The 144,179-nt window shown below is 44.2% G+C and overlaps 1 protein-coding gene across 4 annotated transcripts; it reads right to left on the bottom strand.

Moving 5' to 3' along the window:
- Positions 1-45,707: 45,707 nt before the first annotated feature.
- JPH1 (junctophilin 1) lies at positions 45,708-133,182 on the bottom strand. Of its 4 annotated transcripts, none has more exons than XM_047783726.1 (6): positions 132,550-133,182; positions 125,186-125,945; positions 68,258-68,376; positions 55,345-55,976; positions 48,203-48,298; positions 45,708-48,023 (listed from the first exon to the last, which is right to left on the bottom strand). In XM_047783726.1, the coding sequence occupies exons 1-5, from the start codon at positions 132,926-132,928 to the stop codon at positions 48,218-48,220; spliced, it is 1,971 nt and encodes a 656-aa protein (XP_047639682.1). In that variant the 5' UTR covers positions 132,929-133,182; the 3' UTR covers positions 45,708-48,023; positions 48,203-48,217. The 4 variants fall into 4 exon arrangements, with proteins under 4 accessions (XP_047639682.1, XP_047639683.1, XP_047639681.1 ...); XM_047783727.1 differs by having other exon boundaries at positions 45,708-47,736; XM_047783725.1 differs by having other exon boundaries at positions 45,708-47,611; positions 132,550-133,130.
- Positions 133,183-144,179: the final 10,997 nt, after the last annotated feature.

Below are 144,179 nucleotides of genomic sequence, written 5' to 3'. Positions count from 1 at the left end.
TCTTCACAGCCACAGCCATGCCAGATAGGAGCTGTATCATTGACCCACACTCAGCTCACGGCAACACCGGATCCTTAAGCCCTTGAGCGGGGCCAGCAATGGAACCCGAGTCTTCATGATTACGAGTTGGGTTCGCTACTGCTGAGCCACAACAAGAAGTCCTTCCCCGCTGCTTTGTTGAGCTCCCTGCATTAGGAGCGGATGGTGCAGGGTGGGCCAGAACTCACCCCAATGAACCCTATGGTCAGAGGATCTGCCGTTCATTCTCTGGAGGTGCGTTGGGACAAGCATATCTCTCAGGTCAGTCAAGGTGGTAGCTCTTTGAGTTTATCTTACGCCGCATCTGCAGCATTTGAACGTTCCCAGGCTGGGGGTCGAATCTGAGCTGCAGCTGCTGGCCTACACCATAGCCACAGCCACACGAGCCCCTTAACCCGCTGAGCAAGGCCAGCAATTGAACTCACATCCTTGTGGATACTAGTTGGGTTCTTAACCTGCTGAGCCACAGTGGGAACTCCCAAGGTGGTGGCTGTTTTAAATAGTTCCATTTCTGTTTTGGTTCCTGTTGTCGAAGTCCATCTGCTTAGGAGGGAGCTCTGGGCGACAGGCGTGGGCTGAGGTACAGACTTCCATCAGGAATACTTGGGGTACCAGGGTTATTCTACATGTGCTGCTTTTGATGAATGCTATACTCTACCAATGCCAGCGGCCTTGACAATTGGGGCTGGGGCCTTCCTGCTCTGGCCTTGCCCCTGGTCCCGCAGCTGTTCTGCTCATCACCACGAAGCTACCACTCCAGGGCTGTTTCTGCCCACGGCAGCCAGGAAGGAGATGAGGATGGGAGGACCATTTTCCAGGGAACCCTACCCAGTAACCTCTCCCTTTGGGATGGATGATAAAGGACAGCCTCTCTGGCCTCCAAGGGGTCCCGTCTCAGAACCAAGTGCTACCACCTCCAGGGTCCTGTGTACCCCTGCGGACCTTCCCTCCATCGCTTCATCCCTGGCCGCAGAACTGGCTTCCGCATCCATCCCAGATCCTGGATGGAGAAGGGAGGGATCCCGCCTCCAGGCACTTGTGTTTGCTGCTCTTCCTGCCTAGGGTGGTTGGCAAGCCTCTAAGGGCTTCATTCAAGTGTCTCCTCCAGGGTCTCATCAGAGGCTGCCCCACTTGACTTACCGCCTTGCTTCCTGCTCTCGACCCCCTCCTTGCCTTTCCTTTCCTTGTGCTTCCTACCGTCTGATGTGTGGCGCATGTGATACAAGATGCTAAGTGACCCTCGCCCATCACTCAAGTGCCAGCTCCTGGAAAACAGTTACCAGAGCGCCTAGAACAGTGTGTGGTACGTTAGAGGGACAGTGGGCAATACTTGGAATGGATGAGGGTGGTTTTCTCAAAAGGGTACTGTCCCTTCCCTGTCTGTCCCCACAGACTCACCTCACCTCCTCTTCATGGCACCTTCCCACCATGAGGCCACACATGTGGCTGGATGATGACTTCTTACATTCATTCAGCCCTATGCAGCCCCGATTGACTTTCCGAGGCAGTTTTCACTGTGAAAAGAGTACTGTGGACTTTGGAGCCAGATAGGTTTGGCTCTAACCCCATGGCGCCACGGAGTAGCCGTGTGATCCTGGGCAAGTTCTCTCCCTTCTCTGGGCCACACTTTCCATTTTAGTTAAATTAGGATACTGCTCCCTCACTCATGGGGTTTTTCCAGGAGGATTAAGTGAGAGAACATGTGTGCGTACCTCCTGATCCAGGGCTGGGGACAGGGTCAGAGCTCAGTAAATTTTTTTTTGTCTTTTTGTCTTTTCTAGGGCTGCCTTTGCAGCATATGGAGGTTCCCAGGCTTGGGGTCTAATCGGAGCTATAGCCGCCACAGCAATGCAGGATCCAAGCCGCATCTGCAACCTACACCACAGCTCATGGCAACGCCAGATCCTTAACCCACTGAGCAAGGCCAGGGAGCGAACCCGCAACCTCATGGTTCCTAGTCGGATATGTTAACCACTAAGCCACGACGGGAACACCTAAATTTTTTTTTAATGAATTTTATTACATTTAGAGGTGTACAACAATCATCACAAACAAATTTTAAGGCATTTCCATCCCAAACCTTCAGGACATCCCCCCACCCCACAACCTGATTCATTTGGAAACCATAGTAAATGTTGCCTGCCTTGCTTTCTTGCTGTCTCCTTCGCACACTTCTGGGACGCCAATCCCTTCCTGATTCTCACCTCTCGCCATGTCTCTGTGTCCCTTGCACATTTGCTGTCACTCTTCTCTCCATGCCTGGAATCCCCATTGCTCCCCAAGGCTGTCCTCAGCCTCCTCCTCTTTGTTTAGCCATTGTCTGCCCCCTGGAGTATCTCATCTCTTCCTGTGACCCCCGCTGCCACCTGTTTCTTATGATTGTAAAATCCTCAGTCCCCTCCCAGGCCCCCATCCTGGGCTCCGAACTCAGTTTCCCACTGTCTACTGACCTGTCCACCCAGATGGCCCACTGCCATCCCCAGCTCAATGTATTTCAACTCAGCCAATGAACTTCTCTCTGCCCCTGCCCCATCTTAGAGAATGGTCCCTTCTCAGCTTTTCAGTGGAAATTTGTGAGTCAGTTTTCTCTTTTCTCTCCCATGTCCTCGATCACTAAAGCCGAGAGCTTCTAATTTCTTTTCTGTTGTTGTTGTTGTTGTTTTTGTCTTTTGTCCTATCAGGGCCATACCCGCGGCATATGGAGGTTCCCAGACTAGGAGTCGAATCAGAGCTGCAGCTGCCAGCATACACCAGAGCCACAGCAATGCCAGATTCGAGCCGCATCCGTGACTCACACCACAGCTCACAGCAAAGCCGGATCCTAAACCCACCGAGCAAGGCCAGGGATAGAACCTGCAACCTTATAATCCCTAATCAGATTTGCTTCTGCTGCGCCATGCTGGGAACTCTGCTTCTAATTTCTAAATATCCTTTAAAGGTTTCTACCCTCCCTGCTGCTCCCTCAACTCCAACCCCAATCATTTCTCAGCTGCTTTTGGCTGCCTATGTTTTCAGCTGGTCTCCTGCTTTGGAGTATCCTCTTATCTACAAAAGCCTTCAGTGTGAACTTGCTAAAATGGGAATGCGATCACATAATGACCAGGTAAAAATACAGTCTTGGGAGGGTTACCTGTTATCTTCAGGTTCAAGTTCAAACTCTTGGGCATGATAGATGACGTTTCGTGAATTCTGAGCTACACTGGCAGTTGCCCCAACACACCGTGTTACAAGCCCCCTGCCTTGGTCCAAGCTCTTCCCTCTGCCTGGAACCCTCTTCTTGTATCCTGGGCATTTGGCAAACTCTGCTCTTAACCTTGCAGTGCCCAGTGTGCACAACACCTCCTCCTTGGAGCTTAGTTGACCTTTCCAAGCTGGGGAGACAACCAGCTTCTGGAGTCCCTTCCCCTGCACTGTTCACATAAGACTTAGCACTTTCCGCCGTCACCCACTGATTCTTCTGTTTCTCAGCAGACTGGAATGTTGCTGAGGCACTCACATCTGATCCCCCAGCTTTCAGCACAGCGCCTGGCTCTCCCTCAATAGATAATGGTTTGGTTCTATATGGAAGAGATGGTCAATGAGGACCTGCTGTGCAGCACAGGGATCTCTACTCAATGTTCTGTGATAACCTATATGGGAAAAAAATCTGAAAATGGGATGGATATGTGTATAACTGAATCCCTTTGCTCTGGAGCAGAAATGAGCACAACATTGTCAATCAACTAGACGTCAATGAAATTTCTTAAAAAACATGAAAAAGAATAACGGTCAGGTTAGTACAAGGCACTGGCAGTGGCCTAGCTCATCCTTTATTTTAAACTGGGAGCCCCCAAATATAGTTGATGTACAATATCATGTGAGTTTCAGGTGTGCTACAGAGTGATCTGACATTTGCATGGGCTAGCTTCTCCTTTACGGCATCGAAGCTGTTGATAGATGCAGCTTTGCCTTGTTCCATCTTTGTCTCCCTTTTACCTGTTGCAGATGAACTGGTTCTAGATTTGCTTGAGGCTTCAGTTTTTGTTTTTGTCTATTTAGAGCTAGCTTGATTTTTCTCCTGAATCACATCGGAGGGAGTACCTTGGACCAGGTCATCTGTAAGTCCCTCTCAGACCCTGATGTCACACGCGTTTCTAGCGGGAGCTCCAGAGCCCTGTCCCGGCATTGCTACTAAGCAGATTGTACACATCACTTAGCCTTGAGCTTCCAACTTCTCTTCTGTAAAGTAGAAGAATATTCTTCTACTGTTGGTGAAGATTACTGTCAAGTACCGAAAGCCTCAAAAGCAAGGTGATTTTTTTAGGGTGTTGTGCCACCCGTTTCCACATTTTATACCATCTTGAAATAAAGAGGGATGCATGTCACGTGGCTGGTGGTCTTGCTATTTTGAATCAGGAGAGGCTGTATCAAAAATTGTGGGTGAAGTTGCAAGGAAATAATGCAGAGTCCCTAAATAACCCAGAGCATTCAGAACATTCCAGGGGATTCTCTCAGAGAAGTGGTCTAAGAATCCCTCTTTTGAAACCTGGACAAGCTGGGCTAAAATTTCTTGGGGTGGAGCTGCAAAGGCCCAGGATGTGTCCATCTTGCCGGGTCTCTGTGAGTGCCGTGCTGGACAAGCTCAGGGCATTGCCCTGGAACATTCTGCCAATGGCCTCTTCTGAGACCACTGACAATCATAGAGAAAGATGTCTCTGCTGTGATTTAGAAATACTGGGAGCCCCCAAAGAATGTTCCAAATAGGAGTTCCTGTTGTGGCTCAGCGCTAACGAACCCGGCTGGTATCCGTGAGGATGTGGGTTCAATCCCTGACCTCGCTCAGTGGCTTAAGGACCCGGTGTTGCTGTGAGCTGTGGTGTAGGTCACAGATGCAGCTCAGATCCTGTGTGGCTGTGGCTGTGGCCAGCAGCTGCAGCTCTGATTTGACCCCTCGCCTGGGAACTTCCATATGCCACGGGTGTGTTCCTAAAAAGACAAAAAAAGAAAAAGGAATGTTCCAAACCTAGAGCCCTGGAAGCTGGCTGGGGTCATAGATACAGAAATGAACAGGAGGCCAGGAGCCTGGAGCCAGGATGGAGCCTCCCTGTGGGTAAACCAGTCTGTTTGAAGAGACACTGAATAATTGGTAGGTGTCAGGCCCTCTGTCAAATTCTAGGAATATGAAGATGAAAGAGGAATGGCTTGTGCCTGTAGTGGAAGAGGTGGGAGGAGGGGGTTTGGCTTCAGCAGGGTCTGTAGAGAAGGAATGGCCCAAGGAAATGTGGTCCTTTCCTTAGTGGCTTAACATGGCTGGGCCCTGCAGAGATGAGGGACCAAGGATGCCTGGGTCTGGGTGTGTGAGGCAGCCTGGTCCCCACTCCCTGCAGCCCCTTCCCCATAACTGCATGAGTGACAGGGCATCAGTGCAGCATCTCTACTCTGTGGTGGCCTGGCTGCCTCCCACAGGCTCTGAGGCAGAACCCCTGGGTGGTTTGAGCTTCCAGCAGCCCAAGAGAATGATTGCTCACATGTGTTTTTATTGGCTAGACACAAAAGGCCCTCCCACTTGTGAATTACATCCCCAGAAGCCCCTGTCCCTGGACCTTTCTGTATTACAGGTTCATTCCTTCAGACAATCACTGGAGGATCATTGGATAAGTGAATAATTCTGCAAGTACTAATAATAGCTGAAATCTACTGATATTTCCTCTATGAGACTCTGGTTTAAGTCTTTTCAACTATAAGCTCATGCAATTCTCACAATGACCTAAGGTTGGTATTTTTCTTTTCCCCATTGTACATATGGGGAAATGGAAGCACAGAGCTATTAAGTGACTTGTCCAAAGCAGAGGTAAGCTTTTTGCTTTTTTTTTTTTTTTTTTTTTTTTTTTTTTGCTTTTTAGGGCTGCATGTGAACATTCCCAGGCTAGGGGTCAAATCAGAGCTGCAACTGACAGCCACAGCTACAGCCATGTAGGAACTGAGCCACATCAGCAACCTACACCACAGCTCAAGGCAATGCCAAATCGCTGACCCACTGAGCGAGGCCAGGGATCAAACCCACATCCTCATGGATACTAGTTGGATTTATTACCTCTGGGCCACAACAGGAGCTCCAGTAGAGGTGAGCTTTGAATCCAGGCAGCCTGGCTCCAAATTCATGCTATTAAATATTACGTTATTTTGGGAGTTCCTACTGTGGCGCAGTGAGTTAAGAAGCTGACTGTGGTGGCTTGGGTTGCTGTGGAGGTGCGGATTGGATCCCTGGCCTGGTGCAGTGGGTTAAAGGATCTGGCACTGTTGCAGCTGTGGCTCAGATTCTATTTCTGGCCCAGGAGCTTCCATATCCCACAGGTGTGGCCATAAAATTAAAAAAAATATATTACTGTGCTATTTTAGAAAGAGCAGCATTGAGCCTTATCAGTAATTGAGTATTTAAATGACAATAACCTATATTAATAAATATTTACGGTGTTCCAGGTACCACACTAAATGATTTTTGTTTATTATTTTATTTATCATTAACAAAATCTGATAGAGTGGATTTACTATTTACAGGTGAGGAAAATAAAGATGTAACTTGAGGTCACATTAGCAGGAACTCAAGCAGAACTTTAAAGCAGGCAGCTGAACTCTAAAAGCCATGCATCCAACTGTGCACTAGACTATGACGTATAACTGGATGGCAGCCAATACCCATGAAGTGGAGCACCCAGTAGGGAAGTTTTCTCCAGGAGAGAGTGGGCTCTATGGGGAAGGCCAGTCTGAGGGCCCTGCAGCATCCTGGGGAGACAGGGATGTGGGGCGGGGTGGACACAATCTCTCTCCTCTGTTGTACCCGGGCTGAGTCTGCCCTTTGTCCAGCTAAGAATTGGTGGGAATAGTCTTAGCTACTAAAACCTTACTTAAGGAGTTCCTGTTGTGGTGCAGCAGAAACGAATCTGACTGGTATCTATGAGGATTCAGGTTTGATCCCTGGCCTCGCTCAGTGGGTTAAGGATCTGGCATTGCTGTGAGCTGCGGTGTGGCTTGAAGATGCACCTCAGATCCCAGAGTTGCTGTGGCTATGCCATAGGCTGGCAACTGCAGCTCCATTTCAACCCCTAGCCTCGGAACTTCTATATGCCATGGGTGCAGCCCTAGAAACAAACAAAAACCTTACTTAATAGGCCAAACATATTCTATCATTACACTTTCAAGTCAGAAAGGTTAAGGGTCTTCTCTCCCAAAGTCTCACACAATGCCATGCCTAAGTCCCCTTTCTCTACTCAGACATTCTCATTCACAGGAACTCACTGCTCTTCAAAACAACCGTTCCTTTGTAAATGTCAGGAGGAAATAATGCAGGCTCCTTAAATAGCATTCAGAACATTCCAGAAGACCCTCTCAGAGAAGTGGTCTAAGAATCCCTCTTTTGAAACCTATTTATTTATTTATATTTTTGGCTGTATCCATGGGATGTGGAAGTTCCCAGCCAGGAATCAAACCTACACCACAGCAATGACAATGCGGGATTCTTAACCCTCTAGGCGACCAGGGAATTCACCTAGTGTTGCCACGTTAGCTGAGATCTGAAGCTCTGTAACCTCTATTTCTACCTCCTTGGCACTCGGCAAATTGGGCTCCTCAGTTCCTGAGCCCATCTCGTGTCTCACCTTGCATCAGGCTCCCCTTGCTCAGTGAGCTCTTAACACACCAACTTTCTTTCGGGCTCTCAACAAGGTCTTGTTCTCCACTGCCACAGGTCCTTTGCTCATGCTCTTTGCTTGGCTATGAAGGTGTTGACCTCTCTTCCAGTTCATTTTGTGAATTTCCACCCTTCCTTTCATTTCCACTCAATCATTTTCTCAGGAAAGCCTTCCCTAGCACCTCTGACTTGGTTAAATCTCCCAATTATAGACTTTAAGAATGTCGTTGTCTTAGAGGAGGTTCTTTAAAAAGCAGAGCCTGAGGCAGGGATGTGTGTACTCATGATCTATTGAGGGCAGGAAGGAAGGAAGCAAGATAGGGATGGAGAAGTGGCTGCACAGGGATGTGGTGTTAGGTTCATGCTTTAGCCTGACCTGAAGGGGACCTCTGGAGGGTAAGTGAAATTGCAGAGTCTGTGGTGCCTTTAGGAGGATGTGGGGGGCTCCTGTGCTCCCCATTCCTGTACTGACTGTCAGTGACTGGCCTTGGGTGGCAGGGATGGATTAATTTCCAAGCACTTCCCATAGGAGATGTCTCTGGACAATCCTTTTGAGGTTTTTTTTTTTAATTTTTTTTATTTTTTTTGTCTTTTTGCTATTTCTTGGGCCGCTTCTGCGGCATATGGAGGTTCCCAGGCTAGGGGTCTAATTGGAGCTGTAGCCGCCGGCCTACGCCAGAGCCACAGCAACGCGGGATCCGAGCCGCATCTGCAACCTACTCCACAGCTCATGGCAACACCGGATCCTTAACCTACTGAGCAAGGGCAGGGATCGAACCCACAACCTCATGGTTCCTAGTTGGAGTCGTTAACCACTGCGCCACTACGGGAACTCCCCTTTTGAGGTTTTAGGTGAGGACACTGGGGAGAGCTCATCCATCAAACAGGTCCACGGCACCCCAGGGTCTGGGTGGGGCACCAACCATGGGGGCTTCGATTAGACCCTCCTCCTCGTAGAATTTGCCCAAGTGAAACTTCTGTATTTACATATATGATTAGTTGATTGAAATCTGTTTCTTCCATTGGTGTGAAATCCTAAAGGACATCCATCTTTGCTCATGAGATTTCCATGTGCCAAGCACAGGGCTTGTAGATAGTATTCAGTAGGTACTAGTGAATAGATAAATTGATTCACAAAGGAATGAATGACGCTGACTTCCTCTTTTGGATGATAACCCTCTCTTTTGCTTTCTTCTCTATTTATCAGCTTTTTGGATGCTTTTTGATCCCATTCTGTCCAATGGAATCTCTTTCCTTCTGGCTTCCTCAAATGACATTTTCCATTGTACGACTCCTACATCCTGGTGCTTAACAAGCCAGGAGTTTATAGAGACATTCTTCAAGAGCTTGTTCTTGAGACTAGGGACCAGCCTGCTTCTGTAACAACATATGACTCTCAAGAGCCTCAAGGAAAGAGAAGAACACAGGAGGTATTTAGATCACGGCTCCCTTATGTCCTCTGAATGTTGCTTTCTGGGTATCAGGAGGAAACACTGGTGACATAGTCATTTTTTATTCCCTTGAAAAATTCCATGGCCAATTTCCCATTGTCCTTGTGCAATATCTCATGACTTTGTCTTATGCTATTTAGGTTAATGAAGACTTTTTAGTAATCTTGCAAATTTTTCCATTGGGTCATTTAATTAGCCACTCCTACCTGTTGCCACATAGATTGTTGAGGAACCAGGGCCCAAAAGCAATGTGATGAAAAAAGGCTAAACTTGAGTGGTAGAGAAACTGTTTGGAACCTAAGAAATTTTAGAACATTGAAGGCAGAGGGTCTCTGTAAGATGTTAGGAAGTTTGGATTCCTGCTTAAATCTAGAACTAACTCTACCTAATGGGCTAGGCAGTAGAATTCTAGTGAGTGCTCTGCTTTCCAGAAGTTTGTGGGTGTGGAGGTGTGTGTATGCATTAGGAGTTCCTGTTGTGGTGCAACAGAAATGAATCTGGCTAGTATCCATGAGGATGAGGGTTCGATCCCTGGTCTCACTCAGTGGGTCAGGGATCCAGTGTTGCTGTGAGCTGTGGTATCGTTCGCAGGCGCTGCTCAGATCTGCTACTCAGATTGCTGTGGCTGTGGTGTAGGCCGGCAGCTGTAGCTCCGATTTGACCCTCTAGTCTGGGAACTTCCATATGCCATGGGTGTAGCCGTAAAAAAGCAAAAAAAAAAAAAAGGCTGGGATCTACTGTCTTCGAAGTAGTGTTCAAGGCCCTGGGATTATAGCAATGAATGAGATGACAAAATCCCTGCTCCCAAGGAGAATTCCAAGGTGTGAGTGTGTGTGCCTTTGGCCCACACACATCTCCAACCCTGAGACTTGCAGCTCTCTAAATCTGCTCCTGAAACACTCATATTCACCTGGATTTCCGCAGCCTCTCCTTCTACACATCAGGGCAGCATGCTGTCTGGGACAGGATGAGGCCAGGCATGAAAAGAGCTGGCATCTATTCTAGGCTCTGCACAGCTCAGCTGGGTCACCTTGAGAACCATGCTTACTTCCTGAGCCCCTGGTTCTTCATTTATGAAACAAAAGGGTTGGAACAAATGGCCTTCAGCTGTTGAGTTCTCTGGATACCTTTGCTATCCATCTGCTGTGTCCCAGGCACCTTGTGGTATCTCATTAGAGTTCATTTTCTCATTGAATTCCCTGGGGAGCTGGTGTCACCCTTGATTTGTAGATGAGGAGACGGAAGCCAGAGAAGTTGAGTGACTGGCTGAAAGCGACTTGGCAAATGAGTGTCAGAGCTGGGGTAAGACCCCCTAGACCGACTCCCCCGTTCAGTGCTCCTTGTAGTCAGTACAACAGACCCTGCACTGTTTTTCAGCCCTTGACCCACCATTCCTCTGCTCTTCACCTTGCTCCTGTGCCTGCCATTGGGGACCACGAGGTGGGTGGCTTTGGTGAAGAGCCAGGAGTGGAGGGAAATCCCATCAGCATTGGCTCTGAGACTCCTCCTGCCATCGTGTTCCAATGCCTGTCTCTCTGCCTCATCCCACGCTGGTCACAGTGGGTTGGCAGTATCGATGGGGAAGGGAGAGCCCCAGGTAGGAACAGGATTTGGTGTTGTAAGCGAATCTGACACACACCCAATGACGTGCACCTTAGCTCTGCTCTGTAGTAATGAAGAATAATAGTAAGTTATTACATAATTATGATTAGTGTTAGATTTTAATGGTTAAGCTAAGTACTGGTAACTTTAGAAAAAGAGCACCTGGCACACTAGGCAATTCTAATTGTACCCCAAAAACTCAAATACCTGGGACTACACCTGACCAAGGAGGTAAAAGACTTATATGCCGAGAACGATAAAACATTAATCAAGGAAATTAAAGAAGATGTAAAGAAACGGAAACATATTCCATGTTCCTGGGTTGGAAAAATTAATATTGTAAAGATGGCCATACTGCCCAAAGCAATCTACAGATTCAATGCAATCCCTATCAAATTACCCACAACATTTTTCACAGAACTAGAACAAACAATCCAAAAATATATATGGAACCACAAAAGACCCAGAATTGCCAAAGCTATTCTGAGGAACAAAAACCAAGCAGGACGCATAACTCTCCCAGACTTCAGGCAATATTACAAAGCCACAGTCATTAAGACAGTGTGGTACTGGTACCAAAACAGACATATAGACCAATGGAACAGAATAGAGAACTCAGAAATAAACCCAGACACCTACAGTCAATTAATCTTTGACAAAGGAGGCAAGAACATAAAGTGGGAAAAAGACAGTCTTTTCAGCAGGCATTGCTGGGAAACCTGGACAGCTGCATGCAAATCAGTGAAACAAGAACACACCCTCATACCATGCACCAAAATAAACTCAAAATGGCTGAAAGACTTAAATGTAAGACAAGACACCATCAAACTCCTGGAAGAGAACATAGACAAAACATTCTCTGACATCAGCCTTACAAATGTTTTCTCAGGTCAGTCTCCCAAAGCAACAGAAATAAAAGCAAAAATAAACCAATGGGAACTAATCAAATTGACAAGCTTTTGCACAGCAAGGGAAACCAAAAAGCAAACAAAAAGACAACAGAATGGGAGAAAGTAGTTTCACATGATGCAACTGACAAGGGCTTAATCTCTAAAGTATACAAGCAACTTATACAATTCAACAGCAAAAAAGCCAACAACCCAATTGAAAAATGGGCAAAAGACATGAATAGGCATTTCTCCAAGGAAGATATACAGATGGCTGACAAAAATGCTCAAAAAATGCTCAACATCCCAGATTATTAGAGAAATGTAAATCAAAACTACCACGAGATACCACCTCACACCAGTCAGAATGGCCATCATTCATAAGTCCACAAATAACAAGTGCTGGAGGGGGTATGGAGAAAAGGGAACCCTCCTGCACTGTTGGTGGGAATGTAAGCTGGTACAACCACTGTGGAGAACTGTATGGAGGTACTTTAGAAATCTATACATAGAACTACCATATGACCCAGCAATCCCACCCTTGGGCATATATCCGGACAAAACTTTCCTTTAAAAAGACACATGTACCCATATGTTCACAGCAGCACTATTTTTTTTTTTTTCTTTTTAAGGTGCACTTTCAGCATATGGATGTTCACAGGCTAGGGGTCAAATCAGAGCTGCAGCTGCCGACCTACACCACAGCCACAACAACACAGAATCTAAGCTGCATCTGTGACCTATGCCACAGCTTGTGGCAACACTGGATCCTTAACCCACTGAGCAAGGCCAAGGATAGAACCCACATCCTCATGGATACTAGTCGGGCTTTTAACCCACTGAGCCACACCAGCAACTCCTAGGAAATTCTTTACATTCCTCTTTCTCCTCAAGTTTTTTTCTTATTAGGTCACACCTTTCCTGATTGTGTGTTCTTCGGTGGTAGTTCATTCTGTTCCCTGACTGGCTGTTTCATGACCTGTAAAATGGGCACCACAATGCGATTTCCTGGGGTTTTGGTAAAAATTAGATCGCATCTGTGGAAACACTTTGTAGACAGAGAACTACCGAATGCATGTTAGTTATGGCAGGAGACATTGTGCTGTGCTGTGCTGGAACATGAGAATGACGAGGACCTGGGCCTGGCCTGGAAAATGCTCTTGTCTCGAAGCCCCCGTCGTTGTGGCCAGGCTATCTTTGACTTGAGTGTTTTAGTTGCCTCAGGTCACATAGTTTCCTATTTCTCTCACCTCCCTTGGTTAAGTTTACACGAAGAGCAGATGGAGCTGATTTAAGGGAATATCTTCTTTCCTCCTGTGCAAAACTCCAATCTTCTAGGGTAGATTTTCCTAAGAGCAACGACTGAGGGCACAGCGCAGAAGCACAAGCAGAGGGGATGTGGATGTGAGCGGCAGAGGGGGAGGAGGAGCCCCTGGCCTGGCCTGGCCTGGCCTGGCCCAGGGGACATATGAGCAACCAGGGACCTTGACTCACTTTGCCCAGATGTAAGGGGTGAGACGGCCCACTGTCCACTCATAACCACCTCCCTTCTTTTATTATTCAGAAAGCGTTCGATCTGAGCTGAGCTCTGTTACACCCCAGTGTGGCTTTTCAGCCGAGTTCTGGGATGTGATCAGCAGGGATGGGGCAACTTCTGGATTGTACCCTTAAAGGGATGAGGTCTTGACTCAGTCTCTTCCCCTTTCCATGGGCTGGAAGGTTGGCATCCTGGTTGGATCTGTAATGGTGAACTTGGACGATAAAATGGAAGCTGCCTGCTGAGAATGGCCGAACAGGATCAAACGGGCCCGTGTTTCCAACACCACAGGGACATCGTTATTAGCAAGGGACCGCTTACACATGGCCCATCACACAGGGGAGAAATATATCCCATTTTGTTTAAGCCTCTGTTATTTTGGCGTTGGTTGCAGCAGCTGTCTCTTAATCAGTCCAGTGAGAAAGGGAACGTGTGCCCCGCTGAAGAGAGGCACGTCCAGACACCATGAGAACCAGTCGATGAGGTCGTTGTAACTTTGGTGGAAGAAGCTCAGATGCTGATATTGAAAGACTGTTCTGTCACTGCCACAAAATAATTGTTGGGGAAGTTAGTAACCTCTCTATGCCTGTTTCCTTATCTGTAAAAGACCAATAATAACAGACAGAATGATACTAGCTTCTAACATTTTATTGAGCACCCAGCTTGGTTTGAGTTTGATCAAGTGGAATAAGAGAGTTTAATACATAATACAGAGGTGAGTTACTTTCAACTTTGTTAGACATACAGAAGCATTATCATTTGATTTTTCCCATACGGATTTCTTGTTTGCTTCAACTACTTAGGGGCATTGACCTTTTCTGAGGTTTTGAAACTCCTGTAAGACCTAGTTCAAAACTGAGCACATAATGGATACTTAATGAATACGTGTTGAAGGCCTAGCTTCTTTTTAAGTGGGTTACTTCTAGTCACAGAATGACGTTTAATCTTGATTTAAACAATTTTAATTGTTATATACATCACATTAAATTTACCATTTTAATTTTTTTTTTTTTTTAAGGGCCGTACCTGTGGCATATGGAAGTTTCCAGGGTAGGAGTTGAATTGGAGCTGTTGCTGCCAACCTATGCCACAGCCACAACCACACCAGATCCAAACTGCACCTACACGACAGCTCGTGGCAATGCTGGATCCTTAACCCACTGAGCAATGCCAGGGATTGATTCCGAGTCCTCATGTATAGTAGCTGGGTTTGTTTCTGCTACTGAGTGAGGCCAGGGATTGATTCTGAGTCCTCATGTACAATAGTTGGGTTTGTTACTGCTGAGCCACAATGGGAACTCCCCATTTTAATCATTTTTAAGTGTACAATTCAATGGCATTACATCCATTCACATTATATAACCATCACCACTCTTCATTTCCAGAATTTTCCTATCTTTCTAGATAGACACTCCATATGCCCACTGAATGTAACTCCTTCCTTCTCCCTCTTCCAAGTCTCCAGTGAATTAACCCTTTCTGTGTCTATGATATTGCCTACTCTAGGTACCCCATATTATTAGTGGGATTGTACAGCTTTTGTCCTTTTGCGTCTGGCTTATTTCACTCAGCATAATTATCTCAGGGTTCATCCGTATTATGGTACATGGCAGAATTTCTTTTTTAAGGCTGAATAATATTTTTTTTCATGTAGATGCCACATTTCGTTTATCCATTCATACATTGACGGACACTTGGGTCCCTTCCACCGTTGGGCTGTTGTGAATGGTACTGCTGCGAACACAAGTGTGCGAGTCTTAATTTGATGTTAAGGCAGAACCGGGACCTCACATCGGGAGTGGACCCTGGTGTTTCTCTGGAAGTGCTGCTGCACTGGCACCTGGCCCCGGTGTTCCTGTTGGAGGCATGCTTGGAATATTGGAAATGACTTGTGGATGCCTAGGCACAACATCTAGTCCCTGGCACAGCTGTGAGAGTGTTCAGTGTGCTGCTGTCTCCCTACTTTGCACGGAGGGACTCAAAGGGATGGAGGGAGGAACACAGGGAGGGTGACATTGGCAGGTGAGGGCTCAATGTGTGTTTATGCAAGCGGTTTTCTCTCTGTCCATTCCTGGCTTTGACGTCTCTAATCCCATCTTGGTGCCTCAGTTGGCTCAAGAGTGAGAGGTTGGTGACTTGGAACCAGAGGTCAGGCTTCCATCCCCTGGTACTGGAAGTGCTGGATGTGTTTGGCTGATAATCCTTGGGCCGCTGGCTCCCTGCTGTAGAAGCAGATGCTGATGACTGAAGCTGTGTTACGGCAGAAGAATGCCTGGGGAATGTGGCCATTACTCTGACTTCTGAGAAATGCAATCAGGAGGATTCTCACTTGGGTTGTTGAGCTCCAAAGACACAGCTCCCCAGGCCTGTGGGTTGTACACTGGCTGCCAGTGAATTTTAGAATCCGTGTCAACAGCGAAAGCACTGCTCGGCCCTGGAGTCTCTCAGTTGATCCTGCTGTCTGTGAGATCAGATTCCAGGATGATGGGATTTTGAACATCTCTAAGTCTCACACAAAGTCAGATGAGGACAGTACAAGCAGGTGTTCTCATATGTCCTTGGTTTGGGGATCTGTCCCTTTGAATTTCAATCATCTAGTAAAAATTCAGATCCTTTTATGCATTGCAGTTGTAAACTTTCTGTGTTGTTGGCTTGCTTGAATGTGGAAAAGGCCTAATAGGATACCCTAAGAAGAATAAGGATGGTGGGCTATTAGGGAAAAAAAGGATTTAAATTTCATTTTTTGGTTAACTGTAGAAATATGACATCTTATGGAATAGTATAGCAACAAACCCAGTACCTGGGCTCCAGTGCCCTCATTTGTTTTGCTTGCTGGGTTTCTAAAAAATTAGCTGGCTAGCTCTTTCCTTCCCTCTCTTTTAATGTTTTAATACTTTTTTATTTTTTTTAAATTTTTTTAAATAATTTTTTTTTTATTTTTCCACTGTACAGCAAGGGGGTCAGGTTATTCTTACATGTATACATTACAATTACATTTTTTCCCCCACCCTTTCTTCTGTTGCAACATGAGTATCTAGACAAAATTCTCAATGCTATTCAGCAGGATCTCCTTGTAAATCTATTCTAAGTTGTGTCTGATAAGCCCAAACTCCCGATCCCTCCCACTCCCTCCCCCTCCCATCAGGCAGCCACAAGTCTCTTCTCCAATACACCTGACCAAGGAGGTAAAGGACCTATATGCCGAGAACTATAAAACTTTAATCAAAGAAATCAAAGAGGATGTAAAGAAATGGAAAGATATTCCATGTTCCTGGATTGGGAAAATCAATATTGTAAAAATGGCCATACTACCCAAAGCAATCTACAGATTCAATGCAATCCCTATCAGATTACCCATGACATTTAATACTTTTTTAAATTGAATTTTACTTGAGTAGAGTTCATGTACAATGTTGTATTAGTTTCAAGTGTACAGCAAAGTGAATCATCATACATATAAATTATCTGTTCTTTTTTCTCAAAGAAGTTATTACAAACTATTGAGATTTTCCTGTGCTATAAAGTCGATTCTCATTAATTATCTGTTTTATACAGTAGTGTGTATGTGTTATTCCCACCATCCCAATTCTTCCCTCTCCCCCCCCCCTTTTTTTGTCTTTTTTTTCTGTCTTTTTAGGGCCACACCTGTGGCATATGGAGGTTCCCAGGCTAGGGGTCCAATTGGAGCTATTGCCTTCGGCCTACACTATAGCCACAGCAATGCAGATCTCCAACCTGCACCACAGCTCACAGCAACGCTGGATCCTTAACCCACTGAGCAAGGCCAGGGATCGAACCTGCAACCTCATGGTTCCTAGTGGGATTCGTTAACCACTGAGCCATGACGGGAACTCCAGTTTGTACCTCTTAATCCCCTACTCCTCTACTGCCCATGGCCACTTCCTTCTCTCATATTTCTCTTTCTCTTTTTTAATTGACAAAGATATGCATGTTGCCTTAGCCTAGGAAACAGTGTTTGAAGAAAAGCTTAAGTGCTCCTGGTTCATTGGGCGGAAGGATGACAAGGTGGCCAGAGTGAGGGAATTGGAAGTGTGGAGGTTGGGAGGAATGGGAAGCAAATGTAGGTGTTGTGATTTCCCATGGACACAGAAGGTGGCTGCTGCATCAGGACTGGACCTAGCCAATTTCTTAGCCCCACGTGTTAGCTCTGGACAAGATGGGCAGAAACACCACACCCTGGAGCCGTCCCTTGGGGCATGAATGAGGAATACATTGATTTGTTGGCTCTCTTCCATCTCCTGTCTTCCCACATGGTGAAGTTCACCTGTATGACATGATTTTTGCTGGACTTCCAATGGGCATCCCCTGACCCCTTAGTAGTTGCAGAGAAGGCGGCCCTGGGGTGTGGTACTTGGTCTGGAGCTAGAGATGCTGGCCATTTACTTCCTCTGGTGGAAGCAGCATGTCACAAGGGCAGCAGGTGAAGGGGGCAAGCATCAGAGTCTGGGAGAGAGCTGGAGCTGGAGAATCCAAGGCAGCCTCTAAGTTGTGTCAATTTAGCCTCCATAAACTTTGACGCGATACCAAAGAGTATGCAATAAATAAGTTTCCCTTCCATGGCAGACCTTCAAGTCACGTCTGTAGTTGGCCACGACATGGTACATGTACCCAACTTTCATCTACGTTGGTAAGATTGTATCCATTAGGATAAGATTTTGCTGCTTATGGTAAACCCCTCAAAGGTCTGGCTTAAATAAGGTAGAGAATTATTGTTCTCTGTCTTATCAAAGTCAGAGAAAGGTGGGAAGGCAGGAGGAAGAGAGACATAGAGCAGGTTTCTGGTTATCATTCTGTTCCATCATACTTAGCATATCTTCTAACCTCAAAGTTGCTGGATGTTTTCAAAATAATTACTGGAACTCCAGCCAGTACCGGACCCAAAAGAAAAAAGAAAGAATGAAAGGCTGTGATCTCCTAGCTGTGTTAACCTCACAGAAGCTTTTTCTCAGAAGCCCTGCACATCCCTACGCAGCTGTAGCAATGCCAGATCCATTAACCCCCTGTGCTGGGCTGGGGATCAAACCTGCATCTCCACTGTGACCTGAGCCACTGCAGTCAGGTTCTTAACCCACTGTGCCATAGTGGGAACTCCATTCTTCCACTTTCTTGATAGTTTCCATGAAGCACAAAAGGTTTTAATTTTGATGATGTCCAAGTTACTTAGTTTTTCTTTTTGTTGCTTTTGCTTTTGGTGTCAGATTTAAGAAACCATTGTTTAATCCAAGATCATGAAAATCTATTCCCATGTTTTATTCTAAAATTTCATAGTTTTAGCTTTTGTATTTAGGTTTCTAAATCATGTTGAGTTAATTTTTATATATGATGTAAGGTTGTGGTGAAACATTTTAAAAGTCATTTTTTTAGAAAACAAGACTTTTTTCATTACATTTAAGTGGTATACATCTTCCTTCAGGAGAGATTTCTTCATTCATTCATTCGTTCACTCACGTATTTAGCAAGTATTTATTGAACAGCTGCTTTGTGACAGGCTCCAGTCTAGAGGAACGCAAAGAGGAATCAGGAATAGCCTCTATTTCCAATGAGCTAACAGTGAAGAAGGAATGCAAACAAGGCCACCAACAATTAGTAGCTGCTATGGCAAAGGAGGGACACTTAATTCATCCTGAGGAGCTCTGGGGAATGTTTCTCTGGAGAAAGAATGGTTGACTTGAGCACTGACAAATGAGGTCAAGTTTGTCAGATGGAAAAGTTCCTTGGGAGAGAGATGACGTTCTAGGTAGGGTGAAAACACCTGTAAAGAAGGTCTTGGAGGAGTTCCCATTGTGGCTCAGTGGTTAACGAATCTGACTAGGAACCATGAGGTTGCAGGTTCGATCCCTGGCCTTGCTCAGTGGGTTAAGGATCCAGTGTTGCTGTGAACTGTGGTGTAGGTCACAGACTGGGCTCGGATTCTGCGTGGCTGTGGCTGTGGCATAGGCCTGCGGCTACAGCTTCAATTGGACCCCTAGCTTAGTAGACAAGAACTTGAGGTTGTCATTATGTGAAGTAGCATGTTGGGGGGACTCTTACAATTCTGGCAGCAAAAGCCAAAGGTGAGTAGACCCTGTTCCTGGAGGCCTTTGCTGTTATGCAGATGAGACGTTATGAGAGGTTCAGCTAATTCAGAAGCAATGCTCTTTGCCTTCAAATGAATGAAAACTGGCATTCACGACAATAACTGTTACGATACAAATACCTGTGTTTGCTTTAAAGTCTTCATTATCCGGAATAAAAAAGACAGAAATCCTCTGGGATACAACAGAGTTCTTTATGTGGAAACATTATTGCACCACAAGGGAACTTCTAGGCTTCTATCTTTAACTAGTTTTGCTCCCAAAAGGTCATTTAGGTTCCTGACATCCCAGAAAACCCACAAGCTGACCTGTGTCCAAAATGTCTGAGTGGGAGTGGAAAACATGATTAAGAACGTAGAGTCAGGAGTTCCTGCTGTGGCTCAGCAGGTTAAGGACCTGACGTTATCTCCGTGAGGATTCGGGTTTGATCCCTGGCCATGCTCAGTGGGTTAAGGATCTGGCATTTCCACAAGCTCCAACATAGTTCATGTACGTGGCTCAGATCCAGCATTGCTGAGGCTGTGGCATAGGCCAGCAGCTGTAGCTCCAATTCGACCCCTAACCTGGGACCTTCCATACGATGCAGGTGTGGCTATAAAAATAATAATTTTAAAAAAAGACTATAGAAACAAAACCCCAAACGCTTCCAAAATGTACAGAGGGACAAGGAAAAGTTAATACTTAAGCATTTGCTACAACCCCCCCGCCCCCCCAGTAAAAAACCAAAAAAACCAAAATCATGAAATCCCTGGGATATGTATAAGGCTGTAAAAGGCTTAACAGCTCAAGCAAAAGCAGCCCCACTGGGTGAAATTGGAGCAGGGGCGTGGGAGAACTCACAAGATGCCCCTCGTGTTTTATACCACGAAGCTCCATCTCAGCTAGTGATTCTCTCCATTCCCAAGGAACACTTTCTTCCTTTTCAATCTTCAAAGTATTTATTTATTTTTGTCTTTTCAGGGCCATACCAGTGGCATATGGAGGTTCCTAGGCTAGGGGTGTAATTGGAGCTGTAGCTGCTGGCCTACGCCCCAGCCACAGCAACACCAGATCCTAGCCACACCTGCAACCTACACCACAGCTCACAGCAACGCCGGATTGTTAACCCACTGAGCAAGGGCAGGGATCCAACCCGCAACCTCATGGTTCTTAGTCGGATTCATTTCCACTGCACCATGATGGGAACTCCTTAAAAGTATTTTAAAGAGAGAGAGACTCAAGGAATATTTCAGAATGTTGAATTGATGAGCATTGATGATGGATTAGACTTGACCGGTGAAAAGAAAGAGAGGCCTAGGGTTATGGCTTCAGGGAACTGAGAAGACAGGGGTGCAGTTTGCTGAGATGAATTCCATTAGGGACATAAATGAGGTTTGTAAACATCCATCACATCTTAGGTAAACTTGGGCCAAAGCTTCCAAAAGCTTCAGAGAAGTTCAAGTGTACGACTCTCCCTACAAAGTCCAATTCAGCTTCTATTTGAGCTCTTCAATAAGCAGTTTCTTCTCCTATTGCTAACATGTTATGAGTTCAGGCTCCTGTTCCTTTCCCTTCCTTCCTCCATCCATCCCTCCCTCCCCCAGCCCTTCCCCTATTCCTTACATTTTCCAATACTCTTGCAAATCTGTGTTGAACCAGCCTATTGCGAGCCAAGCCAGAGAAGGAACCCAGGACTTCCCAACACTGAGTTTTTCCTCCGTGTGTGGTGGTTCCTCTATGTGTTGCAGAGTTTACCAGGAGATATAACTGAATTTGCTTTCCTGCTGGTTCCCTTGCTAAGAGCACTGCATGGAACAAGCAGATGCCTCACAAGGAGGAAAAGCTGTTGTCAGAATAGGAAATGGGGATAATTGGCAGGCTTCCTCCATCTGCCAATGCTGCCCTGAAAACAAGTCTCCATAGAGCGCAGCTTTTCCTGCAGTGCAGCTGTGGCACCCAGCACGCAGAGTCTGTTTTCTGGGAATTAGAAACACATTGATCTGAGCCCAATGCTGATGGCTAAAAACAGTCCAATTGCATTTGTCCTCTGATGGTTCAGTTGGTGGTGCAGTTGGGGTGGGGTGTGAGCCAGCCTTTTGCTGTTGCTTTTGCTTAGCTGTGACCCCACTTTTCAACAGCAAGATAATGGGCACGTGCGTTTTATCCTCGGGGGATGGGAGAGTTGGTGCATGTCTACCTCCTTGGCCAAATGCAAGCTGTTTGAGGCCAAGGAGTGGAATTCACTTTTTTTTTTTTCTTTTTTGGTCTTTTTAGGGCCGCACCTGCAGCACATCGAAATTCCCAGGCTAGGGGTTGAATTGGAGCTGCAGCTGCTGGCCTACACCACAGCCACAGCAATGCCAGATCTGAGCGGTGTCTGTGACCTACACCACAGCTTATGGCAACGCTGGACCTTTAACCCACAGAGCAAGGCCAGGGATCGAACCCGAGTCCTCATGGATACTAGTCAGGTTTGTTACCACTGAGCCACCACGGGAACTCCAGGAATTAACTTTTGTGTTTCCCATAGCACCTGAGAAAGAGTAGTTCAAGTTATTCACCTAAGTGCCTCTGGGAAGGCAGAATCTGGGCTGCATCCTGGACCCTCTTTCCCAGGTCGCTCTCAGATGAGCTCATGGGGTTTGGGGGCGGGCCTCTGGGCCACCACTTTCCCAGGATCCCTTGAGAGAGCAGACACAGAACTGCCTCCTCCTTGGTATCTGGGGGGTAGGGCTGAGGGCGGCTACACCAGGGAGAGCCTGCCTCTCCTGGGGGCCTGGGACAAATGCTGACATTTTGTAGTTGCCCAGAGGCTGGAGTTGGAGAACGCCTGCCTATGGGTATCGGACTCCCACCTGGCGATCCCAATGATGCCAGAGGGAACACCCCCCCTGCAAGTGGTCCTGATTTGCTGGCTTGCTCACTGAAGGCCCACCTTCAACCCTTTAGTGGTTTGCTCATGTGCCAGAGCCCACAGAAACCTGACTTGTCTGCTAGCAGGGCTTGGGTGGAAATGCGGGGCTTAAATTCATGAACAGCAAAGAAAGAACCCCAGCTCTGGATACAAAAGCCAAGATGATTGGCCCAGGTGACTCTCTCCTAAGCAAAGCTTTATCTTTGAGACAAGAAAGAACTTTAACCAAAAAGGGGCGGGGGGAAGTTCCTGACGTGGTGCAGCGGAAATGAATCCAACTAGGAACCATGAGGTTTCGGGTTCAATCCCTGGCCTCACTCAGTGGGTTACGGATCTGGTGTTGCTGTGAGCTGTGGTGTAAGTCACAGACGTGGCTTGGATCCTGTGTTGCTGTGGCTGTGGCATAGGCTGGCAGCTGTAGCTCCGATTAGACCACTAGCCTGGGAACCTCCATGTGCTGCAGGTATGGCCCTAAAAGTTTGAATAAAAAAATTAAGAAAATTCTTGAGATGAAATTAGAGCTTTAAGAAGGTTTTCTGGATCTAAAGAGCTGTGGCTTAAGAAGAAATTTAGAGAGTTCCCAAGGTAGCTCAGGAGTTAACGAATCCGACTAGGAACCATGAGGTTGCAGGTTCGAGGCCTGGCCTTGCTCGGTGGCTTAAGGATCTGGTGTTGCCGTGAGCTGTGGTGTAGGTCACAGATGTGGCTCGGATCCCATGTTGCTGTGGCTCTAGCGTAGGCCAGCAGCTACAGCTCCAATTAGACCCCTAGCCTGGGCATCTCCATATGCTGCAGTGCAGCCATAGAAAAGACAAAAAAAAAAAAAGAAATTTAGTAGATGCATTTAGAGCACCTATTACTGTTTAAAAGAACTTGGGCTGGGAGTTCCCATTGTGGCTCAGCAGGTTAAGAACTCGGTATAGTGTCCATGAGAATTTCAGTTAGATCCCTGGCCTGTCTCAGGAGATTAAGGATCCGGCATTGCCACAAGCTGCAGCGTAGGTCACAGATGTGTCTTGGATCTGGTGTTGCTGTGGCTGTGGTGTAGGCTGGCAGCTGCAGCTCTGATTCCACCCCTAGCCTGGGAGCTTCCACATGCCACAGGTGTGGCCATAAAAAGGGGGGAAAAAGATTGTTTAAAAAAATTAAAATCTTATGCTGAGTGTGACAAGGGATGCAATGATAACTGAGACTGTCCTTTGTTCAAGGAGTTAACAATCTATTAAAAGAGACTTCTACATAACTAGACACAGTGCCGATGAGGATGATAGAGGAGCTTATATGAAGCAGAAATAAAGCGTTTTCACCCTTTAGAAGGAGCCATTAGTTCTAAAGGGCAGATGGGCAAAGCTTTGAGGAAGGAGTGCTCTCAGCTGGGTGGTGTCGTGTGGGAGGTCTCAGCTGGGGAGGCTCAGGGGATGGGCCAGCAGGACAGTGGGGACTGAGCTCTGGCAGCAGAGCCGTGAGGCTGGAGGGGTGCCATGGCGATGAGGTTGGGAAGCAGTGACGAGTCAAATCAAGGGTCTTGGATGTGACAGCTGTGGTGGTAGATGAGCAAAGCAAAACGTTGGCCACCCCTGAGCTGTTCCAGAGAGCGAGAAGCAGCAGCAGGACCTGAGTTTGGCTCAGGCATATTCAGGGTTAAAGGCTTGTAGTCTCTCTCACTGCTGTGAGACCCGGGAGGCATCACTGCTGGTGGCCCTTCCGTACTGGCTTGGCCAGAAGACAAATGTCCTCAAGACTAGGAATCATATACAGAAAGGGTGTTTGGTACATCATGGTCTCTCAGTGCAGGTCTGCTGCCTGAAGAAATGACCCAGAGGAAGGCTTGGGTATGACAGAGTCAGGGTGGAGTGGAGATGGTTGAGGCTGAAAGTAGCTCATCTAAGCTTCCTGAGTCAGTAAGAATTCCAGTCCGGATTTGAGCCTAGAGCCCTTTTTGTTTGTTTGTTTGTTTCTTTTTAGGGCTGCACCTGTGGCATATGGAAGATTTCAGCCTAGGGGTTGTAGGTCTGAGCTGCAGGTCTATACCACAGCCACAGCAACTGGGGATCCAAGCCGAGTCTGAAACCTTCACCACAGCTCATGGCAACCATCCTTAACTCACTGAGCGAGGCCAGGGATTGAACCTGCATCCTTATGGATACTAATCAGGTTCTCAACCTACTGAGCCACAACAGAAACTCCCAGAGCCCACATTCTTTCTTTGAAATGCCCTGCTCCGTGGAGAGCAAGGCCACCACAGAGGGCTTGTAAAACCGGCCTGTGTCACTGCCTTCAAGGAGTTTACCATCTGGCCTCTTAAAACTGGAAGTTGGCATTCAAAGCAAAAGCTGCCACAGGGCTGTGATGCTCGTGGGTTCAGAATAAGAGCAATCCCTGAGACAGAGGCTGTGGTGATGGGGGGGCTTCCTGGAGGAAGCTGACCTCCCCGTGGACTTGGCTGGAGAGGGAGTTTCAGGGTGGTGGATGCCATGAGGTTCACCCAGAACCCCCTTTAGGAGCAAGGGCCTTACTCCTCCAGCTGCTGGACGAGCTGTAGGAAGATGGCTCTTGGCAGTTGCCTCTCAGTCCTCTTCCCCAGCCTGGACATCTCGGAAAGTTATCTCTAGCCCTCAAGCTCCCTATGGGGTCCGCTGAGGACCTCCTGGGGCTGCATCACAGCTCAGCTTCCCCCTCTCCTGCTCCCCCTCCTTCCACAGAGTACTTCCTAAGAGACATCTGCATGCTTATCCTTGTCTCCGTTGGCTTCTTGAAGAGCCCCACCGGTGACATTTGGGTTCAGATGATGCCTTGTAGTTTGGGGCTGCAGCTGAGTCTACATGATTTAGCCCATGCCCTGGGTACCATGTGAAATTGAGACTCCCCATTGGAAGTGCTATCTTAGAGGCTGTGTTGATGGGAACCTGGAATATAAGGTTGGCTGGGGCTTTGGTTGCCCCTTTAGTGCTATGCAAACACACACAAGGGTGAGGTTTGGTTTTGGTTTTGGTTTTTGTGGCTGTGTCTGAGGCATATGGAAGTTCCCAGGCTAGGGGTTGAATCAGTACTACAGCTTCCAGCCTATGCCACAGCCACTGCCACACCAGATCTGAGCCACATCTGTGACTTACACCACAGCTCACAGCATTGCTGGATCCTTAACCCACTGAGCAAGGCCAGGGATTGAACCCACATCCTCATGGATCCTAGTTGGGTTCATTACTGTTGAGCCACAGTAGGAACTCCCCAGTGAGTTTTCTGAGGGGCTCTCTGCCCCTTCCCTGGCTAAGTGTTGGCCAGCTGGAAGGCCACGATCTAGCAGAGGACAGGCTCCTACAGGAGAGGACACTCTGACCGTCTTTCTGTAGACACTGAGAATTTTGTGCTGGAAAGGATCTGGCCTGGTCTCATGGAGGCAGGGGGCTTGTTTCCCTATTTCTTCTGATTTTTAGGGCAGTGAAGGAACTGGTGTGCACCCTTTAATAAGGAAGTCACAGGTTCAGAGCTAAGTTTTAGAAGATGTGGCTGTGTGTCTCTGGCGCGTCCTAGCAGCAATGTTAGAAAGGGCAGACTGGGGGCTGGGAGACCCATTTGGATGCTCTTGTGATCTATCCAACCAACCAGTGGTGGTGAGGAGCCAAGCTGGAAGGGAGGCAGCAGGACTGGGAAAGCAGGGATCATTTGAGACACACGGGAGGCAGCGCCTGTGGGAGGTAACAGTGGCTGCAGGAGAGGGAAGTCCAGTTTCAGCCCCAAGGGAATGGTGGCTGATAATACCATGATAAGAAGCTAGGAAGTCGGTTCTCACAAACCCTGTGAGACAGGTTTCAAAAATAGATCTGGTTTCAAATTCTAGCTCTGTTACAACTAGCCATGGGGGAGCCACTGCATAGGCAAGCCACCTCATGGGGTCTTCTTTGTTGTTTTTCCAAAATCTAGGATGACAACAACTACGTCATAGTTTTTTCATTGCAGAGTATAAATTCAATGAGAAAATATCAGGAAGGGTTTATAATAGGCGAGCACATATCACTCTCCAATGGTGGTGACTGGGTAGAGACTGATTAGCACCATTTACAAGGTTGTAGCTCGGAGATGGTCCTGTGGACGCATCACCTGGAGTCCAGTTCTAGTTGAGCTGCTCCATAGGGAAGACCTATGGACACCTCACCTTTTCACATGTCACTCTTCAGTCTTTTGATGTTTTAGAAATCGGTGTATCCCCAGCACAGAAATGAACCAACTTAGAAAACAGTCTCTCGTTTTTCAGAGTTGATACAAAGGACAAACCTGAATACTATTGTATGCTCTTTCATAGTTAAATAAGAAAGAGAAAAAAATCTTACATACTCACATGCATACATACATATTTACATAAGAGAAAAAAATTCTTTCATACTTACATAAGGTTGAAACTATTTTATTACCATTCTAATAAAAGCTGAGATTTTAGTTATTTATTGAAGTATCATTGACATAGAACATTAGCTTCAGGTTTACAGTGGAATGATTTGATAGCTGTATGTATTGTGAAATCATCACCACAATTTTTCTAGTTCGCATTCATCACCATGAATAGTTATACGTGGTTTTTTTCTTCTAAGAACTTTTAAGATTTACTTTTCCCAACCTTCACATATGTAAGACAGTATTCTTTTTTCTTTCTTTCTTTTCTTTTCTTTTTTTTTTTGTCTTTTTGTGTTTTCTTGGGCTGCTTCTGGGGTATATGGAGGTTCCCAGGTTAGGGGTCTAATCAGAGCTGTAGCCGCCGGCCTACGCTAGAGACACAGCAACACCAGATCCAAGCTGCGTCTGCATCCTACACCACAGCCCACAGCAATGCCAGATCCCCAACCCACTGAGCAAGGCCAGGGATCGAACCACAACCTCATGGTTCCCAGTCCGATTCGTTAACCACTGCGCCACGACGGGAACTCCAAGACAGTATTCTTAGTCACCATGTTGTACATAACATTCCCCCTGACTTAGTTACTTTTTAACAGGAAAATTGTGCTTTTGACCCCTTTCACTCATGTTACCCACCCCTATCTCTGGCAACCATCCATCTGTTCTGTCTCTATGAGGTTCTTGTTTTTGTCTTTTTAAGATTCCACATATGCGAAATCATATGGTATTTGTTTTTCTCTGTCTGCCTTATTTCACTGAGCATAATGTCTTAAGGTCCATCCATATTGCTGCAAATGGTGATATTGCACTCTTTTTTACAGCTGAAAAATATTCCACGGTGTGTGTAAGCATAGGAATAAATATACCACATCTTCTTTATTCATTCCTAGGACTCTTAGCTTATTTCCATGTCTTAGCTACTGTAAATAATGCTGCATTGAACATAGGATGCATGTATCTTTTTGAGTTAGTGTTTTTGTTTTCTTTGAATAAATACCCAGAAGTGGAATTGCTATATCATATAGTAACTCTATTTTTAATTTTTTGAGAAGCCTCTGTATTGTTTTCCACAGTGGCTGCACCCATTTACATTCCCCACAAACTGCGTGAGGGTTCCCTTTTCTCTACATCATCGTTGACTTGCTATTTCTTGTCTTTTTGGTAATAGCCATTCTAACAGGTGTGAGGTGATAATCTCCTTGTGGTTTTGATTTGCATTTCCCTGATGATTAGTGCTATTGAGCATCTTCTCATGTACCTGTTGACTACCTATATGTCATCTTAGGAAAAATGTTCAGATCCTCTGCCCATGTTTTAAATCAGATTGTGGGTTTTTGGGTTTTTTTTGGTTTCTTTGGCTACTATGTTGTATTGATATCTTTACATTTTTTGGATATTAGCCCCTTAGTTATATGATTTGCAAATGTTTTTTCTTATTCAGTAGGTTGCCTTTTCACTTTGTTGATGATTTCTTTTGCTGTGCAGAAACTTCTTGGTTTGATATAATCCCACTTGTTTAGTTTTGCTTTTGGTGCCAGATTCAAAAGATCATTGGCAAGACTGATGTCAAGGAGCTTACCCCCTATATTTTCTCCTAGGAGTTTTATGGTTTCAGGTCTTACATTCAAGTCTTCAATGCATTTTGAGTTAATTTTTGTGTATGGTGAAGATGGTGGTCCAGTTTCATTCTTTTGCATGTGGCTGTCCAGTTTTCCCAACACTATTTATTGAAAAAAACTATTCTTTCCTTAGCGTATATTCTTGGCTTCTCTGTCTAAAACTAATTGATCGTATAATCAGTTTATGTCTTGATCTAAATATCTATTTTTAAGCCATAAAATGCTATTTTGTTTACAACAGTTTTGTAATACAATTTGAAATTGGGGCACATGATGCCTCCAGCTTTGTTTTTCTTAAGATTGCTTTGGCCATCCAGGGTAGATTGTATAGTTCCATACAAATTTTAGGATTGCTCGTTTTATTTCTGTGAAAAATGTCATTGAAATTTTGATAGAGAATCTATTGAATTTGTAGATTTGGGTAGTGTGGACATTTTAATATTTATTCTTCCAATCCATAAACAAGTAAAATCTTTCCATTTATTTGCATCTTTTTCAGTTTCCTTCATCAATGTCTTAGAGTTTTCAGTGTATTGCTCTTTTACCTCCTTGGTTAAATTTATTCCCAAGTATTTTATTCTTGTTCTTTCTTTCTTTCTTTTTTGCTTTTTTCCTCTTTTTTTTTTTAGGACCACACCCTAGGCATAGGGAGGTTCCCAGGCTAGGGGTCCAATCAGAGCTACAGCTGCCAGCCTATGCCACAGCCACAGCAATGCCAGATCTGGGCTGCCAACCTACACCGCAACTCATGGCAACTCTGGATCCTTAACCCACTGAATGAGGCCAGGGATCAAATCCAAGTCCTCATGGATGCTAGTTGGGTTTGCTAATCACTGAGCCATGGCAGGAACTCCTATTCTTTTTTAAGTACTTGTAAATGAGATTGTTTTCTTAATTTCTCATTCTGAGAGTTCATTATTAGTGTATAGAAATGCAGTTTTCATTTTTGTATATTGATTTTTGTGTTCTGCAACTTTACTGAATTAATTTGTTCTAACAGTTTTTTTTGGTGGAGCCTTTAGGGTTTTCTATGTATGTCATTTGTAGACAGTGACAGCTTTACTTACTCTTTTCCAATTTCGATGCCTTTTCTTTTTCTTGTCTAATTGCTATGTTGATTAAAAAGTGGCAAGAAGTGGGCATTCTTGTCTTGTTCCTGATCTTAGAGAAACATCTTTCAGCCTTTCAATATTGAGCATGATATTAACTATGGGCTTGTCACATATAAAGCCTTGTAGTATGGTGGGGTACGTTCCCTCTAAACCCACTTTGTTGAGAGTTTTATCAAAATGGATGTTGAAATTTGTCATAAGCTTTTTCTGCATCTATTGTGGTGATTATATGATTTTTATACTTTATTTTGTTAATGTGGTGTATCACTGATTTGCAGATGTTGAATCATCCTTGCATCTCTGGGGTAAATCCCACTTGATCAATGTGTATGATCCTTTTAATGTATCATTGAATTCTGTTGGCTAGTGCTTTGTTGAGGATTTTTGTGTCTATGTTCATAAGAGATAAGGACCTATAATTTTCTTTTCTTCCGGTGTCCTTGTCTGGTTTTGGTATCAGAGTACTGCTGGCCTCCTAAAAATGAGTTTGGAAGTGTTCCCTCCACTTCTCCTTCTCATGGTCTTTTTTTTTTTGGAAGAGTTTGCGAAGGATTGATATTATTTCTTCTTTGAATGTTTGATCGAATTCCTCTGTGAAGCTACCTGATCCTGGACTTTGGCTTGTTGGGAAGTTTTTCATTACTGATTCAATCTTGTTACTAGTAGTCTATTCAAATTAATTTTCTAATTCTACATGATTCATTCTTGGTAAGTTGTATGTTTCTAGGAATTTATCCATTTTCTTCTAGGCTGTCAAATCTGTTGACATAATTTTCATAGCTGGCATATAACATATCTTTCATGATCATTTGTATTTCTGTGGTGTCAGCTGGTCTTCTCTTTTCTGATTTTGAGTCCTCTTTCTTGGTGAGTCTAGCTAAAGGTTTGTCAACTTTACATTTTCATATGTAAGGTTGAAATTATTTTTGCTATTTTAATAGCAGCTGAGATTTTTAAAAGGGGGTTAAATGATGATGACATTTAACATGATTAATGACATTCATTGTTTACCTAACAAAAAAAGTTCAACAATGTTATTAAGGATCAAAGCTCTTTCCAACTTTCTGCTGTCCTATTCTTGTTGGGTTTTTGTTCTTAGGCTTGTTGCCTCATGGTTGCAGTAGGGTTGCCATAGCATAAAGCATCACATCTACACCCAAGGTAATAAAATGGCATGTTGCAGCACCATTGAATTCTCAGCTAGATATCTTTTTTATCAGGAAAGCAGAAAGTTTTCTAGAAGTTTTAGCAGAGTTTTATTGGCCAAAATTAGATCACACAGTGACCTTTAGGGATTAAAAAAGGCCAAGAAAGCAAAAATTTAGCAATGAGGAACAAGATTGCCTGATAACCAGTGGGAGATTTTAAGCAGTTGAGATTTTGAAATAACATTTTTGGCAACTTAGAATCCTGGTTTAATCTGGTGATTTATCATTTAACTATAGATCAGTAGACATTTTCATGGATAAGCAGACAGTCTCTCTCTGTTTTCTAGCGGATAAGAGAACTGAAAGACTGTTTTAGAAGAAGACATGTTTTTGCCTTTTTGTTTTCTGAGGACCTACAGAAGCTTTCATTACCTTGCTTTTCATTCCTTTTTCCCTCTGTTTTTTTTAATTTATTATTATTTTTTGTCTATTGTTTTGTTTTTTTTAGGGCTGCACCCACGCATATAGTGGTTCCCAGGCTAGAGGTGTAATTGGAGCTGTGGCTGCGGGCCTATGCCAGAACCTCAGCAATGCCAGATCTGAGCCTCGTCCACGACCTACACCACAGCTCACAGCAATGCCAGTTCCTTAACTCACTAAGTGAGGCCAGGGATAGAACCTGCAACCTCTTGGTTCCTAGTCACATTTGTTTCTGCTCTGCCATGATGGGAACTCCTTTTTCCTCTCTTTTTAAATTTCCATTAATAAATAGTAGATCTCTCCAACTACATAATGACTAAAAATGACTGGTGGACTTGAAGATTAGACTTTGTTGTTGCTTTTTAAATTTATCTGTGAGTGCAGCAGTGGGCTCAGTTGCACAGGAAACTGAAACAACAGGAAGGAGGACAAAGAAGCCAATTCCACTTTGTGCAGGAAGGGCCTTATACAATCATGATTAGCAGCTGCCCCTTCACTGCCCTTGGGCCTGATGGCACAGCCTAGGATCCTTCTTGTGAAGAAAAACTTTCTCGACCTTCATGGAAGATAAATATTCACAGATATTTACAGTAGTTTAATCATCAAATTCCTTGTTATAGCATGAATTTAAAAATTGTACATTTGATTCAAGATTAGACTGGGCGAAAAAAAAAGCTCAGAGTAACTTCAAACACCTCTGTATTAAAAAAAAAACAAACTAGTGAAATTAATGACAAAAGTTTTTTTTTTTTTTTTTGAGAGTCACATTTTAAATATCTCAATTCAAATAATCTACTGAAGATGGATAGTGGTGATGGGTGTACAATGATGTGAATGTGCTTAACGCCACCTGATTGTACACTTAAAACATGGGTGAAATGGTAAATTTATGTTATGTATATTTTTCCATAATAAAAAAAATCGGAGTTCCTGTCATGGCTCAGCAGAAGTGAATCTGACTAGTATCCATGAGGACGCAGGTTCGATCCCTGGCCTCGCTCAGTGGGTTAAGGATCTGGCATTGCCATGAGCTATAGTGAAGGTCACAGATACGGCTTGGATCTGGCATTGCTGTGGCTGTGGTATAGGCCAGCGGCTACAGCTCTGATTTGACCCCTAGCCTGGGAACCTCCATATGCTGCAGGTATGGCCCAAAAACAATAGAGGAAAAAAAAATCTGTAGTCTTGTTGATGGACCCACTCCAATGAATGAAAGATTTGTAAAAAGAAGAGCAAATAATTGTGCGTCAGTGGATGTTTTCTCTTTCCACTCAGTACAGAGCTTGACCACAAAGTGTTCTCCTCCTGCCCTGTGGAGCTGGGTACCCAATGGCATTCTCTCCATTTGGCCCATCTCCCCAGCACCTTGGGTCTCGAACAGAATTCAGTGCCTTCAGTTCACCTGTGCACACCTGTTCTTCCTCCCACCTTCCCTGTCTTAGAAGCCCTAACAAGCACCTGAAACCTGGGTGTCATTCTTGAATCTGACTTTTCCTTTACCCTCCACTCCAGAGCAAACACCACTTCAGGTTAATTTTGTCTCCTCAGTGTTGCTTGGTCTAATCTGTGCATTTCTCTTTACCTCTGCTGTTGCCACTTGAAGGTGAAAAAGAATCAGGAATTCATCTCCAAATGACCTCCTAGCATCCATTCTGCCTTCCAATTATCCTAAATGCCTGGAAAAAAAATCAAGGTGTCAAATAATTTTTTTTTAAATGCGTTTTATTCTGGTAAGACTACTTAGAAGATCTGTCCTCTTAATAGATTTTAAGTGTAAAATAGTACCATTACCTACACATACAATGTGGTAAGCAGATCTCTCAAATTTGTTTCTCTTGCTTTACTGAGATCTATTGATTAAAATAGGTTTATAGGTAATAGCTTATACCTGGTGATTAGAAATCATTTTCTTAACCAAGATAGATGATTGGTTGGCTTTTCTTTTCTTTTTTTCTTTTTACAGCCATTCCTGAGGCATACGGAAGTTCCCGAGGCTAGGGGTCGAATCAGAGCTGCAGCTCCCACCTACCCCACCTTTATAACCTTGGCAACACCGGATTCATGCCACATGTGCAACCTACACCTCAGCTTGCAGCAACTCAGGATCATTAACCCATTGAGGGAGGCCAGGGATTGAACCCGCTTCCTCATGGACACCACATCAGGTTCCTAACCTGCCGAGTCACAACAGGAGCTCCCATGTTGGTTTTCTCTGTTACACTATCAAATTGCTTAGCAAATTTTACAAAAGTGCTCAGCCATATTTTTTGCCAGGTAGAAATGAGTGATATTTAAATTTCTAACCCTTCTTAGTCTTCCACAAAATATTCACACGCACTCCTATTTAGTACAATAATATTAACACCATAAGACAGAAGAATGGGGGAGGGGAGGTCATGTCTTCAGAGCAAGTTTTGGAAGATGGCTTTCTTACACTAGTGTGTGAGTTGCCCAAATTAGCAAGGTTGTTTCAGTTTTGTGAATTCACTCATTAATCTTACTGGACATATGTGTTTACTGGGCACTGTTGGGATAGAGACGGGACAAATTCCCCACCTTTGAGACGTGCACACCTCGTAGCGGAGACAGATTGGAAAGCCAGATGACTTAGACAGTGAAGTGCTAAGAATCAAGCAAGGTGGTCTGGAGTCATTAGGGAGGGACATTCCATGGAGCCTGGGAAAGCTTCCCAGAGCTGAAAAGTAAGGACGATCTGGATTTGAGATCCAGTGCTGACTCCAAATCATACCCTTTTTCCATTTCAGCTAAAAGTATAGGAGATGTGGCCAGCACTGGGTTTTTTGAATCCATTATTTTATTTAAAATTTTTTTTTTTTGGCCATTTCTGCGGCATATGGAAGTTCGTGGGCCAGGGATCAAACCCGCACCACAGCCACCACGTAGGCTGCTGCAGTGATAATGCCGGATCCTTAAACTGCTGTGCTACAAGAGGACTTCTGAAATCTCATTATTTTAATTTTCATTTCCCTGGCTGTCAGGTTGAGCATCTTTTTATTGACCTCGTGAACTTTCTCTTCTGTGTCTCGTCTATTTTTTGCCATTGGGGAAAAATTCTTAATATTGAAAATAAACTCTGAGGCAGGCAGGGCGCTTGTCTGATGCTGATTGTAAGATTGATTTCCTAAGTCCTACACACATCTCCTGACAAAAATAAGCGTCAGGATGTTTTTTCCTAAACACCCCATGCTTCCTGCCAATATCTGTCTTCCCTCTGATAGCTGGGCTTCCTCTTCTAGTCTGGTGGTTGCTGAGGAAGGTCAGCTGGACGTGATGGAATCCGTATGTGTGGACACTGTTGTCAGCTTCAACTGCGTAGATGTTCCTCCTGTTAAAACTAGGGAAGAAAGCCTCCACAGATGGACAGAGGGAGTTATGCGTAGGCTTGCAAATGTGAGCACTGTGTGATGAGAAGGGGAAGTTTTTGAGTGTGCAAATCTTAAAGAATGAGGTCCAATTTCATGTGTGGTTTGAGAGAAATACCTAAGATAAACTACTATGTGGATTTGAGGATGACTCTCATTTATGTAATAGAAAATGAGTGAATAAGCAATGAGATCCTGCTGTAGAGCACAGGGAACTATATCCAGTCACTTGTGATGGAACATGATGGAGGATAATGTGAGAAAAAGAATATATATATAGATATATATATGTATGACTGGGTCACTTTGCTGTACAGTAGAAATTGACAGAACACTGTAAGTCAACTATAATGGGAAAAATAAAAATCATAAAAAAACAAACAAAAAATGTATTACCTGCGACCTCAGGTGTCATTGTTTCATCCCGGATAAACTTGAGGTCTCAGCCTTTACGCTGTCTTGCCTGATGGCAATCGGAAGGGCTCTCCAACTGTGCCCTGTGTCCTGACCTCTTGGAGGCCAGAGGACAGAGCCCCTGAGATGCAGGGCAAGGGGATCTGGGACTTGGAGCCAGAGGCACCTGGGTGGGAATGTTGTTTGGGTCTCCTCTTCTTTTTAAATTTGATTTGATTTGACTTGGCTTATGGTAGCTCCTGGGCCAGGGATGGAAACTGAACCAAAGCTTCGGCAACGCCAGATCCTTAACCCACTATGCCGGCCAGGGATCAAACCCAAGCCCCAGCAGTGACCCGGGCTGCCACAGAGACAACAACGGATCCTCAACCCACAGCTCCACAGTGGAATTTCCCTTTTTTTTTTGCCTTTTTAATATTCAGTTGTTTCTTTCTTTAAAATTTTAATGATTTTTATTTTTTCTATTATAGTTGGTTTACAGTGTTCTGTGAATTTCTATTGTACAGCAAAGTGACCCAGTCATACATACATATATATATATATATATGTATTCTTTTTCTCACATTATCCTCCATCATGTTCCATCGTAAATGACTAGATATAGTTCCCAGTGCTATACAGCAGGATCTCATTGCTTATCCATTCCAAATGCAATAGTTTGCATCTATGAACCCAGACTCCCCATCCATCCCACTCCCTCCCCCTTGGCAACCATAAGTCTCTTCTCAAGTCCATGAGTTTCTTTTCTGTGGAAAGGTTTATATGTGCCATATATTGGATTCTAGATATAAGTGATATCATGTGGTATTTGACTTTCTGACTTCACTTAGTATGAGAGTCTCTAGTTCCATCCATCTTGCTGCAGATGGCATTATTTTGTTCTTTTTTATGGCTGAGTGTATTCCATTATGTATATATACCACATCTTCTTAATCCATTCATCTGTCGATGGACATTTAGGTTGTTTCCATGTCTTGGCTATTGTGAATAGTGCTGCAATGAACATATGGATGCATGTATCTTTTTCAAGGAAAGTTTTGTCCAGATATATGCCCAAGAGTGGGATTGCTGGGTCATATGGTAGTTCTGTATTTAGTTTTCTGAGATGCCTCCATACTGTTTTCTATAGTGCTTATATCTCCCTTTTTAATTTTACTGAAGTATGGTTGATTTTCAATGTCATGTTTAGTTTCTGATGTATAACAAAGTGATTCAATTATACATAAACATACATATCTTTTCCATTATGGTTTATTACAGGATATTGAATATAGTTCCCTGTGCTATACAATAGGACCAAGTTTAACCATTCTATATTTAATAGCTTGCATCTGCTAATCTCAAACTCCCACTCCATCCCTCTCCCACCCTCTCCCCCTTGTCAACAACAAGTCTGTCCACACATCTGTATGTTTCTATTTCACAGATAAGTTCATTTGTGTCATATTTTAGATTCCACATATAAGTGATATCATGGTGTCTTTCTGATTTACCTCACTTAGTATGATAATCTCTCGGCTTTCTTCTCCATCCATGTTGCTATGAATAGTATTATTTCATTCTTTTTTATGGCTGAGTAGTATTCCATTGTGTATATATACTGCATCATCTTTATTCATTCATCTGTTGATGGACATTTATGTTGCTTCCATGCCTTGGCTATTGTGACTACTGCTGCAATGAACACTGGGGTGCATGTATCTTTTCAAATTGGAACTTTGTGTAGATATATGCCCAGGAGTGGGATTGTAGATCATATGGTAACTCTGTTTTTATTTTTTTAAGTAACCTCCAAACTTTTCCAGTGGCTGCACCAATTTACATTCTAATAGTGTAGTAGGGTTCCCTTTTCTCCACACCCTCTCCAGCATTTTTTAAAATAGACTTTTTAAAAATGATTTTAATTTTTTTTTCCATTATAGCTGGTTACAGTGATGGCCATTCTGACCAGTGTGAAGTGATACTTTTAGCAGTTTTGATTTGCATTTCTTTAATCATTAGGGATGTTGAGTATCTTTTCTTGCCTGGCTCTGCTCTTTATCTGCCTGTTTTGTTAAACAATTCTCTCCATCTCTCTGGGCCTAAGTTTTGTCACATGCCAAATGGGGAGAGTGCTTCCCTAGTCCACTGAGCTATTTTAAAGACCAAATAATGTAATTGCTATACACATGTTAGGTGTGCATGTATTCCTTTTCACTTTTTTCTTTTCTTCACACACTGCACACACAGTCAAGCGAAGAGCCTTGACTGTAGTTGGTGCTTAATACTTGTGTTCTGCTTGATTACATACAGCAGTGGTTCTCAAAGTATGGTCCCCTGGCCAGCAGCATTAGCATCATGTGGAAACACATTAGAAATGCAAAACCCCAGATCTACTCAATCAGAAACTTGTGGGCAGTGCTCGACCTCCAGGTGATTTTAATGCTTGTAAAAGTTTAAGAACCTCCTTCCTGTTGCGGGCAATATAGAATGAGATTCGGTGAGATTAAAAAAAAAAAGTGTGTTTTTGTTTTAATGACAAAAAAGCTATTTAAAGCAGGTGACTTTCATCTACCATCAGGTTTTCCTTAAAATAGTGAATGAACTATGTTTCAAGCATAAGAATTGTTTCCTGTTACCCTTTGAAGAAAAGCTCCCACGTTTAGCTTAATAATATGGGGTTTGAGATAAGCTATCTGGACCTGGATAGCCACTGCACTGGAGCTGATACATTCTTACACTCTTTTCTTTTTCTATAAATATTAATGACAGAACTTATAAACTAATGGATGCTACACAGACTACTTAACTCTGGGAGATTGGGACCTGATGATATTTTGCCATGCTACTATTTCTGATTAAGTGTATTTTAATTTAAAGCCAGAGCCCTTTGCCTTTTTTCATAACCACACTGATGAAACATAATAACGTGGCCCATTCACATACTTCTGCATATCAGTGAAAATCTTGGTGCTCTACATGCATTGAAAAGCTTGCTCCTCTGACCAAGAGTTTAATCATTGTGGCAAGTCTTTGTCAAGCTCATTTCTCATACACCCTAAGTGTATCTTTTAATTATACAGTTTTTGTAAGAGACATTAATGAACAGTTGTACCTAATGGATATATTGAGTATTCTGTATTATTAAATATTCCTATGCTTATGAGAAATGCATAAAAACTCACCAGTACCTTCTGATAATCATTATGAGCTTTTATTTTTAGTTGTCTACCTTTTGCTTTTGAGAAGGAACTTGTTTAATCAGTTCAAGTACAACTGATTCTATATGCAAAATACATTAGGATAGGACCTGATACTGACCAAAGAATTTCATTTCAGTGAATTTAAACAAACATGAACTAAGTAATCATTAAAAAAATAATTAAAACAATTTAGGTGATACAAATAAACTTTATTTAAAATTTTTTTGATTTTTTAAAGTTTTATTTAAAGTATGGTTGATTTACAGTGTGATAATTTCTGCTCTACAAAGTGATTCAGTTATACATGTACACACATCCATTCTTTTTCAGATTCTTTTTTCATATAGATTATCACAGAATATTGCTCTATAGCAGGTCCCCATCGGCCAGTCATTCCATATACTACAGTGTGCCTATGCCAAACCCAAACCCCAGTCCATCCCTCCCTTCCTCCACCTGTCTTCTTTGGTAACCCTAAATTTGTTTTCAAAGTCTGTAAATTTGTTTTCTTTCTGCAATTAAGTTCATTTGTATCCTTTTTTAGATTCCACATATAAGAGGTACTCATGTTTGTCTTTCACTGATTAACTTCACTCAGTATGATAATCTCTAGGTCCATCCATGTTGCTACAAATGGCATTATTTCATTCTTTTTATGGCTGAGTAATCTTCCATTTATATATGCACTACATCTTTATTCCTCGGTCTGTGAACATTTAGGCTGTTTTCCATGTCTTGGTTACTGTGAATAATGTTGCAATGAACATTGGGGTGCAAGCATCTTTTCGAATTAGTTTTCTTCCAGTGGATGCCCAGGAGTGGGATTGCTGGATCATAGGGTAGTTCTAGTCACAGGGCTAGTTTTTTAAGGAACTTATATACTGTTTTTCACAGCAGTTGCACCAATTTACATTCCCACCAACGGTGTAAGAGGGCTTGCTTTTCTCCACTTCCTCTCCAGCATTTGTTTGTAGATTTTTTGATGAAGGCCACTCTGGCTGGTGTAAGGTGGTACCTCACAGTAGTTGTTGTTGTTGTTTGCTTTTTAGGGCTACACCTGCAGCATATGGAAGTTCCCAGCCTAGGGGTTGAATTGGAATTACAGCTGCCAAACTACACCACAGTCACAGCTGCTTGGGTTCTGAGTTGTGTCTGCTACCTACACCAAAGGCCTCATCATCACCGGATCCTTAACCCACTGAGCAAGGCTAGGGATCAAACCTGCATCCTCATGGCTACTAATTGGATTTATTTCCACTGTGCCGCAAAGGGAACTCTTTTTTTTTTCTTTTTCTTTCTTTTTTTTTTTTTTACCATCTATCTGTCCTTCTTTGGAGAAATGCATATTTAGGTCTTCTGCCCATTTTTGATTGTGTTGATTTTTTTGATATTGAGCTGCTTGAGCTGTTTATATATTTTGGAGATTAACCCCTTGTCAGTTGCTTCATTTGCAAACATTTTCTCCTTTTTGTTGGTTGTCTTTTCATTTTATTTAGGGTTTTCTTTGCTGTGCAAAACCTTTTAAGTTTAATTAGGTCCCATTTGTTTATTTTTGTTTTTATTTTCATTACTCTAGGAGATAGATCTGAGATATTGCTGCAGTTTATGTCAGAGAGTATTCTGCCTATGTTTTCCTCCAAGAATTTTATAGTATCTGGTCTTATATTTAGGTCTTTAATCCATTTCGAGTTTATTTTTGCATATGGTGTTACAGAGTGTTCTAACTTCATTCTTTTACATGTAGCTGTCCAGTTTTCCCAGCACCACTTATTGATTGAAGAGACTTTCTTTCCTCCATTATATATTCATGCCTCCTTTGTTGTAGAGTAGTTTAAACCCACAGGTACATAGGTTTATTTCTGGGCTTTGTCTCCTGTTCCATAGATCTATGTTTTGGTGCTAGTACCATACTGTTTTGATGATGTAGCTTTGTAGTAGAGTATAGTCTAAAGTTGGGAAGCCTGATTCTTCCAGCTCTCTTTTTCTTTCTCAGAATTGCTTTGACTATTTGGAGTCTTTTGGGGTCCCATACAAATTTTAAAATAGTTTTTTTCTAGTTCTGTGAAAAATGCCATTGGTGATTTGATAGAGATTGCATTGAATCTATAGATTGCCTTGTGTAGTACAGTAATTTTGACAATATTGATTCTTCCAATCCAAGAGTATGGTATATCTTTCCAACTGTTTGTGTTACCTTTGATTTCATCAGTGTCTTAATAGTTTTCAGAGTATAAGTCTTTTCTCTTTAGGTAGGTTTATTCCTAGGTATTTCATTGTTTTTGATGGGATGGTAAATGTGATGTTTCCCTAATTTCTCTTTCTGATCTCTCATTATTAGTATATAGAAATGCAATCAATTTTTGTGTATTAATTTTGTATCCTGCAACTTTACCAAATTCATTGATGAGCTCTAACATCTGGTAGTGTCTTTAGGATTTCCTATGTGTAGTATCATGTTATCTGCAAACAGTGTTAGTTTTACTTTTTCCTTTCCAATTTGGATTATTTTTACTTCTTTTTCTTCTCTGATTGTTGTGGCTAGGTCTTCCAAAACTATGTTGAATAAAGGTGATGAGAGTGGAGATCCTTGCTTGTTCTTGATCTTGGCAAGAATTCTTTCAGCTTTTCCCCATTGAAAATGATGCTATTTAGCTGTGGGTTTGTCATATGGCTTTTATTATGTTGAAGTGGTTTCCCTCACTCACTTTCTGGAGGTATTTTTTTCTCCCATACATGAATGTTGGTTTTGTCAAAAGCTTTTTCTGCATCTATTGAGACATCATATGGTTTTTATTCATCCATTTGTTAATGTGTTGTATCACACTAATTGATTTGTGGATATTGAGAAATCCCTGCATCTCTGGGATAATCCCACTTGATCATGGTGTATTGTATTGTTGGATTCAATTTGCTGGTATTTTGTTGGGGATTTTTGCATCTATGTTCATCTGTGATATTGGCCTGTAATTTTCTTTTTTTGTGTGGTATCTTTTCTGGTTTTGGTATCAGGGTGAAGGTGGCCTCAAAGAATGAGTTTACAAACTTTATTTTACACTTCATGCAGCAGTTTCCTTTTTGAAGAAATGCAAAATGGGGCAGAAGATAATATGCTTTTAGAGGATAAAAATACAGAACAAGGATGAGAGAAATAGAAAATATCTAACTGGCTGGGGCTACATAGTCAACCTTGTTTGGGGTGAGAAGGCTCAAAGTTGGCCTGCTGTTTGGGAATTGATTGGCTGCGTCCATATTGCATTCCCAGTCAAGTGGAACATTTGCAGGAACCAGAAAGTTATCTATCTTTTGGTTTGCTGAACTGGCACACCTGGCAGGAGGGGCTCCATCTTGGGCCTAGAAGTTTATTGTTGAAGGGATAAGTTAAAATTGCTAACAAACGTGAGACTGTTAAGTGTAACAGTACCTACTAGATGTTGAGTCTATAGGATGCCATGGAGTTGACTGAAGTTACTGACTTTGATTCTTATAAAAACACTAACGGGGCAGATATTATTGTTCCCAAATGGCCACGTGATGTTTGGCACTGGCGTATCCAATAAATATGAGGATGACTTGAAAGGAAATGTGTAGCAGTTTTCATAAAACGCCATCTGAGAAAATGGAGTACCAGAATTGAGTGTTTTATATGCTTCTCTCTTTCAATTAATATCCTCAGTTAAGCTGACCTGTTTGTCAAACCACATGGGTGTGCTCTGTGTGTCTAAGCTTGCTCCTGGTCTAGGGACTGACGAGGTGCCATGCTACAATGAGGTGAGATGGAGAACTCGTTTCCCAGGGCCCTGGGCATTCAGAATTGAACCAAACACAGAGGCAGCATCAAAATTCCTGAAAGGCAGGGCAGCAAATAGGTTTCAGGTTCTTCCTTCATAATTTACTCAGGTAGTCTTTGGAGGTCAACACAAATAAGATAAATTAATAGTTTGAGTGAACCCATGAAAACTTAAAAATAACTGTCTGCTAGGATCTTTTCTGGTTGATAATACTTTTTTTTGTGAAAGAAAAAATGGACATGGTTATTAGAAAGAATGGGAAGATATTTCTACTCACAAACATTCTAATAGAAGAAAGCCAAATTGTACAGTAAGAAAATGTTGGGAAATATTCTTAGTGGGTGCTGCAAAATCAAAAAAATATGAATTGTTCACATTACTTGTATTCTGACAAACCAGTTAGATGTAGAACCACCTGGACATAGCTAACACCAAACCTTTTATCTTAAGCACAAATATATTTCATTCTTTGGCGCTTTCTTGTGCTGAGATTATTTCCTAAATTCTTGCTTGATTTCATTGGACAGATGAGTAATAACAGACTTAAGTAATACTTATTTATCCTTTTGAATATTATAAAGATTTGTAGGTTTCTAACTTCTCCTTACTTTTATTTGGTCCAATCATCTGATACAAAACTGCTTTTCAAAGGCCATGTCTGGTTCTTAGGTGATGTGATCTACCACCTGTTAGGCCCACAACGATGCTACATTTGAGCATCTTTGGGCCTTTATCAGCTTCAGAAGCAGCTCCCTGATCTCTAAGTATTTATTCTAGTGGTCAGAAGAAATTGTTAAAACATGCCAAGAACATGAGAAAATGAGATGACTTTTGGCTTCTCATCTTTGATTCTGCTCCTGCCACACTAGGGATATGATATTTAACTGCCAGATTCCTTTCTTCCAATTATGTGCCATTGGTGGCAGAAATGTGATATCACAGTCCTGAAATGAAAGCCTTCTGTTACCTTCCCTTAAGCAAGTATCATCATGAATTCCAATGAATGTTCAATTCTGTCCTTGGTATTTCACAGATGAGTTTGCCTAGGGCAAAGATGAGGACAAGGAAAGGCTTATACCTCAACGCTGTAATCATCTTTCACTGAATTTCTCTGCTTCTCTATCTTTCCAAAATTCTTTTCAAAGGTCAATAATACTCTTTACCACAGTAAAAGTGAACAGCCTTATCAATCACTAACTGACTGCATCTCAGGCCCTCACTTTTTGTGTTCATTCTACTCAGTTTATCTAAATCAGACTTGAGATTCAAGAGAATACCAAGGAAATTTTATGGAACACTGAGATAAAGTATCAAAAGAACATCATGATATATGTCTAAAATCCTTTAAGATAACAGTGTGGGTTGAATGACACTATGACATAGCTTGTAGACACTATGTGCAGTTTCTGGGTTAATCCACATGAAACTCATTTATGACATGTCTCCTACTCCAAAATACCAAGCAAGAAAAATTTAAAAGCTCAACTTTTGTTAATAATTGGTAGTATTTTTAAAGGTTCAAAAATAAATAAATGTCAGAGAGGTCCCACTGTGGCACAGAAACGAATGTGACTGGTATCCATGAGGATGCGGATTCGATCCCTGGCCTTGCTCAGTGGTGTTGCCGCAAGCTATGGTGTAGGTCACAGATGTGGCTCAGATCCCCTGTTGCTATGACTGTGGTATAGGCTGACAGCTGTAGCTCTGATTCGACCCCTAACCTGGAGAACTTCCATATGCCGTGGGTGAGGCCCTAAAAAGCAAATAAATAAATAAATGTCATACCCCACTACAAGTCACAAGAAAAGTTTACTCTGAACTGCTGTAGTTATATCAACTGAGTAGCATTCAAGAACTTACAGAAATGGGCTCATTCAACCCACACTGTTACTTTGAGTTTCATATTTTCTGCCTTTTCATGGCTGATGGGGATGACAGTGTGGCATAAGGCTAGTCCATATATGGAATGAAAAAGGACAACATCTAGAGTCAGATCGGGGACTCTGATGCAATCTTCATAACTTTCTGCCTGTATGACCTTGGGCAAGTCATTTAACTGCAAGAAATCTTTCATAGGGATCTTGTAAGACTCTAATGAGAAGAGAAAGTTCTTTGTAAAGCAAATGTCTCACATTCTACTATACAAAAAAATCACATTTTAGTATACAGAAGGAGCTCTGTAAGTGTGGCCTTTGATTGTCACCGTGAGCAAAAATCGCTGATTACCACTGAGGAAAGCACGTCGTATGACCTATGGCATAATTAACCTTTACAAAGAGGCTTATAATGGGACCTTACTATATTTTTAGGTGTATTTGAGACACAGGAATTACGTTTTTCTCCCTAGTTCCTCCAATTAGTCAAGGCTAACAGGTACAAAGCAGTTCCTATATGCCAGGTAGTGTACTAAGCACTTAACATAAAAAACCTCATTTCCTCCTCTGTACAGCCCTTGGGGCTCAGTGCTAAGGTTATGCCACTTTTACAGATGAGGAAACCAGAGGGCACAGATGAGAGAAGAATTCATAATCACGATCATGGCCGGAATTCCATCCATGGTCACTGTATTCATTAGTAGTCATCGAATCCCATATATTTTGATGTTTTTCTCCTGGTCCCATAAATCAGACCCCTAGAGAGGCTATGATGGGATACTAAAGAGCTTTCCAGGACTTTGGGGGTAAGGAGGAAATGCTATGACACTGATTATCCCAGGTTCACAAATTCCCTAACACAGCCTGATGATCGTTAGACTGTACTGGCAGAATATGCCACGTCCACCGCTGCCTATTAAGTTGGAGAAAGGAGGCTACAGGACTTTCCAAAGCCTGGGGTGGAGGGAGGACTGCAAGTGCCCAGAGTGTGTGCCTGGGGAGCCGCCCACCACGACTCTTGAAATAGTTATTGCACGAAAACGGCATGTAGAATGTTTTCCAGATTTCCCAACCGCAGTCTTCACCCTCGTTTTGGCTTCAGCCATCAAAACGTGTGGTTTGGACACGAACCTGGAGTCAGTCATCTTTCTAGCACCCTATGCTTCTCCCTGCCTGCTCCAACATAGTCGGTTCTGTGTTCTGTTCCTTTATAGAATTTCCTAGGAGAGTCATCGCGTGAGTTGCTAAATCTGGTAATACCCAGAGGCGGTACTTTGCACATTATTTCTACGGGGTCTCTGATACCCTAGCCCTCAACAGGAGTGACTCATTTGGGAAATTAAAAGCAAAGTGGCAGCTGCCCAGGAAGCTGTCCTGGAGAAGGTCCTTTTATTATACCTCATGGGCTGCTTGTTGGTACATCAACCCAGTCGAGGCCAGAGCCGAGGATGGCTTCAAAGGCTGAGATTAAGTGGCAGCAAGTTTATGCAACTACACCGTGTGTCTAAGCAGTAGGGGCCAGAGCCATGTATTAGTTTATTTGGGCCACGATAGTCAAAAAACTGTAACTGAAAAGTACCCCACATAGGAGAGAGATTTACTCCAACATTAAGTTTTCCTTAAAAACAGAAACACCCTTAAAACCCTGCTTAAGGCACTGATAAAGTTAATGAAGGCAACGAGACAGAGTGATGAATCTTATTTTGCCAAGTGATCTGAAAGGCCCAAGGTGAAAGAGATGTAGAAGAAAATAATGGCACAGTGTAATGATTTTCTGCCACCTGGATTCTTTAAGATCCCCCCTCCCCTCCCCACCCCCCATTTCTATTGTTAATTTTTCAGCTGATCTCTATTTTCTTTTCTTTTTGCTTTTTAGGGGCTGCGGGTGCAGCATATGGAAGTTCCCAGGCTAAGGATCGAATTGGAGCTGCTGCCTACATGCCTATGCCACAGCAACACCAGAAACCTGACCCACTGAGCAAGGCCAGGGATCCAACCTGCATCCTCATGGATGCTAGTCAGGTTCTTTCCCACTGCACCACAATGGGAACTCACGGCAGATCTTTCTTTTAACACCATTATCGCCCCCAAATTCCACATAACTCAAGACAGTAATTTACTCTCAAAGGAAACACACCTGCCACTTTATTAATAACCAACTTTTTTTTTTATTAGAGCAGATACAGTTGTGAAAACTGTACATTATACATTTTGGTTTCAAGGATTATAAATAAAGGAACTCACAGGTAGGGAGTTCTTTTTCACAGCAAGAAACTTTAAATAAACAAAGTCATGTTTTATTAAGTACATTGGCAGACTTCATGTGCTGTCCAAAATGTAGAGTACAGTATAACAACCCATTAGAAAGAGCCTTTCATGTAAAATACAGCTGTGCACATTTTAGAAAAATACCCACAATTTGAGCTTTGTTTTAAAAAAGCTTATAAATCATACATATATTTATAAATGGAACCAACATGCTCACTTTATAAACATATCCTTTATAATCTGTTACCCATTATTTCCAAAGCATTACACATTTGAAATAAACACTTAAGATTAAATATTTTGTTTTATTTTTTTAAAAAAATCAGCTTTCCCAGCAGTAAAGAGCTATGGGGTAAGGAAGGAGCGGTGAGTATTGGGACTGACACAGGAACTTGAATGTTTCTTGGGTAAAAACGTACTTCCTAAATTTAAAAGTCAAAGCAAAATGTAAAAAATAAATATACAAGTTGTAATTTTCATTTGCTCTCTTTCTGCTTTCTTCTTTGTTCCACATTGGTCACACCCAGGAGTCTCAATGTATTATACTTCTGCAAAAAACACCACTGGGGACTCGGCATTCAGTCCACACCTGTGCTAACATGGGAACTGTCTCTTCTGCATTGAAAAAGTAGCAGACAAGGTCAAAAGAACCTGATGAAACCATGCAGATCATGAAGATACTTAGGATTATAGCTCCCTCTCCTCTGTGTAATGTTTTCCAGAGATTGAACAGATACCTTTCCTCCCCTGATTTTCTTTTTAAAGAACTATTTTTATAAAGACCATGTAGTTTCCCTAAATAAGCATGCTTCTGAGTAATAAAGAATAAATTATAAAACAGCCAAAAAAAAATCATCAGATTATGTCAGAATAACAAAGGACTGCAAAAGACAGACACTTCAACAACAAGGTCTAAGCCTTTAAAATGTCAAATAAAATTACAAAAAGGACTTGTTGAAAGACACAGAAGGCATAAAATCGAGAAGCGTTGATGTAACAAAGCTTTATGCTCTACCTGAATGTATTCAACAAAAATTTAAGTTGGGAGAAAAAAAAAGAGAAGAGCAGTTATTAATAGCATCTTGCTTAACTTTCATGGGAATTAACATAGCCACTGACAAGATTTTATTTGGTTGGAAAAGTACGTCAGCAATGAAACTGAATCCTTTGAACACCGATTACTGCAATGCATGCAACATTTTGACTATACTTCTTAGAATTCTGTTGTCTCTCAGTTTGTAAAATTGAGCACCTCCTAAGTGCATACATATATTGTCTCAGTAGTGTTAAAAATGTTTAAAATTAAATTTCTTAGGAAGGTAGAGTACCTTCAAATTTGCTAACACTTTAAAGATAAATAGCCTTTTACAGGTCTAGGAAGACTCAACGACATGAAGAAGGATGTATTGCTCTGAAAAATCAACACATTTCTCTAGAATTCTCCCGTTTCTCTTCCTCGAGACATGTGCTTCCTCCAGCCAGGTCCGCACGCATGCTGAAGGTGACTAGACATCGGATTTAAATCAACCGCAGAAATGAACATAGTCGTGCACAAGCCAACGAAACGTTTTCTCCCGGGGACGTGCCAGGAGATGGGAAGCAGCAGGTCATGGCATAAGACTGGTGAGTGATGCTGCTACCTATTTCTTCTAATGAGAGAGGAGTGAATGCTGGAAGCCCGGCCGCAGCAACACAATCCTCCGACTGCATTCCTCCAGCAGCCGTTTGTTTCCCCAGCTCCCTACTAAAGACGTCAGATGGTAAAATAGTCAGGCAGCTGTTGACTTCCATCAAAAAAAAAAAAAAAAAGAAAGAAAGAAAGAAAGATGCAGCTCCATACATTTCCAGTTTAGTCACACTCCGCTAGGACAGATGGAGTAGCCAATGCCAAGAACTTCGCCCGATGGGGCTGCTTCAGCAGATTTTAAAAAAGAATGATTATTAAGTTTTGCTCTCCGACACTGGGCTGCTTGCTTTAGCTCCCAGAGGACCCCAAAGCCACAAAGCATTCCCGGTGTGGGGGGGTACCGAACAGGTCCTCTGGCTGCATTTTCCAAGTTTCATCTCTCTCGCGATCCCATCCTAATTCCAAGCCTCCTTCCCCGTGTCTGAGTCTGCCCGGGGTGTGCCATTTAAAGGCCTGATGACACCACTGCGGAGAACTGTGGGCTAACACCATTAGTTGTCATGACTTCACTGAAGGGTCAAAACAGTTACATCATTAAGTAACTATGTTGAATCGCATTCGGGCGCAGCCAAAATTAAAGTGAAGGACAATACGTGGTGGGTTTTTTTTTTTTTTTAAAGGTCAATTTGAATATGGGAAGAGATGTTCTATATTGTGATTTTTATGGATAAATTAAGGCTATTCTTACCTTTCCTAATTCCAATCAGGTTAGAAAGTGAACAAAAAGAATGGCCAACCCGATATTCAACAGCATGACGAGGACGATCATAACTGAATTAGGGCCCTGGAAGCAAAGCAGAACAAGTGTCACTTTTCCGTGTCAATGGCGATAGATAAAATTCGTTCACAAAAGCAATGGCCACAAACATGAAAAACAAAACAACCCGACACAGTTGTGGTAAATACGGCATGAATTATGACAGCGGATCCAAAAGGTATAAACTAAAAATAGCTATGCTGTATTTAGATGGAATCATCTCTGAACTTTCACTTAAAAAGGAGACTAGTCTGGATTAAACCTACATGACTTAAAAAACAATCTAGCTCATTCGCCTGAAAACACGGGGCAACAATCTGGGTGAGACAGAGCTCGCCGTAATGGCTTTAGAAACAGACGGGAATTAGATATGCATTTTTGGTTAAGGTGTAATTGGGGCGAGGAAGAATCGTTTCCTCATAAGGGCAGTCAGAACAGGAGAGTGAAATCTGTAGGATTTCCTGAGGCCACTCAGGAAGGGTTTAGGAAAAAACTCAAAATTCGGTTCTCTGACTCTTGCTTCTCCTGGTCTTCTTTTTGGATATGACCCCTTCCTTAAAGCAAAAATGGCAAGTGGGAAATTGGACCCTGTCAGAAATTATGGTGCAGGTTGCATTTTTAATTTCTCTGCTCACAGCCACAGCATCTGCGAAATCAAGTTATAGTTTAACAAATCACAGAATCCTATTCTGGTGAATACTGCGATAATAAATACTACACAGCCCAGGGCACCCAAACTTGACTTGTTTCAGACAAACCAACCAACGAACCTTTTAGGACCCATCTTTTCTCATCTGCCACTGGGCTCAGCCATCTTTATTTTAAAGATGCAACTCTGGTATTTCCTATTATAACAGTGCCTCATGCCTTTTTTTTTTTTTTTTTTAAAGGGCTGCACTCATGGCATATGGAGGTTGCCAGGATCGGGGTCCAAGGAGAGCTGTAGCTGCCAGCCTACACCGCAGCCACAGCACGCCAAATCCGAGCCACATCTGCGACCTACATCACAGCTCACGGCAACTCTGGATCCTTAACCCACTGAGCAAGGCCAGGGATCGAACCCACGTCCTCCAGGATGCTGAGCCATGACAGGAACTCCACCCGTCGCTCCTTCTTAAGTAGCATCAAGTGTTCTAAAACTTGCCTTACAAGGGATCCGGGGTAGGTAGTTTTATTCTCATTTCGCAGATGGGGAAACAGTTGTACTATAATATGAATGTCCACTGAGACAACGGAGACTGTGTCACCGACTCCTCAAGTATTGTTTTAGAGTAATTTGTGGGTGGGATTGGGGGGTGGGGGAGGTGAGCAAGGGACCTTGGACCTGTCATTGCTCCAGTGCTCATATCGCAGGGTCCAGCGTCTGGATCCCACCTTCAAGGAGGCCTCCTTTCCAGAGGAGGGCACAACCTCCCCAACAGAGGTCAGAGGGCCTGTTCTTCCTCGATCCTAACAAACACTTCCCACTTGATTGGCATTTCTAATTAACTGCCATCTCCCCGCCTCGACTGAGTTCCCCAAGGGCCCTGGCCTTGTTCACCACTGTGTGTTCTCACATAAGGGCTGTCCAAGTCATTCATATAGGCAACCAATACTCAATGAAAACCTGTCTTTTCCAGGTGCCATGGTGTGGTGGTGGAACAGATACCGTCACTGTGTTAAGTGAAGAACCAGGTGACTGATGATAAAATCAGGGTTTGAGGAGGAATCAAAGTGGGTGCCCTTCCTACAGGGACTGTTAGGAAGAAGGAAAAGCCTGGTTCCTAAACCCCAGGCAAATGGGAGGAAAATGCACATTTAATTCTTCAGTGATGATTAGTCCCATTTTACTGAAAACTGAGAGGGCAAGTGTCTTGCCCAAGGTTACTCAGCCAGTTGGAACAAGTTAGAACCAGGAGTAAACTTTAGTTTGTTTACTTCAGAGTTCCATGTTGTGTAGCTATTAAAGCCACAGGCCTTAGTTTAAAAAATAATTTCCCATTAACTATTTTTAAATGATTTTTATTTTTCCATTATAGTTGATTTACAGTGTTCTATCAACTTCTGCTGTACAGCAAAGTGACCCAGTCATACACACATTTTCTTTTTCTCACATCATCCTCCATCATGTCCCATCACAAGTGACTGGGTATAGTTCCCTGTGCTGTACAGCAGGATCTCAAAACTGCATCTTCATCTATATCATATGGGTCCAGAGTATCAGAAAAACATCAAATTTTGATACTGACCAATGGTTTGTTTAGAATATCTGTGTTCCAAGTTTACAGAAGAGTAAAGAACCTATGTAACTGCTCCATAACGGCTAACTCAGAACATAGGAATAATGTAGGAAACTCCTGCAACTCGGGCAGTAATTTAAATTTTTTTTTTTTGGTCTTTTTAGGGCCACACCCGCGGCACATGGAGGTTCCCAGGCTAGGGGTCTGATGGGAGCTACAGCTGCTGGCCTACGCTAGAGGCGCATCAACTCGGGATCCGAGCCATGTCTGCGACCTACATCACAGCTCAGGGCAACGCCGGATCCTTAACCCATTGAGCAAAGCCAGGGATCGAACCCGCAACCTCATGGTTCCTAGTCAGATTTGTTTCCGCTGCACCATGACAGGAACTCCAAGACGATTTTTTTTTTTAAGATGATCTTTTAACATTAAAACTCCACATGGAGATTAAGGAAATGCTATTGCTATACAAACTTTAATTAGATTTTGCTCATGCATATGTTAAGAATTTGGGGATCATTTCAACTGTTTTGAGCCAGTGGATTTCACGTGTAATTCCCCAAGACAGGCACATGAAGAAGAGAAAAAGTAATAAGGTCAGAACAATATGATGCAGACTTTGGTGCCTTACAGTGGATCCTGGGAAAGCAGAATAATAAAAGTACCTTCAGTATAGCTACCTTCAAAAACCGAGGGTGTGTCTGACCCTTTAACTCCCATTTCATAAATCCTTATAAAGTTCTCTGGGTTTATCTAGCTTTTTTGAATTGTTTAGTATTTTAGGTGTGTGTGTGTGTGTGTGTGTGTGTGTGTGTATTGACACACACTCACTTTCTACTGAACACGCATTCCTCCCGTATATATTCTAATACACACATATATTTATCTTACCAGTACCAGCTCCATTTATGAAGCTATTTTTAAAGATGACTCACAATGGAGATGAGGGGAAACCACCAATAAAAGGCGCAAACAGCAACCAGGTAAAAAATAAATTCTGGCACGCTACGTTTCATAGGCGTGTATCAAGACATGACCTCTGTGTTCTTCAGCTACCTAGGCTGGTACAGGATGGCAAGCTTTAAGGTGCCGTCTCGTAAATATGACTGTGGTGGCCAGTTGTAGCTTAAAATAGCAAAATGGAAAAAAAAAATCAGTCTTGCTTTTCAAGACTGACTGGGACAGGTGTAACAAAAGAAGCTGTGGCGTCTTGACTGGAAGAAACTTTCAGGCAGTTAGAAAATAAAGTGCAGGCAGTCAAAATGTGGAAAGAACTTCTCCCTCAAGAAACTTTTTCATTTTTTTTTTCTTGAACAGACTATCACTCATTTAAAATTATGAATTTTCTGAAGTTAGTACAGTTTGTGTTAAACCTAAACTTTTCCAAAAACATGCAAAGAGCAAAGTTTAATTAGTATGTATTCATTGTATGTGTGTGTGGTTCAAACCTGATTTAACAAGGACACCTCAGGTTTTCTAACAATTACAAAAAAAAAAAAAAAAAAAGGCGGGTACAGCCCAAACTTGGAAGCTGATCAGAGTAGTTACTAAGAAAAAAGTGCAGTTTTCGGGAGGCGTTGAGATTCCCAAAGAGAAAGATCCTTCACTAGTCTATTTGATGATAAGGTTCGAAAGCTACTGCTCTCTTGCCTCCTACCTGAGACACCTTATTGCAGAATCCTACAAACATGCTGGTATCACATAGCATTTACCCTCCTGGGACATGAGTCCACATGTACCCCCTGCCCACAGGAGTCACAGACTGGAGGGTGGTTTTAAAGTAATCCTTTCTTTCTCCTAAGTGTTAGCCTGTGTCCCAGAAGACTCTCCGTGTTTCTAGAGTCAAGATCCAGAAGATGGGTCAAAATCCACTGGAATATTTATGAACTATTTCTGCCTCCACTAATGACAACCAGAGCTGTTTTGAACACTCTCTCCGCGCCAGGGGCTGTGCTAAGAACTTTCTAAGAATCAACTCAATTGTCACAAGACTCCTGTGATCCAGGTACCAATGAGAAACCAAGTCACAAGCAGTCAGGAAACCTGACTATGGGTACACAGCTGCTAAGTAACACAGCTGGTATTTGAACCCATGCAGTCTGGCATCAGAGGTCATACCCTTCCCCACTAGCCTATACTGTCTCAATAAGCTGGGTGACTGAAACTGCAGACTGTTTGGTCAGCCACGCTATGAATGGTGATTCTGACTCAACGTCTCTTGCAGTTGCCCACAAAGAGCCTGGAGGGATTTCAGTCTGGAGTTCCCTCAAATGTCTGCTTTATTTTATTTTTCTTTCTAGGGCTGCACCTGCAGCATATGGAAGTTCCCAGGCTAGGGGTCCAACTGGAGCTGTAGCCCCCGGCCTACGCCACAGCCATAGCAACGCCAGATCCGAGATGCGTCTTTGACCTACATCACAGCTCGTGGCAACGCTGGTTCCTCAACCCACTGAGTGAGGCCGGGGATCAAACCCATATCCTCACTAGTCAGGTCCTTAACCCGCTGACAGGAACTCCCTCAAATGTCTGCTTCAGAGTGAATGCTTCTATGGATTTCCAAGTTTTTATTTGCAAACCTCTAACTTACACATGTCTTTTTAATCTTAAAATGGTATGCAGTGCCCTTGTATTCTACAGGTCATTCAGTGAATACCTTTAGGCTGATTTTATCACATCCTAACTCTCTATGAAGAAAACCGTTATCAGGGGTGTGAAAGGCAGCTTTCTGTTGTTCTTAGGAAGAGAAGGTTAATTGTTAGACTCGTCACAGGAAGGGGCCACCTTGGTCCTGATGGAGGCACAGATCCACCGCCTCCTTCCTCCCTGGAGGCATGTAAGGGAACCTGTGAGCTGTGCCTGCTAACTCCAAACCAACTGTTTTGCACGTAAATAAAACAAATGCTGTTTCTAAGCACGGAGGCTGTGAATTTACCAGACACACCTATTAGCAACGTTTTGCAGAAAGACTATTACAGACCAGAGCTGGATAACTCACCTAATGGAAGGGACCCTGAGACATAGGCTTCCCCTTGGGGAGTTCTGGCTATCACCTGAACCCCACTACTGAGTGGCCAAAGGTACAAACGATCTGGCTTTGCATTGTTTGAACTCCCCCCTTGTAAGTCAGGCAAAATAATACTAATAGATATGTGAGGCCTATTTACCTATGGCTATAAATGCTAAAAGCCACATGAAAGGTGACTTATTACATTTAACAAATTCAGTAGTGATGAAATTATCATACATATTATATAGTTCGGGATACAGACATATCAATGCTAAAATTAAAAAGTGAATGCTTGCTGAAATGAGTCTCAAAAGTTATTGTTTTTAAAACCATTTATCTATAATATGGAGGCTGACTCTCAAAAAGCTAATCATGTTAATCTGATTTATATTTAGATAATTTTAAAAGCTGAGAATTTTTAAAAGGTAGGAACCAGTGTTAATAGATACTAGCAAAATAAACCTAACAAATCTCAAACAATTAAAAAATGAATTTCAACGTGTAACACTCTATGAGTAAACTGAACAGACAAAAGAAACTGACGATCGTATTATATTCTTGTTGGCCAAAATAATGATCCATACCTTTATGCAAATGTCTCTGAAATTACTAGCAAATACTGGGTCTGCTATGGCTGTTTCACCAACTTACAGTCTGTTCTAAAAGCGTATGACTAGGTCAAAGAATCAGTCATTTGTTTTCAATCAAAAATCACTCAGCTTCAGATTTTATAAATTCTACGGAATATGATAAAATACAAATTCCATATATCATTAACGAATCTCACTGAATGAGGACATAGACATTTATCAATAACTGAAAGCTTTCTGGTTGAATAGCAATAACCTTAAATGCTCAAGACTGATAATAAAAGTAGCATGTACTGGAACACCAACATTTTAGGAGCATTCCCACTCTGAGGAGTTAGAAGACCAAAGTAATTTTCTCCAACAGTCGAAAAATTTCCGTTCTCATATGGGAAAGAAAAATGTTCTGGCTGTAAAGCCTGGCTCTTAAGTAATAAGTCTAAACTAAGTATTGATGAGACTAGTTCACAAAATCTAAAAAAGCTGCTCTTTTGTCTAAAGATGCTGACTGCTGTGGGGGCGGAGTCAAAGGCAGAGAAGCCCTCCTGGCTAGATAGAGCTCAGAGAATGGCTGGTCCCTGAACTGAGGGCACTCCTTTCTAGCCATCAGAGTTAGCTACTGTTATTGACCTCATGTTTGTGTCCCCAATCTCCGGACTCATACACTGAAGCCCTACCCCCCCAGTGTGATGTTATCTGGAGGTGGGCTTCTGGGAGGTAATGAGGTCATGAGGGTGGAGCCCTGTTGATGGGATTAGTGCCCTTCCGAGGAGAGATGCACAGAGTTTGTCTTCCTCTCTCAGCCGTGAGGACACAGGGACAGCCTGTGTTCTACAAACCGGGATGTGGGTCCTCACCAGACGCTGAATCTGCTGGTGGCTTGATGTCGGGACTCCTCAGCCTCCAGAACTGGGATAAATGAACACCTCCTGAAGCCACCCTGTCTACGGTAGCTGAGTTACAGCAGCCAGAGCTAGTAGGATAGCACCATGAAGCTTACCACCAAGTGCTGCAAAGGCTTGCTGAATGTGATGCGATAACAAGCTGGTCATGTCCATCTACCTGCGAGAAGTCTGAGGGTGGCCCGGGGGGTGCGGAGGAATTTCTGCCCTGAGAGCCCTTCATTGGCTCAAGCGACAGGTGCTAAAATGAGCCCTACTCTGCACAACCCCATGCTCCTCAGGACTTTTGCTAACCTGGTCGCCACCTGAAAAGAACCAGCCAGAGGAAAGGGAGAGGGGATGCTCAGGCATGACTTACTGAATTGGCTTCTTTTTCCAAAGAAGGGCACGAATCATTGCTTGCTGGATTCTTTGGTATAGCAAGTTCAGACTTCTTAGCTTTTGGCTCAGCTTTGCTTTCTTTGGCAACTGGTTTTGTCACAGATTTAGGGGGACTCCACTTGTTGGGCGATGGCTTGTGCACCAGCGCCGAGGAAGCCGGGCTCGACGCTGCTTCCTCCTCCAGGTCTTCCGGGGGGTGCTGGGGGGCGTTCAGTTTCACGTAGTAGCCGTGGTACTGGGAGTGCAGCTCCCCGTTACTGGGGTTGGGAACATGGTGGCGGCCAGAGTACTTGGAGTGGGGCACGACTGCCCCCGTCTCCTTCGAGGGGGCCTTGGACGTCAAGGGCTTGTTGACCATGGCTGTCACCTGCTCCTCGACTGCGCTCCTTTTGTCTCTTGCCCCTAAGCTGGGGTTCTGCTTCTTGGCAGGCTTGGGGGACGGAGAGCGACCTTTTTTGGGACTTGGCTCCGGAGTCGCTGGGGGGGTCGTGCCTTTGCGGTAAAAGTGAGGAGATTCCTTTGGTGTAGGTGGCTTTTCCGGGACCTTTTCTTCTGGGTTTTCTTTAGCATCTACACCTTCCTGAAATCTCTGCTTGATATAATCTGGGCCTGGGGAGAAAATGGACAATAGAAGGGAACGTGATAACATGAAAAGAGGGCAGGAAGGCTTGTTTTCCATGGCTACTTGTATATATTTGTGCTAAAGGAGCTTAGCTGTTCTTCTTTTTAATTTTTTTTGGGGGGTGGGGTGGGCCATGCTGGTGGCATGTGAAGCTCCTGGGCCAGGGATCAAACCTGTGCCACAGCTGTAACCAGAGCCACAGTAGTGACCATGCCAGATCCTGAACCTGCTGAGCCATGAGGAAACGCCTCTTCTTTTAAATACACTTACGAGGTTTTTGAGCACAAGGATATTTCATTTGCCAGGAGCAAAGATTCTTTATTGCCGAGGAAGTTTTCAAGTTAATATATACCGATATTTATATTTTTATGTTTTGATAGCCATCAAAAAGTCAAAAACAGTTCTGACTTCCTGAGTAATCGCACTGTTCCTTCTTGTTGGCAGAATATGGAGGCAGAGTTTATGTGGATGGAGCACTGGTGACACCACCATAATTAACCTGCATGTTCAAATTACATGGTATCACCAAACACAAAGTATACACTCGGTGGCAAAAAGGAACTGACTCGTATGTCTAATACTTACTGTGAGACCATTTCAATGTATACAATTAAGGCTTAATAAAATATTCACCCTGTAGGAGGAGAATGTGCCGATAACAGTTTTAATGACCCTTCATCAAAGGATCATTTAAACTTCCTAGTTAGGAACAACGCGGGAGGTTTGGGTTACACTGTACAAAACAACTTACTCGGCGTCCGTTCCCAGCCTGGATGTGCAGCAGCAGTATTTCTGTAGGCATCAAAGTCAAGGTAAGGTAGTAGACTCAGGATTTTTTTTTTCTTTTTCTGAACACGTCAGAATTGTTTTAACGATCATACGTTACTTTTAGAAATAGAAAAAAAAAATTTCTTTTAAAAGAAAAAGACCTGGAACATTATTATTTTATGGGCAGATGTCAAGGTGAATAAGGAGAGGAAACGCAGCACAAGATGATAGCCACAGTGAGAGTGTGGGGAGGCCGATGGTCCAGAAAAGGACCTCTGGGGCTCTCAGACACGCTCCAAGGCTATGCCCTTCTTTCTAGGCACATCACCCTTCAGCCCCTTCCCAGTAACAGGTCCTGTACATCCTTCGGCCACCACTCCACCCGCCAGCCACTTTTCATCTCAGGAGAGGAGGCAAGGTCACACGGTCCAGCTGCCCCTCTTCTCATAAATGAGCAAGTGGTAACAGCATTCAAGGGAGAAATCATCCACCAGCTTGCTTACAGCGGCCGACCAGCTCTTGTCGATTCCAGCTGCTTGCAATTCCCTTCCTGCCCTCCTCTCTCATGCCTCACCCCAGAGAGGGTGAAGAACAATTATCCTGAATTGTTAAAAATACAAACTACCTCCAACAACAGATGAGTGGATAGAGAAGAGGTGGTGTGTATGTACGTGTATGGTATTTGTCCTCCTCTAACTTCACTTAGGAGGGTGATTACACACACACACACACACACACACACACACACAATGGAATATCACTCAGCCATAAAAAAGAATGAAATCTTGCTATCTACGGCAACATGGATAGACTTGGCATTACACTAAATTAAGTCACAGGCAAATACTCTATGATGTCACTTCTATGTGACATCTAGAGAATACAACAAACTAGTGGATACAACAAAAAAGCAGACTCACATATAGAGAACAAGTTAGTGGTTAATGGGGGGGAGAGAGGTGCAATAAAGGAGTGGGACAGACTATCGGGTGTAAGAGGCTCAAGGATGCATTGTACAACATGGCTGGAATATAGCCTATATTTTGTAATAACTAAATGGTTTAATGTAAACCTTTAAAAGTTGTATAAAATAAAAAATTTCAGGAGTTCCCATCGTGGCTCAGTGGTTAACGAATCCGACTAGGAACTATGAGGTTGCGGGTTCAATCCCTGGCCTTGCTCAGTGAGTTAAGGATCCGGCGTTGCCGTGAGCTGTGGTGTAGGCCGCAGACGTGGCTCGGATCCTGCATTGCTGTGGCTCTGGCACAGGCCGGCGGTTACAGCTCTGATTCAACCCCTAGCCTGGGAATCTCCATATGCTGCAGCAGTGGCCCAAGAAATGGCAAGAAGACAAAAAAAAAAAAAAAAAAAACCCTAAAAAACAAATAAAAATTTATATACTGCTTATAATTGCTCTTCCTATGGTGGCCTAAATAGTAACTTACTATTGTGAGACTGCCATTTATCATACAAGGTATTTATTTTCCAAAATATAAGCCTTGCCAAAGTCTTAGGAAGCAGCCATTACCGTGATTTACTGAGGTGGACACAGCTGTGGCAGCTGAAAAGCCAAAAGTCACACAGCTCCTATGTATCCATAAGGTAAAATATAATGCAGGAGTTCCTGTTGGGGCTCAGCAGAAATGAACTGGACTAGCATCCATAAGGACGCAGGTTTGATCGGTGGCCTCGTTCAGTGGGTTAAGGATCCGGAGTTGTCATAAGCTGTGGTGTAGGTTGCAGATGCGGCTCGGATCTTGCATTGCTGTGGCTCTGGCACAGCCGGTGGCCACAGCTCCGATTCAACCTCTAGCCTGGGAACATGTGTTACATAAAATGTAACATGTTAAATCCAGCAGTGAGAATTCCTGAGGACTCACATTTATAGGTCATATTCAGGCCCCAAAGCATAACAGCATTAACTGACATTGCATTCTCCTGAAGACAGAGCCATCCTGCCCCAGGGTTCAAATGTCCCCAAGAGGTCAAGATCACATGCTGACAACTGAGATTTCTAACCTGATTCAGTATCCCCCTTTAAAAAATTGGCCATTTTCTTTTAAATCCTTTGTCAAAAATGGCAATACGTCATCCATAAAAAAGAATGAAATAATGCCATTTGCAGCAACATGGATGGACCTAGTGATTATTCTACCAAGTGAAGTTGGAGGACAAATACCATATGATGTCACTCACGTGGAATCTAAAATATGACACCAATGAACTTATCTTTGAAACAGAAACAGAGGCACCGACATGGAGAACAGACTTGTGGTGGGGGAGGGGTGGACTGGGATTAGCACGTGCAAACTATTCTATACAGAATGGATAAACAAGTAAATGTATGTAGATACACTGTATATGCATGTATAATGGAGTCACCTCACTGTAAGTCAGCATTGTAAGTCAACTATACTTCAGTAAATGATTAAAAAATGGCAGCATGAATCCTTAACACAGAGAAAGGTATCTCACTTGAGAAAAAGAGGCAACTGCAATAATTCAAAGGGACTGTCTTTCTGAATTCTTCCTTTGTGCTGTGACTGGAAAACACCACCAAGAGAAAGCAGCGTCAGCACCAGAAAGTGATGCTCTTCATTGACGGGCTTGCCCCCACTTTCAAAACCACCCTGAGAACATTTACAGGGGTCTGTCCTGCAAAAGCCCCAGACCTGCTGCACATTTTTATACAACTCTCCTCTGCAGTGTGTTGTTGACATGTTTTCCTCTTACTGTTCTACCCAAGATTTCATCAGACTTGGTTTTGTTTGTGCTTCACTATTATTCAATCTAACTGCATCGCTGAAACACCCAGCTATGGGGGGTAGTCAATGCTCCGTGCAAGGGTAATTAATCGTCAAGACTCTTAGAGCCAATGGGTTTTTCATTTAAGCCACCTAACTCTGAAGTGCAAAATACAAAGTACTTTGAACGTCTTCAATCTAAGGAGTAAGTGCAAAAGTTACTTTTGCAGATCTTTCTGTCTTAAGATTAAGGCACATTAAAAGCTACTGTTTAACTTAAATGCACACACACAGAAAAGAATGGGAAAAAATAGACTCTGGCAAACATGACTAGTTACATACATTTTTCAAGTTGGGATGAGAAGATAGCCACTGAATCATGAGAAATAAAGCTGTCATAAGGCCTACGTGCCTCATTTTGAAAATACGAGGCCAAAACAGTGAAGCTTATAAATTTAGGATTTATCTGGGTGACCACTTGTCTTACCTATGTTTACTGCAGAAAGCAGATGAGAAGCTGAAATGGGAGCTGCTCTGACAGATCCCAGCAAAAGTGACAGCTGCCAGCAAAGGATGAGACTGCTGAAATACTAACAGCTATAAGAGATCATCTGGGAGGAAACTCAAAACAACTCAGTAACAGTGGGGTCCAAAAAAAATTTTTTTTATAAAAAATGATCCTCTTTAGTTATCTGGAGAAAGAACAAGGAAGTATGATACCTGAATACAAAGCACAATTTTCAAATGCTTTTTATAAAGAGTAAATAGAACTCTCCCTGCCTCTTAATTTATACTATCACTAATAGCAAGCTGAGAATGGTTTGGCCACTGAAGAATTTTGTATTAATGGACTTATGAAGCTATAATTGAGTGCATTTATTATGTTCATTAACTCTCAAATACCAGTCTGGTTTAATCGCTCCTTTAGATCTTTAGAAATCTCATGCATTGCTCCTTTGGACAGCTTTCCTGCCTTAAATGTCTTAGGAGGAGTTCCTGTCATGGCTCAGTGGTTAACGAATCCGACTAGGAACCATGAGGTTTCGGGTTCGATCCCTGGCCTTGCTCAGTGGGTTAAGGATCCAGCATTGCCCTGAGCTGTGGTGTAGGTCCCAGACTCAGCTCAGATCTGGCGTTGCTGTGGCTCTGGTGTAGGCCGTCAGCTGTAGCTCCAATTTAGCCCCTAGCCTGGGAACCTCCATACACTGTGGGTGCGGCCCTAAAGCTAAAAAAAAAAAAAGAAAAAAAAGTCTTAGGAAAGGCATTTCTCACTTGTGCCCATCTCCTAAGACACAGGTTTCAGGCATATTCATTCACATTTATCTACAGGGCTTCTGATGATATCCAAAATCTGCAGAAGTCAAAGAATTTACTAGAATGGTGGAAATATTCCAGTACCACCTTCCAGATAAAAAACCCCCTAGCTTTATTATGCATTAAAACTGGGCTGGATAAGGGAATAAATATATTCCAAAGCAGTGGCTCCATATTTGCTGCCTATCAGAGGTATCTGGGGTGTGATTCCCAGAGACTCTTAGTTAAGTATGAATTGAAGCCTAGAAATCTTGATGTTTAAACAAACACTCCAAGTACAGGCATTTAAAAGCGTGCTCTTCTACATACTACTATATATAAAATAGATAATCAACAAGGACCTACTGTATAACACAGGGAACTCTACTCATTACTCCATAATAACCTACAAGGGAAAAGCATATGAAAAAGAATGTGTAGGCGCACACACAAACACAAAACTGAGTCACTTTGCTGTTCACCTGAAACTAACATGACAGTGTAAATCAATTACACTCCAATGTAAAATAAAAAAATAAAAACAGAGCATGCCAAAAAGTATGTTGACTAGAGGCAGACCTCACTCCAGCCTTCCTCAGCTACATCCAGTTGGAAATGGTTCCAACATGGCATAGCCAACTGGGGAATGGCCAGCTCAACGAGGGGATACGGTTCGATTTTCCAGAGTAAGACTGAGTGCTTTTAAAACAAGACATTTAATATAATGCAGAGGGCAGACGTTTTTCCTGGACAATTTTCTTGAAAGGCACACGTTGTGCCTGCTATTGTTCTGTGTAGCAGTATGTGTCGGTGCTGCAATGCCAGCAGCGTAAAGCTGATGAGATGCAGTAATTCATTAAAAAAGACTAGCCTGAATATTCCCAAGGGGGTAAATTATAACAAGTGTTGAGGGTTGTTGCGGTTAGCATTTTTTGTTTGTTTTCACAAGACAGTATTTATGAATCCTAAGGGATTCCCCCCCGAGGATTCATATTGGGAAGAATTCAGACACAGGTCACCTGCTCACTGACATGCCACACAATACAAAACAACATTCAGCACACGTCATCCACCCACATGGAAAAGTTATGTGTTATAGTTGGCGTGAGGGCTCTGGACAGAGAGGGCTGATGGAAACAGCAGGGTAACAGCTCGTTCTTCCCAGGTGGGCCTCGGTGAAATGGCTGTGGGCACGGGGAGCATCAGAAAGACCCCTCAAAAAAACATGTCTACGAGGGCCGTGCTGACAGCAAATGCCGTGTGGCAACAGCAGAAGTCCTGAAATAGAAATTAGATATTTCCTATTTCCTAAGCAATGCGGTCCTGCTGTATAGCACAGGGAACTATATCTGGTCACTGGTGATAGGACATGACAGAAGATAATATGAGAAAAAGAATGTGTAAATATATGTATATGTATGAGTGTAATATATATATTATAATAAATATAAATATAACACACATGTATATGACTGGGTCACTTTGCTGTACGGCAGAACCTGTCAAAACACTGTAATCAACTATAAAAATTTTTTTAAAAGGCTAAAAAAAAAAAGAAATTAGATATTTTTCTACAGAGACTGTCAATCAGTAAAAGATGACCAGATTGGAAGATTTAAAAACAATGACATAACTGATAGCAGGATCACTTTTATATTCTCTATGTAGAATGCTCCTTTCCCCCACAGGACTTTAGAGGCCCACCAGCAACAATACGGCAACTTCTGTTTACAGGGCCCTGGTGCACTTGTCTGGAAGCCGTGGGACATCAGCCCAGGGTCCTGCTTGTGGCAGGCACTCCCTCCACATGTGTGTGGAACCGAATACACTGGAATGAACAAGTGGTAAGAATAACCAGCAGGGAGTTCCTGTTGTGGTGCAGTGGTTAACAAATCCGACTAGCAAGCAAGAGGTTGCGGGTTCGATCCCTGACCTTGCTCAGTGGGTTAAGGATCTGGCGTTGCTGTGAGCTGTGGTGTAGGTCGAAGACTCGGCTTGGATCCTGCATTGCTGTGGCTCTGGCATAAGCCAGTGGCTACAGCTCTGATTAGACCTCTAGCCTGGGAACCTCCATATGCCACGAGAGTGGCCCAAGAAGTGACAGAAAGGAAAAAAAAAAAAAAAGAATAACCAGCAAACTAAACCCATGAATTATTAATTTCACCTTGACCAGTGGATTATTCCGTTTCCCTTTTTCTATGAAAAAAAAATTCATATTTGGAATTTGGGGTTTGGAAAGAGAGTTTAAAAGTCATCTATTCCAAGAGACTTCCTTTTTCTTAACCCCAAATGTTACCTATTAATGATAGGCACAGACAATTCTTAAGACTTCTAGTTCTTACCAGAAGACTTCACTTTAAGTCATCAACATACTGTGTGCATGCGCGTACACACACGCTATTATATACTGAGTACTTTGTCACCCCCTCCCCCCAAATCCACATGTTGAAACCCCAACCCCCAATGTGATATTTGGAGGTGGGGCCATTGGGAGGTAATTCAGGTTAAGTTCATGAGGGCGAGACTTGTGATGAGCTTAATGCTCTTATAAAAAGAGCAAGAGGAGTTCCCACTGTGGCACAGTGGAAACGAATCTGACTAGGAACCATGACACGAGGTTGCGGGTTCGATCCCTGGCCTCGCTCAGTGGGTTAAGGATCCGGCATTGCCGTGAACTGTGGTGTAGGTTGCAGATGCAGCTCAGATCTGGCATTGCTGTGGCTGTGGTGTAGGCTGGCAGCTGTAGCTCCGAGTAGATCCCCTAGCCTGGGAATCTCCGTATGCTGCGGGTGTGGCCCTAAAAAGCAAAAAAAGAAAAAAAAAAGAGGAAGAGACACCCGAGTTCTCTTTCTCCAGGTACATGCATGTATGAGGACACAGAAGGCGGCCAGGTGTGGGCCAGGAAGGTGGCCATCACAGAACCCAACCATGTTGACACCCTGATCTTGGACTCCCAGCCTCCAAAACTAGGAAAAAAATAAATGTCCATTGTATAAACCATCTAGTCTATGGTAGCTTGTTACAGCAGCCCATGGTGACTAATACACATGTTTACACACAGGAAGACAAAGCCTGTTGAGGGCGTTGCCGAGGCTACTACCCCCCAAGAGGGCTCTCAGTAATACATTTAACAGAGTCTCTTTTTAATCTCATGACCAGCCGCCTCCCACAACTGATAAACATCACTTAAAACACGAATCGCAATGGAAAGGAAATCACAACCGTGCGGCAAAGAGTCAGACATAGAGTTTTCCAATCATCCTTCCCCTGTGTCCGAGTCCCCACTACTTCCTTAGTGACCCATCCAAAGTCTCGTCTCAGCTTTCCTGGCTTAGAAACCCGGTTTCATCAGCACTTTGAAGTACAGCCATCCCTTGGGGCCGACTCACATGACCAAGGCTCACAAGACTGATGTATAACTCCAGAAGGCCAGTTCATCAGTTTACAACGAGCAACGCACACTTCACAAAGGCCAGGAGCTTGCACGGATACCACCTGGGCAGGCTCGCCCTGCTGGCGGACCTCTAAGGGAAGCTCCACCAAAATTAGAAGGTTACTGGTGAATGTGGAATCAGGGCGGGAGCATGAGATGAAGCAAGTATCTGATGGCATCGGGCTGAGCTAGGCTGATGTGCCCATTTCCTCATTCGGATCATCTTGCCAATAAAGCCATACATGGCTGGCTAGAGCTCCCTGCATCCTTCCCCATAATAGAAACGTCCTTGCCAATGCAACTGCAATGCTCCAAGGTTTTGGCCACAGCTTTGCTCTCCTCTGGAAGGTGTGTGGATGGGCACTGCCAATGTCTGCCTCTGTGACTCTTTTTCTATACCGCTGTGGGTGACCCAATCTTCCGAGGTTTGAATACACAGTCAGGTTGCAAGGAAATCTTGCTGTGCTACAGTGATGCTATCACTTAATGGTCACTTGGGATATTTCCATGCAGTCTCCTGGGCTCATGTTAGAGGTGAACTCTCAGAGGACGACCTTATTTCTGAGTTCTAGGGGGACAGCTCACTGTGTCACTCATACTCGTGGCAACTTAGGTTTCTGTGTACGGAGGCAATCATCCACAAGCACATTCACATACATCTACTTGTATGCTTTTCATGATTTGTGAGAACTTAGCCCTTTGGTGATGGAGCCATTCCCACACGGCTATGTTTTTTCCTTAGTTTTTAATTGACTAGTATTATGGACTAATACTTTTTTCTTTTCTTTTTTTTTGTCTTTTTGCCTTTTCTAGGGCCACTCCAGTTGAATCGGAGCTGCAGCCACTGGCCTACGTCAGAGCCACAGCAATGCTGGATCCTTAACCCACTGAGCAAGGGCAGGGATCGAACCTGCAACCTCATGGTTCCTAGTTGGATTTGTTAATCACTGCGCCACGACAGGAACTCTGGTTTTTTTTTTTTGTTTTTTTTTTTTGGTATGCATTGTGAAATGATCATAGTCATCAAGCTAATTAACATGTCCATCACCTCACAATTATCTTTTTTTCTGGTCTGCAGAGAACACTTAAGATCTACACTGATGGTCCATTTCAAGTATATGGCTCGGTATTAGCAGCAGTCATGATGCCCTATCTGCCATCTGCAGAACGCGTTCATTCTGCATAATGGAAGCTTTGTGCTTTGTGACCAGCATCTTCCCATTTCCCCCCCACTCTTCAGTCCTGGTTTTATTCTCTGCTTTTCTTTGCTTTTCCTTCCTTCTTTCTTCTTCCTTTCTCTCTCCCTTTCTTTCTCTCTGCTTTTCTTTTCTTTCCCTCTCTCTTTCTCTCTCCCTGCCCCCGTTCTTTAGGAATAATACAGTTTTAGAGTAAAAGCATAAGCGTGGACTAAGATGGGAAATATCACAAAATACTGCCAGCTCCTGAATAGAGGAAACTTGCCGTGAAAGCGTTCAAAATGGAAGCCATGGCAGACACCCTTTTTCCCAGGGTTAACAACTTCTATGCATGACACATCCACTCCCAACAAAGGAAACATTTATATCTGAGATATGTAAATGAAACAAGCAGCCTGACTCAGAAAAAGTACTTGAAAGCCCCTTTAGAAATGTCATCTGATTTGATCACCCTGTAAATGCAGAGTGGAAAGCCTGAGTTCTGCTCTCATGAGAAGACCAGTAATAGTACAGAAAAGGCTTTCTATACAGTTGCCGAAGGAAGGGTTGGCTGGGGGTCAAAGGGGATTGCAGCCGCCCCGCTCGGCTCCTGTCGCCAATAGTCCCCCTGTCATTTCGTGCTACTGTGATTTATTCATTACTGACAGACGGCGTGCCTGTAAGAAGCTGTTTTTGCTAAGAAAGGGTGGAATTACATTTTCCCACAATATTTCCTCCCCCCTCAAATGCCTTCACACCATAAAAGGCTTTTACACCCATTTAGTCTGGAAAATTGAGATGACCTCCCATATCAATTACCTCTTGTTAACACCTAGTAGAAATCTACAGGGACCCTACTCCCCAACAGAATTAGCCACAGAATCAAGAAATTACCATCTGCAGACAATGGTAAGTTTGTTTGCTTCCCAAGCCGCTCCAGCCTAGGGCTGCTTCTGGAAGCTGCACAGCCTCCTGAGTGCTAAGCTGCTCCCACTGGCATCACTAAGGGGAGGAACAAGACATCCTGCCTGGGTGGCTGAACCTGCTCCCCAGCCCTCGTACCCTGGCACAGGTAGTTGGCCCGGACTTAGGTCCAGGGAAGCATGAGTTTCCAGGCAAGTGTTTATTCCTACTGCAAAAAAAAAGGAAAATTTCCCTTTCCTAAGCATACACACACATATGTATGACATGGTTTAAATCCCACCTAGAGGTTTAGCAAAGATGCACATGAAAGAAAAAAGCCCATCATCACTGGTTGCCCCCCTTGGAGTTGAACTGGTGGTACAGAAGTCACTCTGGTAACTCAATCACTCAGTAACCAGACGGGCCCATCACCAAGTTCTCACTCAAAAACACTGAGTCCTGTTAACATGGCCTTTTACTGTCTTCAATCTTGGCAGCAAAAAAAAAAAAAAAAAAATATCGTGTCATTTCCTTCCTATTCGCCCATTTATTTTAGCCAAGTTTCTAGCTCTTCTATGGACTCATGCTCTTCTGTTCACTCTGACTTACCTTGTTCATGCAGTCACACTAAGGCCCTGAGAGCTCCAATATTGTCTCACCTCATTAGAACCAAACAAATACTGAACACATCCAGTTGTGCAGGGTGCTAGTTATCCAGCTTAATTTAACAGAAACCAATAGGGGAAAAAATTGTGCACCAAGAAAACATAAATTTCAATATTTAGAAATTCAGAACATTTATTTTGGTCTCTTCGCCTAGAAATCTGTTTCTAGTTTTAGAAACATTTTAAAAAGATGTTAAAGGCAACTGCCATGTTATTAACACCGGTCTATTAAAGAAAAGGATGGAGGAGTTCCCATTGTGGTGGCTCAGCGTAACAGACCCACCTGGTATCCATGAAGACACAGGTTCGATCCCTGGGCCTTGCTCAGTGGGTTAAGGATCCAGCGTTGCTGTGAGCTGTGGTGTAGGTTGCAGACACGGCTCAGATCTGGTGTTGCTGTGGCTGTGGTGTAGGCTGGCAGCTGCAGCTCCAATTTGATCCCTAGCCTGGGAACTTCCATATACTTAGGGTGCAGCTCTAAAAAGACCGGAAAAAAAAAAAAAAAGGATGCAAGCAGTCTACTAGGAAACCACTAAGAAGTTAGTGAAATATTTAAACCTATTGTAAATATTTTATTGTTATTTTATAATATTTGAGAGGGAGATGATCTGGATTGATTTTTGTGTGCGTGTTGTCACTTTCATTTCTTCTACCATGACATGCATTCTCTTCTTAATCTGTGCAGATCCATCTGTCTTTAAGTGGTATACTTATTTATGTCCTAGCCACAATTCTTAAAGGTATATTTAAAAAAAAATTCACAGTACTTACTGGCTCTTCTCTTACTGTGATTGTCATTGATGCCTCTGACTTTTTTTTTTTTTTTTTTTTTTTGCCATGCCCTCAGCATGTGGAAGTTCCTGGGCCACAGATTGAACCTGTGCCACAGCAGTGACCCGAGCCACTGCAGTGACAATTCTGGATCCTTAACCTACTGTACCACCATGGAACTCCAAGGTGCCTCTGATGTTTGAAATAGTTGTTTTAGCATCTGCACTGGTCCCAAACACACTAGCCTGATTTCTTAGCTACTTCTTTTAGAGCCTTGTCCTGTTGGCTGCGCTCAGCTCAAAGATGGTTGCTGGGGTGGGAAGGCAGGAAGGGAGGGAGAGGCACTGGGGAAGCAGCCAAATCTTCAGCACTAATACTCAGATGGCAAACATGGGTTACTGCATGTTCCCACTGGTTTTGCAGTACTGCTGAAATGCATTAAGCAAAGACCTTTGGGTGAAAAGGAAAAGACACTAAATGGAAACCAGAGGCCACACCTCTGGTGAACAGTCCTACCTGGCTGGTAGAAGTCAGGCGACAGCTCCTTGGCCACAGCTCTTGCGATGTCGCACTCCTGGCGGGCGGCCAGTGCGGCCTGGTCAGCGGCGTCAGCTTTGGCTCTGGCGTGCGCGGTCCTACAGGAGCACAGAGGGCGGGTCAGCAAGGGCGGCGCCTTGTTAATTACACAAGCAGGGCAAACAGTCTATCCGGAAGGTGGGGCCGGGAAAAGTGCTAGTTGTGATCCCGGCCCTACACTGGGAACGGGAAGTTTTACATTCTGCTGTGAGCCCTCAACGAGGATAATGCGGATGAAACCACCTGTGAATTGCCTCAATCCCTTTTTCAAGGTTAATGAAAGTATAAGCGGATGATGTGCAGCTTAATGCAAAGCCTGGTGCTGAAAACTTAAGAGAATCAAATTCCCTGTTGACTGTGGCTGTTAGCATATCCCACTCCCTATCCCCGTACCCCCAACCATGGAGAGTAGAATAAGAGCCTGGGAATTAACATAGTGTTCACGGACTTAATTTCTACGGTAGAATCAATACAAGAATTGGACTAAGAAAAGTCCGCCCAGGGGTGTGCTGGTAAAGGAGTTCTCTAGCGGAAAAGTAGTAAAACTCTGATTTGCAGCACTGATGGTTGGTTTCCGTAGTAGACAGACTCCCACCATGGCCAGTGAAAGCGACTAGAGGGACGCTGCCGAATATGCAGCTGGGAACATGTGCGCTCGGGGTGGGGGTGGGGGGCTCCCCGCCCCCACTTGGTGGAAGCAGACCGGGTGCTCTGCTTGAAGAATGTGCTGGGGGGGGGGGGATCCAAGGAGTCCATTTAGTTGCTGCTCTTTAAGCACCTCTCTTGTGTGAAACCAAAGGAGGCTGAGCTAGAGGGGAGGAAAGGGGCCTCTGTCTTCCTCCCACCTTCTCCCTGGCCCCTTGTCACTCACAGAAACCTCAGATCTTTCTAGAAGACCAGGGCTAGCGAGGAAGCAGCAGCGATGGGACTGAACTTCCTCCGGCTAAATGGGAACTGATGGCTGCCTGCCCAGGAAGAGAGGACCTGGAGGGCGAGACCTCGGGCTACCCCACTTCCAAAGAAGACCCTGTCCAGTTAGTGCTTAGATGATGATCAGGGGCACCTAGTTCTTATAATTTTATGAATTTTCTATTTTCTTTTATGACCACTAGGCAGGGCCCTGGATAGCTAGTAGTAAAAGTATAAGAAGGGTCTAAAAGAGGGGCTTGAACTCATTTCAGAGGCAGCAGGAGAGGAAAAGTTGGGGAGCCACATGGCACCCTTGTCTGGTTTGTGGGGGGGGGGAGGTCCCTGGGACTGGACTGCAGGGAGAAAAGGCAGGGCGGATGGGGTCTGACCTGAGACCATGGGCTACCTGTTAAAAGGCCTCAGAGTGAACCCCTCTGACCCTATGTGCTCAGGGGTCCATTTCACTCCTTGGTGAGACCTTGCTCAGCCTGGAGGCTGGAGGCACTAGAATATAAGTGTCATGGAGATTTTTTTTAAATTGGGGGGGGGATTTCTTTCATTTTTCATTTTTGGTCCTCTAGTATAATCCCAAGGCACAGAACACTGCCTGGCACATAATATTTATTGAGGGCCCCGCTTTATAAATAAAGGAATGAATGAAGCTTCCTTAGGAACAGCTGGGTTGTCCCTTGAAAATGAACAGATTGACAAAACGAGAGATGGCAAAAAGACCAATGGTTTTACCAAGGGTTCAGGGTCAAAGTGGGTGAGGGATGAACAGGTGGATCACGGGGGATATTAGGAGAGTGAAACTACTCTGTATAATTCTCCAGTGGGGGAGGGGGGAATACATGACATCACGCATTTGTCAAAACCCAGAGTGTGAACCTTCATGTAAAGTACGGATCTCACTTAATACTGATATTCTATTTATTTATTTATTTAGTCTTTTTGCCTTTTCTAAGGCTGCTTCCTCGGCCTAAGGAAGTTCCCAGGCTAGGGGTCAAATTGGAGCTGTAGCCACTGGCCTACACCAGAGCCACAGCAATGCAGGATCCGAACCATGTCTGCAGCCTACACCACAGCTCACGGCAATGCCAGATCCTTAACCCACTGAGCAAGGCAGGGATTGAACCCACAACCTCATGGTTCCTAGTTGGATTCGTTAACCACTGAGCCATGACAGGAACTCCCAATACTGATATTCCATAATGGCTCATCAATCATACCCAAATGTACCCACTAATGCAAGATGTTAATAATGAGGGTGACCGGGTCTGGGCAGAGGAGGTACAGGGGAAACTCTGTACTTTCTGTGGAACTTTTCTATAAACTTAAAACTCCTCTAAAAAATAAAGGTCGACCAAATAAAAATGAATGAATCAAATTCAAATCATCAAAACTGTTGTTTATGAGTCATGGAGGGTGTTTCAGATGACCCCTGTCTATAGGGTGTGGAGATAAAATCAAGAGGGTAGGAACATATTCCTAAAAACCCAGGTTCAGGGATCCAGCAAGGGTGCTTCCGTCCCATGTGTTGTGCCTGAGACTCAATGGATGCTTCTGTTGTGTTCTTGCAGCTTCTCAGAATCTCAATCTTTTTTTTTTCCTCTAGAATTATTTTCCATTTTATCTGCTATTCTTAGCTGGAGCCTAATTATGTCTGGGTACCATAATTAATGAAGCCACAAGAGTACAGTTATCCTGCCCTCTAATAAAATCTGCTAGCCCTTCAATGATAAATTTACAAAACTCAATCACAACTTATCACCATGGAGTCACATAAAATGGCAGTAGTACTTCCACCACTTTTTACAACAGGCTCTACTGGAGAACAGACAAATGCAGCTTAACCTCTCCACAAATATATTTTGGTAGGACAGCATCAATCAAGCTCCAACCCTTTACTTTTTCTTCCCCTTGTTCTTTCTTGTAAGACCAAACAAGGTGGGGGGTGCGTAACTTTCCATCTGGAGCCCCTCCCTGTGTGAGTGCTCCTACATGGCCCGCAAGATGAGTTGAAACTACATTCAAACCTCAGACCAGATGTCTGCTCAGGACCTTCTGGAAGTCCTGGACCTGATAACAAGAAATAGAAAAGGGCAGGAACCCATCTGAGTTTGCTGTCATCAAAAGCACTATGCGGCTGGGCCACTGCTACATCTGAATTGGGCACAGGGAAAAACTTGGGCTTATCCCGACTCATGTTATTTCTGTGTTCAAGTCCCAGGCTCGAGAGTAACGAACGACCCCCTTAATCAGCCATCTGGGAAGATGTGCCATTGTTCATGGGTTGAAGGGAGCAGGGTTCAGGCTAGTCATTCTGGGGAGGCACAAACAGCTCAGTGGATGCCATGCTGCTACAATGTAGTTGGTCCCATGGAAAACATACACACATACAAGGAACAGGCATGCCTGAGGGGCTTGTCATTTATTCCAGGGACTGCTGACATCCTAATGGCCCTCATGAGTCTCCCAATACCCTAATTAGCACACAGACTTTCTCCCATCAAATGCAACAAAACCAAAGTGAAAAGCAACATCTTTCAGCTAGGCTTCAGCTACTGACTTTCTTTTAGCATTCTAGTTCTACAAATAAACCAAAGTTTTAACTTGGAGTTACTATTTTTGGTTGAAGAAGTACAGAGAGGCCTCAGTAGCTGGCCAGGCTCACACAGCAGCTAGGTGACCCCCACCTGGACTTGAGCCCTGCAAGGTCACTCATGCACAGCCGAAACAGTCAATGCGGAATTTCTAAAAGTCAGGCACCGCCTGTACTTACAAACTGCATTACAACTTGTTTTCCCACCAGTGATTTGATGAGAATCTGAGACTACCTTTTTTCTTGAGTGATTAAAACAGTGTTTTGTGAGCGCTCAACTTACTTTGCACAAAAGTCTGGCTTTCTTACTTTTTCTTAAACATAATTATGTTTAAGAGTATATGCTGGACTTTTTTTGGTAAAAGCATATAACCAACACATTGACCAAGTCCAGCATATACTCCTACTACTAATAAGGTATGTGCAGGTCCCTTCGCTGTCTGTCCCAACTTTGAACTTTCAATCTCTTATACACCTCTTCACTGACAGAGCTGATAAAGGTTTTAATCTAGACTGGACAAGGATTTTTGCGAAAGGTAAAACTGTATACACTATTTGTAATTTTCTATTTGTACTTTTTTGTGCATTGTCTTCCCCACAATAAACTGCCTCAGAAGACATGCTGATTTTGATGCCTGTTAAAATTTGTCACATAGTTGGTCAAAGTTAATTTTCTGCTCTGTCTCTGAAATTTTCAATGGCAGAGGCTATCATCTGACTGGTTCAGGGGCTGCACGTGTGATTTGCTTTGAGGTCCACATATTTAAAGAAAATCACTCGCCAAATTTAAAGATAAGAGCAACTGCACATCAGAATCCAAAGCTCAGTTAATGGCAACCCCATACTAACAGGTGCTCAAGCTGAACCCCTGTGAGTCAACCTTGACGTGTCCCTTTCTCTCACACGCCATGGCCATGGTCAGCCAAGGTGCTTGGCACTAGCTTCAAAACACACCCCAACCCCATCTCATTCCCGTCATTGCTCCTGCCCTGGTCACATCACCGTCATCTGCCACCAGGTTACTGCAGAGGCAGAACTGACCTCCCTGCTTCTGTCCTTGCAGCCAATCATCCTAGTTCCCTTCCAGTGCTCTTGACATTGATAATAACCAAAATTCTCTCCTGGGTTATGGCATTGCATGCAAGAAAATAAAAAAAAAAAAAGATCTGTTAGCCTTCCTTTTGGACTGTGACATTTATTCACTTATCAGAGACCCAGATTTGCAAAAACCAATTATCCTGTGGATACGGTTGTAGCCCTTTCTAAAAAATCATTCTGTTAAGCAAGGAATCCTCGTGATGGGAATGAGAACTCAGTGGTTCCACAGATTGCGGCCAAAAAGCAAAAGCATGATTTCTAAGTTCCTGTACCTGAAAGAAAGCTGGTCTTTGAATACTGATTTACTTTTTTGCTAAGATTAACCTGACAAGGCTCAGCATATCCTCTTCCTGCTAAGGCACGTGTGGGGCCCTTAGCCGTCTCTCAAAACTTCTTTCAGTCTTTATACACCCGTTTGTTGGCAGAGCTGGCACAGATTTTAATCTGCAATGGGCAGTGATTTGGCTAGAACTCTTCAGCGAATTTGGTTTGGGGAGACTACTTCTTATGGGTCCAACCTTATTGGTCCAGTTCTTATGGGTCCAACCTTATTGGTCCAATTCTTATGGGTCCAACCTTATTGGTCCAATTCTTATGGGTCCAACCTTATTGGTCCAGTTCTTATGGGTCCAACCTTATTGGTCCAGTTCTTATGGGTCCAAAACAGTTTTTTTGTTTTGTTTTGAGACAGGACCTAGACTAGTAACTTCAAGACTGTGTTCTTAGGTCTGGGTAAAAATATGTTACATCATCAGCAAATAGTTGTGTTCCTTCCCTTCGTTGCTTCCTTTCCTAAAGACATTATCAAATTATTTAGATATAAAATGTAAATGAAGGGGCATGGTGTCCCCATTGAAATCTGGTATTTGACCCTACAAGGTCCCCAACTCTCACAGAGATATGATGACACGGGCTTTGAAAGTATGGGTAGCTATGGGAGGTCCCATCGTGGCTCAGCAGGTTACAAACCCAGCTAGTATCATGAGGATATGGGTTCGATCCCAGGCCTCCATCAGTGAGTCAAGGATTCTGCACTGCTGTGAGCTGTGGTGTAGGCTGGCACCTGCAGCTCCGATTCAACCCCTAGCCTGGGAACTTCCATGTGCTGCAGGTGTGGCCCTTAAAAAAAAAAAGGCAAGAAAGTAAGGGTAGCCAGGGAGCATGCTGAGGCCAGTCTAATCACAGATCACTTGTCTGTGAGAGCAGACGTTAAACCACATCACCTTAGCGATCTGAGATGCCTCCACAGCATCATAATTCATATCCTGCCCTTGGCCTTTTATCAAGGGATGGTAGAAGGATGAACCAAGATATCCAAGATAGGATGTGAACCATGATTCATGTGAAGGTTTACTTAGCTTTCGTGAGATGCTGTTCATTACGTGTAACCTTGTCATGTTCATAAAGATCTAAGTGATACATTCCGCTTAAAGTTTAGTGCCAGGAAAAATCTGGTCTCTGATGATACGCTGGTGTGCTTCCTTGCATCATACAGAGAGAACTACAAAATCTATTGTTTCTCTTTTTGTTACAGTTACCAGGAAACCTGGAGTAAAATTATCCTCAATCTGTGTGCATGGCTATCTTCTCTAGCGACATGGCTTTTAACATGCCTTGGTATCTGGAATGCCATTATGTATGTGACTTATAATGCCCTGCCAATCCTTTTTAGAAACTGGCAGGAGATTGAAAACAATTACTGGCTCAATAAACTCTTATTATTGTAAGTCTTCTGAACGTCAGCCTTTCGCAGTGCATGGATGCTTAGGGATATACGTGATAACTTGGGGGCAGCAGAGCCTACTGTCCAGCTTTCTTTATAGAATTTTTTTCTACATCCAGAACACTTTCAAACTTGGAAAATAAGTCATCATTCTCAAGTACTTTACAGGCTCTATTCCCTAACATTTGATCAAACTTAGTAAGCGTAAAGGCTATATTCTCTACAAAGGCCAAATAACTGGCCATCTTCTACTTTATCCTAAATTTTATAAAATTGACCTTTTGATGTAATTTAGGCATTGAGAAAAATCTGATGTAAAAACTAAGGGATGTTTAATTCTTAAAATCATCTTTGGAGAAGTCCTTTTTTTTGAAAAGTTTTTTTTTTGTTTTTGTTTGTTTGTTTGTTTTGCCTTTTCACCTTTTCCAGGGCCGCTCCCGCGGCATATGGAGGTTCCCAGGCTAGGGGTTTAATTGAAGCTGTAGCCACTGGCCTACGCCAGAGCCACAGAAATTCAGGATCCAAGCCTCGTCTGCGACCTACACCACAGCTCACAGCAAGGCCGGATCCTTAACCCACTGAGCAAGGCCAGGGATCAAATCTGCAACCTCATGGTTCCTAGTCGGATTTGTTAATCACTGAGCCATGACGGGAACTCCAAAAAGTCTCTTTTAATGTGGGTTATTCTACAGTTCAAAAATATTACTACTAAATAAGATTAAAACTTCACTTTGAAACATAACCACCCACAACTCACTGAATGGGAGAAAACCTTTGCTGAGCAAGTATCTGATAATGGGTTAGTATCCAGAATATATAAAGAACTCCTATAACTTAAGAACGACAACAACAAAAACAATTAAAAATGGGCAAATGCCTTGAATAGAAATTTCTGCAAAGCACATATACAAATGGCCAATAAGCATATGAAAAGGTGTTCAACATGACTAATCATAAGGGAAACACAAATCAAAATGATAATGAGATGCTACCTCACACCCACTAGGATGGCTACCATTAAAAAAAAAACCATAGCAGTTCCCATTGCGGCTCAGCGGTAATGAACCCACAGCATCCATCGTTTTAGTTCTGCAAGATGAAGAAGTTCTGGAGACTGGCTGCACAACAGTGTGAGTGCACTTAACACAACTGGACTGTACACTTAAATGGTTAGGATGGTAAACTGTATGTCATGCGTATCTAACAATTAAAAAACTTTAAGTCTATAATCACCCATGAACGAGTATTTCTACAACATCCTCGGTGCCCAGAGGAAGTGAGGAGAAAAGACCAAAGGTTAGGCTCCCGGATGGAAAGTCGCTTTACTGACCTCAGCTGCGACAAGCGAAGTCTAACAGCGGTTAAGAAAAGGAAAAATCAAGGGCCTTTAAGGGAAGAAATGCCATAACCCTGAAACATGAGGGCTGCCTGCACATCTGTTTTGCCAGCTGGTAACATAAAGCCTGGCAGAGAAGCTGCTTTCAACACATATTGGTGGAATAAATAAATATATAAGAAGCAGAGAAACATAAAAGATGTAACTCCAAGATTTCTAAGTTGGTAGCCAGGTGAATGGCCTTACCACAGAAAGAGATTGTACAGGTGGGAAGGGGAGACAGTTTGAAGGTGATGACAAGGGCAGTGGTAGATGAGCAGGGTTTGACACGACACGGGCATTTCTAGGTGGAAATACAGGCCTGCAATGCAAGGTGATGGTCAAGGTTAGTAATGCGAATGTGGGCATTGTGATCACAGATGGTGAGTTCACATGAGGTGAATGAACCCATCAAAGAAGTGAGTCCAAAATGCAAAAAACCAAGGATGGAGACAAGAGTCTCCTGGGGCCCTGCTGAAGGAAACAAGCAAGAGGTGATCGGTCGCATACAGGTAGAAGAAGGTGGACGTCCAAGAGAACCACTCAAAGTTCTTGCTCTTGGATAATCCCAAGCTCCTTTTAGGAGTTAGATGGGTCAGACGTGAATGTGTCTCTCTTCTGGGGCAGCGGCACTGACTGGCTGGTTTGGGGGCAGTTAGAAGACCAAGTGCAGTTAAGAGTCTGAGAAAAGGGAGTTGGCTCCTCAGAAATGAATCTGACTAGCATCCATGAAGACGCAGGTTTGATCCTTGACCTTGCTCGGTGGGTTAAGGATCTGGCGTTGCCATGAGCTGTGGTGTAGGTCACAGACGCAGCTCAGATCCTGTGTTGTTGTGGCTGTGGTGTAGGCCAGAGGCTACAGCCTTGATTCAACCCCTAGCCTGGAAACCTCCATATGCTGTGGGTGTGGCCCTAAAAAAGGATATACCCCCCCCCCAACAAAAAAGAGCCTGAGAAAGGGATGGCTTGTCAATCCTGCCATGTGCAGGAGCATGGCAAGGGCTGAGAAGAGGCTGCTGAATTGGGGGAGGGTCTTTGAGAGGGCAATCCTAATACCAAGGCAGCTGTGGAAGCCACATGGAAGGGGTCGGTGAGGAAGGAGCAGAGGAAGCAGAGGAAGCAGGTGTGGGCCACATGCTGGTGACTTCTAACCCAGAAAGGAAGGCGGAAATTTGGACAGTAACCAGAGGGACTCGCTGGGCCAAGGGAACAGACATTTCATGTGTATCAGTGAAAGCCCATCCTGTTGGAAAGTGGGATGAAAGATGCTCAGACAACAGAAGAAAATGAAGAAGCTTTGAGAAGGGGACAGATGTTGGAGTTTGGTCCTACATGGAGCAAAGGAAAGGAAATTGGGGGAAAAAAACCCAAAAACAAAACCAGAACAGTGATGAGTTGATGCAATGTTTTAAAATTAAAGAATCCTAAGCTTAAAAGAGACAGAGAGTGCTGTGGGCTATGGAACCAGACTGACCTAGGTTCAGATCCCAGTTTAAAACATCCTGGCTGTGTCCCTTTAGCCTCAGTTTCCCTACCTGTAAAATGGGGATGGTGTTACCTTGTAGAGTTGTGCCGGATCAGGACTGATTTCTATGAAGTATTGCATTCTAATGCAGAGGGCGTATTTGGTTGATAAATGGCCATTACTGGTCTTTGGCTAGAATTCGGGGCTGGAAGGGAAAATCAGGGACTTAAAGAGGTGAAGATTTGGAATCAGCACTGTATAAAGGCTCTAAGGAATGGAAGAAAGGAAAGTTGGAATTGATGAGCAGAGCTGGGAGGACCTGACTTCGGGTCTACGAGATTCTCTCCTTTCCTCGGGAAGGGGCCTCTTTTCTCAGAGAAGGAGAGAAGGGAACCTTGATGCAGGGTAGAGAGCTGACTGAGCAAGGAGGATGGAGGTGTAACCGTCACAGAGCTGTGGTGGATGCTGGACCAGATGAAATAAAAAGGGTCAAGTTAGGATCCCGTGTTATGTGAAGGCAACCTGATAACTGTCAAGTCCTGTAAACACAGACTACTACTATAGTTTTCACTGTTGGGTTTTTTAATTTAATTTTATTTTTCGGTTTCTAAGGGCCACAGCTGTGGCATGTGGAAGTTTCCAGGCTAGGGGTTGAATGAGAGCAGCGGCTGCCAGCCTACACCACAGCCAGAGCAACACCAGAACTGAACCGTGTCTGTGACCTACACCATAGCTCATGGCAATGCCAGATCCTTAACCCACTGGGCAAGGCCAGGGATTGAACCTGCAACCTTAAGGACACAAGTCAGGTTTGTCACTGCTGAGCCACAATGGGAACTCCCTTTTGATACTTTCTAATTGAATGCTTCTTTCCTATGGCAAATTTCACAGAAACTGCCTTATCCTGACTAAATCTGGTGTACTACTTACTAAATCTGATGTACTTGCATCTTCATGTCAAGGCATTAGCCACTGGCTAATAAAAGGTGAGTCAATTTATTTTAAAATGGATGCATCTGACAGGAAATGAAACTAGATATAATCTGGAGTACATTTCTTTTTGGTGTTGTAACAGGAACATCTGGATGTGCCTAAAAAGAACTTGGCAACCTTTGGGCCTGAGAAGACCCTCTGGGTAGTGATGAGAACTGTCGCGTCAAATGCTGTTTTTACTCCCACGTCAGTGTTGTCAAGCTTTTTGTCCTTCACTAACGGTCACTGTGGGCAGAGATTGAAGGATGACTAAGAGTTAGAGCAATTTAAGACTATCTAGTGGGGAAAACAGCCGAGTGACCAGCTGACCCCAGCGACTGGGTCACAGGCAGAGCTAACTTCCGCCACTGCTGCAAACGCCCATTCGACGCACACTCGGGGTGGAGGGGGCCCTCAAGCAATTCCATTTCATCAACACTGAGACTTAAAAAAAATTAAGCACACATCATTTCATGCCTTAGAAATGACATAAAGCATCCAGAACGCCTCCTTGAACACCTAAATTGAAACACAGTCTCTTAGGTAGTAAAATATCCATTTTGTAAATTACCCCAAATGGCTCTCTAAAGATCCCCCATCTGTCCATTATTTACCACGTCACTTCGATCTGTTGAGACCTGCCAAGATCCTGACCAATAAAGGCCTCCATTCCTCTATTGTGCATTTGATGCTGAACAATGAGAATGAGAACTTGCTCGGGACTGGCTCTACAAAGCCATTCTGAGTCTTAAGCTCTATCATATTCAACAGACACGTTTTGAAATTGCAGAGTTGATAACAGGAGTGCTTTGCAAGGAAAGCCAAATCAGTAGGGGTGTGCTTACTCTCTCAGCATTTATTCACTTCTTGTTTCCTTGCAGGATCTGTAATTCAGTTATCCTATTTAGTTCACATCTGGTCCGTGACAAGGGATCCCTCCTTCCCTGGTTCAATTAAGAAATCTTTAGGAGTGGTTAAGGTACCTGACTAGTATCCATGAGGATGCGGGTTTGATGCCTGGCCTCGCTCAGTGGGTCAAGGATCCAGTGTTGCCAGAGCAGTGGTATAGGTCACAGATGCAGCTCGTATCCCACCTGGCTGTGGTGTACGTCAGCAGCTGCAGCAGCTCTGATTCGACCCCTAGCCTGGGAACCTCCATAGGCCACAGGTGCAGCCCTAAAAAAAAAGAAAGAAAGAAAGAAATCCTTGACTGGTTTCACTTTAAATCTATAGTCTTTTGTAACAGATATTGGGGATGACAGTGAAATGAATACAAAGGATTTGCATGATTTACATTCACCTTCTGAGTTTGAGGAAGTGACTCTTCAAAGTCCTGCTTTACCAGAGAGATTAAAAGGCACAATTACAACTGAAGTCCCTCCCCTTGCGGTCAGACAATTATTCTCCTTTCTGTAGGGGTTTAAGAATGAGAGAGACCAAGGAACATAATTCAATTGAGTGGGATGAACAGGCAGAACCCAGGCTGCCTAACCTTTAGGGCAAAGCTGGGTGACTACGCTGTGAAGAAATTTCTGGACCACTGTCCCTAGATTTTGTTTTGGCAAACATCCTGCTATTTATCTCATCTTTTAGTTGTAAAATTTTCTTTCTGCTATAAACATTCCTCATAGTTCTATCTTCTTAGATGCAAGCTTTCTCTGTATTTTGAGTCTGTTGCCCTCCTTATTTCTCTACTCAACTATCTCTAATATAATAGATTTTTAACTTCTACTGAAAAATGCAAATTTTGAGCTTCCTTTTCCTACATATTTTTAAAACCAGTTTTGGCTGACTTTCAAATGAAAAACAGCTTAGAAAACATCTTACTAAAGACTATGGGAGAGACTTGGTTTTCATCAAGGTTATTCTTTGGCAGGAACATTTTAGGTGGTGTTAAAAATACTGCAGATTCATCTAACTCATAGTTGCCTTCCCCAAATCACCAAATTAGTAATTAACGCCTCCGAGTTTAAAAGGAAATATTAGAAGATCATCCAGTTCTTCCTGAATTCTTAAAAAGTTTTCTTTTTCCTCATGAGAAACTTAAAAAAAATGGCTGTGATTTTATCTGTTTTAAGCATTTGCTGTGTTAAACTGAGAACAAAAAATTTACCCCATACTTATTAGACAAGATAAGAACTTACCCAAGGACATGGAAAAAAATGGAGGCAGAAACAAATACATAAACCAGGGTATCTAGTTTTCTGATGAGGACTTTCGAATAAAAGTAACATGTGCTACAACTGGGGGGTGGGGTGGCAGAGGCAATTTTGAAGGTGAATACATGCATGCTGAGGTAAAAATACACGCTTCTCTGTCATTAGAGCTGGTGGTGGACAGAAAAGAAACTCATGGACTTGGAGAACAGATTTGTAGTTGCCAAAAGGGAAGGGGAGGGAGTGGGATGGACTGGGAGTCTGGGGTTAATAGAGGCAAACTATTGCATTTGGAGTGGATAAGCAATGAGATCCTGCTGTATAGCACTGGGAACTCTATCTAGTCACTTGCGATGGAACGTGATGGAGGATAATGTGAGAAAAAGAAAATGTATGTATGTATGTCTGACTGGGTCACTCTGCTGTACAGTAGAAATGGACAGAACACTGTAAATCAACCATAAAGGAAAAAATAAAAATCATAAAATTAAAAAAAGATAGTGGTGGAAAAGCAAGGCAGAATTCAAATAAAATGGGTAAAAGAATCAAGTTAGATTCTGGTTCAAATCATAGGAATCTTTTCCTTGGGTCCTGCTAGATTGCCAGCGTTCTGCTTCAATATGACAACCTTACAGGACTTATAACACCTGGAAAATTCTTTTTTTTGTCTTTTTAGGGCCACACCCATGGCATAGGAAGGTTCCAAGGCTAGGGGTCGAATCGGAACTGTAGTTGCTGGCTACACAGCAACGGCAGCACAGGATCTGAGCCGAGTCTTTGACCTATACCACGGCTCACATCAACGCTGGATCCTTAGCCCACTGAGTGAGGCCAGGGATCGAACCCACGTCCTCATGGATACTAGTCGGGTTTGCTAACCACTGAGCCATGACGGGAACACCATACCTGGAATATTCTTGACCAGGTACTTGCTGGCTGCCTGGATATCCATGCTAGACACATTTCGTTGAATTTTTAACCTTTATTTTTCTTCATGGTGGAATTAACTGACAGGGGGGTGGTGTGTGCCTGGGAGGCCTGGCCTGTGGGTGGGATGGACGGACTCCTGTGGCACCACCGGGGATGTGGGGTCTGCCTTCCCGGGCTCCATTCCTGGGTGGCAGATGAATGGAACTGGCCCTCACCAATTTGAGATTCAGACAGAGTCCAAAGAATGTCAAGAAGAATTCCAGGCACAGAGGGCATGCTGCACATCCCAAGAACAGGGCAGAAATTCAGGCTGGGACGGGCCCTTAGGAAGGGATTCCCTTGGAAGCCCAAGCATTCAAAAGCTACTGACCATCAACTTGTAACAGGGAAAGGAAGACTGAACTTTGGAGGGTCGGGAAGGGTTACCTGCCAAATCCCAAAGCCTGTCTGTCCCCCAAAGCCTGAGTGTTAGCATAAAGGTCCTGGGCCTTACCTGCTGCTTCGCTGGCCTCTGGCAGCTGCTCTAAAGGTCTCTAGGTTTACCTCGCAGCACAGGCTACGCTCTCCAAATGAGATGTCCTGTATGTGCTAATAAATAAGTTTTAGGCAGTGGCAGGAGTACTGAAAATAGCTCTTTCCCCTTCTCTAACAGAATCATAGTATCTACTGAAATGACAATAGACTGGGTGACAAAAAGACGTGCCCTCGCCTTATGGCTACTTGGAACAGAAATGTGAAAATCCGCTTGCACTTAAGGCAGAGAACCTCAGAGTCATGAGAGGCTCTGGGGGATTCTGGTGGAAACCTGTAAAGCAGATTCATAATTCTGAACCCAAATAATGCTGCAGCGGACATGGTGGAGTGTGATGCTTCCCTTCTTCACTCTGCTCTGGCAGGAAGGAGATGAGCGCAGAAAGCCCTCCTATGGTTTCACAGGGACTCCCTTTGGGTGGACCAGTTACCCTGCAAACTACAGGACATCAAGGAAAAGAGAGGCCTATGAAAGCTGATCACCACGACTGGAACAAGCCCATCCTGAAGGGGCCTCCATTCTTTGGCAGATGTGGGAACCCCTCTGCCTGCAGCCAGGGCCTTTCCCATGGCAGAACTGAATGCCCTGGAAAATGGCATTTGCTCTACTGCGTAAGAATGAGAATTGAGAAGCCTCTTCCCATGGAAGACAAGGAGGCTTGAAGCTGGTGAGCAGCTGGCTGCTCCACATTTCTATTAGGAGCTTTTACTAATATTCCTAATATCCTGCTGCCCCTCATCTTCCTACAGACATGTCTCCGGGTTTCAGATCACTTGTGAATTTGTGTTCTCTGAAATAATCACCCCTGGCCTGTCTCCTTTCACTGCTGTCCACATCCTCAACTCGCAATCTACTCCTAACATGTGCTACCTCAAACAAAATCTCAACATAGTTAATGATTGTTTTTTGGTGTGGTTTTTTTTTTTTTTGTCTTTTTAGGGCTGCACCCAAGGCATATGGAAGTTTCCAGGCTAGGGGTCGAATCGGAACTGCAGCCACTGGCCTACACCACAGCCACAGTAACGCAGGATCCGAGCCAAGTCTGCAACCTACACCACAGCTCAGAGCAACGCTGGATCCTTAACCCACTGAGCAAGGCCAGGGATCGAACCTGAGTCCTCATGGGTGCTAGCTGGGTTCGATAACCGCTGAGTCATGACAGAACTCCCCAACATACCTAGTGATTTATCAACTTCTAGAGATGCTTTTAAATTATTTGCTACTCTGGGCAGCACACATAATTCTACTTAATTCTAAATCTCATGCTTCTTTTTCTTCTCTGACATATTTCTATCAACCACATCATCATCCTGGTCTGACCCCTCGGCAATTCTGGTGGAGTAATTAAAGCTTTTTTCCCCTTTGAATTTCTCTCTGGCACATGATCACTGTTGGCAACAGTTAATGGTAAACATGGAACTTCTCCGCAATGTGTTTCTGAGACATCACAGTCACAGTAGCTCAAATGAGTGAGGCTGCATGGCCAAGTGAAATAAAAAATTTCAGAAAACGGCCTACCAACCTTGGTTCTCAAAGTCTTTAATTTAAAGGCTGTAAGATGATGAATCCCTTATATCATTAAAATTTTCTAAAGCAGTAGTAAATGTTTGCTTGGTAGGTTTAGTATGATGGTGGATTTTGGGGGAAGAGTACACAAATATATAATATACATACACTTTAGTATGTATATGTTCCATGTGATTGAAATATATATCTGCACCAACAAACGTTAATTACTGTTGAGTGGGTGAAGGTTTTTTTTTTTTTTTTTTTTTTGCTTGCTCTAATTTGGGGCGAATATTTAACCGTACTTACTCTCCTATAATAAAATGGTTTTTGGTTTTGTTAAATCCCAGGGAACATGACAGTTTGAATCAAGAAAAACTAAAAATCAACCAACCAAACAGAGGGTTCAGGAATGAATAAGTTAACCACAATATTAGCTACAATTCTTGAACAGACTGTCACTGTTCTGGCATCTAGGTAAGTCAGAGCTGCTTGTGTTTTTAAATTCTAATTTCATTATGTGCGGTACCAGGCTCAAAGAAGGCTTTATTATAGGGTTATTAGGTAATTTAACCCAATTTGTGGGTGAAAAATGTCTCCTTTGCCTGGAAAACATAATTGCAATGGTACTGTCCTTGACTGCTGGTGCGAAACCACGCAAGCAGAATTCAGGGACTGGATCTGAAGTTTAAAATCATAATACAGCACATCTGAAGTAGCCGTCTAAGCTGCTGAGTGTTTTAACCAGTCTTCTCTTCCATGCTCTGGACAGTTACGCTGACCTGAAATAGAAGTGATGAAGCAGGATCCCAGGGTGTCCTATCTGCTGTTGCTCTCTGAGCCTGTACAAACCACCTCAAAAGCCCCTTTTCCCATCCCTTAGCCATCCCTTGGCAAAGATTCCCGCTCCCTGCCATTTGCCACTTGTTCTGGGCTATTTTAATTCTGGACAAGCTGTGGTAGTAGGCTATATTTAAATTGGCCTGCTCTGCGAAGAAACATGGCAAATTCACGTGGCACCTTTTCCCGTTTCGACACACTCCAATTGTGTGCTGGCTTTGTACGAGCTGCCTGCGTGAGTTTCTGTGTCACACACGCTGGCTTAGCTCCCATTCCCGGCTTCTCAGGTGTTTACCCCCGCAAGAGGTGCAGCGGGGTGGACTTCTGGCAGCGATGACACGTGGCAGGGACCCAAGAGCAGTCACCCCCAACTCTGAGACACAAACACAATAACGAAAGGAAAGGAAGAAGATGCCTCCAGCTCCCCGGCTGCGTGCGCCTGAAATATCTGCAAAATAATTTCTCAAAGGCCGAACCGCAGATGTGAATTTCTATAAAACGAAATGCCTCTACCAAGAGAGCCTAATGGGAAATTGCATGGCTGTCAAAAGTCAGCTCTCTCAAGTTTCTGAGCTTTTAGAAGTGGACATTCTAAGACACTCTTGGTTCTAACCTCTCTCCCAACCGCTCCCCCCATCCACTGCCATAGGTTTACATACTTCTGTGCTAGACAGAAGGTGTATATGCTTCCTCGAGTCAAACTGTTGCTTCAGAGAAGAAAAGGCTGGAAATGCCCCCTAAAATCATTAAAAGTTAAATAAAAGGTCAAAAACCACTTTTCTAGGGAGCCGTTGCTGAGGTCTTGCCAGCTTTCACAGTTCAAAGCTAGCAGAAAGCTAGAATCTATTATGAAGATCTGAAGACAGTTACAGTTTTAAGGAAATATTTTATTTTATTAAGGAAATATTTTCCAAGCCCAGGACTTTTGCCTTGAGACCTTACTGTACAAAGGCTGGGGTGGACATGTTCGTTTTGCTGGCAGGGGCATTAAAATTGGAGTAGTTATCTTTTTCTTGTAGCCCCTCTAGGGAGCTGCAGTACAGAAACCAGGATTTCTGCCTATTTACTCTGGAGGTATTTACTTTAACTACTGGAGCCACCAGACTTAACCTGCAAACTGCCAAGATTCTACTGCACATTTTGCCGAATAAATCTGACTGCCCAGGCAGGTAGTAAATAACAGACGGGGCTTCTGTTTTTTGGAATGAGCCAGAAAACCATCTTAGAAATGTCACGTTAAAAAAACATGCACCCACGTAGACTGGTGAATTAATATGAAACCATTTTTAAATGTCCCTAACAAAGGAGGGGCCCATGGCAAGACTATCTGGTTACATGCAGTCAGGGCTGCAAGCTTTCAAATTTATCTGCTTAGTAGCAAAACAGGCACGAAGAAAATGGATCTGAACGGAGATGCCCGTTTTTACTAGAAGGCACACAAGTGTTACTGAGGATCATTATGTTCTGAATATCAGGCAAACACAACTCAAAATAAATCCCACAGTACCCTTAGTGCTCTAAGTGTTTCCAAATTCCAGTAGAGAAAATGCCATTTGGTTTGTCCCCAGTGTGTTCCCCCCCTGGGCTCCCTGATGTTCTTTTAGGTAATAAAACCACCTAAATCTTTTTAGTTTTTTTCCTAAAATACTGTCCAAGCTCATTCGTAAAAGGGAACGTGGCAAAGAAAACAAGTGGGAGGGGCCACTCTTTCACCATCACCATGCACAACTATTTCGAGTAAATCACGCATTTACAAGTCTGGATCAAGGACCTGCCATGGGATTGCTGCCAACGGGAGTATAATTTTGGCTACATCACCACAGATAATGGGAGCATAATGTCCCTAAAGGACCCTCAGATCCTGGAGTGTGATTGCTCTCACAGCCACCAGGACGGTCCTCACACAACCAGGAATTGAGGGGGCTTTTCTGCACTCCCAGCTCCCAGAAAACAGGGACCGAAAGGTCGTGGTCAGACAACTTTTTAGGTCAGAATCAAGGCAGGAGAGACCCATGTTGGCTTTTAGAAAATAACTTAAATGATGATTATTATTTTTAGGGCCACACGTGTGGCATATGGAAGTTCTCAGGCTACAGCAACGCCAGAGGCAAGCCGTGTCTGCGACCTATACTGCAGCTCACTGCATCGCCAGATCCTTAATCCCCTGAGTGAGGGGGTCAAATCCACCTCCTGAGCTAGTGGATTAGTTGGGTTTGTTTCCACTGAGTCACAACGGCAACCCCTATTCGTGCTTTTGAGGACATATTTTTATTATCTTCCTTATTAACAATTCAGTTTTGATGAGACTGTGGCTTCTCTGTGATGATTACCAACTAACACACAGACAGATCATACCTGCTCCAAGATGACCATAAACAAAGGGCTTAGGTGTCATTATTTCTAGGAATCACAGAGTACAGGAGAAGTTAAGAGAAATTACATCCCATTTCTTTAGGAGCCTGGGAGAGGAGCTAACATTAAACAGACCAATAAAACCACAGGTGGTAGGTGCTGAAAGTAAAGGAGCACAGGTCAAATATCTGGGTTTGGGGCAGGGGCCCAAAGATGGGTGGAAAAAAATGGGACAGGAACCCAAAGTTTATACCAGCCATGGGCATACTTCACACAACCTGAGCTAGAGGCCAAAAAACTGAGGCTGAGAGGGTGTGAGCAGGGAGGTGATCTGTGAATGCTGCCCTCTGTAGCCTGGAGGTCAGCCCCAGCTTTTGGTCATCACACGATACGAGAGGACAACATACAAAGGAGAGGTGCAGACTCCTCTTAGTTGAATCAACAACCGCTTATCTACAGAGCATCACCACTGGGAAAAGGCAAACACCTGGGATATATTTACTGTGTTACATGCAGCCAGCCGGTATTGATGATGTTGATGATGATGGTGATAAGTGCTGTTAATATTTACTTGGCGATTCTTTTTTTTCCCCCTATCTTTTCTAGGGCCACACCCGTGGCATATGGAGGTTCCCAGGCTAGGGGTCGAATCGGAGCTGTTGCTGCCAGCCTACACCACAGCCACAGCAATGCGAGATCCGAGCCTCGTCTGTGACCTACACCACAGCTCACAGCAACGCCGGATCTTTAACCCACTGATCAAGGCCAGGGATCGAACCCACAACCTCATGGTTCCTAGCTGGATTCGTTAACCACTGAGCCATGACGGCAACTCTGCTTTTTTTTTTTTTTATTATGCCAGGTTCAACTTGCATTATCTCTTCTAAGAACTATACGTGCAACAGCTCCTGTAATCCATGCTGGGTCACCAGCTAGTGAGTGGTGGGAACTAATGAGAACTGAAGTCAAGAACTGTGCATGCAACCCTCCGCCCCATCCTACTCAGGTTGTAGACTTTTCCTTCAGTGGCCTTTCTTTTCCTTCTGTCCATGAACACTTGGTGTTCCCCATCACCTGAATTACTAAAAGATGAGCATCTTCTTCCAGATATGCTTTAATTTAACATGTATATTTCTCTCTCTGCAGGAGCCGATTCGTGTATATCATAACCTTTTCAGGATAAACAATTCTTGGTTTATGTATTTTTGGCCACACCCACGGCAATGTGGAGGTTCCCAGATGGGGGATGGAACCCATGCCACAGCAGTGACTTGACCTGCTGCAGTGACAACGCCAGATCCTTAACTGGCTGTGCCACAAGAAAACTCCAATAATTTTTGGTTTAACTGAAAGTATAAGGGACACTGTCAAGTAACAAGTGATTATTAGCTGCACTAGCTTTTCCAACAGTTTTGCTCCAAGATAAGGGATTTTTTTCTTTTAACATCTCCCTTAGACCTCAGTAGGATGTTGGGGTGCAGCTGTCTTTCACTGGGGTTTCAGTGGGTGACACATGCCCTTAAAGTGGGCACTGCATGCCCATGGCAGTGGCATACGAAGCCCTCTGCTTCAGGCCCCCCTGAGGTCACCATGCCATCCATCCTGGTCTCAGCCATCTGCCACCATCTGGAGGCTCTGGTTCGTCCCTCCCCACCGACTGCCCTCGACGTGTCCTAGGTCTCTCAGCATTTGCGACATTTGTTGGCACCGAAACCCCGACACCCTCAATCTACGGCATACTGTTACAACTGCAGCATAAACGTAATCCTTGGATTAGATTAGCATAATGGAAACTGCCCGGTCTTCCTGGACTTGCTCTGGAAACATAGACACATTATTTAGGATTCACAGACTTCGAAAGTGCCAAGCTAAAAATATCCCTCACGTCATACTGGAACACACCCAAAGCGGAGTTTCTTGCTGTCTGTCTAATCCCTTCCTATAGTGGCAACGAGCCTGAGTTCTAGAACCAGACTGCCTGGATGTGAATTAGCTTTCGCCACTCGCCAGCCAGCCTGTAACGGGGGGCACGTTCCCCCGCCTGGTTACACCTTTGTTTCTTCATGTGTAAATCGAGAACAGTGGTAGAACCTACTTGGCAGCATGATTAGGAGGATTACGGATGATAAACATAAAGCTCTAAGAGCAGATAATACGAGCGAGGCAGAGAATACTCGACATCATTAGAGATAATGTCTACCCGTTTAGTTAACTGAGTAACTGAAAGAAACATTGTTTCTAAAGAAGCAATATATACATTCAAATGGCTCAACAACAACAACAAAAATTAAAAAGAAAAAACAAGGAAAGCCTCCCTCTTCTCTTGTCCCTTACTCACCCTGGTGCTAACCCAGCACAGCTAACCAGTGTTGCTGTTTTTTTAAAAAGATGTTTCCAGAGCTTCTTTAAGGATATGCAAGAAAATAGGAATAGAAGTCCCCATTTCCTCCTGTTCAACATAAAAGCAAGCAATACATACAGCATTTCTGTACCTTCAGGAAACGCAGCCAAAAAACAGTGACCCAGCAAAGCACTGGGCATGATATTGTGCCAAATTACTGTACCCCTTGCCCTCCATGGGGAAGGACAGTGGGGGCAGCTCCCCCAGTGAAGCAGGGCAGCAGAGAGGGGCTGGGGGTTCTGGGCAGAGGACCCCCTTTTGTGTCCTGGTCCCAGCATCTGCCAGCTGTGCGATCCCAGGCAGCTTACTTACAAGTCTTGGAGGCCCAGCATGTGTTGTCAACAATGTTTGTTGTGGGGCTAAAATGACACATGTCAATCTGAAAACACACACAGACATAATACATAGTGTTACCTGTGGTGAGAAGCCACCAAAGCCCATAAGGTCACTCCATCTACTCTGCAAACATCAGCAGGTGAACGTGGACACCATGACATCTCTACTTCCAACCCGGTACGCGGCCAGCCAAGTGACATGCCCTGTCTAGGGTCGCCAAGGTCTACTTTTCCTGGAGGAGCAAAGAGCTGACTGGGGTGCGCTCTGCACCTTAGATCGACCTCGTCCAACTTTCCCAACGTGGACCCAGTTTCCCAGAGAGCGGTCCTACAACTGTGTCAACAACATTGTTTACCTGCCACTAGGCTTGAGGTCTAAGAGATGAGAAAATAAACTAGGAAGGTGAGAGCAGAAGATGAAACTGAAGCCTTCGGGGCTTTTCACATCCTCAGGAGCAGCCAAGCGTGTTGGGTCCTCTAAGAGCATGGCCGCTGGGCCCTGGCCCTTCTGTGCTCCGGACACTGGCTGCGGCTGGGCCTGGCCCTTCCTCCGGGGTCTGGGCACTGGTCAAGGAGAAGCTCTGCCCAGGGATGGAGAGAGCTGGGGTCTGTTGCTGATTTCTTACTCTTTAGGACCAGAGGCCTCTCACTTCCCTGTGATATTTCAGCTGCCTCCTCTAAGAAAATGAAGGAGTTAGAAACGAGAACTCGAATTCAATCTTGTAACAAAACTGAACACACTTTCCCTACCCAGATAAAAATCAGATCAAAGTGCCTGTCTTGGGCATCTACCCAGAGAAAACCATGACTCGAAAAGGCACATGTACTCCACAGAGTTCCTGTTGTGGCTCAGTGGTTAACGAATCTGACCAGGAACCATGAGGGTTCAGGTTCAATCCCTGGCCTTGCTCAGTGGGTTAAGGATCCAGCGTTGCCGTGAGCTGTGGTGTAGGTTGCAGACGCGGCTCGGATCCCGAGTTGCCATGGCTCTGGCGTGGGCTGGTGGCTAGAGCTCTGATTGGACTCCTAGCCTGGGAATTTCTATATGCTGCGGGAGCAGCCCAAGACATGGCAAAAAAGACCAAAAAAAAAAAAAAAAGAAAAGAAAAAAGAAAAGACACATGTACTCCAGTGTTCATTGCAGCACTATTTGCAATAGCCAAGACATGGAAACAACCTAAATGTCCATTGACAGAGGAGTGGATAAAGAAGATGAGGTATATATATACACAATGGAATACGACTCAGCCATTAAAAGGAAAGAAATAACGGCATTTTTAGCAACATGGATGGACCTAGATATTATCATGCTACATGAAGTCAGTCAATGAGAGACCAACATCAAATGCTATCACTTACATGTGGAATCAAAAAAAAAGGATACAATGAACTTCTTGGCAGAACAGATACTGACTCACATACTTTGAAAAACTTATGGTTTCCAAATGAGACAGGTTGGGGGGTCAGGGGATGTTCTGAGGGTTTGGGATGGACATGCTGTTGGGTTTGGTTGTGATGATTGTTGTACACCTGTAAATGTAATAAAATTCATTAAGAAAAACAAGTAAATAGACTAGTGTAGTAAGCTAAACAAAGAAAAAACCAAAGTGCTTGTCTCCATCTCTTTGGCTTTCCCCTGCCTCCTATGTATGGACAGCCCTTCCATAAAACCTGAGACCTCCAAGGTCTGAAGACCCTAAAAAGGTAAAGAGTCTAAAGTTCCCTTCAACTTCAAGAGTCAATATTCAAGTGTCATGGTAGCTACACGTGTATTTCTAGTGAAATTCGCTTATTAGAACTTAATCAAATCTAGGCTCCTTTTATGGGTTTTTAATTTTTTTTTTGAGTGATAACCATCTTCCTACTAAATCTGTTGAATTACTTTTCTTTGGTTCGGAAAGTTTAAGGTGTCTGTTTCAAGTAAGAGAGGTGAAGAACATACCTTCTAACTAAAACTTTCCGATAACTTGATTGATAAAAGCACCCTAAAATCATGGCCTGTGCAGAGCAATCAAATCATCTGTGGATGGTGAAAAATGAAGTCGTTTGTCTTTTACAAGAACACAGATCAGAAAGTCTACCAACAGATGTTTATGCATATGAGCATAAAGCCCAAACACTCTCAAGGATTCATGGCTATTTTTATAAGTGAATCTCTAATGCTAGCCACAGTCTTCCAAACACCCTGTAATCTTCTAATTAAACCTGGAACTATTAATCATTATATCAACATATTTTGCCAAATCTGGAAAGGAAGAAAGACCTCAGAGATCATTCAGTTCTCACTAGTTTATGCAAAGGAGGAAACTCAGGCCCGGAACAGGTCAAGTGGCACCCCCCCCCAACACACACACACACTCAGATCTACACCAGCGATTTGATGAAGCCAGCCTCCCTCCTGCCAGCACCCATGGGGACAGCATGGCAGGAGGCATGCCAAGAGCCACACAGGATGCAAATATTCCTAATGAACTGGGCAAAAGGGATCACTTCACCAGCGATGAGGCGGTGACACCTGGGGACATGCCATCCTCCTGGGGCTGTTAGAACACACTGTGTCCAGGGACAGCACTCTCAAGTTTGATCGCCAAGAACTGGACCATGCTTCAGAATGTTAGATGCCATCTAAAGATTTGTTTTTAGTCAATTACACTACAAGTGCCTTTTCCTTTCTTACTAAGGATGAAACGTAGGGGAGGGAGGGAGAGGGAGGGAGGCCAGAGACTGGAGAATGGCAGGTGGACAGGAAAGGAAGATGGCAGAGCAGCCACCAGTGTGGGCTTAACATAGCAGAGCGTGACTAAGCAGTAAACAGCCCAGACTGAGGTATAACCCTGACAAACCATTCTAAGTCCCTGAAACGCCAAAGTTAAAATTTTAATATTTACAGCCTACTGTAAGGTATGTGTAGACACACACATACACTCGAATGATAATAAACATTTACCGCTACCCTGCCCACTCCTGAACGTCCATATTCCAGGAACTCTGCGAAATGCTGGATGAACGGAAGAATTGTGCTGGTCTCTTCCTCCAGCCCTTCAAGGTTATTATTCTCTTTATGATGCATAAGGAATCGTGCTCCAGTAGGTGATGGTCTGGCCAAAGTACACAGCAGAATCAGAACCGCCCCCTGGTATGTTTAATGAAAAAGCCGGCGCTCTTTCCTCTCAGATTATGCTATCAGCTGAAAATAATTACAATGGGGTGGGGGAACCTGCCAACTTGTGATAACTCTTTGCTTTTTAGATTGGTTCTTGTATTTAAGTCATTCATAATCCTGAGAAAATGAACTTCCACAAAGTCGATCATTCAGATAAAGTCTCTTTGTCAATTCTGCGAGCTGCAGATAAAACTCAAATTGGACATTAAGGAGCATCCTAAACCAGCTCTGCTTACCATGGTCCCCCCGGATCAGAAAGTTACGAAGTGGTCGCTTTGGGAGTTCCCGTCATGGCTTGGCGCAGTGGTTAACGAATTCGACTAGGAACCATGAGGTTGCGGGTTCGGTCCCTGCCCTTGCTCAGTGGGTTAACGATCCGGCATTGCTGTGAGCTATGGTGCAGGTTGCAGACGTGGCTTGGATCCCGCGTTGCTGTGGCTGTGGCATAGGCTGGGGGCTACAGCTCCGATTCGACCCCTAGCCTGGGAACCTCCATGTGCCGCGGGAGCGGCCCAAAGAAATAGCAAAAAGACAAAAAAAAAAAAAAAGAAAGAAAAGAAAGTTACCAGTGGTTGCTTGGGCATTTAAGGCTCGCCTTAATATAGCAGGAGCAAAACCCCTACTGATCCCTCTGCGAGCCAGTCTGGTTAAGGCAGCCGAAAATACGAAGTGGACAGATGTCTTGACACAATTATTTCAGGCGAACAGACCCAGTCTTAGTCTCCAACACACTGAAATAGCCCCCACTCTTCTTTGGAAACAAGTGTTCACGGACCAGATTCTAACTGGAGTTTGGTTAAGAACATTCTGTTTTCACGAGACTTTGGAAAAGATGCTCAATGGTCTTCTGAGGTCTGGAATCCAAGTGTCCAACCCTGGCTCCCCATGCCTGACCCATCCTTACCTGTCCTGTGCAGCCTGAGGGACCTACGCTGACCCTGACCCAACCTAGCCCACAACTATCTCTTTAAATTCTCACCTGGATGACCCTAGGTCATGGGATTAATCTTCCTAAACACAGTTGGACTGGACACTTCCCACACCTTCCCCTTTTCTTTTCTTTCTTCTTCCTCTTCTTTTTTTTTTTTTTTTTTGTCTTTTTTGGGGCCAAATTCGAGGCCTATGGAGGTTCCCAGGCTAGGGGGTGAACTGGAGCTGTAGCCGCCAGCCTACATCACAGCCACAGCATTACAGGATCCCAGCCACATCGGCAACAGCTCACAGCAACACTGAATACTTAACCCACTGAGCAAGGCCAGGGATCGAACCCGCTCTTCATGGATCCTAGTCGAGTTCGTTACCTCCGAGCGACAATGGGAACTCTTCCACCCTCTCCTTTTCTTAGAACCACTGATGCTGCTCACCACAAGCCTCTCCTCTCACCATGCCCAGCAGCAGCTGCCTTTGACATCATGATGGACTGGGAGAAGGGGAGAGGCTACACAGAGAGGGCCAAGCTGGCCCTCAGAAACACGTCTGCCAAGTTATCTACTCCAAGTGACGTGAGGACGGTTCCTGATGTCCCACGGTTCCCCCTCCTGGAAGGCTCACTATGTGTCAGGCGGTACCCAAAATCCATCTCCTGCATTAGCTCATTTAATACTTCTGATGTCCCTCTGGGGAGAGCTCCGTAATTAGTCCTATTTTTACTGATGAAGAAATCAAGGCTAAGAGAGGTTAAAGAACCTGCCCAACGTGGAGTCAAGACTCTGCCTGATTCCAAAGCACGTGTTCTTTCCACACTGCAGGGCCTTAAATGACAGACTGTGATTCTAGATTCTTCCTAGTCTAGACTCTTCCTCCAAGATTTGCCTATCCAAGACCCCAACTGTTCTCAGGGAAGATGTGTGAATATTTTATTCTAAAACAGAAGATCCAAAGGCTCTCTGCCCAACCACAGCATGTATTCCACTCTCTATCAGATTCGATTTTTTCTGTGTCACCAGAAGAGCGAGGTCAAGAATATTCATGCTGTGGTGGGTACCACATTGTAGAAACACATTTTAAACGCAAAACTTTAGAATGTATACATGCGCATTGAAATAGTACTGCCAGATGTTACTAGAAGCACTTTACTGAACTGCATCTCGGTTTTTTAAAAGATAGTTGAACACAACATTGATTACAGCACTGCCTGTGATATGGGGTGTTGGAGGCAACCTAAGTGTCCAACCCTAAGAGAATGGTAAGTAAACTTGGGCGCACGCATACTCTGGAATACCATGCAGCTCCCCAGAACTGATGGCAGCATGGATAAAGAAGTTCCCAGGCTCGGAGTCAAATCAGAGCTTACAGCTGCCAGCCTATACCACAGCCACAGCCACAGCCACACCAGACCTGAGCTGCATCTGAAACCTACACCACAGCTTGTGGCAATGCCAGATCCTTAGCCCACTGATCCTTAGGCCAGGGATCAAACCCATATTCTGATGGATACTAAGTGGATTTTTAACCTGCTTGCTGAGCCACAAGTGGAGCTCAAGCATGGATAAAATCCTAACACACTGTCTTGAAAGAAAAAAAAACTAAAAAAAAAAAAAAAAACCCCAACTAAAAAATTATATTAAAATGTTATTAAGCTATTAAATAGAATTATAAAGAAAAGGAAATGAGCTGTGAGGCTTGGTGCCATTCACATAAACTAAAAAACAAAAAACAAACAAAAAAAAAACCTATAGAAAATTCCACTCTTCCCTTTATGCAGAACCAATGGTACATAATAAACACTGGTTACTGAGTGCTTCTAGAGGGAATGGGAAAGGCCTGGTGAACAGATAAAGGGGGAGAGAAGAGGAGGGCCTTGCATACAGAAGGCCAGGACCTGAGGAATGTGACTACTTCAACCTTCTACACTAAGGTGTTCAGCTGAGGAGAGGTGTGGATGGGGGGTGGGAGGTGGAGAGAGACAGAGAAGCAGTCAGAGCATGGATACAAGTAATGAACCCAGCGCAGAGCTTTGCCTCCACACGTTCGTTTTCATCTTGAAGGTCCGTTTTGAAGCAGTATTAACACTCCATCTCCATCACCAGTTTGCGGGACCTCCAATGTACGCATGTGCAAAGTCATATCCCACCCCGCGCCCCACCCTTGGACAACCAGCCTGGACCAGACCCAGTGTGTGGGCTTGAGTACTAACATAAACTGACGATGGCATTTGTTGGTATCAGAATTGAATCCTTGGATTGATTCTGATTAAAAAAAAAAATGCTCTCTTTTTATAAAGACACAGACTGGCAGAGAGCCTAAACACTGAAGAACACGGAGACCACGGCTGGATGTGACTGGATGTTCCCTTCCCTCCCCTCCCCCTGCACCCAGTGAATCCAGGGGTGGCCGCACCTCTCCTTTCCTGGGACCCCAGCCTAGGAAAGTTGTCCTGTCCCTTAAACTCCTGTGGGGAGACGCGGGGACGGTGGGGGAAAAAGGCATCGGCAGCCAGGAGTGGTGAATGAACTCCTAAACAAACTCTCCACTGACACATCACTAAAAATAAGTCTGCTTACATGCATAACACATTTTTGGAAAGGTCCACTGAACTCTCTCTTTTATCCTCTCTGGAGACTTGGCGTTTCATACTCAGCTTTGGAGGAACTAAAATGCAGGTGCAACAACCCTGAACCTGGTAGGTGGGAGATTCCGAGGTCTGCGATCAAGGCACATCTTCCAAGAAGCTAAGGAATTGCAGAGAGCGGCCTCGAGGATCAGCTGCTTGTCCGCATCCCGGTCAAACGCTGATAAGGCTCGCTTGGGCATTGCCTTATTTAGTCAGGCTGCGGTGCCCAAACACCGGTGCACAGTGACAACCGCGCATGCTATTACCATCTTTCGCCTCTCGGCCATTGGTGCTGACACACCAATTACAAAAAGTGTCTCCATTATTTGAACAGCCTCTTGCCTTTCCCGGCAGCAACTTTCGACAAAGAGCCATCTGTAATGATATTACGAACAACCCTGAACCTGTTTATCGGGCAAAAAATTCTCACAAGGAACAATGAAAATTAAATTCTATTTCTTAAGGTTTTTCACCCCAACACTGAACAAATTATAATGTTGAATGTTAGTACTCTATTGGCTTAACTGCTATTTTTGTAGCATCGTATGTTCCTCTCCTCTATTTGGCTAAACTGTTTTTATTTCATCAACTAGTATTACTATTTATAATAATATGATATTATATATCAGACCTCCTGGGGGGCTGTTATGCAATTATATATAATAGTTATACACTATAATATATAATATAATAAATATTATATTATTTTTAAAAAACAGGCATAGTAAAGAGACATATCAGAAGTCAGTGGGGGAGTTCCCATTGTGGCGTAGTGGAAATGAATCTGACTAGGAACCATGAGGTTGCGGGTTCGATCCCTGGCCTCACTCAGTGGGTTAAGGATCCGGCGTTGCTGTGAGCTGCGGTGTAGGTTGCAGACACAGCTTGGATCCCGCGTTGCTGTGACTCTGGCATAGGCCGGTGGCTGCAGTTCCGATTCGACCCCTAGCCTGGGAACCTCCATATGCCGTGAGTGCAGCCCTAAAAATACCAAAAAAAAAAAAAAAGTCAGTGGGTGTTTTTTTCAGAGGTCATTAATTTGGTGTCAGTAATTTACTCTTAATTGCCCCATATATGAATCTTGTGTATCTATATACACATAAACCACTATATGAATTTAAATTCTCTGCAAGAAGTTTAGCACATGAGCAGTTTTTTGTTTGTTTGTTTGTTTTTGTCTTTTTGCCATTTCTTGGGCTGCTCCCTCGGCATATGGAGGTTCCCAGGCTAGGGGTCAAATCAGAGCTGTAGCCACCAGCCTACGCCAGAGCCAGGGCAATGCGGGATCCGAGCCCAGTCTGCAACCTACACCACAGCTCACGGCAACGCCAGGTCCTCAACCCACTGAGCAAGGGCAGGGATCAAACCCGCAACCTCATGGTTCCTAGTCGGATTCGTTAACCACTGCGCCACGACGGAAACTCCCATATGAGCAGTTTTAACTGCATTTAGGATAAGGAAGCACATTATGTACTGATATAGAATGAATTCCAATATGTATTGCTAATTTTAAAAAGCACAGTGTACAGAGCAGTGTGGAGTCCAGGTATAATCCTTAGTATACAATTTCAAGACCTAAAAATCTTTAAAAACCCTAACTTGCTTTTTGTCAGTTTAGTGCCCAAACTTATTTGACAGTAACATGTGAATGCAACTGACATGAGGCTATTTACAATTCTTATTTTTTCCACTTGGGGTGACTATTCAGTTTCCCTAGAGAATTCATTCCTTATATTACTCAGCGCTGCTCAGACCTCCTGGGGCTGTTATACAATTTATGCTATATATGCACCATACTGCTTTTCTAAAATCCAACAAATTCTGAATTTCGACAACAAATATAGACCCAAAGATTCTGGAAAGCAGTTATGAACTTGTGGTATGAAACCATCTGCATCAAAGGGAATAAATGTATAACTGTATGAATATCAGGAAAATTTTACAAAGTACTAATAACAACCTGGTCACCTTCAGGGAGAATTGGTTATTAGCTGGAGTCATGGGTGGGAGGGAGATTTTATCACTTCTATCTTCTTGTAACTTTCAAAGTTTGAACCATGAACATGCATCAGGTATTCAAATAATAAAGCAAATTTAAAAAATGAAAATCACCAACTATAAGCATACAACAAGAACTCAAACTATTTAATATATACCCTGTTAGTAAGTCTGGTAGGCAACCCTTCACGCCCACTGTCAGTGGATCCCTTTGACCAAACTTTCTTGGTCACCATGAACTCTGGTTTCTCTTGATTCTCATCGTAGGCATCCCTAGGTCTTGATGCTTTCCTCTTCCTTTAAAATACTATTTGCAGTTTGTTTCTTCCAGGAAGCTTCTGTCTCCCTAACTCACCTGTGGCTACTTCAATTACATCTGTAAACTCTCTAAAACTCATGTAGTTGGCCAGATACATGCTTACTTATTTGTCCTATCTTTTCTATTATACCAGAATTTCATGAAAGCAAGGATAAAATATTTGGCTTTAAAATATTTACTTAGTGTTCCGTAGTGGTTGTACCAATGTACATTCTCACCAACAGTGTAGAACGGTTCCCTTTTCTCCACACCCTCTCCAGTATTTACAGACTTGTGGTTGCCAGGGGGAGGGGGAGGGAGTGAAACGGCCTGGGAATCTGGGGTTAATAGTTGCAACTTACTGCCTTTGGAATGGATAAGCAATGAGATCCTGCTGCATAGCACTGGGAACTATATCTAGTCACTTATGATGGAGCATGATAACAGGGGATAAAAGAATGTATACATGTATGTGTGACTGGGTCACCTTGCTGTACAGTAGAAAATTGACAGAACACTGTAAACCAGCTATAATGGGGGAAAAATCATTTAAAATAAATAAATAAAATTTTTACCTAGGAGTTCCCTGGTGGCTCTGTGTGTTAAGGATCCAGCATTGTCACTGCTGTGGCTTGGGTTACTAGTGCAGTGCAGGTATGATCGCCAGCCTAGGAACTTCTGCAGGCCATGACCATAGCCAATTTTTTTTTTTTTTTAAACCTGGCACAGTTTTTCTTACATGGATGGTTACTTATATTGTGTGTCTATCTGGTCTTCCTAATAAGCCTTCCAGTGCCTGCCCAAATAGTAAGCGGTAAATATTAGCTAAACTGTGTTTTTGTTTGTTTTTTTATGTTTCCTTTTTTTTTTTTTTTTTTTTAGGACTGCCCCTGTGGCATATATAAGTTCCCAGGCTGGAGGTCAATTTGGAGCTATAGCTGCTGGCCTACACCACAGCCACAGTAATGCAGGATCCGAGCCATGTCTGCAATCTATACCACAGCTCGTGGCAATGCCAAATCCTTAACTCACTGAGCAAGGCCAAGGATCAAACTCGCATCCTCAGGGATACGGGTCCGATTGTTTCCGCTGAGCCATGATGGGAACTCCCAATATTAGCTAAACTGAATTAAACTTAGAAAACAAAAATTATTTCCCAGGAAAGCTTTATAACGAAAAGAGGATGGAAAAAAAAAAATCAAGGCAGGCTTCTGAAGACTCAAATACCACCAACAATGACAATTAGAGGTAGTGCCCTAGGCTGACAGGGAGTGATGCTGAATTTACAATTTCTGAGTGCTGATACTTGCGCTGATGGTGGAGAAAACTCAGTTACGTTCTGTTGCTTTTGCCCACAAAGGAAATGGTCCAATAAATAATGCCAGTTAAAAATCACATTTGTTCCCTGTAGTGCTAAAGAAACAATTTATCTAATGCTCATGAGTCCTGAGGACCTAAACCAAGAGTCGAAATCTTTAAAAATCATGGGCTACTAAATTTAAATTTAATTACTGTTTTTTTAAAAATTGTATTATAATTGATTTACAAACTAAATTTAGAAACAACCCTAATCCTTATCTTAGAATCCTTGACATCACTTCAAAATGATTTTCGTAAAGGTCACCCAATTGTGTTAGTACATAAATTCAATTTAACAATTAGTCCAGTTCCTCTTTTTTAAGATGGAAAGCAGAGACTTTTGAAGAGGAGTCAAATTTCATCCAGCAACGTCAAATTTCCCTCTATACATTTCATCCAAATGCACTGTTTTGTAAGTGGTAACTAACCTTTGCATTCAAAACCACTTAAAAAAAAACTCACCCAAGTTAAAAAGTATATTTTTTCTCCTTTTTATCCTTGGAAATTCATCCTACTAAAGAAACTCATTTTTAAACCATATTGGTGTAATCACAAAATAAAGACAGGATGTCTAAATTGTTTTCAATACAAATAGGTACTTTTTTTTTTTTTTTTTGGTCTTTTTGCCATTTTCTTGGGCCGCTCCCGCGGCATATGGAGGTTCCCAGGCTAGGGGTCGAATCAGAGCTGTAGCCGCCGGCCTACACCAGAGCCACAGCAACGTGGGATCCGAGCTGCGCCTGCAACCCACACCACAGCTCACGGCAACGCCAGATCCTTAACCCACTGAGCAAGGCCAGGGACCGAACCCGCAACCTCTTGCTTGCTAGTCGGATTCGTTAACCACTGCACCACGACGGGAACTCCAAATAAGTACTTATTTTAACTGATGATCCCTGAATTTGTTTCAAGCCAGAAGAACCTTGGTAAGAATTCTAAGGCCCCAGTCTCACTTTGTAGATGAAAAAGCCAAGCCCAGAGACATCCCTGTTTACTAGAGATGTTCGATCTGCTATGCACTGTGAGGTGTGTCATTATTGAGAAGAACTGGCTGGATGTTTCTAAAGAAACACGGACACATGTACAGCCTATTAGCTACTGAAACAGAGGTCTGCACCCAAGGCCAAAGGTGGAGAGAGGAAGATAGAGGGACCTAGAAAAGACGTCCTTGGGGAGGGTGGGTTCAGCGGGGACAGGCTTCATCCCCCGACCCCAACAGCCTGCTAAGCTTCCTGACACCCTCCTTGGCTGAATTTCAGCTGCCCCAGCACTTCTGCCCTGTGGGCCTTTTACTTGTTTGACTCACCTGAAGGCCAAGGCCTGCTGTTGAAAACCTATTTCTTCATTTTTTTTTCTTTTTTCTTTTTTTGGTCTTTTTGTCTTTTTAGGGCTGCACTTGCAGCATATGGAGGTTCCTAGGTTAGGGGTCCAATTGGAGCTGTTGCCACCAGCCTACACCAGAGCCATGGCAACGCCAGATCCGAGCCGTTCCTGCAACCTACACCACTGCTCATGGCAATGCCAGATCCTTAACCCACTGATCGAGGCCAGGGATAGAACCCGCAACCTCATGGTTCCTAATCCGATTCTTTTCCGTTGCACCAACAATGGGAACTCCGAAAACCTATTTCTTGACCATGCCTAATGTCAGCATGCGGTAGGCTCTTTTGGAGGCGGGGTGGGGTTGGGGTAAAGGAGAAAAAGACAGGGTTATTGCTTTGCCAGGCAAAGGGGGCCACAGCAGGCTAATGCCTTAAAGACTGTGCCCCCGCAGTAGGCTCTTTTATGGGCTCTACAAATGACGTCGGGGGGAAAAAATGGGCCAATCCAGAAAGCAGAAAAAAATGGGAAACAGGAGAAGGAAGATGTGAGCAGATGGCAAGGAAAAGCAAGAGGCAGAAAGTGAGAGATAGGTGAGGAGCAAGGTGGAGCTCAAGGAAATGCTTTATGAGGAAGGGGGAACAAAAAGAAAGTTGAGCCCATGGACGGTTTTCCAGAGAGATGAATGTGTGTCATTCTCAGTCAGTATTAAATCAACAGAGGTCATGAAACAAGAGACTTACATAACTGTAGTTAACAGTCTTAGGTTATTTGAATAATCCTTTGTTCCCACGTTTCTGATAAGAGCTCGTAAATATTTTAACTGTAGAGAACTGACTTGGCCTCAAACTATGCACTTCTTTTGTGCATGAAGTGGAGATATGACCTAAGAGCATGTTGCCTGGCAAATAGGGACTTGCTCGGGGGAGTAGATGAGCTACCAGAGAGGAGGCTACTGTGCAAACTCTGAAAGACATCAACAAACCAATCCAAAGAAATCCATCTATCCTGAAACCATAGGATCCATTAAACTGCGCTGCCATCAACAAGGGGAAAATGCATGTTCTACAGAAATCGTATTTGAGATGATGATGCAATAGTTTAGTTAGATCCGGTTTTCACGTCTTTCCAGGATTACGAGGACATAAATGACCCTCGGGGCCTACCTACTGCAGTCATGGCAATGGGTGTCAGTATCCATCACAAATGTGCCACCAGCTACAACACAGTCCTCTTTAGAGAAAGATGCTAACACGCATCTGTTTAGCAAGAAGACTAAGATGCTCTGGCAGATTTACAATGGCAATTAAAGCGTTTAAAAAAGGGAGCTAACCCCAAAGGCATTTAATTGAAAAATGCACAGAAGTCACAAACCTTCAGGAGCACATCAGGAATTGAGCATATACAAGAGGCGCCCCTTCTGCTGCTCCTGCACTGCTTTTGTGCCCTTTTCTCATGCTCTTTGCTCTACTTAGAGTCCCCTGCCCCCCATTTCTGCTGCTGAAATCCTTTGAGTGGTTCAAGACCCTAACCCCCTCCCCAGCAGGCCTTGCCTGATGTTCCCACAAGAGTAAGTCACTTTGCTCTTTTAAACTTTATCCAGAGCAGAAAAAATGTTCTGGGGAAAAAAAAAACAACAACAAAAAAACGATTCTATCAGGGCGCTTACGCTTCACCTTGCATCACAGGGACCTGGTGCATGCCACCACTAGTGCACAAGCTGCTGGAGAGCCGGGATTATCTCGTGCCCCCTTCTGAACACCCAGCAGGGTTCATTCGCAGAAGCAACAACAGTATTCGCTGTGATAAAGGAAGTGGTCTGGGTCTTCCACGAATTTTCATAATACGAGTGGGACATAGGTCTGTCCTGACTTCTCCTCAGGTCTTTCCAGGATTGCAAGGAAATAAATGACCCTCAGGGCCTAACATAACTGCAGTCATAACTCTCTATCCTTCTTTTTTACTTTTTTGGCTGCCCCGTGGCATAGGGAGCTCCCCTGGCCAGATAGTGAACTCCTGTCCCAGCGCTCCCAAGTCACCGCCTATCCCGTTGCACCACAGCGGGAACTCCTCAATCTTTATCCCTCTAATGGTATTCTGCAATCAGCACATGTATACCCAACTTTTCTAAGAAGGCAGCTTGTGGTTGTTTCCTTCAAGTCTAAGCAGACACACTTAGAAAAGGATATTAATGAAGAAGTTTTTAATACTCTTACGATAGACAGGCCACTTTTTTTTTCTTCCATCAAACAGAAGAGCAGTAAAGGGAGAATTTCCTACTGAACTTTAATGTTATTTTTCTCATACTTTCAAGTCTGGCTCTCTTTTCTGAACAAGTTGACTGAAGCAGCGAGAGGCAGGAATGCAGAAATGTAGGTGGGGGGTGGGGAAGGGTGGGCAACTGTCCTGCAGAGAGAAGTCCAATCAAAGCCTCTTCAGCAAGGCGAGGCCAGGACAAAGACACAGGTGTTCAGCGCAGCACTGTTTCAACTTCCACAGCAGACAAACACCACGGTGAGTGGGACTGGTCTGGGTTCCCAAAAAGGAACCTGCATCACACAAATGTGTCTTTACCTCCGCGGCTGGCACCCACCCTGGGGTGGGTTCAGGCACCTCACACAGAGGCCTGGCCGGGGACACCACAGGTAGGAGGGTTTTCTTCACATTTTAGGTGATGGATCAGGAGAAAATCATTCACCCTATTCCAGAATTGGTAGAGAGTCCCTCAGCCCTCGTTCTCAGAGACCTATGACTGTCAATAAACTTGCACTAACCCAATAACTGACCATGTGTATTCCTTGAATGTCATTACAGACTTGGATAGTGCCTCAGGCCCAATGATGCAGCAAGAGGACAACTTCACCAAAAACCTCTCTCTGCACCCCGTAATAAGGCTATGAGCTCACACCTGCTCAGCACTTGCTGGGGCCAGGCCCCGTTCCAAACATATGCATCGACTCACAGGAGGCACTATGAACCCTCAGGCCCATTTCATGGACGAGGAAACTAAGGCTTGGAGAGGTAAACCTGTTTGCCTGAGGTCATTTGGCTGAAAAGCAACAAAGCCAAGACTTGTAGCTACTCTGAGTCGGATGTCTGGGCTCTTTTTTTTTGCTTTTTAGGGCTGCACCTGTGGCATATGGAGGTTCCCAAGCTAGGGGTCCAATCGGAGCTATAGCTGCCGGCCTACACCACAGCCACAGCAATGCCGGAACCTTAACCCACCAGGAGAGGTCAGGAATTGAACCTGCATCCTCATGGATCCTAGTCAGGTTCTTTAACTGCTGAGCCATGAAGGAAACTCCTGATGTCTAGGCTCTTAACTCTGATGCAGTATCACAGAAAGATCTCAAAAGAATTTTCTAACCTCTCTGGCAAAAAACCGGTGGTCAGGTTGAGGATTTAGGTGTGTTGTTTCTCTTCTTTCTCCCTTCTGAAATTCTCTGCGACATAGCCAGCTCACATTCTCCTCTTAGAGTCTAAGTCATTAGAGCTGACCTATAAGCCTCTCCTCCCAGGGCCAGGCTGACCAAAAAGAAGGGATGGCACTTCCTTGGAGCTCAAGCTATGGGTCAGAGCCAGAGGCTCATCACCATCTCTGAGATACTTCTACCAGAAATAGGATAGTTTGGGACCAAGTGTTGGAAGACACTGGGGGACGAGTGGACACCCATACCCCGCCAGTGGCCAGCAGCCCCTGTGAGCCATGGGGCTCTTGTACAGCACAGCCGGGTGTCCCCCCACAGCTGTTAGGGGCTGGGCTCACCTCTGCTTTCCGAAATTGGGCCCAAGGCACAATGCTGGCCTCATTCTGGCCTGTCCTGGGGGAGCCATAGGGGTGGCAACCTGCAAACCAGGGGGAGCGCCTTTGAACGTGGGAGTCGGTGGAGCCACTGGAACCAAGAGCCATGAATCAGGTGCAGCCAAGTGGCTGCAACAGGAATTCCATGAATGGGCTCCAGAGCCCAGGGACTCACCCGTAATCTCATTTCTCACCACAGGAGAGAACGTCGTCAGAACGTCCTGGCTCTGTGGGTACCTCTCTCAGGCTGAGCAAGGAGACCCACCTTATCCACCTCTCCAGCTTCAGTTCTAAGGAGAGCCTCTGAATGCCTTCCAGATAGATGGGAGAGGAGCCAAGATGAACTTGGCCACAAGGATGAGCCAGGGCCAAGGGCAGGCCTGGATGGATCTGCCCTGATGTGCACACCATGGAGCCTAACAGAGCCAGGAGGAGCAGCGGGCAACTCTACACCAACCTCTCTTTTCCCAAGAACTCCCCCTCGTCCTCAGAACAAACCTCCTTTCTGGTGATGCTCCTACCTACTGCCCCAACCTCCGGGTAGCGCTTATTTAATTTCCGGCTCCACTGCTGGTTGTCTACACATCCATCTCTGCCACTTGGTTCCACATTTCTGGAAGGGTGGGGCCCTATGGTTCTCAGGTAGATTTCTGCCAGGGCACCAACTCTCCCTGTGGCTCTGCACAGAGTATGCCACCCGGAGATGGTCAAAATGACTGCACGATTGACGCTAACATCCAACAGTTATCATCCACTTTGCACTTCCATTGATGACCTTGTTTAACCTTCACAAGAATCCCTCGAAGGGGCTATTCCATCCCCAACATGCAGCTGAAGGAGCCTGAGACCTGCACAGGTCAAGCCACTTGCCCAGGACCCATCGTTGGCAGTGCCAGGACCTGAACCGGAACTGTGGCTGTGGTGTGTGTTCTTGGCCACTCACAGCTTGTACCGCCTCTCTGAACTGCACGGATATAAATGACAATAGCATTTTTGCAGGGAAGAAACAAAAGAGAGCTCTTCATCCTGAATGCTTTCGCCCTTGCACTTCCCTCTGCTTGGAAAAGCTTTCTCTTTTCTGTTCCTGCGAACGTCTCTTCTCCAGAGCTGCCCCTTGAAGTCTCTCTTGGGTCCCCAGGTGTTTAAGAACCCTCTGCTGGGCTCTCCTCTGCTGTACTGCATCCTGTAATAGCTGCTGCTCTTCCCCTCAACCTTCTGCCCCTGCCTATGAGCTTTCTGAGGGCAAGGGCTGTCTTTTCACCATGCTCGGCATAGAAGTATTCAAAGGCTATTGGCTCTATCAGTTTATTTAGCTAAGCCCTAGGAAATCACTGTCACAAATCACAAAGGACCTTTAGTAATGAATGATCATTTCCATTAAATGGCACAATGGTTATGCAGTAATCTCCGTATAGGGATTCAGAAAATACACATAATATATGCAGTATTGAGCTGATAGAGGAACTGTTGGAAACCTGATTTGATCTTATCTTTTTACTGCAGGTTCTAAATCTCAAAGGAAGAATACCAATTGAAAGGTGACAAACCAATCAAAACCAAGTATTTAGAGGGCCTATGATGTCTTGACAACTGTACTAGGTGCCATGCAGGTTATAAACTATATAGTATGTATGTTAATAAGCATCGAATAAGCCTCTAAAGTCTAAAAAGAACCTACTTATGACGATAACTTTCTTTCCAAGTGTATAGTAAAACTAAACATTTTATTCCAGGTACAACCCTCAGAGTTCTTATTGAAAATGGCTCTAGCTAGTTTTAGATTTGTGCCTCATTACTTGGAAAAACTTTAAGTAATTCTGTCTGGCGTTACAGCTCATTAGTTCAGTATTTATTAATTCACCTTCTAAAGAGTATTTACAATATAAGTGAACAGAATTTCATACTAATCAGAGACGCAATGAATGCGACAGAAAAATTAAGAGAAAAAAAAAATCCTGAAAATGTCATAAGAAAATCCAGTTGTGCACAAACTATCTTAAATTCCTAAAGGTCTTTACACCTATTTAGCGCAGGAACTGTAAATATATCAATTTGCCTACAAACTTCATTTTTTCCCTAAAAGATATCCCTTTAAAAATTAAAAAAATTACTTAAGTATAATTGATTTATAATGTGATTTCTTCAGTATAGCAAAGTGATTCATATTTTTTATAAATATATATCTTTTATATATATATCATTTTTATATTCTTTTCCATCATGGTTTATCACACAAAGATGTCCTTTCTTAACCTTCATGGTTTGAAAGCTTAAACTTTTACATTTCTGGCTAATTTAGAGTCCTCACAGAAAAAAAAATGATAAAGCAGGATTCAACAGAATCCATGATTTTGAAAAACCAACTTATACCTGAAGAATTTATTATATAAACAGCTCTAAATTTTGATTCACTAAGGTGCTCATCATTTCGTTAAAAATATCTTCTTTTTCCCCATAGTTTCCTGTTTTACAAGCAAAAAGAAAAACCGCTGACAGACTAGAGCCAGTAACCAGTTTCTTGTTAATGGAAAAATCAGACTGCTCAGCAGAGACCCCTGCACCGCATCAAGCCCACCAACACCTGACTGTTTCTAGCAGGAGGGGCGAGTTCCCAGGTAGGTGGGCAGACCCCATCAAGAAGGCCCTTTTAAACAGGGACCTGCCACTGCTCAGGATTTGCAGGAAGCATGGACTGGGTTCCTGGACAAGCCAGCTCTTGGAGTCCAGGCAGATTTTTCTACTATGAGCCAGAGAGGGGAGCAAACAAAACCAACCTGCAACGACTTAGAGCGGGCACCAGAGAAAAGAAAAGATGTAAGTGGTATCACGGCACATCATAAGCACAAAACAGACCTCCTCACCCCTTTGGTTTTGATGCCAGCTGAACCCCAGTGCTCTTTCCAGGATTCCTAACTCACCCCGTATTCTCTGCCGTACCTAATTCTATGTCAGGAAAATGCCTATTCGTGTCCTCCTACAGGTACACCCTGGATCATAAGGTTTGGAGCCTGAAATGAGCCACTGCAAAGTTTTCACACTAGAAAAATGAAAGATGCCTTTTCTAAGCATCACAGGCAAAGAAAGTCATGGATATTAATTTCCTCCTTGTATACGGACTTAGTCAAAGATATCAGGCAGCATGAGGAGTCAATGAAAGCTCTGACTAGTGTATGGCTAATCATCTAATACTGCGATGACTAGTCTCTTAATAGACTGAGTGAAAAAAAAAGTATTTGCTAATTTGATTTGAGACAATGGAATCTCACAAATAGAAATGTTAGCTATAACCACAACCAAACCTTGCTCTGTACTTTTTCGGTTTATCTTAGTATAAAGTAATCCCCCTGCTTCTTTCTACATATAAAGTTACTAACTCTGACTCTCATAAATTTCTCTACCCTAGCGGTTACAACTCTGATTGGACCCCAAGCCTGGGAACTTCCATATGCCACAGGTGCAACCCCCAAAAAACAAAGACAAAAGAAAATAAATAAATAAATAAATAAATAAATTTCTAGGATCTAGGCGTTTGTGCCAGATTGATTTATTTAAGTCCTGATGGTCCTGTCCCAGCTTCTGCTGCTTGCATCCACATGGAGCACGGCAGCTAAAATCCGTCTCCTTGGCGGCTGTTTTGCTCATGTTACTAACTTCCTCAGAACTCTGAAACCCCTTCCACTTGTGTGTTGCATAACACCTGATTAGTGCTTTTAGGATCCTTGAGTAGTCAGCACCCCTTATCTACTTGTTCTCAAGTCCTGCCATGACTCAGCTGCAAAGCGAAACATGGCGAGTCCAAGCTTAACTACGCTGGAGGCTGGTGCAAGATCCAGAAGGGGGTGAGGTACAGTTTCCTACACACCCGTGGAAGACTTCTCACAAGGGGCTGTGGCTCCAGAGTCTGAAGCTGACCACAGGGCTCTTTCCAGGGTTCCTAGCCTCTGACTTTCCTATTATTTTGTCTTTTCTACAAACCAACAGCATCCATTTCTAGGACTGCCCTGCCTCCCCAAATGTATGAACATCGTTCTTCCTGGTGGTGGGATGACGGTGAGAGGGAAGTGTGTGCCCAGGAAAGAGCCTTGCCTTTGGTTTCTGTTGGCCACAGGACTCATTAGGGAGCATCAATACAGAAGGTTAGATCATTAATAAGGATATGAAATGGACAGTGAGAGTGCCTCCAGCCAGCCACAGGGACAGTCCTGCCCACGGATAACAGGCACTGGTGCCCTGGTGATCTGGACTGCCTTTAAGCCTTTGCCTGTCCCTTCAAGCTGTGAGTCATCAGAGTCACCCCTCTCCCCCCACCTGGCAAAACCTCCCTTTGCCTCTGTGACACGTCAGATCTCTGCTCCCTTTAAAATGCTGTTCAAGGCTCCAATTCTTTATGAACTCCCTCCAGACCAATCCCATCTGGCACCAGACACACCAGTTATACCAAGAACCCCTCTTTACACATGCTGTCTGGTTTCCCCCCCTTTTACCCATCACCGGGCATTTCTTTAGGACCAGAATTCACATACGTACATGTTTACACAGACTCTGCTGTAGAAGAATGCTTGAGACTTGTTTCTTTTCTTTCTTTTGTAGGCTCACGCCTACTTCCCTTGAAATATCTGTAAGGTCTTATTATTGGCCCCAAACATGGCGGAGGCTCTGTACAATTACAAATATAGCAGCTGTAATTTAAAGAAAACTTTTAAACCGTAAAGTCAGGAACTGAAGCTTAACGCTGCAAAATTAACACATGACTGAAGATTCCAAAGCCAGAGGAGAGAAAACTTTTAAATAAGCTCTTTGCCCTTTTTGTTTCCTTTCTGGAATTACGCATGAGTGATTGCTCCCTCTCTAGCCACATTTAATCATCCCAACAATGGGTTGAAAGTTACTCTGATTTAGAGAGGGGTGAGAAATAACATCATTTTGAAAAATACTTTCACTGTCAAGTTTATACATTAATATATTTTTTAATCAAATATTACTAGGATATGTGGCCAAGTAAAAAGTTCTTGGAACTGTCTTATGGCAGTCAATTTATTCCTTTTAATACCTATAAGAGTGACCATTTAGATATTTTAAACTACTTGATAACCTGCATGGAGGGGACAGAGTGCTAACAGCTGACCGACTGAATGATTCTGTGCTATTATTTTTATGTTTTCTGTCTTTTTTTTAGGGCTGCACCCGCCGCATATGTTCCCGGGCTAGGGGTCGAATCAGATCTGTAGCTGTCGGCCTACACCACAGCCACAACAATGTGGAATCTGAACCTCGTATGTGACCTACACCACAGCTCATGGCAACGCAGGATCCTTAACCCACCGAGTGAGGCCAGGGGTGGAACTTGCATCCTCATGGATGCTACTCAGATTCGTTTTCCACTGAGCCACGACTTGGGAAGTCCTGTGCTATTATTTCACTGGTCCTATGAGTACAGGTTACCTCCTGCCAACTCTAAGCTTGAGTGTGCGTGTGTGTGTGTTTGGGGGAGTGTCAGGCTCAAGATTCCTCTCTCCCCCTCCAGGGCTGGTGCAGTACTAAGTGCCTAACAACAGCTAACATCTAACAACATCTCTGACACGATCCAGACTGGGTATGTTAGGGGTGCTTCAAAACACTTTCTATTTTGGTGGGACATTCGTTCTCACAACCTTGTTCCCAACAGGGTACATGGCAGGACATCTTCCCTTTCAGTCCACCATTGACCGCAAACAAATGTGGAGCTGGAAACGGAAAACGTCAGAGACGTCTCACTGTGTTTACTCAGAGTAACTTCTGTAAGAAGCATTGATGGTAGAGTTATGTGAAGTCAAGGTTCAAACACAGGCAAAGGATGGAGTTCCTGTTGTGGCTCAGCAATAACAAAACCCCACTAGAATCCAGGAGGATGTGGGTGCGATCCCTGGTCTTGCTCAGTGGGTTAAGATTCTGCGTTGCAGAACTCAGCTCGGGTCCTGCGTTGATGTGGTGTAGGTCGGCAGCTGCAGCTCTGATTCCAGCCCTAGCTTGGAACTTTCACATGCTGTGGGTGTGGCCCTTAAAAAAAAAAATAGGCCAAAGAGGTGAATGCACACAACAGTGGAAACCCAGACACGGGCTTTCTGAGACCACCTCGGCCACTTTTCCACTTCCTCACTCCCATTTCATTGGATAAGAGAGATCTGGAAAGATTACTTGTTTCATCTTTGAAATGAATCGCCCATATGCTGGGAATGAATGAACTTTTTTGCTAACCTGATTTAGGGGCATCACAATATCACACACACACATCTTAATCTGCCTCTGCTCCTCGCCGACCACTTCCAGTCCATCAATTTCTGCTAATTTTTTAAATTTTAATCATTTAGTTATTTATTTGCTTTTTAGGGCCATACCCACAGCATATGGAAGTTCCCAGACTAGGGGTTGAATGGAAGCCACAGCTGCTGGCCTACGCCATAGCCACCGCAATGCCAGATTTGTGCCTTGTCTACAACCTCGACCACAGCTCATGGCAACGCCAGATCCTTAACCCACTGAGCAAGGCCAGGGATCGAACCTACATCCTCATGGATTCTAGCTGGGTTCGTGTCCACTGAGCCACAACAGGAGCTCCCAATTTCTGCTAATTTTATCCCTTGCTTCTCTACCATCCCTGCCCTCGACTGGGTCTTTGTCACCTCGACTGACTAGGCCTCCAGCCTGGTCCCACTTAAACCCATCTCAAAGGCAGATGGTTCCCTGCTCAAACTCCTTCCAGGACTCCCCTAGGCCACTAGTAGAAAATCCAGCTCCCAAACCTTCACAATCTCATTTCATCTCATATCTCAACAGGGCAAACTTCAGTGTGCCTGAGAGTGACCTGGGAAGTGTGAAAGATGCAGACTTTGGCTCTCACTCTAGGATGTGTTAATTCAGCAAGAGGTGGAGGATCAGGCATTATTTGACAGCCCTGGGGGTGGATGGACCACACCCCGGAGAGGCGCTGCCCTTCCTTGTAGGAACCTTTACTCCGCACTGCCTTCATCAGGCAGTTCATCTGGAGCATCCTTGCCACCATGTGCGTCCTGCCTAACCTCACGCTCCATAGCTCAGGCTCAACCCTGTTCCCTTAAGCCCCATGTCTATCTGTGTTCCTCTTCCTCTTGCATTTTCACGTGTTTTGATATTACACTGACATTTTCTGTTTATGTTTGTCTCCGGCACAAGATTCGTGGCTGTTGAAGGAATCATGTCTGTTAAATTAAAGTGGCAAAATGCAGAGTACGACTAAATAATACTGCTCCTGGACAGATCTGCCTACAGATGGTATGTGGGTTAAGAAAAACACTGCAACTCCAGTTCTCAAAATCTAGTGGAGGTTAAAAGCTTGGGCTCTGATGGTTATGCTGTCCACGACCCTGCCTAAATAGGTGGTCTACTTATTTTGGGACCTCCCTATGCCTCGATTTCCTACCTCCTTGGCATTGGGGGGGGGGGGTTAGGTGAGACGACAAATGACAAGTTCACATCCCAGGTCCAGGCACCAAGGACAAGACACGTCAGCTCTGCATGCATGTGGCCAAAAGGTAGCATTCCACCTGCTATATTCTCAGACCAAAAGGGGAAGGGGGCTTGCCCTAATGCAAGGTATACACCGGAGAACTGCTGAGCAGTGTCTACGCTGCTTTCATATCTGGAGACATTGCCAAAAAGTTAACTAACGGCTAAACAGCTAACGTGGGTGTCTCTGAATCCAAACGCTGCTAATGAGATGCTCCCTACCGTCAAAAATCACGTCCTATAGACTCCACGTAGAAAATGTAATTAAAATTATTTAAGTATTTAAAATTTTTCTTTTTCTTTTAAAGAAAGCATAGTCATCTTCCCTCAGCATTATAAAATTCTTACGTACTTTACATTCTGTTGCTACAATTCCTATTGTCAAAGGTAAAATTACACATTCGAAGAGACATTAAGTTTTCTTAATTTAGTCTGGGCCTGCTATGGATCTTGCAAGTGATCGCAAAAAACTATAACAGTGGTTAGGCAAAGGAAAGGGACCTGAGAGGAGGGCGGTACAGGCTGAGGAAGCTGCGTGTGCAAAGAGCACCGGAAATCATCTGCCAGGAGCTCACTTCAGAGGGGTTAAGTGCTTCCGGGTGAGCCCCTCCAATCTGCAGCCCCTGCCTGGCTCACAACCCCTGCCATGCTGCACAGAACCCGCCAGCATATCTGATCTTAACAACAGGTTTTGTTTCTTATTCCTTGGGCCTAGTGCCATGTTTGGCCAGGGCTAGCACGAACTAAATGTTTGCCAAATGATGTTTCTTGAGCATAATGATTTCTGGGAGTGATATTTTGTTCCCGTGTGTTGCCAAGAAAGAAAACAGGCCAAGAGATCTTGTTCACCAGGTAGGTCCCTTGAGCACAGATCTTAGAAAGCAGAATTTCACAAATCCAAGAATAGACATTCTGATACCCGAATTGCATTGTCATAAGGCAAGAGATTCCCAGGCACTTAACGTGACAACTGCTTCATTTGTATTTCTTAAAAAAAAAAAAGGGGGGGGGTGGGATCTAGTATCACGTACATGGAATTCCTCTTTGGGGGCATGCCTCATAGATCTATTTGCTCCTAAGGGTTGGTTTCCAGGCACTTTACATACAGGACCAATCGTTCTGAGTTCCAGGGCCATGGTCCCTTTTGTCTTTTGGGCTAACATCACAAGATTCAAGAAATCAAAAACCCAAACTCATCTTCCCCTCTAAACCCACACCTTCCTCCCTGGTCCTTGTCTCAATAAACAGGACCAGCATCCATCCAACTGGCCAAGCCAGAAACTTGAGTCACTGACTCCTCCCTTTCCTGGTTCACGGCACATCAACCACCCATCACGTCCTCTCCAAGTCGGCTGGGGAGGCTTTCAAGCATTTCCATCTTCTTCTCTCCACTGCCCCGCTTAGCTAAGCCTACGGGCTCTTACCTAGATGACTTGTTAGCCGATTACTACTTAATCTCCAGTTTTACTGCCTGTTCCTTCCACTTCCCAATCTCTATACGACCTGCAAAAAGAGTGATCTTCTCTAACGTTTGATCATGTCATTCTTCTTCCTGCAATTATCAATAACTCTCCTCTGTCTTTGGGATAATGTCCAAAGTCGTCTTTATGTTGATGAGCCCTTGCTTACTTCTCCACCTCATCTCCCAACACCCCCCACCTAGCACCCCTCTTTCCAACCACATCAGACACCTTGCAGCACCCCAAATACACGTGGGCCACTGTCTTTTGCACCAGTCTCCGCCTTCTTCCGCAAAATATCTATACGTCCGTTGATTCCTGGCTGGATACTACCTGCAGAATCTCACCTACCATTAAGTGTACAGTCAGGTACGTGCTACCTAAGCTCACAGCAAGGTGCCAATCGTCCAATCGGTAACTGCTGTTTAAATCTGTCCCAACCAGACTCTGTGATGCAAAAGACTGGGTCCTAATCGTAATTTTACATTTACATAGTATGTCATTGGTTAACGTAACAAAGAGTGATTAAAATTAGCATTTCACTGAGATAAGAACCAAACCTTATAAAATGGGCTGGTAACCAAGTGTCTTTCTTGGGACTCCAGTCCAGATTGCTAACTAAAATGTTAAGTGATGGCAGTTAAGAGCTAAAGGTACCACGCTTTCAGGGCACTTGTATCTTTGCAAGGTCATCTGTCAGTTGGTCCACAGTGGAACTGATTCTGAAGTCACTGGGATGAGGAGGGGGTGGGAACGAGACCAGGGCTGGTGATGGTGGGTGAACTCCATCATGACACTCTGCCATCCTTACTCTTGAACTCTGGTTTCTATGGGATATTTCCTCAACATGTTTTGACTAAGAGGTTCCTCCCATGAACATCAAACCTTTCCCTTAACAGATGGAAGTAAACATATGAAGTCTGGAAATACTAATTCAAAAAAGCTCCCAAATCAAGGTAAAAAAAAAAATTTAAACTGACAGGGAGCTCCAGGCCAAGCAACTGAGACCAAAACTTGACCGACTCCATACCGTAAAATTGAGCAAAATTTTCCTCTTGTTTAAGTTGTTTCAAACAAAAACATAGCACCATTACTTGTTCACCTCTGGCATAACTGATTGTTTTTAAAGTACTAGAAAGAGAATTAATTGTATTTTACTTGGCTTGAATAAGTTTCTTTTGGCGCACAGGGAAATCCTAAGAAGATTTGACTTCAAAGAGCTGTGCTGGTTTGGAGGCAATCTTGATTCCTTACATATTAATTAAATTCCTGATAAAGGAGCTTATTCTGAATGGGGCATATTATACAAAATAAATGTGAGACGCCAACTGAAGGAGAAGGGCACAATTATTAAAAGCTTATTAGGTTTTATTCTCAAGAGGCTGTTGGACTAAAGCTGAGGGACTTACATAAATACCTTTGGCATTTGTTGGATCCTGTTCCTAAACACAATGTTCATATTTCATCTATAATAAGAAAAGCATCTCAAAGATTTGCAAGGCACTAGTCTTGCGAGCGTCCAGCTTGGTGTCTTGAGTAAAGTGAGATTGGCAGAGTCAGCTTAATCCATAATGGAAAGTTGTGAGCGGGTTGCTTTGGCTGCCTGGCAGCTGTGGCTCCCGGGCGTCTACCTACTGGCTAAGCAGTGTGCAGAACCCGGCCATGGGCCCCCAAATGGAGCTTCTCGGGGCAAAGCAAAGAGTCCATTCGGAGCACATGAGATGGAACCTGAAAGCAATCGCACCTTCATCTTTCCAGAAAACATGGGAGTTGGGTAGTTTCCGTGACAATGAAGCTAGACTGCTGCCTTAATTCTTCATAGTTAACAGAATCGGCAAAATGTTGTATTTCATAACCCAATGAGATGGAATCTGCTGAAATGTGAACGGTCTTGAGAACACTCAGATTTTTGCAGTTAAAACAAGGCCAACATGTGTCCCAAAAACCTAGCTTCTCATCACCCTGGATTGTTTTTTTTTCCCCTCCAGGCTTCACGGCTGGTTTCCACCAAGCAGGTCTCTGCAGAACTGAATTACGACCTCCTGTCCCACTGACACCACACAGGGCACCTGCTCTCTGCCCTCCCTCTTCGGTCGAAGTGGAGAGCCATGCCTACATGATTCAGGGTTTCAAAGGGAATGTTTTTAATGGCTGATGAGTCTAAATAACTGTGTGGTCCTCCCTCTTATTCTGGCCCCAAACTGAGTTTCACTAAACCTGTACTGCTTTGACCTAGCTGTTAATCATTAAAACCCAGAATCACCTCGGTGCCTCCTGGTTTCTGAATGGGCCTGGCCTCTGGAGGGCTGGATGGAGAATTTTTTCAAGCAAGATCTCTGGGAACGAGATAAGAATGTTTCTAAGGTTCTCACGAGACAGTGTGTTCTCAGGTCACGCGCAATGGCCTGTTAAGCCACGAGGTGAGGTAACGTCAGAGCTGAAGGAGAGCGGGTGGCCAAGGGCTTTCTCTGTGCCCCCGGGTTTGGCCTCTGGAGCAGCACTGTGTCCCAGCTCTACCCCTTGCCTGGGAGCAGGACAGGGCTGATGCCTGGCTTATCTCATTGGTTTCGGCTGCCTGCTCTGCATACCCACCGAATTCTCCAGGACCCACTCGGTCCATTAAGAAGTCCTGGGCTGGAGTTCCACTGTGGCTCAGTGGGAACAAACCCACCCAGTATCCCTGAGGATGCAGGTTTGATCCCTGGCCTCACTCAGTGGATTAAGGATCCAGCGTTGCCATGAGCTGCGGTGTAGGTCACAGACGTGGCTCTGATCTGGCATTGCTGTGGCTGTGGTGCAGGTTGGCAGCTGCAGCTCCAGTTGGACCCCCTAGCCTAGGAACTTGCATATGCCACGGGGGCAGCCCTAAAAAGACCAAAAAAAAAAAAAAAAAAAAAAAAAATCCCGGGCCTCGTGATGCAAAGAAGCCTGTCTTTCTTTTGACAGCCTGGAGAAGAATGTGAGGAAATTAGAGCAGGTGCCTCATGTTCTCCCACAGGAAACGGGCCATCTTTGGTAAAAAGAAGCAATGTGTACTTAAAACGTTTATGCGCAGGAGAGAAACCATAACACACACAGAGCATAACAGTGACCCTCAGTCATGTACCCAGACAATAGGAAGACGGAGGTCTTTGCTATGAGACACTGTCTTCAGAATTGGACCCCAGCCTAGCTGGGTGTTGTTAACACATGGGCCATCTCCTTGCCTGTTGGCTCTTCAATCTTAAAAAGTGTTAACTGCCTGCTGACAGTATACTGACTCCACACAGTCTGAGGCTGGGAAAGGGGCGAGATACACACACAGGTCTGCACACAGGTGGTCCAGCTCGGTGGACTTAACTCCTTTCCTTGGGCGCATCCCCATTTCTGCTCCCCAAGCCTGCCTTCCCTTCCTCCCTCCATCTTCACCTCCCTCTCTGTCTGGCTTCTTGGTCTTCTATCGCTGAGCAGGCTGGGAAGTGGTACACACGGGATCAACGCTTTTTTTGAAACACCGACTCTCTACCTAGCGATTTACAGTTTAAAGTCCCATGACACTCTCTCATTCAACCCTCAGAACAACTCTCCTGTGAGGAGAGAGGCAAATAGCAATCCCACGCCCAGTAAAGTTTCTGCACCCCAGGGCCTGACTGTTTTAACCAAGACTCTGGAATTTGTTCGTAGAAGGGCTAGCCATAGCAGGTGGAAAAGGATGACAGGAAGCAAAGGTAGATATAGAAGCACACACAAGACAAAACTAAAGAAAATACCCAGTGCTCTCCTCAGCCATTAATTCCCCACATTTTAGGTGACTTTCCCCTAAATTCCCTTACTGATCTAACAGCCTTTTCATTAAAATGACTTATGAGGCACTACAAGGAACTCACCTTCCTGTGAAAAATCACCTATGATAATAGCAGAAAATTAGCCAGAGCCCCAGGAGAAGAAACCAAAGAATTCACGGAAAAGGTAACCTAAAAATTTTTTAAAGATATGATATGGCCACTATTACTACAGAAAAGACAGAAGATAAACTGTAATAATACTGATTTTCAAAAAGAGGAAGAGAATCCTTTTGTCCAACAGAACCTCAGATGCCTTGCCCTTCACAATATCTTGGCAGCGATTAAGCCTTTTCCTAAAACTGATGGTAATAAGCTTAATTTGGATCCATAACATGCATGACTCATGGTTGACTCTGGGCTTCAACTGCTAATAAGCAACGTGTGAATCAAGTCAAGAAAATCTTGTGAGAGACAGCTCTACTGAATGTTATTATTTGAGCTACAGAAAACAGACCAGAAAAAAAAAAAAAGAAATGGCCAGACAAGAAAAACTTTCAAAAGGAAACAAACAGCTGCATATTCAGCAAACTTAGATTTTTAAGATAATAAGCTCTTATGTTCTGCCTTATCACACATTTTGTTGATGTCGACTACGGAGCATGAGCCAATGTTATCGTGGTTAGTAAAAAAGTGGATCTCTGGAGTTCCCGCTGTGGCGCAGTGGTTAATGAATCCGACTAGGAACCATGAGGTTGCGGGTTCGATCCCTGGCCTCACTCAGTGGGTTAAGGATTCAGCGTTGCTGTGAGCTGTGGTATAGGTCGCAGACGTGGCTCGGATCTGGTGTCGCTGTGGCTGTGGTGTAGGCCAGTGGCTACAGCTCCAATTCAACCCCTAGCCTAGGAACCTCCATATGCTGCAGGTGTGGCCCTAGAAAAGACAAAAAAAAAAAAAAAAAAAAAGTGGACCTCCTAGAGATGTCACATCTGTCTATGTCTAGGAAGCACTGGCAGGTTATCCACTGGACCAGCTCACGCCTATGAAGAATGGAATTAACAGTTCAGTTTAACCAGAAGTGCCAATTCCCTGGCTCTGCTTGAGTTCTGACACTTTGATGATGTTGACTTCAGTGGCGAAAAAGTACCTGGAACACATACTTGTGCATCTTCAGCGCTTCCTTGACTGTTGTCAGACTGTAAGATGAAGAATTGTGAGGGCTGTGTTTCCTGCCTGAGAACTGCGGTTTAAAAATGTCCGGCCAAACAGAATTAGAAGCGCTGGCGGTGCTCATACCCAAAGGAGTGAGAACTTAATTCACTCATTCATCAAATATTTACTAGAGCTCTTCCAAAAGTGCCCTGATCTAAACTAGCTGCTGGGAATAACACAAAAGTGAGCACAGCTGCTTTCAGGGCCTGGCTCTCCAATCCAGGTGGGGAAAGAGATACTAAACAAACATACGGAAATACAATGAAAACTAGACTGGTGGAGGGGGGCAGATTTGGACTTGAGAGGGTTGGCAGGAGGGTGGGACAGGAAAACCCTCTGTGCAGAAGACACTTTATGCCTAAACTGGAGGGGGGGAGCAGCCCAAGGGCTCCGAGAAGAGGGAGGGCTGAGCAAAGACTTCCTTGTGGCTGAGTCACTTCTGGCATGGAGTAAAGGGGGAGAGTGGGATGAAATTATAATGTATCTTTTTTTTAACAGCTGCACCTGCAGCATAAGGAAGTTCCCAGGCCAGAAGCTGAATGGGAGCTGCAGATGCTGGCCTGCCGCGTGTGGCCACGGCTAACGTGCGGCAACACCAGATCCTTAACCCACTGAGCCAGGCCAGGGATTGAACCCACGCATCCTCACAGAGATGACATTGGGGTCCTTAACCTGCTGAGCCACAACGGGAACTCTGTTATCTTTTTAAGAGAGAATTATGGGAAATATATTTCTCCTGTAAGATTAAAACAACAACAACTATGTCATTTTACTATGTAAGTCCAAAATTGGCAAGCATGGAATCTAAGCTCTAGTTCTGCAAACAGATACAGCAAGCTCACCCAATCCCTTGATCTTGAGGTCCTTCACGTGCTATCTGGCTGCTTCCAATCCCCCTGCACAGCTACACCTGTGCCAAGCACAGCAGGGCTGGGGCTGGGCAGGGGACAACACAGGGCTCCCTCATGACATTCCCCTGTCTAGGCGCTGCCATTACCACCTGAAATGGCACCAATGGTTGGGGAGAGGCCGGCCTGTCTCATCGCTGACACTTCTCAGTGGTGCTGGGAGCCTGCCCAACTAACCACCCGACTAGCTTCAGGGAGGCCGGCCAGAGTCAGCTAACGATGGTCACGAACGCACTCTATGCTGAAGAGTCCCTTGGTTTTCTTTCTTCTGATCTGTCTGATCCAACAAAACTAGCAGAAGCAAATGCCCCCAGCTCTCCACTGCTTTAGGCCAGAGTTCGCCCATCCTTTTCACCACACTTCTTCTACCCTGTAGCAAGATAACGATCACAGATAAGGCCCAGGTTCTACAAAGCTCTTCTTTGGTCCACATTCCTCCCTAAATGATCTCTTCGTTTCCATGGAAGTATCCTTCACCAAGGGCCGCTTATTTGCTGTCTCAACCAAAGGCCTCACCTGCAAATTCTTCCTTAAAATATTTTTCTCAGGCAACAGTCATTTGAACAAGCTCTCCTAAGGAATTACTGAAGAGTTAATGGAGTAAAAAAAATGACCAAATGAGAAAAGTGACTGCAACGACAGGGATAGTGAGGGGATCCTGGGCAGAGTCCCAGTCTCTGTCTCTGGAAACAAGGAGCTTGAAATGTTCAGAGATGCTCCCCTTCCTTTGGAGCATTTCTTAAACAAACAAACAAACAAACAAAAAAAAAAAACCACTTTTCCATGGGATGGGATTCCATGGGATGATTTTTACCCTCAGGACCAAGATAAGAGGGGAACAAAATACTTTGTTAAATCTTATAAACATATACATTTGGAGCTGGTGCAGACATCTAAAGAATGCTGTGGCTATGGCAGCAAGTGACAAAACAGTGTAAATCAACTATAATACAAAAAATTAAAATCTTAAAAAAAAAATGCTATAGGGAGTTCCCACGGTGATGCAACAGGATTGGCGGCATCTCTGGAGTAGTGGGACATAGGTTCGATCCCTGGCCCAGCACAGTGGGTTAAGGATCCTGTGTTGCCGAAGCTATGTACGTCACAACTGCAGCTCGGATGTGATCCCTGGCTCAAGAACTCCATATGCCACGGGGCAGCCAAAAAATAAATAAAATAAAAATTTCAAAAAGCTACAGGAGTCAGCAAATTATTAGCATCCTTGACAGTTTTAACTCTGTAAGTGCTAACCTGCTAATCAACAATCAGTTATCTACTAAGTCTACTGTGTTCTTTCTATCCTCTGCTAACTCTTCTGTCATCCTTATATTCCCTGATCTATAAGACTTAAGCAGGGGCCCTTTATAAGCCTTCAGAAACAAGCCTCCTGGGGGAACTAGGAAGATACACCTCTTCAGAGAAGCAAAGGAAAAGACCCCCAGATCTACCATGTTTTCCTGAATCTCTGGGCCAAAGATGGTTGGTTCCATGTCTCCTGATTTCCCTGAGGAGCCATTATTGGCAAGTACAATTATTTTCCCTCAAAGCTACCTTGAGGCTTTGCTTCAAGATAAAACACAGTGAGGGGTAAAAGCAGATCCATTTCCTTGGGACTTCAGAAACAAGCAAACATCTCTACAGCCTAAGAAATGACAGTGAGAGAACAACAAACACTATCACGGGAGCAGGAGTTCCCACTGTGGCGCAGTGGTTAACGAATCCGACTAGGAACCATGAGGTTGCGGGTTCAATCCCTGGCCTCGCTCAGTGGGTTAAGGATCTGATGTCGCCAGCAGCTGTGGTGTAGGTCGCAGATGTAGCTCTGATCTGGCGTTGCTGTGGCTGTGACATAGGCAGGCAGCTACAGCTCCAATTAGACCCCTAGCCCGGGAACCTCCATGTGCCATAGGTGTGGCCTTAAAAAGACAACAACAACAACAACAAAAGACAAAAAAAAAAAATGCCCCAAAACATCAGGGGAGAAAAATGAAATGATCCATAACCATTAACCCATTATCTTCCTTTGCTGCTGATGGTGAATGTGCGATTTTGACAGTGGCCCACTGTCAGGAGTCTTACTTTCTAGTTCTTATTCTGCCAATTACTGCAGCAGGGGAAGGGAAAGAGTGTCACTTTATGTTCTTAAACTCTGGATATTTTTAAAAACAAAAAAAGAGGAAGTTCTCTCCTGGCCCAGTGGGTTAAAGATCCGGTGTTGGCATTGCCACAGCTGTAGGGTGCAGGCCGCAAAGGCAGTGTGGGTTCGATCCCTGGCCCCGAAATGTCCACCACGCTGCGTGTGTGGCCCAAAAAGAAAAACAAATGAACAAATGAAAACATTAACAACAAGTGCGAGAGGGGCCAGGAAGAATGGAGCAGATACTTGAGCGTCATCAAGAGCCATGGTTTCTGACAGTGATATAGCTAGACGTTCTGCCCTCAGGAGGCAAACCTTGATAAAAATCTTTCTTTTCCCACCTTATTTAAAAAAAAAAAAGTTTTTAAAAGCATGTTGAATTCTAAACTCCGAGCTGTTATAACACAGTCCTTCAGCAGCTTTCTAGAAAAATAAGTTGCCAAACCCTTTATCTGAGGGAGTCGTTAAAGTGAGGAATCTGGAAAGAGACTAAAACAGTGAAAGTAAAATACAAAAGGTTATTTGACTATTTAAACTTTTTTTGGCCTATCCTGTCATCTAAATGGTATTTTGCTTTATTATGGTAAGAATGCTTAACAGGAGATCGACCCTAGTAACACAATGCTGAGTGCACAATACAATAGCATTATTCCCAGGCACAGGAGTGTAGAGCTCTCTAGAACTTATTCATCCTGCTTACCTGAAACGTTATACCTGTTGAACAGCAACTTCCAATCTCTCCCTCCCTCCAGCCCCTGGCAACCACCGTTTTACTGTTTCTGTGAGTTCAATCATAACAGATATCGTGCTGAAGTGGAATCCTGCAACGTTTGTCCTGACTGGCTTTTTTCCCTCAGCACGAGGAAATGGGCATTTTTTAAACAGCTAAGTGACCTCTTTAAGAAGTAGTTTAACTAGCTAAAAGTACGAGCTCTCAAGCTAAATATTTGGTGATCATAAACTATCACAAGGCACTACTCCCAAACTACATACTATGCCCCCATAAGACTTTCCACAGAGGGAACGTGGCTAGGACTTGGATAAGAGTTTTATGACACTGGCATAATCAGAGATCTCTACATCCTAAACACTTCCCTGTCATGATGTAGGTTCCTCCAAATTAAACTAATCATTAACTTCAATAATTAAAGCAAGCATAGGAAAAGTCATTTGCGAGAATGTCCCGCATAGGTTTATTTTCCAGCTGCCAGGATTGAATTACCTCTAGTCTATCAGTAGGTGGAAATAAAATGGAAGAATCCAAGACTGCATTTCAAATCAGAGGCTGGGGCCTAAGGAAAGTGTATCACTAGCTCTATTTTTTTATTTTTAGCTCTTTTTTTTAACTGCCACACCTGAGACATATGGAAGTTCCCAGGCTAGGGGTCCAATTGGAGCTGCAGTTGCTGGCCACAGCAATTCGGGACCTGAGCCATGTCTGGGACCTACAGCAGAGCTCACAGCAACGGCAGATCCTTAACCCACTGAGAGAAGCCAGGGATCGAACCCGCCACCTCATGGTTACTAGTCAGATTCATTTCTGCCGAGCCATGGTGGGAACTCCTGTATCACTAGCTCTAAAAGTTAGCTGAGGGCCAGGGAAGCCAGTGAGATGAGATGTGCCAAGTACAAGCAAAGTGAAAAGCAAGTGAAAGCCACCCTTCGGGATCAGAGAAAACCACGATCGAAAAGAAAAGATACTCGGCAATGAAGAGGGGAAGAACTTTCTTGCAAGTTTATGCCAATTACTAAGCAACATTAACTTGAAAAGGTGCTCAGTAGGGGATAAAGATGGAAACCGTGAATACCTTAATATATATCTAAAAATAATGCAAAACGCAGGACCGCCTCCATTTTCCAATTAGTGTTTCAGACACTTGGAAGTAAAAAGTAACCATAAAATAGGAGTTGTTTTTTTTTTTTAAAGAAATTTCAGACATCTGAAACTATTAAGTTGAACCATGTGAAGTCACCATTTTTCACACATCCAAAAGTTCAAACATGAGAAATTTCACAGGGTTCCATCAAAAAAAATAGATGAATTCAATGCTGATTAAAAAAAAAACCAAAACGACTGAAGACACGCTAATATTTCGTGGTTTCCAAAGGAGCTTTACTTCAATGGAGAATATTACTGAAGCAGGAAAAGGATTTTTAATATTCTACACTAAATGTATGCCTCAAATCGCACAAAACTGAAGCCAGTCAGTACTTGCTTAAATAAGCCTAAGAATAAAAGTTTCCGTGTATAAACCACCTGTTTTCTTTTTTGTCTGACATGTGACATCCATCCCTAGTAAAATTCTATTCCCAACAGAGTTCTCTATCCTCCTGGTTGGATGCCTGAACCTGGTTATTAATGCTAAAATTTTAGGCGCATAGTCCTTCTGTGCCCACATGCACCCCACTTTTCAATCTATTATTCACTGCTTTCTCCTCCTCACTCCAACCCTTCTCTACTGCTAGCTCTTTCAACCTTGGCACACTGACAGTCCCATCTGTCCATGTCAGGCTCTCCCCACCCCAGTCCTTTTAATATACCAGTGATCTAATCTTTCCTGCACAGAATGGGGGGGGGGGATTGCTGAGCCTCAGTCCCTCTGCCTTTTCCCATACAGAGGAGCTCTGGTGTTTAAAGAAATGCCTGCTGGATTTTGTGATGTAACTTTCCATCTATCTAGATCTTGGTGATTTTCTCAAAGTCAATTTCACCTATAAAGGCATCAATAAACAGAACTGAATATTATAAATTAGGATAATTTTCCGATTTTAATATGAGGGACTAAGCTACAGGTTCCACATGGATGGATATTTTCTTTCCGGTGCACAAAGTACTGTGCTGTGACACTATTTCAGAGGTACTTTTTTAAGATAACTTTTGGACTCTGGGAAACGGACACAGGTTCTGAGTCAACTCCATCACATTTAGTATTAGAGAAGCAATTTACAGGAGGAAGGGGACCTCAGTGTGCCTTTAACATTTTTTGAGGATGGAAAGTTTCCGAAGAGTGCAGGCACATTTCTGATTAATTCTAATGGGCTTAATAATTTTCCACCTGATTCCGAAAGGTGCGGATGGAAGCTATTTGGTGACGTCACCAGAGGACTGACAGACACATTATCTGATATTCCACTGTTTGGAAGGACCCGGCCAGAACCACCCAGCCTGCGTTTACATACCTTGAATTTGCAATTTCCACTTTGGTTCTCGCCATGGCAGCTGCCCTTTGCGCGCCTTCGATCGCTCTGTCCACTTTCTCCCTAGTTTTTGTATTTCTTATTGGTATAAGCTGCTTCCTTATTCCACGGACCAGAATATTATTTTTGTATTTGCCCTCTTCCTTGGAGCCGTCGGGAAACACCGTGCAGCCGTACCCGTGCCTCTTGTTATTCGCCCACTCGCCTTCGTACTTCATGCCATTGGAGCGCTCGCTGATGCCGAAGCCCGTGCGCTTGTCGTTCTTCCACTCGCCCATGTAGGTTTCCGTGGTAGTGGCGTCCACGTGGTCCTCCACCGGGCAAAAATCACAATCTACATCGCCGAAGCTGATCGTGGAGTTGGCGTCGCTGGAGCTGATCCTGCTCATGGCCGCGTCGCTGCGGACCGAGCTGCGCTTGCTCGAGATGGAGGACTTGGACTCGGACTTGCGCAGCTTCATGCTTCCCAGGAGGGAGCCCCGGCGGAAGAGGCCGCCCTTCTTCTTGCCGGCGAGCTCGGCGTCGGCGTGGAAGTTGAGCACGAAGCCGCCGCGGGTGCCGGCCGGGCTGTCGGCGGCGGCCGCGGCGTCGTGGAGCACGCTGCCGTTGCTCTGCTCGCTGCGCAGCGAAGCCAGCGACGTGCGCAGCGGCGAGCGGATCACCGTGGCCATGCCATAGGGCACGCTCTGGCGCACGCCGTAGCCGTGCCGCATGCCACCGGCCCACTGGCCCTGGTAGGTACCTTCGAGAGACCGCAAGAGAGCACAGCGTGAGTCCGGGGCCGACGACGGGGCACGCGGTCGCCTGCGAGCACCCAGCGCGGGCGTGCACTTGGAGTGCCCAGTGCGCAGGACTGGACCGCCCCAGGTCAAACCCCATGCATTTCCAAGTCAACTTTAAGAGATGCGTATCATCCCTTGGTGAATTGCCTCCCTGAAAGGCTGGGTCTAGGCCTTTTAGGCAATGGTATATAGACTTTCTTTTCACACCTTTGGTGGATAAAAAGTGTGCACTGTCCACCTTTAGGAAAACTGACCTAAGGCCAGAGGGAAACTTCCACTCCTAACATCATGGAATTCATCTCAGAGCAAAGGTGTGCTTGACAGTGTCTATTCAAACTTCGTTGACACTTTTTTTTTTTTTTTTGCCATTTCTTGGGCCGCTCTTGCGGCATATGGAGATTCCCAGGCTAGCGGTCGAATCGAAGGTGTAGCTGCCAGCCTACGCCAGAGCCACAGCAACTCGAGATCCGAGCCGCGTCTGCAACTACACCACAGCTCACGGCAACGCCGGATCCTTAACCCACTGAGCAAGAGCAGGGATCGAACCCACAACCTCATGGTTCCTAGTCGGATTCGTTAACCACTGAGCCGCAACGGGAACTCCTCCTTGACACTTTTTAAGATCACTTTTTCAATGATTAGCCTACTCCTGAAAAGGCCTAACAATCTCTAAGCTAAATCTAAATTTATATAGGCTTTTCCAGGAGACTTTTTTGCTTTTCACTTAAAAATGTATGCAAGTGTTTCAGATGAAAACCACTACTTTCTAATACAAAGAGAGTGATCATTAGAAAATGACTTTTCTCCCCTGAAATTAACACATCAAAAACCTCTCTTAGGAAGGCAGTGCCACAGTGGAAGATGAAATGAGTTCTATTTGGGAACTGTATCTTAATTGTACTAATTCGCTGAAAAACTAGACTCTGGGTCTGGCAGTGTAACATTCCAACAAGCTCAAAGACTTAAAATTATTAGTGATCTGAATACTTGGGACATGATGGTCAAACGCATTATCCTACATTTTCTTTCTATCACATTTACCATGTTCTCTAAGAGTAGGGAAATATTTAATATTAATATTTGATTAATATTTAAGATAATTATTTGGATTTGGGCGAACCTTTTTGAGCTAAAAGGGATTTGACTAATAGAATGTATATATATTCTGAATATAAGTGAACCATTATTAAAAAAAATGGGGAATTTGTTTTCGTATTTTGTACTTCCAAGAGAAAAGGTCAAGACCAGTCCCATATTACTTGCTAAATTTGCTTTTTAGGGCCGCGCCTGTAGCATATGGAGGTTTCCAGGCTATGGGTCAAATCAGAGCTACAGCTGCCAGCCCACACCACAGCCACACCAGATCTGAGCCACGTCTGCAACCTACGCCACAGCTCACGGCAATGCCAGATCCTTAACCCACTGAGCAGGGCCAGGGATAAACCCACGTCCTCATGGATACTAGTTGGCTTCGTTAACTGCTGAGCTGCAGCAGGAACTCCTACTTGCTAAATTTCTGCTTTCTCCTGGTCATTCTCCTTGTGGTTTCCCTAGCTTCTGCCACTGGGCTGTGAATCACATCATGAACTAGAAGCACACTAAGGGCAGGTGCTGCCTTACATGAGAACACAACGTTTCCAGACTCTGGGCTATGTGTCCTGTGGTCTGTAGGTGTTTGGATGTTTGATGAGTTTAAAACGCTGTGGTGGCTAAAAAGCCTATACTCTTTACCTTTAGAACTGACATAAGGCCAGAGGAAAACTTCCACTCTTGATGTCATGAAATTCATCTGTGCTTGACAGTGTCCATTCAAACTTTTTGACTGCAGATCACTTTTTCAGTGAATATTATGCTTTCTCAGGAATAGGATAATCTCTAATCTAAAGCATTTGTTTTCAAGTAAATTTTTCTGTTGCATAAACTAGCAGACATTTACAAATTAATCTGGAGTAGCTTTTTAAATGATCTTAGAAGGAACTGAATATTCAGACTAGAGAATTTACAATTTCCTTTTCTAAATCAAATCCATTACCTTTTAATTAAGGGCAAATTTTAACTTAAAATTCCCCCAAAAGAAGCTATAGAGAAATTTTGAGATGTAATTACTTCTGTATTATTCCTAATTCACAATAGCAGAGAAAATAAATCATGATTACAGTCTGTCTTGACTCCTTTCAGTTCCTGATTATATAGAGCTACCCTGCAGTCATTTTTCATTTTATATTGCCACAAAAAGATGTCCATTGCATGGGACACATTTATTTTTAATATACTGAGCAGTTCTGCTCATGGTTTTATCACCGTGTTAACAAGGACTGATTATTTCATTCACTTAAAAGTCAAAGCCATAGATGGCTCCCAAATCAAAAGTTTTGACTAATTTCAAGACTACTGTCTCATCCTGTTCATTTTGATATATTTATGGTACATAAATAGACAATAGCAGGGCAATAGTGAAATACCAATGTCTCGGGACTTCCTGTGGTGGCTCAGTGGTTAACGAACCCGACTAGTAATCATAAGGTTGCAGGTTCGATCCCTGGCCTCAATCAGTGGGTTGAGGATCTGGTGTTGCCATGAGCTGTGGTGTAGGTTGCAGATGCGGCTCGGATCCCATATTGCTGTGGCTGTGGTGTAGGCCAGCAGCTGTAGCTCTGATTGGACCCCTAGCCTGGGAACCTCCATATGCCTTGGGTGCAGCCCTAAAAAGACAAAACAAACAAACAAAAAACCCAATGTCATATTCTGAGTAGGTCTTAACATCTTAACTTGACATTTAAGAACTTCTGAGCTGAGTGGGCCATGACTTTCTCAAAAGGATAAACCCAAAGGGATAAGATGGTCAAAGAGAACATTTCAAGTCAAGAAGCTTTCTACTGAATACTAACCATCTCCAAACACTTTAACAGGGAAGAAGACTGATTAGGAAATTGCAACTGACTTTCCCTTTGCCTAGAAGATAAAACCTTAAGTTCTAAGATAAAAGTTATACAACCTGACTTACATGCGTTAAAACAAAGCACTTTCTTTTGAAATATGTTGTTCATTTAAACAAGGAATGCTAGAATCACATCCAACTTTTCTACATAATGACAATTTTGCTAGAACAACTTCCAAACATACTGTTTGATATCAAGAAATAGTTACACTTTTCGGACTATCAACCATACTATCTTAGGAAATGCTTAACTGGGGGGAAGTTAACAGCTAGTTTCCTTAAACTGCTGTCTCCAAAAGTGAGACTAGTATTTAGAATTTCCAAGGATGGAGGTATTGCTTGAAAATCTAAATGGTTTAAGGCAACAGCAATAATTAGAAAGTTTATGTTGCCACTTAACTGCTGAGTTGAGAAGACAGCACACCAGCATTGGCTATATTCCCATCCTCATCTGCCGAGGAACAGTATATATACATATATATATATATGGAAGGGTTCCCCCACAGAATTGCTAGAAACCAGTTTACAGTCAAAGTGTGAGTGGGTCATCTGAAATTTAAAATAAGCTGTTTAGTCAATGAACCTAGGAAAAAAGGGCCTCCATTTCTTTCTGAAGCAGGTGGGTTCCACCTCCTCCCTACTGCTCAAATAGTTCTAGTTAGTTCCTCAAATATGGATGCATAGTCCACAAGTTTAAAGATTATGTTTATAGGTTTTGTTTTCAATCATGCTGTATGATTTTTTAATCTGGAAGCTGAGATTCTAGATATGGCCATTTTTACTCAAGAAGTTTGTGGTAGAAAGTGCCCAGCTCAGAAATAATTCCCATCAAATTCAGACTTCTTTATGCCAAATCCATCTACCTGTTAAGCATGGATATGTGCATATGCAAGTATTCATATTGTGAACAAAACAATGTGTCATCCTAGACATTTTCGACAGTTTCACAATCGGTGAAAAAAGGAACTAGAGCAGGATGGGAATTTGCACAAAATATTCTGGGCACCTAGACCTGGATTTCATGAGTACCATACTGATTTATTTGTAATTAACATTCAGGGCTATTTCAGCAACACTTACACGCAAATCACTAACAAGTTAAACCGAGTGATATTTGTCAATGGAACTACTACTTCCTTCCTCTTCTAGTTTAATGTCACCACAAAAGTACACAGAATCAGATTTGCTCTAAGTCTGACAGAGGGTGGCTAGGGTCAGACATGTGGGGGTGTAGAGGCAAAAAGTAAAATTAGGGCAAGTGACATTTCCTTTTTGGGTCAAAATCCTTGTATGAAATAAATTATAGCAATACACCTTCACTTAGGGCCCCTCCCCCACTTTATGATTAAGGACTATCTAACTGATTGACACATCAAAGAAAGAAAACACAGTAGCAATTCAATAGTGATTTTTTTTTTTTTTGTCCTTTGTCCCTTTAGGGCTGCACCCGTGGCACATGGACGTTCCCAGGCTAGGGGTCTAATCTGAGCTGTAGCCGCTGGCCTACACCACAGCCACAGGAACACCAGATCAGAGCCGAGTCTGCAACCTATACCACAGCTCATGGCAACGCGGGATCCTTAACCCACTGAGCGAGGCCAGGGATCAAACCTGCATCCTCATGGATGCTAGTCAGATTCTTTAACCGCTGAGCCACGATGGTAACTCCAATAGCGATGTTTCAGAGAGGTTTTTTTCTTTCCCCTTTCTCAATGATAGCAAGTTATATCTATACATATATATATATATATATTTTTTTTTTTTTTGGTAGAAAAGGCAAACCACAGTCCTATCATGATGCCAAATTTTGAGGCTTCAAAAAAATTCTTTTAAAAGTTAGTCTTAAAACAGAAGGCTGATTATCCATAAAGCTATCCTGGACACTTACTGAGCCTCTACCACACATTCGCAGATGAGTTACTTTTCTGATTGCTAGGTATAATGAATATGCTAAATCAAGAGATTTTGTTTAATGAGTAGTAACGTTAATTTTTAGCCTTCCAAATACTGAGGTAAAAGAACCATCCATGGCCTTCTTAAAAGCTTATAAAAAAAGGCACACATTTGAAAAATAAATTTTGCCTTCCACTTTTGATCATGGACTTTTGGAGACCTGCAATAAAAGACAATCACAAGCTAACGTGTTTATAGGGTGTCACCCAAGGCACCCTATGCCCATTCAGAACATTTAAGGGCCCTAATTAACTACTGTGGAACTTGAAACCCATGCAGCCCATATACAAGTATTAGACAAAGTTTTTTTCCCCCTTTGAATCCATGAGAACCATATCCCTTATTTATACTGTAGGCCAAAACGATGTCCTTTTTAGCAAATCCTGCCATTCTGCTGTTTTGCATTTGAAACATGGCCCAAGTGTTCTGAGTAAGTGAAGTGTACAAACTGTATAGGCTTTTTACATAAACAATGGCCTGACTGGGGTTGCAGCGGGCTGCAGAAACTTTTAATTGGATCCCTTTAATATCCTTCAGCTCTGAGCTGCATAATTCCAAAATGTGACATTGCTTCCTACAGCCCTTTTCAATTAAGTATGATTTTATGTTTATCATCAGAAAATATATTTTGCCAGAGCAGAAGCCATTCATTCTTCTCAGTTTCCCACACAAGAGAATTCATTTTCTGATTGAAAAAGAAGGGGAATTCTGCCCTATTATACACACAGTTTCCTTCACAAATACTGTTAAATAGTAAAATAAGGTGAATTTTGCTCACAGCCACCATTCTGTTTAGGTCATACACTTTAGTCAAAGTCAGTGATTAAAGTAATGCCATTCTCACAAGGAGCTGTTACCTTAGCAATATAGAAATACATCTTTTGATTGTATTTTTTAAAAAGCAGACTTCATTTCTAAAATGTTTTCCCAATTTGTCCAGAGATCTCCAGATCAACAATGACTGCTTTCTTTTGATAGAAAACCAATGCTTTGAAGAAACCGAAGAAACAAACAAAAACAGGAAGAAAACCTCACATCCTCGGAACACCACCTGCAGCAGGTGGCCTCTCCACTCTCATAACTAGGATGTTTCCAGATGCACCTCAGATAAGGAACAGTCCCCCAACATCCTAGTTATGGGGTTCTGGCTTCTATCTTTAGGCTCCTAGAGGACCAGAAGCGAAATACGACTCCACGTGAAACCAATCCGGGGAGCTGTCGGCAGCGACCGCCAGCCTCACCAGCCCAGGGCGTTCTCTCTAACTCCACGGGAGTGGCGATTTCAAACCCAGCCCGGAGAGGGAGGGGTCAGGAACGTAATGTGACGGGCTCAAGTGACAGCGTCCTCTCTCCAGCCCAACCCTCCCGGGCGCGCTCCCTCCCGGTGGCAGTGCAACGCTGGCGCCGGCCAGGTATATTCTCGCCTGGTTCCCCCGGGTGTGGACACACCGCCCGCTCCAAGAACCGGGTCAGAGCAAAGCCTCGCGCACCGCTCGCGTCCCAACGCACCCTCCCGGGGAGGGCGGGCGCGGGGGCAAGATGGGAGGCTTCCCCAGGTGTTTTGGCGGGTTCCTGGACACGTGCGCCTCGCGTCCTCCCCGCTTCCCCGCAGTCTGGGCAAAGCCCACCGCACCGGCTCGCCCAGCAGCCGAGCCGCCTGCGACGCCGCTCACCTCCGTCCCCGTAGGTCTCCACGCCGTACCCGTCCTGCAGCCCGTTACTCCAGGTACCCTCGTAGCGAGCGGGGGTGCACAGGCTCTGCCGGACCCCGTAGCGCCCCTTGAAACCGTGTGACCACTCCCCCCGGTACATCCACTTGCCCTTCGTCTCCACCCCCAGCCCGTGCCGCTTGCCCTGCGCCCAGTAGCCCTGGTAGGTGTTTCCGCTGGGCCAGGTGTAGCCTCCGACCACCTCGAAGCCGTGCGACCAGGAGCCCGAGTATTCGCCCTGGCCCTTGGGCCCCGTGCAGATGCCATGCCCGTGCGCCTTGCCCTCCTCCCAGCCGCCGCAGTAGGTGCCGCCATCGTCGAAGTCGAACCTTCCGCCCGTCATTCGGGGGGCAGCCCCGGCGCGCTCCCCGCGGGGGCACGGACGCGGGCAGAGCTGGGCACGGCAGGGTGTAGCTCGGGGGTGGGGGCCCGGCGGGCGAGCTCACGACAGCGCCCCGGGCAGCTCGCGCCGCCGCTCGGCTCCAGTCCGACGCCGCCCCCGTCCTCCCCTTTTCTCTGGCCGCGGCCGCCACCGCCGCCTTCCTCCTCCTCCTCCACCTCCGCCGCCGCCGCCCCGGCCAGCGCCGCGCGCGAGAGGACAGCCCAGGCTCCGGAGCGGACCTTCAGCTGCTCCCGCCCGCCCACGTGAGCCGGGCACCGCCCCGCGCCCGCCCCTCGTCCCCTCCCCGGGCGCCGAGGCCCGGCCCCGCGGCGCTCCCCCCACCTCCCCCGGGCCCTGCCCCCAGCCCCTGGAGCCGCCGCTTCCCCGGAGGGAGGGCGCGAGGCCGGCCAGCGCGCGTGTGATCGCGCAGCGGGATGAGGGTGGGAGGGCGAGTGCGCCCAGGGACGCGCGCGATTCCCCGCCTGTGTGGGGGCCGCTCGCGGGCGGCGGAGGCCCGGGTGTTTCGGGTTGGGGGTTATCCATGTGGTGAAGCGCCTGTAAGTGCGGACACGTGTGTATTGAGGGAAAACTCCTAGGCTCGTTTGTCTGCCTGGGGTTTGTAGTTGTAGCCTTTCGGCATTCCAACTTGTGTACTGTGGCGTTCGTCATGCTCAGCTGTCGCCGTGAATGAATATCTCCCAGATAAATGTATGCATGTGAAATAAATCTGCGACAGCCTAGATATAATTGTGCTGAATGTTCTTTTACACCTACCCATCTCGAAGCACATGTGTTTGCATTTATTTAATGAAGATACAGGGGGAGAGCAATGCAGTTGGAAAAAGTACCGAATACATTGGTGAGTTTTTTGTTTGCAATAATGAAGAGGATGTTTTTAATCTGTCTCTGCAGGGATTTAAGGTAATTGCTTTTACATCAGAGCCTGCTCCCTCTAATGCCTCCTTTATTCTTCTAACAACCCTAGAAATTCTTCAGCCCTGAGCTGTGTACCCAACAGGCAGACGGCTCAGTCTGTGTATATTGTCTAAGTGTCTGGAATGTACACCTGGTACCTCTTCTCTGGCATCCACAGTTTAAGAAAGTAAATAGGAGCTTTCAAGGAGGAATATGGTAAGTAAAACACTGCTCTAAACTTACAGAGAGTCCGTGACCTACAAAACCAGGGACAGGTGTCAGCTGATCTACTTTCCAGCTACAACACTGCTTTGTTGAACTCACTTTAGAGAACTCTTTTAAACTTTTAAACCTCTATTTCACCATCTTCCAAATGGGAGTAACTGGATTTACATAGTTCACTTTCTATATTGGGTAATGATTGAATATATGGTGGGTGCAGCATAAAGCCCAACACTGGAGATTTGTTAATAGGCAAGTCGAAAAGTCAGTATTGCCTCTGGGAGAAGCAGGCACTGGTTTCAACCTCACCCTTAAAATACAGCAGAAACTGACAGAATGTTTTAAATCAATCATAATAAAAAATTTAAAAAATAACACTATTAAGAAAAAACTTCACCTTTTTATTTACAACACAAAATCTGCATACATAGGAATTCTGAAGTCTTTCCCAGGAGCTCAAAAAAAAAAAAAAATCTTGCTGAAACTTAAAAAATGTATTACATATATCCAAGAAAAAAAGTTAACCAATTCATGTTCAAGTAATAATGTATTTTCAATTAAAAGAAAAAGAAAAAAGAAAATAAAATACCCATAGGGGAACACTTCTCTGTGGTTCAGAGCCAGGGGGTCTTAGGTTGGCCTCTCAAGGACACTGCTTTGCAGAGTGTTCGTGGTATTCCTTAAGCTGAGAGGCTCTTGGATGACAGAGCGAGGACCAGAGGCTGCCAAAGCTTCTCTCACTAGGTTTTGATAAGCAGATAAAAATACAAGGGCAGGTGTCAGGGAAGGCAGCAGGGAAAAAGTAGACTAAACTTCACAGAAAACGAACTGAAACTGACCTCGCTCAGCTCTATCTTAGCATCAGAACTGGCCTTTCCTGCTTATCTGGCTGAAATACTGAAAAAAAAAATCTCGGTTGACACAGAACCAAAGCACCAAAGAGAATTAGAAACCCTCATCCATGGCGCTGCCTGCAGAGTTGCCAGGAACAGTGCTTATCCTAGTGGCCTGAAATAATTAGGCACCTTGCTCAGCATCTTGTCCTGGACTGAGGATTGATTTAGGCCACTGGGAACACGAGGGCCTGGGATTTTGCAGCTGAACCGTAATTCCTTTTTTCTGTTACAAGATAGACCGGGATCAGGAGCTAGTGTAGACAGACACATTTCCATCTATTTTTAGGGTTCTGTTTGATAGGAGAAACAGCACTATTGCTTAAGCCAACACATTTTTTTTTTCTTCTCATTTTGAACTGGTTTTCTTCACAGGGCAAGCTTTATTTCTTTGCATTGTTTATTTTTGACCCACACATATGTTAGGATCCATAGGTATGAACATTTAAGGGCTAAGCTTTTGTTTGCAAACATGGTGGAAATAGTTCATGCTTTTTCCTTTTCCTAATTAGCTCTCAGGCAAACGGTGGATTCTCTGAAATATGCGGCACAGAGCAAGTCTCTGGCTTCCATAGTGGATGTGTCGTCCATCTCTGGTAGATGGATAAAGGATGAAGGTTGCTACACACACACATCTGGGTTGAAAATGGAGATTTGGGGAAGTTAAAAGCTATGGCCATTTATCCCTTAATCTTTTCCTTTTGCCATTGCTAATAGACGTCTTCCTCGGAAAGACCCTTCATTAAAAGAAAGACTCCACCACCAGATATCTGCTATTAAATTTCAACTAAATCAGTCCATGGACTCTCTTTTTTCTTTTATCTTTTTTTTTTTTTTTTGGTCTTTTTAGGGCTGCACCCAAGACATATAGAAGTTCCCAGGCTAGGGGTCAAATTGGGGCTGTCGTCCCGGCCTCCACCACAGCCACAGCCACACAGGATGCGAACTGACCTACACCAGAGCCCATGGCAATGCCAGATCCTTACACCCACTGAGCAAGGCCAGGGATGGAACCCTCATCCTCATGGATGCCAGTCGGGTTCATTACTGCTGAGCCACAATGGGGAACTCCTGCCACAGACTCTCTTCACGGATGAAAATTAGTACTGAAATTTTGGCGAAACAACCGTATAAGCCATGCTTCCTGCTGTCGTAGGGAATGTGTCCCTAGTCTCCCCGATGAGTTAACTGAGTAACATCAGTGTTCAGGTTCAGCGGCAATGGTTGGGGAAGGAGAACTAGGAAGAGGAAGAGGAGCTGAGAAGAATGGCACAGCAGGTAGGAGGCCGTGAAATAATGCTGCCGATTGCTAATTATGGTTAGTAATGTCCTTATTTTCCCTCTTACTCTGAACCTTTGCCCTGGATAAGGGGGAGTTGAATTTAGCTTTAAGAAGGGATTAGTAAGAAGAGAATGTGAATGTTGGTTTGACAGGTGGGGTGGGGGAGGCTGTTAAAGCCCAGGGGCCAAACAGCCAAGCAAGCACTTGGTTTTCCTCCGCAAAACCCCCAGCCCTTGCAGGTTTCCAGTCTGAAACATTCCGTAACAAAAAAAATAAACCATTTCCAGTGTGAATGTCTGGTAATGACCTGTTGGTGAGGATGTTTTGCTTAGAATTTTATCTTTTTTTTTTTTACATGAAGGTCTGTTTAAAATTTTATTGGCGATTTCATTTTATTTACATATTAGAATGAGTTACTGATTTTTCATATTAAAATTTTAAATAAAACTACAAATGACAAAAAGCTAATTTGGCAGTGTTTGTTGTCTCAAGTGTGTTTATTGATGCAAAATGTGTATGAGAACATGCAGAATTGAAATTACTTGGTATATTACCAAAGTCACAATGACTCTTGCTAGCACATTTGTAATAAAGTCTTCGTAAACATTTAAGAAATGTGTCCACAATAAAGACCAAAGTTAAGCAATATGGCCATAAGCTTTGCGGACAACATTGAGTCAGAAGAGGAAGCAAATTACAAAATTAATGATCTTCAAAACTTTGAAGGAGAAGGTCCTGCAGTGGCACAGTGGGTTAAGTATCTGGTGTCGCTGCAGCTGTGGTGTAGTTCACAGCTGCGGCTCACATTCGATTCTTGGCCTGGAAACTTCCATATGTCAAAGGTGTAGCAAAAAAAAAAAAAAAAGAAATGATGGTATGCCAGATTCTATGCTAAATTCTCTACATATATCAATTCATTTACATCTCATAAAACCCCATGTGATTAGTACTAGTTTTCTAACCATTTTATAGGAGAAAAAAAATAGGATTTAAGACATTTATGTACCTAAGATTATTCAGGGTAGAAAGGTGAGCTGGGATTTAAACCAAGTTTGTCTGACTCTCTTTATTACCACTTTTTATTGGAGCGAGTGTGAGAACTTCCAAATGGAGGAAGGAAGCAGGCTCGGTGGAGAGGACTCTTATTTACTTTTTAGGTGAGCTGCCTGGATGATGGTGATACCGCTGTCTAGAGTTAAAGAAATGGAGGAAGAAGAGTAAATTACACAGCGTGGGAAGAGAGGTTCATAGAGAAAAAGATCCAGAAATACATCCCAGGGAAGATGTCAAGCAAGCAGTTGGGGAGTTCCTGTTGTGGCTCAGTGGGTTGAGAACATGACATAATATCCCTGAGGATGCAGGTTGGATCCCTGGCCTCGTCCATCGGGTTAAGGATCTGGCATTGACACAAGCTGTAATGTAGGTCGCAGATGCGGCTCAGATCTGGTATTGCCGTGGTGGTGGCCTAGGCCCCAGCTACAGCTCTCATTTAACCCCTGGCCTGGGAATTTCCATATGCCAATATGCCACAGGTGCAGTCTTAAAAATAATAGCAAAAAAAAAAAAAAAAAAGGGCAGGCAACTAGTAATGCAGCTCAAGAACTAAAAATAAATGAGTCAATAAGTAAATACAGTTGTCCTCTGTTATCTGTGGAAGATTGGTTCCAGACTGCTCCTCCCAATACCAAAACCCACAGATGTTCAAGTCCCTTATAAAACAGTGTAGTATTTACATACAGCCTATGTACATTCTCCCATATTCTTTAAGTCCTGTGCAGATTACCTGTCATAACTAATATGATGCAATTACTATGTAAATAGTCGCCAGCATGCGGCAAATCCAAGCTTTGCTTTTTGAAACTTCCTGGAATTTTTTTTTTTTTTTTCAAATGGGTTCCATCTGTAGTTGGTTGAGTCCATGGATGTTGCAGCCCATGCAGGGTAAGAAAAGCCAACTGTAATCCTTGAGTTTCTCTTCCAAGCGCTGTTTTTCAGTAGCCCCTCCCTTTGAGCCTGGTAGTATTCATGCAGTCAGTGGCCCACTTTTTAGGAAGCCAGAACCTTGCTCTGTGCTGTGCGGTTCAGAAAACCCATCTTCTCTAGGTCACTCCCCTTATTCCTCCAGGTCTAACGACGTTTCTGCTCTTTCCTCACATGCTGTCACTTGCCATGGTCCCTGGCACCTTCATCCTGGCCTCACAGTTCATTGCCTTTCTCAGCATCATGGCCTTTAGTGGAAAATCCTCAGACATGGCCTGGCCCTTACCTTGACCCATATGTCAGCCACCTCTGACAACTGGAACTTGACTGTCCCTGTCTTTGGCAGCATTTGCTGGCCCTTCCCATTCACCAAACAAGCCATTGATTCTTAGCAAAGTCTTCACTCCTTTGATGCTCCCTGTGTCCTCCCAGCCCTCCCCTCCCCTGCCCGGAGGCCCTCACGCACCCTTTCCACCACATCATCCTTTCCTCAGTGACCTCCTGGTTCACCTGCCTGCCCAGCCACCAAGCCTAAGCCACAGTTTCTCATCCTCTGCTCCTAGGAAGCCCCTTTGAGAGATCATCATATTCATCAGTTGCCATTGCAAACCATGGGCAGCAAGAAGCCTCAGGCCACCTGCCCCACCAGTCTCTTCCCAGGCGACTTCCAAATGCCTGTCACCGACCCCAAGCCCCTCTCAGCCCCAGGTGTTTCCCACTTGTCCTCTCTCTCGTGGAGGAAAAGAGCTAATGCACGGAAACACCTTCCCTCTCTTCAAAACTTTCCATCGCTTTTCCTTTTCTTCCTCTCCCCACCTCCTGGTCCCAGAGGAAAAGATGTCCTTTTTCCTCTCCAAGTTCTGGGTCAATTCCTGCTCTCTTAGATATGTTTCCCTTTCTTTTCTTCCATCCAACAGAAGTGCTCATGGGTTCTCTGTGCTAAAAAACAGTCCAGGACTTCCTGTGGTGGCACAGTTGGTTAAGAACCGGACTAGCATCCATGACGATGTGGGTTCGATCCCTGGCCTCGCTCAGTGGGTTAAGGATCCGGCGTTACCATGAGCTGTGCTGTAGGTCACAGATGCAGCTCGGATTCTGGCGTGGCTGTGGCTGTGTTGTAGGCAGCTGTAGCTCTGATTTGACCCCTGGTCTGGGAACTTCCATATGCCATGGTGCAGCCATAAGAGGAAAAAAAAAAACAGTCCACATTTTCTGGTCCTACTTTCACCTCCAGTCTGTCAGTTCCTGAAACAGAAGACCTCCCTGAAAGAGTAGGTTACATTCAAGTCTTTCCTCCCCACTTCTCATTCTCCAGCCGCTGGATGTGGGTTCTAGCCTCACCGGTCTAGTGAAGCTTGTTTGGCCATTCGGGGCCTCCTAGTTGACAGAGACAAGGGCATCTCTTCAATTCCTATCCTGCTGTGAGTGGCAGCTGGGAATTTGATACTTACTTCCCTCCGCTTCTGTAAAGCCTGCTCCTCTTGCCTCTCCTCTCCTTCCTCCTTCTCACCACTTCAGCCATCTCTTTCCCTGTGTCTTTCTTCTTACCCCCTTTCTTTTTTTTTTTTTTTGTCTTTTTGCCATTTCTTGGGCTGCTCCTGCAGCATATGGAAGTTCCCAGGGTAGGGGTCCAATGAGAGCTGTAGCCAATGGCCTACGCCAGAGCCACAGCAACTCTGGATCCGAGCAGTGTCTGCAACCTACACCATAGCTCACGGCAACCCCGGATCCTTAACACACTGAGCAACCTCATGGTTCCTAGTTGGATTCGTTAACCACTGCACCACGACAGGAACTCCTTCTCACCCCCTTTCTAGTCTCCTTAGGCTGTCTTTTGCTTCCCCAACATTAGCTTCATGGTATCTAAACTTTGTATAATTACTGGATACTTGTTGGCTTATTTTCTACATCTAAGCAATCCTGCCCTAGGGGCTAATAGTCTAATTTAGAAATAGTCTAATTCTGATATAAAAACACTAGCCAAGCCTTATTTGAGTCTCAAGGGCAGTTCTTTGGTTTCTTCCCATAACTTGTACCCGTGGCTCTCTGCCTGCTCTTCCTGGTGGGCAGAAGTCCACCAGACTTAGCATATGTGTTGAATGGCGAGGCCCACAGGGGTTCAGGGAAGTTCTAACAAAGAAAAAGGTAATGACAGAATAAAAGGAGACTTAAAAGAGATAGTAAGCTTGAGATTGTCATACTAAGTGAAGTAAGCCAGAGAGAGAAAAGCAAATGTAATACAATATCACTTATATGTGGAATCTAAAAAAAATGATAACAGAGTTCCCATTGTGGCACAGTGGAAACAAATCCTACTAGGAGCCATGAGATTGTGGGTTCAATCCCTGGCCTTGCCCAGTGCGTTAAGGATCCGGCGTTGCCATGATCTGTGGTCTAGGTTGCAGACGCGACTCGGATCTAGCGTTGCTGTGGCTCTGGCATAGGCCAGCCACTGCAGCTCAGATTTGACCCCTAGCCTGGGAACCTCCATATGCTGTGGGTGTGGCCCTCGAAAAGACAAAAAGACAAAAAAAAATGATACCAATGAACTTGTTTACAAAACAAAAATAGACTTACAGACATAGAAAACAAACTTATGGTTACCAAATTGGAAGGCAGGGAGAGGGATAAATTAAGAGTTTGAAATTAAAATACACACTACTGTATATCAAATAGACAACCAACAAGGACCTACTGTATAGCACAAGGAACTCTACTCAATATCTTGTAATAAACTATAATGGAAGAGAATGTAAAAAAAGAACATATATATATATATATATATATATATATATATATGTATGTGTATAACTGAATCACTTTGCTGTACACCTGAAACTAACACAACATTGTAAATCAGCTATATTTCAACAAACTTTTTTTTTTAAAAAAGAGGTAGTAACCTTGAAGACACATGGACTAAGTCTGTGCATTGAAGACCTCATACCTGAAGCAAGCCATAAAATGTATGCATGTGTGTGTGTATGTGTGCGCGCGCGCCCGCGTGTGCATGCATCTATATATATGTACTTGTAGAAGCAATGCTGAGTAGTTATGTTGCGAGCCACACAGGAAGTCCCATACATACCTGTATATATGATTATTGGGTTAGGTTTAGAGACAGAGAAGTAAGGCTCAGATCATGCTTTTAAGGGTATAAAACACATCTAAAGAAGCAAAAGATAAAGATGAAAAGTAATAAAGTGCATGGGAGACAACTGCAAGTGGAAAACAATCCCCACATGTGATAAGGGGCCCGAGGACATGGTGGTTTTGTAGGATTCTGTGGTTGCAGTGGTTTCGGGGCTCATGGGCGCACTGGTTAGCTTTGTGGATAAAGGGGAAGGGACATCCTCGCAGACATCTCTAAAGGGATGATTTTCTTGGGTTAAGATACACTGTCGGAATGAGGGGAATCCATGCCTGGGACTGGAGAACAGAGGAGACCTCCTGGAAAAGAGGTCCCTGGAATCGGAGACAAGAGGATGAGTTCATCTCTCTCATGCGCCAGAGAGAATCATGATGCTTTCTTCTGAAGATATGGCTGAAAGGAAACTCAGAATTTGAAATAACACAAACTGGGGGTGGCAAGAGACTATAAAAGCATTTCTGGGAGGGTTGTTAGTGAGATGGTAAAAGTTGTGAAAATCGATGCAATAACCTTTTCCTAAAGAGGCTGAATAAAGAGAGAAGGTACACAGTGTTGCCGAAAGCACAACTAAGGAGAAAGTAATTGCCAAATAACTGATAGCTGAAGGAGAGCAGAAACCAGTTATTAGGCAGTAAAGAAATATAAATTAAGGGGCTCCTGTTGTAGTCAGTAATGAACATGACTACTATCCATGAGGACAAGGGTTTCATCCCTGGCTTTGCTCAGTGGATTAAGGATCTGGGTTGCCATGAGCTGTGGTGCAGGTTGTCGACATAGCTTGGATCCTGTGTGGCTGTGGCTGTGGCATAGGGTGGCAGCTGCAGCTCTGATTCAACCCCTGGCCTCCTTTTATGTTACAAGGATTTTCTTCTCCATGCATGTTCTGGGTGCAGCCTCTCTTCCTGAGGGGACTCTTAGAAACGGGAAGTTAATGAGGAGTTTCTGTTGTGGCTCAGTGGTAACACACCTGACTAGGATGAGGATGCAGGTTTGATCCCTGGCCTCACTCAGTGGGTTAAGGATTGGATGTTGCCTTGAGCTGTGGGGTAGGTCATTGGCTACAGCGTGGTATTTGACCCCTAGCCTGGAAACTTCCATATACCTCTAGTCCATCCCCTGAGACTGGGAATGAATGGGAACAAATATTGGCCTGGGAACTAAGAGGGATTTTTAAATTTTTTAAAAAGAAATGCAAATTATAATTGGGGAATGAATGGTTCCAAGAGCTCTGGAATGGGATTCGAAACAATAGCCAATAACAGAAAAGGCTTCCCTCTGAGTGACCTTGGGGCATGGTAGATTCTTGCCATGTGCCCCTGATGTCACCTCAGTGCACATACCTCTGAGCCCTACAGCAGCTGGAGGCTGTCTGCCAAGGACCCTCATCACCACAGGTTCTCTTGGAGGAAGATCTGAGCAGTGTATCTCCACGGCCACCCCATGCAACCCTAAAAAAGCCAACAAAAATAAAATAAAATAAAATAACAAGTTTGGATATAGCCCCCAAATCTACAGTTCGTTTGGGGTCTACAAATGGTTATTTTCTCCCTCTTCTCCATCCATTTGGAATTCCCCTCCTCCTAAGCGATCATGTAGCAGGTTCTGATGGTTTATCTGGTGGTAAACCCAAACCTTCATTCACAGATCTGAATCCTTGGTAAATCATGCCCTTCTCAGACCAAGATTTGCTGCGTGCCTGTAGTCATTGCTACCAGAGGTCAATGGAATACTAGGAAGCCCCTGGGTTCTCTACATATTCCTGTGTGTTCTGTTGTCTAAAAGCCTCTTCCTGCCCATCGGGATCAGTTATTCTCACCAGTATGGAGATTCCTCTTCTCATCTGCTAAGCTATGGGCACAAGGAGTCAATGGGACTGCAGGCAGCAGCCAGAATTTGAAAGTTAAAGGGACTCTCATGTGTCCTCTTGCAAGGGCACTGCCAACCCAAGGCTCGGCAGAGCCCATAGTTGGTGCAATAAGTGAGACAAAGACCCTGAGTAGGTACTGGACGTGATGATATGTAGGATACCCTTGCGTCCCCTGTTAGTTCCCAGGCCTGTATTCTATCCTATCCCTGGGACTGGGAATGAATGGGAACGAATATTGGCCTGGGAACTAAGAGGGATTACCCTAGTCAGGTGTGTTACCACTGAGCCACAACAGAAACTCCTCATTAACTTCCCGTTTCTAAGAGTCCCCTCAGGAAGAGAGGCTGCACCCAGAACATGCATGGAGAAGAAAATCCTTGTAACATAAAAGGAGGTTGTGTCGGCCTGTGCACTGCCCAGCTCTTCCTTCAAGAGGACTGGCTGCAAGCAGGGAGACTGGCAAACAGCCTCAAGCTTTGGATCCTGCAGGGTCTGTGTGGAGGCCATGGTCTACCTAGACTGTCTCCAGCCAAGAGTGGAGCAGAGGCGGGATTGCTAGAGCTGGACCATGCCTTCTCAACACAGGCCTCCTCCGACAGGCTCATATTTTCTGGGCTCTCCATTGACCCAGCTGGAACTTTCTTAGGGCTACACTGCTGTCTGAGTTTCTCCTGCCCAATCTTCCTTCCTTCCCTCTTTCCTTTCACAGGTTTGAGACCTGCACTGTGACCCAAAGGGTCTGCCCACCTACTCCTGCTTTCTTTGGCCTTTATCCCTCCCATGTGTTCGCCCCAGTGCATCTCTCATATATCTAATTCTGTCCTGACATCAGCTTGGTGGAGGCCCTGAACAGATACCCCCAGTGATCTTTTGAAAATAAACATGCTGACACACTTCCATTT

Source organism: Phacochoerus africanus, chromosome 6, assembly GCF_016906955.1.
Source record: "Phacochoerus africanus isolate WHEZ1 chromosome 6, ROS_Pafr_v1, whole genome shotgun sequence".
NCBI classification, from domain to species: domain Eukaryota; kingdom Metazoa; phylum Chordata; class Mammalia; order Artiodactyla; family Suidae; genus Phacochoerus; species Phacochoerus africanus.
The sequence above is the reverse complement of the archived record's forward strand: the minus strand, read 5'-3'. Positions and strand labels throughout refer to the sequence as shown.

Excerpts from the sequence above, each read along its gene's own strand:
- JPH1 (XM_047783726.1), bottom strand. The coding sequence starts at position 132,928 with ATGACGGGCGGAAGGTTCGACTTCGACGATGGCGGCACCTACTGCGGC. Across the intron at positions 55,977-68,257 it reads GCCTGACTTCTACCAGCCAG|GCCCAGATTATATCAAGCAG; the intron begins GTAGGACTGTTC and ends TTTTCTCCCCAG. Across the intron at positions 48,299-55,344 it reads TGGAAAAAGAAGCCAATTCA|GGCCCTAATTCAGTTATGAT; the intron begins GTAAGTCATGCC and ends CTTTGCTTCCAG.